At 44.8% G+C, this 115,033-nt stretch overlaps 3 protein-coding genes, 2 long non-coding RNA genes and 1 pseudogene across 16 annotated transcripts; 3 read left to right on the top strand and 3 right to left on the bottom strand.

The window, feature by feature from the left end:
• The first annotated feature begins 290 nt into the window (after positions 1-290).
• LOC310754654 lies at positions 291-3,263 on the top strand. 3 transcript variants are annotated; one of them, XR_014543941.1, is made up of 4 exons: positions 291-557; positions 634-691; positions 1,279-1,983; positions 3,076-3,263. It is a non-coding gene; the product is annotated as an uncharacterized lncRNA (long non-coding RNA). The 3 variants fall into 3 exon arrangements; XR_014543940.1 differs by lacking the exon at positions 1,279-1,983; XR_014543942.1 differs by lacking the exon at positions 3,076-3,263 and having other exon boundaries at positions 1,240-2,094.
• Positions 3,264-8,757: 5,494 nt separating this feature from the next.
• On the bottom strand, positions 8,758-27,263 carry PIP5KL1 (phosphatidylinositol-4-phosphate 5-kinase like 1). Its single transcript, XM_083597361.1, has 10 exons — positions 27,152-27,263; positions 23,841-24,041; positions 21,277-21,327; positions 20,114-20,268; positions 17,320-17,444; positions 17,163-17,197; positions 14,999-15,054; positions 13,061-13,173; positions 11,308-11,467; positions 8,758-9,754 (listed from the first exon to the last, which is right to left on the bottom strand). Exons 1-10 carry the CDS (start codon positions 27,167-27,169, stop codon positions 9,178-9,180), a joined length of 1,491 nt encoding a protein of 496 aa, XP_083453487.1. The 5' UTR covers positions 27,170-27,263; the 3' UTR covers positions 8,758-9,177.
• On the top strand, positions 9,763-11,301 carry LOC310754923 (10 kDa heat shock protein, mitochondrial-like; annotated as a pseudogene). Its single transcript has one exon. The product of its transcript is annotated as a 10 kDa heat shock protein, mitochondrial-like (transcript).
• Positions 27,264-30,340: 3,077 nt separating the features above from the next.
• On the bottom strand, positions 30,341-35,468 carry DPM2 (dolichyl-phosphate mannosyltransferase subunit 2, regulatory). 2 transcript variants are annotated; one of them, XM_083597473.1, is made up of 4 exons: positions 35,361-35,468; positions 34,306-34,395; positions 33,091-33,193; positions 30,341-32,093 (listed from the first exon to the last, which is right to left on the bottom strand). In XM_083597473.1, the coding sequence occupies exons 1-4, from the start codon at positions 35,361-35,363 to the stop codon at positions 32,035-32,037; spliced, it is 255 nt and encodes an 84-aa protein (XP_083453599.1). In that variant the 5' UTR covers positions 35,364-35,468; the 3' UTR covers positions 30,341-32,034. The 2 variants fall into 2 exon arrangements, with proteins under 2 accessions (XP_083453599.1, XP_083453600.1); XM_083597474.1 differs by lacking the exon at positions 35,361-35,468 and adding an exon at positions 35,018-35,143.
• A 4,696-nt stretch (positions 35,469-40,164) lies between these two features.
• On the top strand, positions 40,165-47,540 carry LOC310754940. Its single transcript, XR_014544088.1, has 2 exons — positions 40,165-40,504; positions 47,425-47,540. It is a non-coding gene; the product is annotated as an uncharacterized lncRNA (long non-coding RNA).
• EEIG1 (estrogen-induced osteoclastogenesis regulator 1) lies at positions 41,881-96,660 on the bottom strand. 8 transcript variants are annotated; one of them, XM_083597378.1, is made up of 13 exons: positions 96,488-96,640; positions 91,118-91,818; positions 66,019-66,139; positions 64,630-64,659; positions 57,424-57,540; positions 56,779-56,825; positions 55,030-55,205; positions 53,451-53,555; positions 52,622-52,811; positions 51,100-51,221; positions 49,142-49,211; positions 48,298-48,323; positions 41,881-48,171 (listed from the first exon to the last, which is right to left on the bottom strand). In XM_083597378.1, exons 2-13 carry the CDS (start codon positions 91,261-91,263, stop codon positions 48,140-48,142), a joined length of 1,182 nt encoding a protein of 393 aa, XP_083453504.1. In that variant the 5' UTR covers positions 91,264-91,818; positions 96,488-96,640; the 3' UTR covers positions 41,881-48,139. The 8 variants fall into 8 exon arrangements, with proteins under 8 accessions (XP_083453504.1, XP_083453507.1, XP_083453506.1 ...); XM_083597381.1 differs by having other exon boundaries at positions 55,036-55,205; positions 96,488-96,639; XM_083597380.1 differs by lacking the exon at positions 96,488-96,640 and adding an exon at positions 95,955-96,095.
• Between the last annotated feature and the right edge of the window lie 18,373 nt (positions 96,661-115,033).

The raw sequence follows: 115,033 nt of genomic DNA, 5'->3' as shown, positions 1-115,033 counted from the left end.
CAGGCCTTTTCCTGTGCCATCACCACACGATAAGATCCATTTGTTTGTATATTTAGGTTTCTTCCTAAACAAACAATGCAAAATTCAGAGACAGTCTTTTTTCAATAAAAAAAGAAGTATTTGTACAGGCATCCTTGCTTTGTTCCAGCTTTTTTTTTACAGACATCACAGAGCTACCTGTGCCTGAAGCAGATCTGCTCTGAGCGTCAGAGCTCTTGATATATCAAGTGAACATCTGCAGCATAGGATTGAGCGATATCTGCGTCTTGACTGCACTGCTTTAGGTAACCTGCTGTTTTTGCTCCTCTGTATCTCGAGGGGAGGACTGCTGAAGACCCTAGTCTCTTCCAGGTGCATCCCAGTGACGCAAGAAATGGAATTTTGCAAACCTTCAGGAAACTTAACGGCAAGTGAACTTCACACTCCACAATTCAGTGATCTTTTTCAGTACAATCCTTTTGTGCTGGCTTCTCCATTTCCGTTCGCTTGATCTCTTCACAGTTCTGTCCAAGAGCCCACCACACTCAGGGGAAGCCAGCTCCTCCTGCAGAAGTCAGGTTGGTAAGAACATTTCTCTGGAATTAGCGGGAATAGGCTGGGGACAAGCTAATGAGTCCAGATTGCTTTTCACAGACCAGCAGAAGGAACTTCCAGGCCCATGAATTCACACTTCAGAGGGACAAACAAAAAGGTGAGTTTTAAGACTGGAACCAGCCTCTCTCTCTGTTCTGCCCTGCAAATTAATGGCAGTCAAAATGACACTCTGTGACTTAAACACATCTAGGTGAATATCCCTAGCTTGGCAAGGGATAAAACTTTGATTGTGTTCTGTCTGCAACTTCATAACTCTTAAGGGTTTTCTTTTTCCTGAGAGAACATTCAATATTCAGAGTGTTCGCTCAGGTTTTGCTTTTCATCTTGTTGCATTGCCAAAAAAAAAAGAAAAAGAAAAAAAAGCAAAAGGCGCTGGTGGTTGGCACTCCTGGTTTCCAGGACTAGGTTCAAGTCCCTGCAGTGCCCTTTCTTACTTCCAATGCAACCTCTTTCTCTACCTCTCTATCTCTTCCTCCCTAAGAACTAAATCAAGTAAAGTGCTCCCCTGATGCATTACTGGCATGTGTCTTAAATAAGCTGTATTACATGGATGCTTCCCATTCTAGCACTCCCAGACATAGGGAACAAAATACTTCTTTTTTTATTGAAAAAAGACTGTCTCTGAATTTTGCATTGTTTGGTTAGGAAGAAACCTAAATATACAAACAAATGGATCCTATTTAGATTATGCAGAATGTGGAAAAGGCCGGGATGAAAGAGAAATGGCATCATATTCACTCATCAGCAGAAGAACGGCAAATATAAGATGCTCAGGAGTCCTATTTTACAGAAGACAGTTGTCAATTTTCAGGGCTATCAGAGGCTTAAGATGTGGACAGGTGGCAGTTCTCTGTATGAAGGTGTCCTCTATTTGAATGGCTGTGCATTTCAGGTCTGGTAGATACAGAAGGAAGAGCAGGGGCACTGAAGTTGCCCATCAACAGATATCACCTTGGCAGCAGACTAAGCACAAACACACAGGCCACAGTCTTCCCCACTACAGTGAGATGTATAATATTCCCATGTAGAATGATAGGGCAACCTAACACTTTAACCATACTCAAGGTAATATCATATATCCAGCTAAGTCATATACGGAATCACTGAAATTAATGTGTCTAGTGACTATGACTTTGTAGGGTATAAACTACTTTTTAAATGTGCATCTACACACAGCGTATACAAATCGGTGCCCATTCCTTTGGCCAAGTGTCAAAGGCCACTCTAAAAAAAGATGTGTCCAATTTCTGCAATTGAGAGTATCTAGGTATGCGATATTGCATGTTCAGTCAGGCCCTTTTGTTTTCTCCTGATCGTGAGGAATGCGGTTTGACCCTAAGTAAGTTTACTTCGAAGGAAGTCCGAGTGCTTCCAAAGACTTACTCCCTAGTAAGTGCACATTGGGGTAGGGTTATAGCTCCGTTTCAGAGTGCATGCTCTGTATGCAGGAGGTTGGGTCCCAGGCATTTCCACATAAGGCTGCTAGGAAACATCCTTACAGAGCCAGGCATTAGAAGAACTATTCAACCAGATCTTCAGGAGGTCCAGAATTGCATTTTGCAACATTTTCCACATTAGTTTGCGGAAATTTCTTTCTTACTTCGGGGTGGTATGTTGCTGAAAGGGAACGGCACACCTTCCCCTGCAGTGAGATTTTCAAATTCCAGTTATCTGGAACATGCACATTTTTGCTAGTTATCTGAGGAAACATTTTATAGTAAACTGGAAGAGGAAGTCAAAACAAAAAAAAAAATTTTCCTTCCAGTAGCACCTTAAAGACCAACTAAGTTAGTTCTTGGTATGAGCTTTCGTGTGCATGCACACTTCTTCAGATACAGTGTGCATGCACACGAAAGCTCATACCAAGAACTAACTTAGTTGGTCTTTAAGGTGCTACTGGAAGGAAAAAAAAATTTTTTGTTTTGACTATGGCAGACCAACACGGCTACCTATCTGTAACTGGAAGAGGAAGTGTGAGTTACTGGTGCCTCCACATCCCCCAATATGTACATATATTATATATATTGGGGAATGGAGCACCAATGACTCACACTTCCTCTTCCAATATTTATTTTAGTGCGTGTAATTCCCCTCTTTGAGAAAGTTCCAATATTACTGAATTAGAATGAAGTGCATGTGATACAAAATGTGACACTCATTTGATACCAATATTCTGGGCCTGGTTACATGACACAGAAGCAGTGGCGAAGCGTGGGGGGTGCAGGGGGGGCCGGCCGCACCGGGCGCAACATCTGGGGGGGGGCTCACACTCGCAGCTCTCTGCCCCTACCTGGCTCACTCACTCTAGGCGGCGCAAATTACTTGCCTTGCCCCGGGTGCTGACAACCCACGCTACGCCACTGCACAGAAGTGCTCTGGCCTGGCCAGAGACCAACTTGGAAATTTATACATGATTCTACAAACCATCGTGTTCACCATAAATCTACAGCAGTACTCTTAAACCTCTCTGTTGTTTTACAGCTTTCTCAGAAAATCAAGCATGTGTGAAAGGTCACAGCCACGCCATACACGCGAAGCACATTTAAAGCACACAGTCACACACCCAGAATCGTAGGAACTACAGTTTACCCCTCAGTTTCTGCGGACAGCTTGTAAAGACTTTTCCTTTCCCTGACCCATAAAATTGGACCTAGTCCTTTGTGCTTGAATCTCTTCCATTTTTATCTGCTCTTACATATTTTTATGCTGTTGTTTTATGGAATGCCAAATGATATTGTTTTGGTAAAATATGCAGGGGTATCTGATATGTAAAATGAACCATGGAAAGAGAAGTCCAAGATATCTTAAGGATGTAACAGTGAGTGCTTTAAATGGTAAAACAGAAAAGTCAATAAAAATTATATACCCCCCCCCAAATGGTTTTAAAAGAAACGACACGAGAAGACTCGGGTCTAGTGAGCTGCATCCCCTAGGATCCTCGTTTATTAAACCCAAGACAGTACAAAGTTATTCAAAGGAGCGGTTGTTTTCTTTTGCACCTTTCCCTTTCCAATTTCCCGCTCCCGGAGGTAACCGGGCAACGCCGCCTCCCGAAGCCGAGAGCGGGGCAGGGCCTGGCCAGAGGAGGCGGGCGTCTTTCTCCGGGAGGGCGGCCGCAAAGGCCACGAGGAGGGTTAGGCCCGCCCGCAGGCAAGGAGCCAAACCCGGGGACCACGCCGCGGTCTCTCCGCCGACGTCCCCCGGCCAAGGCTCCATCCTCGCCACCGTCCCGGGGAGTCTCTCGGAGGGCAGGGCAGCCGAGTCAGGCGTCCAGAGGGCGAGGGGGAAGCAGGGGCGTCCCTTGCTGTGGGAGTGAGGGACTTCCCCACCGCGCGCGGAGGGCGGCTCGGGCTGCACCTGTTGGAGTCCCGCCTGCCGCGCGGACCCGGAACGAGGCGGGTGGAGAGACACAACCCCGGGGCTGCCCTTTCGCATGGAAGGGGCGAGGTTTCTGCAGCAGCGCCTCTTCCTTTTGGAAGATGAAGCAGCGTGGCTGGATTAGAACCTCAGGACGCAAGGATAGCTAGTTGTTCCAGCCTCTCCCTGTGTGCAGCAAAAATGGCAGAGGTCTGTCATCCGGAGGTGGCTGAGCAACCCATCTTTACTTGGTTACCCCTGGGGAGAGGAGGTTCAGTCTGCAGCAAACTTCTGTCCTCCTGCCCAGTGAGCAGGAAATAAACGCCTCAATGGATTCTAGTGATGCACCTGCACACTTGCAAGTCCTCACTCACACCCACGAAGTCTCCGAGCCCCACCTCCTTGGCTTCCCTTTGAATCATGGCGTGATTGCTTTTCATATCGCTTGAAAAGTGCACAGAGCTTAAAGAGGAAATTGGGAGAGTGATCCTCGCTCCCGTTAGGTTTAGGATTAAGGCTGTGTGCGCACTCTCACTCCCGTTGACTTTGAATGCAGTGCACAGAGTAAATGTGCAGATAGGTTGCTTTTCTCAATCTGGATCTAAGCTGGGGGGGGGGTTGGGGGGAGGGGATGTAATCAAAGTACAGCATTTCATAAGACGGTATACAAGATAGATATGGATTGTGGCTAATGTGGTTGGAATGCACTGGGTGCAGAATAAGTAGGAGTGTGTACACCCAGTCTAACGGCTGTCATTTTTACCTAGATCCTTTGGGATAGCAAGATTTGTGATGGGGGGGGGCAGAGGAGTGACTATAAGAAGCTGCACGCACGACCCACACGGATAACCGCTATTGTGCCCACAGGCCTGGAAAGGTTTGAACCTCTAGAATAATAATAATAATAATAATAATAATAATAATAATAATAATAATAAATTTTATTTATATCCCGCCCTCCCCAGCCGAAGCCGGGCTCAGGGCAGCTAACAACAATCAAATAATCAAACAATCAAATAAACCAACATTCTAAAAATATTTCATTATAAAAATTAATTAAAATCAAGTTGATGGCAACCATTAAGCAAAACTCTGTTAAGGTTGCCAGAGGAGGGAGTCAGGCTGCGCCCTGACCAAAAGGCCTGGTGGAACAACTCTGTCTTGCAGGCCCTGCGGAAAGATGTCAGGTCCCGCAGGGCCCTAGTCTCTTGTGACAGAGCGTTCCAGCAGATTGGAGCCGCAGCCGAGAAGGCCCTGGCTCTAGTTGAGGCCAGCCTAACCTCTCTGAGGCCTGGGACCTTCAGGATGTTTTTATTTGCAGACCGTAGGTTTCTTTGTGGGGCATACCAGGAGAGGCGGTCCCGTAGGTACGAGGGTCCTAGGCTGTATAGGGCTTTAAAGGTTAAAACCAGCACCTTAAACCTGATCCTGTACTCCACCGGGAGCCAGTGCAGCTGATATAGTACCGGATGAATGTGGTCTCGCAGCGAAGACCCCATAAGGAGTCTCGCCGCGGCAAAGATTGTTCTGTTTGTGGAATAGGTAAAGGGACCCCTGGCCATTAGGTCTAGTCGTGGCCGACTCTGGGGTTGCGGCGCTCATCTCGCTTTATTGGCTGAGGGAGCCAGCGTACAGCTTCCGGGTCATGTGGCCAGCATGACTAAGCCGCTTCTGGCGAACCAGAACACGGAAACGCCGTTTACCTTCCCGCTGGAGGGGTACGTATTGATCTACTTGCACTTTGGTGCTTTCGACCTGCTAGGTTGGCAGGAGCAGGGACCGAGCAACGGGAGCTCACCCCGTTGTGGGGATTCGAACCGCTGACCTTCTGATTGGCAAGTCCTAGGCTCTGTGGTTTAACCCACAGCGCCACCCGCGTCCCTTTTGTTTGTGGAATACACCAGTTCTAATTCAGCAGTGTCAAAAATGTAGAAGATGGGGAGAAAAGCTCCAACTATCACCCAGATAAGGACACTTTTAATTGATCAGCTAATTAGTTACAGTGGTACCTCAGGTTACATACGCTTCAGGTTACATACGCTTCAGGTTACAGAGTCCGCTAACCCAGAAATAGTGCTTCGAGTTAAGAACTTTGCTTCAGGATGAGAACAGAAATCGTTCTCTGGCGGTGCGGCAGCAGCAGGAGGGCCCATTAGCTTAAGTGGTGCTTCAGGTTAAGAGCAGTTTCAGGTTAAGTACGGACCTCCGGAATGAATTAAGTACTTAACCCGAGGTACTGCTAGGTTGGCAGGAGCAGGGACCGAGCAACGGGAGCTCACCTTGTCGCGGGGATTCGAACCGCAGACCTGATCAGCAAGTCCTAGGCTCTGTGGTTTAACCCACAGCGCCACTCGCGTCTCCTTAAGACTTTTAGGCTGGGTTTATTTCCTGAACTTTTAGGCAGTTTGTTTGTTTGTTTGTTTGTTTGTTTGTTTGTTTGTTTAAAGAAGGTCCAAATTTGTTTACTAGACTTAGATCAGGGGTCAGCAAACTTTTTCAGTAGGGGGCCGATCCACTATCCCTCAGACCTTGGGGGGGCGTACTATATTTTGAAAGAAAAAAAATGAACGAATTCCTATGCCCCACAAATAACCCAGAGATGCATTTTAAATAAAAGGACACATTCTACTCATGTAAAAACACACTGATTCCTGGACTGTCTGTGGGCCGGATTTAGAAGGCAATTGGGCTGGATCCGGCCCCCAGGCCTTAGTTTGCCTACCTATGAGTTAGATCTACAGCAGGGATGGGAAACCTGTAGCCCTTGCAATGTGGTTATGATTCCTGTTCCCATCATCTCTAGCCTTTGGCCCCACTGGCTGGGGCTGGGAGCTAGAGTCAAACATTACCTGGAGGGCCACAGATGTTCCCAAGTCTTGTTTCAAACAAATGCACTGCTTTTTCTCCTGTCCCTGTTCTCCCTTTCCCCATCCCTGATTCTTTCCCAGCTGAAAAACTTGCTATCCCATCAGCCCCAGCCAGAATGGCCAGTGAGCCAAGGATGAAGAGAATTGAAGTCCATCATCATCTGGAGGGTCACAGATTCCTCACCTCTGAAAACGGAACCTTCTGAGAACTGTCGCTGACAACTCTTTTTCTCAATTACTCCTTAATACAGTAGTTTCTTAAACTTTTCCCTTTGGCCCACACTTTCAGAATAAAAATTTGCTTGCGCAAAGTTTTTATTGATAATACATTGGAAATACAACCAGGATTGTACTCAGAATTACTTGGAGCTCTTGCTCTCATTTTGAAAAGATACCCATCCATATTCTGTGAATATATATATATATATATATATATATATATATATATATACACGGTATATATATTCTTTGTTATCAAAATACATTGAAATGTTTAAATGTTTCTTTGATTGAACCTTCCTGCTATACTTGCCATCCTCACACTTTGAGGACCACTGCCTTAACAGTTCTCAAAATTATGGAATAGTTGGAGCTCCATAACTGCATGCATTAACTGTCTGCAAATATAGGAGAGCATATATTTATTGAATATATGGGAAATAATTGTGTACAGCTGAAAACGCTGGCAGAGTTAAGATAAATCCAACAGTGTAAATAAGGTTTGATGGCTGCAATAATGGAATACTGATTGGTATAGTTTTTTGTAGAATATGCAGGGATTTGTGATATGTAAAATGAACCATGGAAAGACAAGAAGGGAAGTCATTGCTATCTTAAGGATGTAAAAGGAGTTTTTTAAATTGTAAAACAAAATTTAATAAAAATTATGTGTGTATACACAGAGAGTGAGAAAACAAATATAGGAGAGCATTAGTGCCCACCCATTTCAGTGCCATGCCTTTTGTACTGCCGGAGGACAATATGCAAATGAACCATTGTCTCTGTGTGGAGCTGGAGCAATAGAGCCTGTTGATCATGACCTTTTGCATTCCAGTTTGTATTATGAGTTTGGGGTGTTAACATGGGTTTCCAGACCCCTCTAATCCCTGGATCCAGCAAGTGTTAAAATGTAAGCCATGCGGGTTTTCTGATGAAAGTTAAAGCCAGAATTTAGAGTTGAAAGTGATGAGATGTCACAAAGAAGAAAAGCGGCAAGCTGGAAAGCCAGAGAGGTAGAGCAATGGTTGGTATCTGTATGGGTCTGCAGTTATGAGAGAAGAAAGACCCTTTTGGGGTGTTAATGCCATGAACCCCTCCATCATAGCCTTAGCTACTGTGTTTTTGGTTTCTATGGAAGCCGCCCAGAGTGGCTGGGGAGGCCCAGCCAGATGGGCGGGGTATAAATAATAAATTATTATTATTATTATTATTATTATTATTATTATTATTATTATTAGCTTGTATATATAAATAAACCATATATCCTAAAGACAGCACTGTCTCCACTGTGCCTCGTTTCCAAAAAGAAACATGAGCCCTGGGTGAGCACCAAGAACCCCTGGAATTTCGCACTGCTCACAGATTGGGGTGTTGTGAGTGGGGGAGAGGTTGATTCTTCCCTTATTAAGAACTCTCCTGGGAATTCTGCTAAGATTTGGTATTGTTTTTTTATGAGATGCTTTATTCCGTATTACTGAAAGTGTTTCCCAAAAAATATTCCCAATTTTAATGAATATCAGTGCAACTTTCTTGTCAGCTTCTTGAAGGGAAAACAAAGTATGCGTACAGCTATTTGTTTTTTAATCGTTTGCCATCAGTGGGTTGCTGTCGCTGCATGTCTGATGTCTCTTCTCCCCTCACCTTTAACTCCACCTGGCCTCCTTAATACCTCTGTATAACTATGCTCAATAACAAGCTGGGATGCAGAAACACACACAAACACTTTTGTAGATTCCTGTATTGTCACCACCCTCATATCCAGGATGCAGCAATGATGTTTACAATGTCCAGGATTCAGATCTAAATCCCAGCAGTTGCAGTGTCTCAGCTTTTCAAGACACACATCTCCCCACCCTCACAAAAATACACACCACTCCTGCAGAAAAACCTGTTCCCTTCTGGCCCTGTGACATAACCCAGCTACCAGGATACAGGGGAATTTTAGTTTCCTGCAGATGTTGTTCCCATCCCTGGACACCAAAAAGTTTCCACAATGACCTCCAACTCCCTGGAGCAGTCACTTCAAAGCTTGTTCTTGTGTACTTGTTGTTTTCTCTGCAAGGCATATAGGGGACAAGACTCTGGGGACAGTCTGGGGATGTTTCCCTCAGCCCTCCTGCAACTGCCCCCCTCCCTGCGTTCATGCGGTATGGTCTTGCACCCATTTGCAAAGCCTTCTAGCATAATAGACGGGGCCAACTGTGGAGAAACTTTTATCCCGGAACCGAAGGGTCTTCCAGAAATGCTCCATCTTCTTGCGGAAGTTGTAGACTGTGAACAGGTCAACAATACCTATGTAATAGCGATAGTCAGGACCATCAATCACGTGCAAGGCATTCCGCGTGTTGGGAAGGAGCCGCCTGTTCTGGGCCAGGTGGAAGAGTGACTCCGCCAGATGGTTGAAGGTTTGGGGATGCCCACCCTCCTCTGTTCCAACAGGACACTGGGCGGTCGGGTCGAAGTTGATCCCATGGAGCACGTAAGGAGCCAAGACTTCCTGCATGAAGGTCTCGCTTCCCCTAGAAGAGTCTGCCTCCTTGTCTGTGTTTGCTTTCTTCTTCAGGTACAGCGCCAGCATGTTCTGGATGGTGTACCTGCTTTCGGGAGAGAGCTTGTAGAACTGGTCCACACTAGAAGAATAGCCATGAGACGTGTGAGACTCCTGCAAGGCGTTCCCAAAGTTCTGGTTCTGGTGATCACTGTTAGTGTCAATCGACCTGTCAGGGGAACATAAGCGCATTTGAAGAGCCTTGCTGGGTCAGGCCAAGGCCCATTCAGTCCAACATCCTGTTTGTATAGTGGTTCCTTTCAGATGCCCTTTTTTGTCGATTCATGACAGTTATATGCAATACTGTATTCAGTACTGTTTGTGCCTGCAAAGCTTTCAAGGCAGACATACTCCTACATTTCCAACCAGTCCCCCCTAACTTCAGCTGAAACCAGGTAACTTTTTAATACCACAAGTGTTATTTAGTGGTGGACCATGGTGTCTCAAATTTCAGGGGAGCCCTGTACGATGCCAAAATTCAGTGCCCCCACGCCTCTTGACGTCCATTAAACATCATAGTTGTGATGTCCCCTGTGGGGCCCGCAAGGCTTCGTGCCAGTGTGACCAAACCAGTTGCACTCCCCTAATTCCATCTAAATGTTATGGGGAGGGGGAGTTGTCCCACTTAAGTTGCACTTAGGAGCTCAAGAGAGCCCCTCTGGCCAACAATAATATAGTAGCACAGAGGAAGCATCACAGAACAACTTAGAAAGCAAAATGACATGTGGATGGTCCACCACAATTGCAATATTATTGCATCAGTAACCTGCAAAAATGTCTGCAACAAGTCACTGACTGCAGTAATAGTGCCCTGCTATGCCTTTCACACATGGAGCAACTGGGAAGAGCTTTTGGGGGCCATCCATAAATAAGATAGTATAGAATAAATACCGGTAATTCATATTTATTATAGTATACTGCATATGTTCTCCTCCACACATACAGGAGGACATGCAAACTTGTATGCAGGGATATACAAGTTTGTAAATTAAAAGAAAATGTTTTATTTTTTAAAAAATCTCAAGTTCTTGCAGAGGGAGCAGGTAGCCAGAACAGGGGGCCTTGTAAGTGTGTACCATGGCAAAGCAGGCATTGAAAAAAATTCTTCCCCTCTTTGACCGTGTATTGGTTGAAAGGTGTGCAGCTGAGACTGTAACAAAGGAGGCATTGTGATTCTACAAGCCACTGTTATGGCAATTGGAACAGGCTCTAAAGGCAAGGAGGGAGATACTCATCCAGTTAGTTTAAAAGTTGGTGAGAAGTTTCTGCTACTGGAGAATGATGGAGAAACAGTTCGACTGGATGACAAAGACTGTTTCATATTTAGAGATATTCTTGGAAAATATGTGGACTGAACAGTTCATCTTGAAGCACTATCATTAAATTTTCATTATTATTATTATTATTATTATTCTGAAAAAGTGCTCAAATGGTTTTGTTCCACCACATAAATAATTTCTTTATTTTTCCAATAAATACAAACTCTCCCAAATTACCAAGCAACATTCTGACTTCAAAATAAAAAAAAATGTGTATGTGTGTGTGTGAGAGAGAGAGAGAGAGAGAAGGTGGTGTGAGAAGCACCCGGGAGCTTTCAGGGCTTGTAGAAGGTTGAGTTGGCTAGTAGAGGGTAGGGAGAAAGTAAGGGCCCTGCCAGACTGGCTTCCCCTATGACAGATACCCCCCACCAACAATAACAGCAACCCCACCGTAGGGCCTCACATGCTTTGGGCAATGATGTTGGCAAGTGCGTGGCTCAGCAGCCTTTCGTCCTCATGAAGGGGCTGCAAGCCCACCAGAAGGCTGTAGTCTATCACGCCCAAATCCTTCAGGAATTGTGTGTCCAGCTCAAGCTGAGTCAGCATCCAGGCACGCTGTGGACCTGCATGGATGAGAGATGGGCATATTCGGCCAGTCAGGGGTGAAGAGGTTGCAAGATCCCCTGTACTGAGCAGAAAAGCAAACTCTTTGGCCTCCGAGATCTCTCCCAACCCTGAGCGGCCCTCATTAGAGGAATTTTGTCCTGCTTTTGCTGAGCTACAACACAGGAGCGCACCCCCAGGTGGCAATAATGTGGTAACCCTGTGGAAGCATTGCAAAGCAACTGATAAAGCAGAATGATGTTTGTGTGGACAGGCCATTAGAAAGCTGCACTATTATTGCATCTATAGCATATTGCAGAATACAGCCCCCCTCCACACAAAAACATCCGTCTGGAGGGACAGTAGCTTTCATTTCGGAGGTTGTGGTTTTACATGTAGCCATTTATTTAAGATTATTTACTTATTTCATAAAATTTATATGCTACCAGATTGTAAGGAACATCAAAGCCGTTTACAGAAAGATAAATCCAAAAAATCAGGGAAAACTTACAATACATTAAACGTTGAAGAAGTGAATACCAGAATAGATTAAAACTCCCTCCAGCACATCTAAGCATCTTGTCTAAATATGAATTATTTTAGCAAGCATCAGAAAGAGTTCAGTGAAGGCACATGATTGATCTCAATAGGCAGGGAGTTCCAAAGTGCAGGGGCTACCACACTGGGGCTCTTACACGTGTGGAATGGGTACCATGTGGCATCTGTAGCAGTACCAGTTTTGTCCATTGAAGCAGCCAAGTGGGCACATGTGGGGTAGGCGATCTTGTAGGTAAACTGGTCCCAAGTGGTTAAGGGTTTTGTATACTAATAGCAGCCCCTTGAACCTGGCCTGGTCACAGATCAGCAAGCAGTGCAGATCTCTGAGAAGAGATGTTATATATGCTGACAAGGCATCACTCCTATAAGCAATCATGCTGCAGCATTCTAAAATAACTACCAGTAATTGTTCTGTGGCAACAGGCTGCAATGACAACTCTTTGGGGATGCACGGGTGCGCTACAGAATCCCGGATATTTGCACTTTCCGCCTAAGACACCCGTTGTTGTTTTACACACACAGGTATTCTGTACAATGCCTGAACAATGTGGGAGAAAACAGATTTTCAGTACTTTGGCTGGGTTTTATTTTTTGCAGAAAGTGTAGATTCCCCAGAGATTCCTTGGATCACTTGCACTGAAATGTTGCCTGTACACACACACATATACCCCTGACCCCACCTTTAAGGCAGAAATGGATGCCAACAAAATGGTCATCGTTGGGAGCAGAATTCTGTACAAAGGACTTGAATTGGTTAATACACAAAGATGAGTGCACAATATTGTGGTTAGGTGCCTAAGAATGTAAGGAGCAGCAAATTTGCTGTTATCTGAGCAAAACATCTGGTTCAACATCCTGCTGATGCTGTTTTCTTGTGAAAAAAATAAACATTAAGCAGTTAATTTATTTATAAATAAATAAAGAGTGAAATAACACACACCCCTGGACTGCCACCCCCCCTTTAGCACAAAGTGTGACCTTTGTAGGGATGGACCAGGAAGGTGAGCATCTCCTTCAGGTCCTGCACAGGTGGGGTGGGGGGTGGCGAGACCTACCAAGGCAAATGGTCTTATCAGCAAAGTTTAGATCCTTAAAAACCACAATGATTTCGCTGCCCTTCGGGGCCGGATCTGTCCAGCGGCCCACGTCACATCCTTTAATATCATACCTGCAAGGACAAAGGAGGGCTGGTGAGTGCCAGAGAGGTGGTATTCATTCCCTCACCTGTCCAAGAAGGCCTGGGGCATCCCAGCAACAACATCCCCGTGAGGTAGGTCAGACACAAGAGATGGTGACACCCAAGACCACCCCAGTGAGCTTCCTGCCTGAGCAGGGATTCGAACCTGGGCCTGCTGGATCAACACTCCCAACTTGCTTTCAGGGCTCTGTTGTTCTTTCAGCAACCCACTTCCCTTCAGAGTAGCAGGCCAGAGAACAATTTTTCTAGTGAGAATAGTGGCTTCCAATCTGCAGTCCGAGCAATGATAGGGTCCCTCAGAGATTTATGAAGGAGACTCAAGATTTGGTGACAATGGACAAACTTCTCTTGCCCACTGCTACACCTCCTCTCATTCACTGCCAACACACAGCTTTGGGGTGGTGTGCACACCAGACATGTCCCGGGGTGTGTGCAGTTGGGCCCAGGTCTTGCTGAGGCCAGTACCTGCATCTAAGCTGTGGCAATTCACAAAAACAATAAATCCCAGCACACAGAAACCTAGCATGTTTCTAGAGGGATGGTAAGCCTTGCTTCAAAGAGCCCAGTCAGTAGACAGTATTTGATAGGGAATAAGGTCTTCCTCCACGGCACAACCCTGTGCACGTTCCTCCAGAAGTAACCCCCCCCCCCTTTATTCAACGGGGCTTACTCCCAGGGGCATAAGGAAGTCTAGCTTGACTACTGTTATTCACTCTACGTGGGGCTGCCCTTGAAACTGTCCCACAAACTGCAGTGGACGTTTTGTGTCGCTGGCAGATGGGACTAAAGAGACCTTTAACTGAGTCTGGGTTTATGTATTGTTCCTTCCTAGATCATGAGGTCCAGGCTTTTGTGGTTCCAGAAATTGCCAACTGACTTTTATCTGTGTCTGCTCTTGTCGCTGACGGTTTCAGTGTAAAGTTTGAAAATAACATGTGTTCTTTTTCCGTGGCAGGGCTCCTCCTGGGGTCCCTGCCATGGGAGCATATTCACCCAGTGCTTTACCAATTGCACTGGCTCCCGGCGGAGTATAGGGTCAGGTTCAAGGTGCTGGTCTTGACCTTTAAAGCCCTTTGTGGCTTAGGGCCCTCATATTTACAGGACCGCCTCTCCTGGTATGCCCCGCAGAGGACCTTAAGGTCCATGAATAACCATAGTTTAGAGGTCCCGGGCCCTAAGGAAGTCAGACTATCCACCACCAGGGCCAGGGCCTTCTCAGTGATGGCTCCGACTTGGTGGAATGCTCTGTCCCTTGAGACTGGGGCCCTTCCGGATTTAACCTGCTTTCATCGGGCTTGTAAGACAGAGCTATTCCGCCTGGCCTTTAATTTGAATTCAGCCTGATCTTTTATTTCCCTTCTGTTCCCTCCCCCTCCCCTTTATGAAGATTACCCGCTCTGAGACCCCACAGCTAATTCTCCTCTGGCCTCCCCGCCTCCCCGCTGGCCTAAGTAGGACCACTTCAGCCAGCTAGCCCTGGTGATTATCTAATGTTTATTTCCCCTAAATTGATTTCTGCATTTTGAATTTTATTGTTATTCATGATTTTATGCTGTATTTTATGCTGCTTTTACAATTAAGTGCTTTAAATTTGTTGTTAGCCGCCCTGAGCCCGGTTTTTGAACTGGGAAGGGTGGGGTATAAATAATTTATTATTATTATTATTATTATTATTATTATTATTATTATTATTAGCCCCAGGAGTGGAGAAAGGCCTCTATCGTCACCTCAGACCCACCCTCCACCCCCCAGCTAAAAATGGTGCCATTCCTCTCAAACCATGCAAGGAACTCACCGCTCGACAATCTTATCGTGAGGATAGAAGATACTCTGCATGATGATGAAATATCTCTAGAGGCACAAGCAGAAAACAACAGCAGGTCAGTCCAGGGCTAAGACCGTTCAAGCATGCAGCACTCATGGCAATGTGCAATCTCTCCCATAGGACATTTTCAGGATGCTTAAAGCTAAGATGGGACGTGGGTGGCACTGTGGGTTAAACCACAGAGCCTAGGACTTGCCAATCAGGTCGGTGGTTCAAATCCCCGCGACGGGGTGAGCTCCCGTTGCTCGGTCCCTGCTCCTGCCAACCTAGCAGTTCGAAAGCACGTCTAAGTGCAAGTAGATAAATAGGTACCGCTCTGGCGGGAAGGTAAATAGCGTTTCCGTGCGCTGCTCTGGTTCGCCAGAAGCGGCTTAGTCATGCTGGCCACATGACCCAGAAGCTGTACACCAGCTCCCTCGGCCAGTAAAGCGAGATGAGCGCCGCAACCCCAGAGTCGTCCACGACTAGACCTAATGGTCAGGGGTCCCTTTACCTTTAATGCTAAGACAGAAAGATGGGTGGAAGGCAAGGGCCTTCCTCAATGGGTGGGGAAGGGAAGGACCCCTAAGATCCACCTCTTGACCCTGGCTTTTGACACTTAAGATGTATATTTTTAGGATCCACTTTACTTCTGTAATTTCAACTTGTTGTAAACTATTTTTAATATTGTGTTTCAATCATTTTAACTTGCCCTGTGATCTGAGGGTGAATGGTGGGTAAACAACAACAGCTTCTGAATGTTACTAAGCATTCTTGTTTTTTTTAATAAAACACCTACAGTAGGGGGGTGGGGTTTAAGCCATGGGTGGTGGATCATATTCAGCCTGCCCCCCCCCCCCAAGTGGGTCCCCAAATACTCCCCAAATTTGTCATTTCTAAGAGGAAAAATGAGTTTTTAAAAAGTGTTTTTTCTTTTGGTAATAAAAGAATTATTGACAACCCCAACTGTGATGCCAAAGTCTTTTTCGTGCCCCACAAAGCTTTCAAAATTGGTCCATTAAAAAACTATTTCTCACCCCTCATTTTCAGGGTCTGCTGCTGTAATGCTGTGATGCAAACAAGGCCCCTAAAAATGTGTTCAGTTAAAAAAAAGTATTTTTAAATTTTGTTTTTTGTATAGCACCTGAAAATCTCTGGATGACATTAAAAACACATCGAAAAAGCAAGACAGGCCCTGCAAAAGTGAGGTGGGGACAAGAAAACAAGCAAATGTAGGTGCCTGTTCTTCCCAAGTTAGATAATAAACATAATGACTTGTAGCCAAATAAGTTCAGAGTAGAACCATTGGAATTAACGGGCCTATGTAAGCCATGCTTCGCAGTTTCGATGGGTCTACTCTGAGCAGGGCTAGCACTGGGTACAACACCTCAGGCTTTTCAAAATAAAAATGAGGGGGCTAGGAGAGGAGGGGTGATTACATAGCCGCCGCCCCCTCTCTAGGCCTTATTTATAGATGTTTCTGTTGTGGCAATTATCTAACATTCCCTCTAACAGCAAACTCAAGTGTTTGAGTGCCAACAGGATTGTCTCCAAAACAGGGATATTGAGGAACAAGAGGGAGGTATTTGTAGGTGTGCAGAAGCTGCAACACAGACCCTCCAAGTGTCCCAGGGATGTCCCTGATTTAGAGAAGCCATCCCAGTTTCTGATGTGATCCCGGAATGTCCTGCTTTTCCGTCCCTATTTTCACTGGAGAAATGTTGGAGGGTATGGAGTTATCAGACCCCCGAGCCTTCTGAAGGGAATTCTATATAGGGAAGTTTTTAAAAAAATGTTTAATGTTTTATTATGTTGGAAGCTGCCTAGAGTGGCTGGGGCAACCCAATAAGATACGTGGGGTATAATAGTAAAAATATCATCATGGAATGGGATGTCCCTATTTTCATCAGAGAAATGTTGGAGTGTATGGTAACAGGGTTAACTGAAATCAAGAGGTCAGCCATTTCTTCCCACCCCCCACAAAATGCCCTGGGGGGTGAAGAGTGAACTGCCCTGTTTGAGCCCCCAGCTAGCTTATTTCAAGGCTGGAGTCCCAGCAGAAATATTCCAGTAAGGGAGCTTTGAAGCCTTGCAAAATCTCCTCGCAGGTACTGTATATTAACTACTAATAGAAATAGCTCACATAGAACCTTACCTTCTTTTCCCGAGGGACGATAATACTGTGGACACCTATTGGAAGGAAGGGAGAAACATACATCACAGCCGAAGGATTTGGCCTGATCGTAAGAAACGTATTACTGCTGCTGACTTTTAAGGCTTGTTTTCACTCATGTGCTTCAAGCATGTCTTACCCAGGAATTTGACGAGGATGGAGTGAGGGTATCTCTCCATGTGCTCTAGATACTTGGCTAGGTTCGTGAGAAGGAATTGGATTTCTTGCTTACTCTGAGTCTTCAGGAAGAAGCGCTTATCATTGCTGTTTAAGACGGGGAGGGAAGCAGGAATTCACTTATTTGTTTAAATTTACATATCACTTTCTCATGCAAGTATGCCCAAATCAGCTTTCAGCAGAACAAAACTGCAAATCAATACATCATTACAACAAAGTTCAAATATGAAATAGCTGCATGGAAGGGGGTTGGACTAGTTGACCGTTGGGTTCAATGAGTCCAAAGAACCCCCCCCCCCAAAAAAAAAAACCCCAACCCCAACAATCCAACAAATAAGTCAGGTTGTTTATACGAACACCATAACATTTCAAAGTCATCATATAGCAAACTATCAACCATTAAAATAGAACAATTAATGCAAAATGTAATTAACATTCCAATGCGATTGCATGTCAGTGATAATATAACCAGCAGTAACTGCCTGGCAAGAACTGTATCAAATGGTAGAAAAATTAACAAAGTCCATAAATTTTTGTTCTTTTGCTTTTCTTTATTTGCAATATATATCATTCATAAACAGTGATTAATAGATAGCATATGTAGAGAGGCTAAAAATTTAAAATGCATTCAATTTTTAGTAGAGTTTGCGCACAGCTTGGAAGCTGGCTGCATACTGAATACATGTTGCTGAATGCGATCTAGTGGTAAAACAATCACACTGAGTGTGTAAAACTTAGTTTATTATAAGAAATACATATTGGATAGTAAATAGTTTCTACTCCAGCTAACAAGCTGCAAAGGAGCAAAGCTTGCTCTCTGATCTCAGCAGAAGAGAGAAAGGAAGATGGATCCTCTATGCTTCGGAAGGGACAGGGTAGGGTCAACAGCCCTAAGAGCAGCAATCTAGTAATACACTGGTACCTCGGGTTAAGAACTTAATTCGTTCTGGAGGTCCGTTCTTAACCTGAAACTGCACCACTTTAGCTAATGGGGCCTCCCGCTGCCACCGCACCACAGCAGCGCAATTTCTGTTCTCATCCTGAAGCAAAGTTCTTAACCCGAGGTACTATTTCTGGGTTAGTGGAGTCTGTACCTGAAGTGTCTGTAACCTGAAGCGTCTGTAACCCGAGGTACCACCGTACTGTACAGTCATACCTTGGTTCTCAAACTTAGTCCGTTCCGGGAGTCTGTTCGATTCCTGAAACCCTTCGAAAACCAAAGCGGCTTCTGATTGGCTACAGGAGCTTCCTGCACTCAAGCAGAAGCCATGTTGGACATTCAGCTCCCCCTGCCCGCCCCCCAAAAATGTTTGCAAACCGGAACACTTACTTCCGGGTTTGCGGCATTCAGGAGCTGATTTGTTTGACAACTAAGCCGTTTGAGAACCAAGGTACCACTGTATAGGAAAGGCCAGCACATGTTAGTTTAAACATGGGTAGGCAAACTACGGCCTGGGGGCCCAATCGCCTTCTAAATCCGGCCTGCGGGTGGTCCGGGAATCAGCGTGTTTTTACATGAGTAGAATGTGTCCTTTTATTTAAAATGCATCTCCGGGTTATTTGTGGGGCATAGTAATCCGTTCATTCCCCCTGCCCCAAATCTAGTCCGGCCCCCGGCTGAAAAAGTTTGCTGACCCCTGGTTTAGAAAGACAGTCTAGGAAGTTTGGAGGTACTGCTGTCTATCTGCTTTCTCCTTACGCAAATCCCATCCAGTATGAATGCAAATTGAGTTGCATAAGAGGCAGATCTGGGAAGCACAACTGGTTTGGTTGCACAGGGTGGGGAGTCTGGGGCACCACAAGGGATGCCGCAACTATGTCTTAGAATCTGCCAATGGCTGCATTCTAACAGCTCCAACATAAAATGCATAGGAATTCATAAATATATACAGTGGTACCTTGGGTTACAAATGCTTCGGGTTACAGACACTTTGGGTTACAGACTCTGCTAACCTGGAAGTAGTATCTCAGGTTGATAATTTTGCCCCAGGATGAAGGTTGGCAGTTCGAATCCCCACAACGGGGTGAGCTCCCGTTGCTCAGTCCCTGCTCCTGCCAACCTAACAGTTTGAAAACATGTCAAAGTGCAAGTAGATAAATAGGTACCGCTCTGGCGGGAAGGTAAACGGCGTTTCCGTGCGCTGCTCTGGTTCGCCAGAAGCGGCTTAGTCATGCTGACCACATGACCTGGAAGCTGTACGCCGGCTCCCTCAGCCAAAAAAGCGAGATGAGCGCCGCAACCCCAGAGTCGGCCACGACTGGACCTAATGGTCAGGGGTCCCTTTACCTTTACCATTGTTTTACACTATTCAATCCAGTCAGAATAATGCTAGGCTGGATGGACCGCAAGTCTGACACAGCACAAAGCAGGTTCATATGAATATATTCACATTATTCCCTGTATTTGCAATGTGCTGGGTGTGTGTGCTGATGCTTTCGTATCTAGAACAGAACCACCCACCCACAAGCAGGCTTGGGAGAATCCCAGAGTTTGCCGATGTACTAAGAAAACCTCCTTTTGGGGGGGGGGAGCCTAAATGAGGGTGAGGGTAGTGAAGAGACCGACTCAAAGTAGTCCAGTGAGAACTGAGCATGCTCAGAGTGCATGGAAGGCTCACTGATTGTTGTGGGGAGGGGCAACCAAAAGCCAGGGAAGCAGGGCAGGGGAGATATGAACAGCAGCAGGACACGCTGCAGCTCTTTATTGCAGGTCTCACTTGTGTCTTTTCTTGCTGTGGACAAGGTGGTTCTCTGACCTGAGGAAGAAGTCAGCCGTGCTTTTAGAGTTGCTGATGAACTGCAAGTATGAGCTGTCACAAGTCAGTGACCGTTGGTAATCGACATCCACCATGCCAAGAAATTTTCGGAACCGGGTAAAAGCAGGAGCAGCATACGTCCTCATCTCAAAGCCCTGCCGGGAAGCAGAACTGAGGTCAGTTCAGAGAAAGGGGCGACCCGAATGCTCAGGGGGCCAAAATGCTGCCCTTCTGGTGGAGAACCTTTACAGCTGAGCAAAGTCCCTGATAGGGAGGGAATGATTCAGTTCAGTTCCCATTTCAAGGCAAACATATCTGCTTTGCACTTTTCAAAGCAATATATGGGAACTGGAACACAGCAGGCCTTCAAAATGTGTACTCATCCAAATCACCCATTGCTAAGTTCTCCAGCCAAGTAACGTGTGAAAAAATGCACACAAAGTGTGCTTAAAATGCACATATTAGTGATAATAGACACAACGTACATTATATTAGGAGGAAATTGCTTAGCATAAAATGTTTTTATTAGGGGAATACATACATAGACACACATGTGCTCACTTCAGTCTACTTCAGTCTCTGGAATTGGCAGTATTACATGTGCCACATAATGCTCATTCAGCATTTGTAAGAAATCTATCTTTTAGTCTAGCAGCACCCACACTTTGGAACTCCCTGCCTATTGACTTCAGGCAGACACCTTCGCTGTACTCTTTTTGGTGCCTTCTAAATATATTCTTGCTTACCCAGATATGTATAATGCTGACATGTGTTTCAATTTGTGTTTACCAAATTGTGCTTACTGCTGATTTTTAATGTTATAAATAGCTTTCTAAAACTGTTTTTACTGCTAATTTCATTCCTGAATTTCATTCTTTTTGTATACTGCTCTGAGGCGTTTTGTTTTTTAAATTTGTATTCCTCCCTATACCCAGAGATCTCAGGGCGGTTTCACAACAAACGTTATGAAATAGTAAATAAATAAGGAGAAATATGTGCTCAGATATTGCTGAATTTTCGTGTGAAGAACTGAACCTAATGCTGGAAAAAGGAGAAGTGGAGAGAATCTGGAATGTTGTTCAGATCTGCCCAGCCCAAACCCAACTTGTGCTTGGGAGGTTTCGTTTGGGGACCCCCACCCCCACCCTTCAAAGTATGCCTACCTCGTGCATCTGCCTGAGGACTGCCTTAAACTGATCCTCCCTCAGGACGTCCTGCAGAGAGAAAGAGAGTCAGAACACCCACCTTTTCCCCCTTCTTTTCCTCAGAATTTCCTAGCAAATTCCTCACATGCTTATCACCAATAAAATACATCTCTTTACATGTAATAAAAACTTGAATCTCTCAGTTATTTCTCAAACAGCCTCTTGCGCTGGGTTGTTGTTTAGGGGGTAATTTCATGCGGTGCTGTTGCTGTTAATTTTATGTGTCTCTATTTTGGATCTTATGATTTATGTCAGTGGCTCTCAGAAGATGTGGTGCACCACAATGGTGTGGCAGTAGAGGGTGGCAAGGGTGCTGGGGAGATTCAAGGCCAAGTGTGTGCTCAGAGGAAACTCCCATCATCCCTGGCCATTGACCATGCTTCCTGGTCAGTGACAGGGAACCTTTCTTCAATTCATGGGCCTCATTGCTTTCTGAGCAACCCACATGCCAGTGGGTAGGTGAGTGGGGCTGGGGCAAAACTGGGCAAAGCAAAAATGTCAATACTACCTCTGGACCATGCAATGTTTGCTCACCATTCTTTGTGCCAAGGTGCAGTAGGCTAGTTTCTACATCCACACTCACACACCCTTCCCCATCCTCTATCTAGGCAAGAAAGAGCCATGATCGAGGATGCATCCCAGTGAGGCAGGAACACTCCATGAATGTGTAAATCAAAGGCAGCAAGGAGTGTGACTTGGGGAAGAGGGGTGTGGCCTCAGGATAGTCATGAAAGCCAGATAGTTAAACCTGGGGGAGACATTTAGGCCTCAGGCCTCAGAGCTTTCCCACACATGTTATCTCCCGCTTGGACTACTGCAATGTGCTCTACATGGGGCTACCTTTGAAGGTGACGCGGAAACTGCAATTAATCCAGAATGCGGCAGCTAGACTGGTGACTGGGAGCGGCCGCCGAGACCACATAACACCAGTCCTTAAAGACCTACATTGGCTCCCAGTACGTTTCCAAGCACAATTCAAAGTGTTGGTGCTGACCTTTAAAGCCCTAAACGGCCTTGGTCCAGTATATCTGAAGGGGCGTCTCCACCCCCATCGTTCAGCCCAGACACTGAGGTCCAGTGCCGAGGGCCTTATGGTGGTTCTCTCACTACGAGAAGTGAGGTTACAGGGAACCAGGGAGAGGGCCTTCTCAGTAGTGGTGCCTGCCCTGTGGAACGCCCTGTCATCACATGTCAAGGAAATAAACAACTACCTGACCTTTAGAAAACATCTGAAGGAAGCCCTGTTTAGGGAAGTTTTTAATGTTTGATGTTTTATTGTATTTTTAATAATTTGTTGGAAGCCACCTAGAGTGGCTGGGGAAACCCATCCAGATGGGTGGGATATAAATATTAGCAGTAGTAGTAGTAGTAACTCCCGCCATTCTTGTAACTGTAACTCAATTGGCCAGGGCCAATGGACCTTGGGAATCCAACAACACCTGAGGGGACACAGCTTCTTCATCCCTGATGTGGGCCTCTCTGCCCTCTTCTTCCTCATAGCGTGGGTCGCCAGCACCTGGGTCAGGACAAGTGTTGTCTCCTCCCCTCCCCCAATGGACTGGGCAGCTGGAGTGGAGGCGTGCACCTGAGAGGAGAGGCTTTCTCCCTCCTTGGTGAGTGGCGCCGCCACCCTCCTCCTCCATCCCTCTCAGCCAGGCCAAGCAGCACGTGGGTGGTGGTAGGAGAGCTGAGGGCCGCTGTCCTCATGCACTCTGCTGTTGCCCACCAACCATGGCCTCCCACCGCTCCGCACACAACGACCCCAACTCAGCCTCTGCCGTAGCCTCCTCCTCGCCCTTGATGGAAGCTGGGTCTCGACCACTGCTTCCACTCGTGCCTTGTGCTCCCCTGGCCCCGCCACCTCCATCCTCGACACCTCGCAGGCTGGGTGAGCGAGCCCTCACCTCTTGGCCAGCCCAGGAACCGTGTGCGTGGGGGCATCTGAGGAGGACCAGGAAGCACACTGCCCCAGCCCGGGCATGGCTGCCCTCCCTGAGTCTCCAGAAGGCAGCAGTAGCTCAGCAGAGAGCCTGTCATGGGAGCACCTAGTTCACGGGTAGGCAACCTAAGGCCTGTGGGCTAGATGCGGCCCAATCACCTTCTCAATCCAGCCTATGGACGGTCCAGGAATCAGAGTGTTTTTACATGAGTAGAATGTGTCCTTTTATTTAAAATGCATTTCTGGGTTATTTGTGGGACATAGGAATTCGATCATATTTTTTTCTTTAAAAAAAAACCACCACATGGTCTGAGGGACGGTGGACCAGCCCACGGCTGAAAAAGGTTGCTGACCCCTGACTAGTTGAATCCCTCTCAGAATTCTGCACCTGGTCCCCCCCCCCCACTCTGCTACTGCCTCCTCTTAATCTTCTATACCTGGCTCCAGATGGTCAACCTTGGGGTTCAAGGGGGAAGAGGGAGGAAAAGTTGATCGCCCAAACACAAAGTCGGCCCAACCCTGTGCCCAGAAGGCTCCTGTTTCACAGTTGCCAAGGAGGCAACAAAGGTGGGAGTAGACTCACTGTGGTTACTGGGTTATGGATAGCATGATTGACAGACGCCCTGAGCCCCTTCTTTATCATACTGGTGAACTGATAGAGCGGGTGATCCTCGTTGATTTCAAAGAAGCCCAAAAGGTTCCACTGCTGGCGGATTCTCCAGAGGATCCGGTACAGGAATGGGTTAAACCTCCGACTTCTACCTTTAGGTAGGATCTCACAGTGCTAAAAGGGAAGGAAGGAAGGAAGGGAGGGGTCAGCAGTGGATGGGGAGAGGCACAGCGGATGGAATCAGAATAAGTCGCACTCAGAGCAAACCCAGCAAAATCAATATACTGTGGTGCCTTAGTTCTCATACTTAATCCGTTCTGGAAGTCAGTTCCAAAACCAAAGCGTTCCAAAACCAAGGCGTGGTTTCCCAGAAAGTAATGCAAAATGGATTAATCCTGAAGGGTCACCAGCTTTTTAGTGTGAATTTCTACCAGTATATGTATTTTTGTAAGCAATTTTGTGTTTGCATAGTTTCAGAAAGTGCACGGTTTAAATGCAAACTGAATCAGATTTCTCCCCCACTGCTGATATTCACTGGGTGATGTCTGACAGAGTATGGTGAGGCTGAATGTTGCTCAGTGCTTGGAGAAAAGGGCTGGAGATTCGTTTCTATCAAATGGCCCAGGTCCAGAATCTGTTACAGCTGCTGTAGCAGGTGATCGTATTGATGTATACATTGCCAGGTAGCCTACATGTGAAGAGGTGCAAAAAAAGTGTGTGTGAAAGGATATTGTTAGGATAATCTGCTCACTGTATGTGTCAAGAATGTTTGTGCAGGAAAAGAATGCAGCCTTGGACCAGTTTTGTAGAAGGTAGAAACTGAATTATTCCTGCTGAATCAGGCAACCAGCTGTGATAATGCAGGCGTGCTTTTCCTCTGAGAATGTGAATTTATATGCATGTGTACAGAAGTATACCTAGATTCCCTTGCGCCATTGGCAAGGCAATTTAACAGTGCCCCCCCCAGTCCCTTACGGCATTGGCAATCGATGGCTCTTTCTGTACAATTTTTGCATCCCCTGGGTCTGCGCGTTGGTGGAGGGCAACCTAGCCAACCCCTAGTTATGCCCCTGCATGTGTAAAACTAAGGTGGGGTTTTGCCTTTATATAAGTGTGTATATAAGAGTATATAGAGGCCTGTGGACTCTGCTTTTGTGAGTTCCTCAGTGGCCGCTCTTGTTCTGAACAAACTAAAGCTGTCTTAAACATCATAAATTGAAGAAAATCCACTACAGCTTTCTCCAATCTATGGATCTCCAAACGTTATTTTTCTGGGGCTTGAAGGGTATATAAGGTAATAATAAATTCCTTGGCAATATCTGATTCACCACATCACGACTGAGTTCATGGCTTGCCACTTATCTGATTTTTTGGTAAGACTATTGGCCAGTAATTTCTGCTGCAAATGTTGTTGAATGGATTCCAAATTATAGTCCCAAGATGTAACATCCTTTGCTAATGTTATTGTACCAATGAATTTATTCAGTTAACTATATATATATATATACACACACACACACACACACACACACACACACACACACACCACTTGAATGCAGCAAAACCTCTACGCAGTTTTCAAAAAATATTAAATTATCAATTAAAAAAATTAAAACAATGGAACTCTCATATATATATATATATATATATATATATATATATATATATATGAGATTAAGCATGTCAAGGTGTCTGGATCAGCTTGCCTAAACAAAAATGTTTTAAGCAGGTGCTGAAAAGTATATAGCGAAAGAACCTGTCAGGCGTCAACAGGCAGAGAGTTCCGAAGTGCAGCTGCTGCCACATTACAAGGTCTTTTTACTCACAAGCGCAGAGTGAGTCTTCTGGGGCACCTGTAAGTGCCAGCTCTGTAGATCAATGCAGAATTCTATTGTTTGTCTGGATTTTATCCCAGACTCAGTCCCCAGAAGGACTAAATGCAAGACCAATCACTGGAAATGTAAGGAAGCAACAGTGGCCTAGAAAACTGTGGATAATCTTTATCAGTGGATAGCATACCATATGTCTTGAAATGCATTTGCACTTGCTCATGAAATATATGAATCCCAGATGCCATTTTCATTTAAAAAATCAAAAACCTCTCAGTTGCTAAGTTGTGAACAGGGTGAATGGTTAAACCCCATTAAAAAGGGAAATATTCTGCCAATTGTTGTAAATGGATTTATCTCACAGAAAAGTGGCTCTTATAGGAAATGCCTGGGTTGGCTCCAGTCTTAGTTCAACTCGGGCACATTAAAAATAGCGGCCATGACTAACTTAGCCCCACAGTATTTTATTTCAGTGGGTCCTGTGTACATCCCTTAGTTTTAGCTTCTGTGTATCTTGATATTAGTATAAAATACATTTGTTTGCTTGTTTGAAACCGGGACATACCTGGAGGGTACCCGATTGGGAAGAGCACCGCACCCCAAAGTCACCTTCAACTGGACTTAACTGTCCAGGGGTCCTTTCTCTTTACCTGTGCCATCAGATAAATACCATATGCACATGGCATTGCTGTGAGGTCTCATTCCAAGGAAGGGGACAGGAAGCTTTAGGGAACACACTGTCCCTTATCTGGGAGCAAAGCTCCATTGCGATCGGTGGGACTTTCCTCTGAGTAAACAGGCAGAATTGTCTGGGAGCCCTTTAAAAAGACCTGGCAGTGCGTTCCACTGAGATGTAAGAAACGTGAATTAAGAGAGTGTTAGGGGACCCTGAGGGCTGCATTTGCTTCTGGGCAACATTCCGAGGGCCACATGACAGTGGTGGGTGGGGGCAAAGGCAAAAAATGGGCGGGGCACTGAATGTAAATATTCCTTTTGTACAGTAGGCTTGTTTCTACACCCACACCCCTCTATTCAGGCAACTGAGAGGCATGTTCAGAGTTCAAGGACACATTCTAGCCAGGCAAAAACCCTTGGGCTGCACTGTAGGCCCAGTGAGGGGTGTGCGCGTGAGGGAGGGCCAGGCAGAGAGGTGTGGAGGGCGACACTTGACCACTGGGCCTGAGGTTCTGTATTAAAGGACTGATTTGTGGATTCTGCACAATCACCAGGAAGTGAGCCCACCAATGATGTGGACTGACTCCCACAAGCCTTTCATTTTGTCCAAAACAAGGGGATGTGAATACGAGTCCATTATTGGGATGGTTTATGGTGTGGGGCAGCCTAGCCTTCTAAATGCTCCCAGTAAGTGTCAACTTTGTGAGCTGGAGCAAGGGGTATGAGGAAGGATCACAGACATGGTTTTTGTGAGCAAGTGGGGAAAAGTTTCCTACATACCTGACTTTTGGAACTCATGATAAACGGACGGGTCGCACAGGCACTTCTGAGAGAAACAAGCTGGTGACGATCAGGTGAGTTCTCATCTCCCTAGAAACCACGGAACCACTTGGAGGTTCCTTTCCAAGATGGCAGTTCAGTCTTGTGGCCTTTCAGAGGGCCACATTGGGAGTTCCATTGCATGAGGAGATGAAATTGGATCGGGTTCTTGGGCCAAATGACAGAGGAGGCTGGTCCATACAGGTGAGTGTGGCACTGCCTCCACCAACCGCACTCTGCCCTCAGCCAGCCGTCTGTCCATCATGGGCACCAACATATCCTCCAACATTCCACAGATTAAAATAGGGACATTTCTCACTCCCCCCCCCCGATCGCTCCCTCCCCCATATTTCATCCCACCCACACTGAGCATTTCCTATCAGAAGAAGGGCAAGTGCCACCACCACTACTCCTATGGGACACAGAACACTTGCCCTCCAAAGTCTTGAAGAAGAAGAAGAGGAGGAGGAGGAGGAGGAGGAATTTGGATTTGATATCCCGCTTTATCACTACCCGAAGGAGTCTCAAAGCGGCTAACAATCTCCTTTCCCTTCCTCCCCCACAACAAACACTCTGTGAGGTGAGTGAGGCTGAGAGACTGCAGAGAAGTGTGACTGGCCCAAGGTCACCCAGCAGCTGCATGTGGAGGAGCGGAGACGCGAACCCAGTTCACCAGATTACGAGTCCACCGCTCTTAACCACTACACCACACTGGAGAAAACCCCTTAATAGAGATTTTATTTTTTGGTAGATTTACAAAAAAGAACACACACCCCAATAAATAGATTTTACAAAGGGGCAAGATCAGATCCACAAAGCATTTTTTAATATTTTTTTAAAAATCAAAACTCCTTGCACTCTGCTCCCCCTTTCTCCCCGCCCAGGGCGGTCCTGCCCTCTGCCTGCCCCTCAGAGCTGGTGTGTCACACAGGGCAGGGCCTTAGCGGCAGCAGCCCCTTCTCCTCCTCACCTGCTCTCTAGCAGTCGCTGTGAGCTGCCCACAGGAGAGGAGGAGGGAGGAGAATGGCTGCAGCAGCAGCAGCCATGGAGTGGTAACGTGATGCTGCTTTGCAGCCACCACTACCGCTGCTGCCACTTAATAATAATAATAATAATAATAATAACATTTATTTATACCCCACCCTCCCCAGCCAGAGCCTGGCTCAGGGCGGCTAACATCAATAAAATCACAGTAAAAACATAATAGGGGGAAATGGGGGGAGGGGGAAACAACCAATTTAAAATACAGGTTAAAATGCAATTTAAAATGCAGCCTCATTTTAAAGTAGCCAATAAATCAAGACCATAAGGGGAAGGAAACATAAGGGTCAGACCGAGTCCAAACCAAAGGCCAGGCAGAACAGCTCTGTCTTGCAGGCCCTGCGGAAAATGTCAAGTGCTACAGGGCCCTAGTCTCTTGTGACAGAGTGTACCACCAAGTCGGGGCCAGTGCTGGAAAGGCCCTGGCCCTAGTTGAAACCAATTTAACCTCCTCGAGGCTTGGGACCTCCAAAGTGTTGTTATTTGTGGACCTTAAGGACATGTGCCACCTCCTCCTCCCTGAGCTTGTTCGCAGCAGCACTGGCAGGGAAAATAGGGACATTCTGGCATCAAATCAGAAGCCAGAATGACTTTCGTAATTCTGGGACCGTCCCTGGAAATTGGGACACTTGGGAGGGTATGCACTGATGGTCTCCAGGCCTTCTAGTGGTACCAGGTTGGGAGCACCCCAGATTTCAAACCTGATACCTAGGGGTGGCCCCTGGTAATATCAAGGGAGAAGCCACTGATTATGTCAGCCCTGGAGGCAGAGGTTAACTGGGAGAGGGGAGGAGAGAAGGGCAGGTCCCCATAATGTTCATGCTATTGTCTGCCACCAGCTCTTGCCCACTTGGAGATTCAAACCCACCTGCCATGTGAAGGGAGCTGGGGAAACTTGGATACTTCAGGTCCTACCAGGAGGCCTGGCAAACTTGGGGCCTTCCACACTGCAGTACCAATAGGTACCAACCACTGCTGCCAATTTACTATGCTGCTTTAGCCTTTGCACCAGGGGTAGGCAACCTGTATGTGTCTACACCTGTCTGGCAACCATCCATGGAAGCCCTCTTCCATCTGGAATATTCTTAAGATTCCTGCATTTCAGTCAAGTGCATACCAGGACTTTAAGATGGCATGATCAGAGTGAATTAAACCACTCTGTTGGCATAGCACAATACATCCACTTTTAAAAAAGAATCTGACTTTTTGCAGCTAAAAAACTGATGGGAAAGGCATTGAAAAGTGTGGAACAAATAATGGAAAGACATGTAAACACCCTGCAATCAGTTAAGAGGGTGAATCCTCCATGTCATATAACTGCCCTGTAAACGAATAAAAATTAATGCTCGATAAAGACCAGGTTTTGGGTCACATTCACACCATACATTCAGACCATGTGACCCCCCCCCCCCCGGAATCCTAGGAATTGCAGTTTGTTAAGGATGCAGCTCTGTGGTGGATGGACTACGGTTCTTTGAGGGAAGCCATGTGCTTAATATATGGTTTTAAATGTAAGATGTGGACGTGACCCCATAGCCCAACCACCACATAAGCTTCATGCAAGCAAATCAGGACGAAGGCTGAATAAACAGGGCTTCTGGAAGAACATCCGGACTGGAACGTCATCTGTCTTATGCCAGGTCGGACTGTCTACAACCAGCCCAGTTTTCTCTCTTCTGCCTGGAAGTGCCTCTTCAGAGACCATCCCCTGCTTCTTTTCATTGGAGACACCAGATTTTGAACCTCTTCCCCACTCATCACTCACCACCAACCACAATGGTTTTTTGTTTGAGGAAGGCAGGGGTGGTGCGTCCCATTTAGCTGCCTGAGGTAAAATGGGAAGATGCTACCTGAGGTAAAACGTGAAGGGGCCAGCTGAGGCGAAACAGGAAGGTGCCGCCCCCCCCCCGTCAAAATATGGCTCTATAAAGCTGAAATAAATAAAGAAAAGAGATGCAGCCTGCAAAACTGTACCCATGGAAGAAACCAGCACATACTTTATTACCAGAGTTGCTGGGGATTACAGGGCAAGAGCCTGGGGAGACAATTCTGAGTCTCCAATACATACATAGGCAGAGAAAATAATAGCAATAACCAAAACTAGAAGAAGAGGGGCCATTAACTGTTTATTCTGATAAGCTCAATACACTTTGGTCAGGAAACCCGTTTTCAGCTCAAAGATACAGAGGGTTGTCCAATGCTAGTCCTATTTCACAGTAGACCCACTAAAATGAATGGGGCTAAATTAGTCATGCCCAATCATTTCAGTGGGTCTGCTCTGAGTAGGACTGGATTGAATATTCTTTTGCACTGCTTTTCGGGCACTGCTTCGAGCTTTTCCTCTCCTCTTTCTCTTTTTAACATTCAAAAGACAGGGTGGTTTCAAAAAAGGTTCTTCCTGCTTGCGAATCCCCATGCTGTGAGTGGAACCATCAACCCCCCTCAGTGTTTATACCTCCATTTAACAGATGTGCAGTCTGAGCCCCAGAGCAAATGCCAAGCCCAGCTAGTGGATTAACTTTCCCCGCCTCTGGGTTAATAAAATTACAAAACTGAATTAATACTCCAGGACAACAAAACACAAGCTCTAAGTCAGGGTAAGGAATCTGTGGCCCTCCAACCATTGGAGGACTCCAACTCCCATCACCCTCAGTCAGCACAGCCAATGCTTAGGGATGATGGAAGTTGGGAGTCAAACAGCAACACAGGCATGGCCATAATTGCACACATACAAACATGCCACAGCTGTAAGCAAAGCTCTGCTCTCATGTGGGACCTGCTTACTCATCAGACAACTCTGGGTCAGCACAGCAGTAAGAGTGCCGGTTTCAGCTATATGACCCTGCTTCAAAAGTCAGGCTGTCCAAATGCTGCCAGTGAACATGTGAAAGTGTTCCTAGGACCTCTTTTGCAATTTTGACAAGCAAAGGGGCTCGCAGGATGCAGCAGAGCTGCCTGGGGCTTCTGGGAGTTGTAATCCACAGCGATGGCAGGGCACTGTACTAGGGGAGGCTGAACTGAAGGAAAACATGGTCCAAAGAGCTGAAAGGGGAGTGAGATTGGTGGTGGCAGAGAGATGGAATTGAAGGAGGTGGAGGAGGCAGGAGAAGAGGAAAAAGTGTGTCAACAAAAAGAGGTTGCAGTGCAACCAGAGGTAGCCAATATGACACCTTGCAGATGCTGTTGGGACTCTAGCTCCCATTAGCCCCCAGTGGTTCAGGGATGGCAGGAGATGTAGCCTAACAACATCTGGAAGGGCCACAGGTTCTCCATCTGTACTCCAAGACATCCCCTACAGCATTTGAGAGATGGAGGAAGACCTCTGTTTGGACAAGGCCTCCCTCCCTGAGAAGGGATGGGGAACCTGGTGCCCTTCACTTTGGGGTGGAGTCGCAACCACTGGATGGCCAACGGTTATGGGATGATGGGGGTGAGTGTGACAACATCTGGAGAGTGTCTTGCTGTCTACCCCAGATTTAGGCTCTTTACTGGGGTAGCCAAGAGGACATTGGGGCACTGATCTAAGTATTCCAAAAAGCTGGAACAGAGCAGCATTGTTTGTGGTGCCTCTGGCTTTGAGTCCCTTTGGTCCATACCCAGACTGGGACATAGTTGATGAGGGTAGCAGCCAAGTCCCTCTGCCCTTCCTAGCATCTGGTATCTGCTAGTTATTGTGGGCTGGGCCGCCCCAGAGAATGTGTTGCTGTTCAATAAAAATGATTTGGTGGGGAAAAAACCACACACGTTGCTGCTGTCAAGAGTGCCTGCAGGATTTCCTGTGTCCTCCTTCCTTCTTGCCACCTTCATGCAGATTTCTTCGCAGCCTTCCGGTTCTTCCATGTGATGGTGGCTATGAACGTTCCTGGCGAAACACAAAGGGAGGGAAATCTGTTTTAAGGCACTGCTGTGCTGCCCTGAGCAACGTCAGACTCTCGGCCATCAAGTTATTCAAGAAACAAAGCTGTTCTATGGCAATAGAACCATTGGTGCATTGGAAGAACTCTTCTCTGTATATCGAAGTGAGGAAGGAACCTCATTTCCTCACCCCCTAGGCTTTACATTGCGCATTTCAGGTTATGTGAAAGGAAGAACAGGCAACACAAATAAGACAGGTTCTGCTGAGAAGCCAGTTCCATCAGGCACCTCCCTCGAGCGATTGTCATCTTCCAGCAACTATTCCATCAGGCTGCAGCAGAGGGAAAGAAGGTAAGTGGGGCTACTCCATTGGCCTGCAAAGGGACCAGCAATTTCTGACTCCTTTCCTTGAACAGTTTCCCATTCCAGTCGGTTGTGGGGAGGTACTGCCCAAGCAGGATTACCGCCCCCTGCTTTCTTCAGGGTTTGGGTACACCAAACAGTTTCTAGTAAGAACTTGCTGGCATGCCTGAACCAGACAGGATTTAACTCTCCGGTCACCAGCTGATGTGCTATTCAATCCTGCTTTCTGCAGCCGTGTCTCTACCTGCCCCACTACTGATCTCACATGCGACGTCAGGTGTGGGGCAAGTGGGCATTGGTTGGGGCTCGTGGGCAAAATGGGGAGGCTGGATGTTTCCCACCCCTGAACTACTACCTGTGTTTGTTATAATCTCCTCATTCTTTCTGTGACATGCCTTTTAGATTGTTGGCTGGGGCTGATGGAAGCTATAGTGCAACGAGATCGGGAGGCTTGCCCCCCCCCCCATTATTATTTTTTACAGCTTTTACATTTTGTATCATTTGCTGGCCAGAGAATGTTAATTATTGGGCAGTACACCCATATTATGAATCAATACAGAGATTTCTTGCTAAGTCCTTATCACAAGTTTCCATCTGTAAAAAAACAAAACACAACATGAAGACCTGGAGATATGACTTACCTATAAAGAGCAGCAACACAAGCCCCGCAACCACAGGGATGATCACCGAATACTCTCGTGGCAAAAAATACTTGTGAATCAGATGGTCAATTTCAATGAAGGGCTGAAGGAACAGGTGCATATGTCAGTGAGTGCAAATGGGGAAATGTTTCTGCCTGTAGCCTCAGCAGCAGACCAGATTCCAACACCCCTCCACCTTTTTGCACAGAGATTTTGTGAAAGTCAAAGGGACCACAAACTCAATGGTTAGGGAGCTCACGCTTTGCATCTGGAATTTCCTGGATTCAACCCCTGAAACCTCCAGTAAATAGGACCACAGAGTGGGCGACTGGAAAGACTTTCCTACAGAAGTTCTGTAGCTAAGTGGCAGAACATCTGCTTGAAATGCAAAAGGCCACAAGTTCAATCGTCAGCATCTCCTTGTAGCGCTGGAAAAGTCCCCAATCTAAAATCTGGGGACTGGTCAGTGTTAACAATACTGAGCTAGATGGGCTACTTGTGAGACTTTGAATAAGGCAGCTTCTTAAGTTCCTCTTTGGGAAGGTTTGTGGCTCAGTGTTGGAGCATCTGCTTGGCATGCAGAAGGTCCCAGGTTGAATCTCCAGCATCTCTTGGTAAGACAGGGGGAAATCCCCGTCCAAAACCTTGGGAGAGCTGCTATCACAATTGTGCCGCAATTGAATTTGCAAGAACCGGTGTTGTGCCATGGTTCAAGTGAGACTAGGAAGCAGGATTTAAACCCACACTCAGTCACAGTGCTTACTAAGTGGTGCTGGTTCAATAACTATTGTTCTGCCTAACCTCCCTCACAGGCTTGTTGCGAGGATAAGCTGGGGACAGGGAGAATATTACAGAGCACCTTGAGCTCCTTAGAGCAAAAGTAGAGAACCGTTTTCAGCACAGGGGCAACATTCTCATCTGAGCATCCTAAGAGGCACATGCTAATGGTGGGTGGGACCAGAGGCAAAAGTGGGCCAATCAAAGAATGTAACATTTCACCCTTATACAGCAGGCTAATTTCTGCACACACACCTCTCTACCTTCCATTCAGGCAGGTGTCGGGTGAACTCTAGGGAGCAGTTCTGAGGGCTAAATAGAAAGGCCTTAAGGGCCACATTCCACCCCCCAGGCCTCAGTTTTCCTACCTGTGCCCTGGAGGAAAGGCTGGGTATAAATGTACTAAAATAAGATTTTTTAAAAACAATAATAACATACCAGAATGATAATCCAGACAGTATAGTAAGCAAAGAGAATGAGACTGAAGGCTACCAAGCCATACCCAACCAACTGGTCAGTAGCAGTGGCCTAAAACAAAGCCAGAGGTAGAAGAAAAATTAGGGTCGTCTCAATGAAAGGCAGTCAAGATATAACATAAACCAACATATACGCCATTTATTCAACATCCAAGTGGTTTACAAAACACAATGTAAAACATTTGTTAACAAAATACAGATAAAAAGCAAACATTACAGACAAGCTCACATAAAATGTTACAAAAATATGAACAAAATCAGAAATTTAAATGTTATGCTATTTGTGCTAGGTTTTTTTGGGCAGGGCGTTGAAATGATTGATTTTTTTACTAATTTAAACTGTTCAAAATTATTGTTATATTGTTAGAATTGTATATTATTTTAACTCCGTGCAAACAACCCAGAGGACTTTTTTAAAACAACAACAACCTTTGCTTCTTTAAGTAAACTATTTTCAAAAAAGAGTAGATTGCATTAAAGAATTAATATATTGAAACCCAATACTTGACGTTATGCTGTACAGTGAAAACAGATCAAACCAATGTATCGTTCCACAGTTGTCCATGAGAATCGACCCATATCGTATAACAAGGTCCAAACCCCACCGCCCAGCCCCTAAGGGCAGTGCGGTGTTCTTTTCATAAAACTTATGTGCCCTATCATCGTGTGGCAACCATGCTTCGGAGAGGTCCTGAGAAAGGTCCGCTCGAGAGCGCTGCTCCCTGGCTGAGCTACAGATGATTCTACCAGCCTTTCTCAACCTGTGGGTCCCCAGATGTTGTCGGACTACAACTCCCATCACCCCTAGCTAGCAAGGCCAGAGCTCAGGGATGATGGGAGTTGTAGTCCAACAACATCTGGATACTCACAACTTGAGAACCACAAGAAAACAAATAAGGGAGGCGGCCGCCCCTGCAACGCCCAGCTCCCCAATATGAGTCCCAACGAAAGAGACGCAGCAAAACGCCCTTTCCCCGCAGCGAGACCCTCAACCAGCGGGGAGGGAAAGGGACTCACCATAGTAAGCGCGGCTAGTCCGGTCTCTCCCTTTCCAAGGCGGGTTGACGGGTTCACTTCCGGCCAGGCTGTCCAACCAGAACTCAGGACGTAATACAAGCGCCGGAAGAGAGCACCCAACCATAGAGATAGGAAAAGGAGGAAAGGCTATACTAGCAAGTGACTTTCGGGAACGTCGAAACCTCACCATAGACTTACTGAATAAACAGACGGAACCACGGACACCATATTTTTATTTTTCGAAAGAATATTTATTTCATTCTAACTGACAGGCTGCTTACATTACCAGTGGAGGGAGCTGTAACAGGGGAGGAGGGGGAAAGTGTCCCTGCCCCTCCCCAAAAAAGCATCAAGAACAGGGACCATCGAAGAAAAAGCCCTTTCCCAACCACATACTGTTTTTGTGTGAAATGTTCAGTTTTGTTGGCCACTTGCAGTGTAGTCCTGCAAATGTCTTCCCAGAAGTAAAACCCTGATTAGTTGAATGGGGCTTTCTGTCCTGTAAGTGAGCCTGGACCTTAGGGAGCTTCCTTACACCCAGTCAGCTCTACCTCTTTTTCAAATCATAACCAGTGAAAGCAGTGAAGGTCCTGTGTGAGTGTCTGAAGGAGGTTGGAGGATGGATGGCGGCTAACAGATTGAGGTTGAATCCTGACAAGACAGAAGTACTGTTTTGGGGAGACAGGCTGGTGGGTATGGAGGACTCCCTGGTCCTGTTTATCAGCTCCATCTGGTACGCAGGCTGAGACCCACCTGCCCGCAGACTATCTCTCCAGAGTGGTGCATGCTCTGGTTATCTCCCGCTTGGACTACTGCCATGCGCTCTATGTGGGGCTACCTTTGAAGGTGACCCAGAAACTACAACTAATCCAGAATGCGGCAGCTAGACTGGTGATTGGGAGACCACATAACACCAGTCCTGAAAGACCTACATTGGCTCCCAGTACATTTCCAGGCACAATTCAAAGTGTTGGTGCTGACTTTTAAAGCCCTCAATGGCCTTGGGCCAGAATACCTGAAGGAGTGTCTCCACCCCCATCGTTCAGCCCAGACACAGAGGTCCAGCGCCGAGGGCCTTCAGGCAGTTGCAGCACTGTGAGAAGCCAAGTTACAGGGAACCAGGCAGAGGGCCTTCTTGGTAGTGGCGCCTGCCCTGTGGAACACCCTTCCATCAGATGTCAAGGAAATAAACAACTGTGTGACTTTTAAAAGATATGAAGGCAGCCCTGTTTAGGGAAGTTTTTAATGTTTTGTTGGAAGCTGCCCAGGGCTTCAGGCAGGGGAATTTTCCCAGCCCTCCCTGGAGATGCTGGGAGTGAACCTTCTGCATTTAAAGCAGATGTTCTGTCACCACCAATTTCTCACTCACACCCAATACATTTAAAGCACTCTTAATGCTGCTTTCACAGATGGTCATGGAGACTACCAGGAACTCTAAATTCTTCAAGTTGCTGGGAATTGAAACTCCACATGATCAGCACCCTCAACAAACTAAAGTTCCCAGGATTCCAATGACTCCAACCAGCCATCTCATTCTTCCTCAAGAAATCATCCTCCCCATTGCCTTGCAGTCCAAGCCCTCCAGTTGCTCACCCATGCTCTAGGCCTCCAGATGTGCTCCTGGGTCACTCCTAGTGGTTGTAGCATCTTGCCAGGCAGGGCTCCTGCCTCGCATAGAGTTGCTTTTCTCCCCAAGGAAGCTTCTCATGCACTCTGCTCGCAGGTGCTTCCCTTCAACGAACTGCAAGCTCTGTTGCTGCTCCATTTGGTCAAGCCACTGGCTTTGCTGCTCCATCAGCAAGTTGAACTGCTCCAGGAATATTTTTTGTTTTCTCCCTCCATTTTGACTTCAGCCACACTTTGTTCTCAGGCCATTTTCCACTAGGGAACACAGATCCTGCTGCTGACACGACCATTAAAGTGGCATAACAGTGCTTTTAAGTGTATAGCGTGAATGTGACCTGAGTTATGACCCATCTCCTCTGGGAATGTAGCCAACCTGCCATCAACAACCCTGGATGCTATTGCAGATATATTGTGCGCACCACTTCTCTTCCTGATTTGAGCACTGGAACACATTGCTGAGTTCGTCTCCACCTTTCCCTGCCACTCCCTGCATCCCTCTCTCTGCCTCAGCCAACTTGTAAATAGTGTGCAATACAACTAGACTACACTGTAGGGTTGTTTCAGCCCAATGCCCAACGTAATATATCCAGGAAGACCTGCACGGCACAGCTGTCATCACCCACTGTCCCCTGGACCCAGGCTTCTCCAATATGCAATATGTAATTTTCATTATGGATGTTTATGTTATTTTTGTCCTCTATAAACCTCTAAAAGGAGCCGTATTTTGCACCTGAATGGTTTTGTATATAAATTAAACAGAAATAACGAAATTTGCATGGGATGTATATTGATGAAGAGTGGTGTGCAACTTTTTCTGTTGAGGGCCGCATTTTCTCAGGGTTAACCTATCTTATTTGGTGGCGTGGGGCCACCCCATTTTCTTTCTCATTCAGTCACTTTTTCCTCCATGTTTCAATCACCATTTCCTCCATTAAATTAAGCCAAGGCCTTAATTGCACCTGAGGGCTGCAGGTTGCCAACCCCCATTTTACTTGAGCAACAACTGAATCAGAGCAGAAAGCTCCTCCCTTTGCTACCGTTTGTTTGGTGATGGAGAGGGCACATGGGTGCTCAATTGCCAGCTTTGTTAAATGGGATTTCCACACCGATTCCTAGCAGCAGCTTTCAATTCCTCTCGTGTCGGGGTGCATTTAAAAATGGCTTCTCTATTATTATTTTTTAAAATAATTTTTATTACATTTTCAATTTTTTATAATCACAATATCCATACATAAATCAATAAGCTCAAACATCACTCTGTCCGAGCATCTACTAAAAATGGCTTCTCAGTGTGAACCAGGAAATGTCATACATGGAAAATGAGATGGTTCTTTTTATTTTTTGGCTATGTCACTATCAGTGAGTGCCTGTCACTCTAACCCAGAGTTTTCCAAACTTTTCATGTTGGTGACACACTTTTTAGACATGCATCACTTCACAACATAGTAATTCAGTTTTACTAGTAAACCAGAGGTTAAACTAACCCCTTTCCAGCCCCGGGAGGAGCATGGGGAGCGTTCACACACTAACGTGTCACAACATGCAGTTTGGAAAGCTCTACTCTAACCTTTAGGATCCGTTTTTATTGTTCAAATCCAGTTATTTTATCAAACAGATATTTCTGGCTATGAGAGCGACATCGGAGAGTGCCAGCCGTGTCGTGCTGTGACCCAGTGTCCTGCTGCTTGCACCTTGATGCAAGCTGACGATCTCGGACAATCTGCGGGTCTACGAGACAGTCCTCCCCCACCCTGGGGGGTCTGCCAGGGATAATTACCCCCCACATCAACCCTGAATTACCGGCACGGCTGCGATCCGATCGTATAGGAGACAGCCATTTCCCACCGCCGGAAACAGGAAGCCCACAGCATCCTTTTCTTAGTGCTTACAGACTGTTTAATTATGTGTTTTAGGACCTTTACTGATATCAGTATCAAGCTCACCAGTTGGTAGTTACGTGGGTCTTTCCCCCCCCTTTTGAAAATGGGAGCATTTGCCCACCTCGTCTGCAGGGACCTCACCTGTTCTCCCAAGAGTTCTCAAAGATTATAGACAGAGGCTCTGAGATTACATCCACAACCTCCTTTGTGATTTCCCTTTTCTTCCATTTCTTATGCATGCCCTTCTTAAATTTCACCTCAACTGCAAGCTCCTTATGCAGCCACACCTATTTCCTTAGATGCCTCCCACTTTTCTTTCTTGTTGGAATTGTCTGCATTTGGGGCCTTCAATATTTCACCTTTTAAGAAAGTATTGTCTACTGTGCACCTTTCCCCCTATCTCTCTGAGTTGGGGAACATCAGGACCAGGGTGGAATGCAACCCTCCAGGCCTCCCCTCTTTGGTCCAAGGCCATATGCTCAGGTTGAGGTGTGTATAATGAGTAGCTTTTGCATATACATATTTAAGTTGCTCTGCCTACTTTGGCATCTGGGCCAGTGGCGTAGCGTGGGGGGTGCAGGGGGGGCCGGCCGCACCGGCCGCAACATCTGGGGGTTAGGGGGCGCAAATCCACGGGTTAGGGGGCGCAAATCCATGGGTTAGGGGGCGCAAATTACTTGCCTTGCCCCGGGTGCTGACAACCCACGCTACGCCACTGATCTGGGCTATGGAAGGCTTCCTCATGATAGATATGCAGCCATTTTTCTGAAAGTAGTTCCCCACCCTGGGGGGTCCCTGCTTGCAGAATGTTTCCCCCCAGGCGGCTTGCCTGGCACCACCACTACATAGCATTAGGCACAAGGCCAAAAACATTTTTCTTGCCAGGTATTTGGTTATTAATTATTTGTGGCCTCCTTGAGTAGGTGGAATGTTTCACTCCTGTCCTTTAAAAATAGGATTGTCTTTTATATTTTTTGTTGTTCTTTTGAGCCAGTTTAAAATGTATTTGTTTCTATATTGTAAAGCTCTTTATATTGTTACCTTGGTAACAATGTGCAACAAATTCAGTTTAATAAAAATTAATTGCATTGTCAGAATTCCCTCTTTTCAAACCAAGTAACGCAATATTCAATCCACCCAGGCATATTTAAAAACTTTATAGGTGCTATAGGTTTGGAGTATTAGTTTTGATGATATCTGTGGTCCTTTCTTGGCCTATAGTTCTTCATCCAGTAAGGTTTAGAATCTAGTAGCAGCAGTTGAACAGTCAGACCAGTTTCTTCTTCATAAGGTAATAGCCTTAGTTAAGTGCCACCATTTACACATCCAAAGACAAATGGGGGTGATTGTCCCCCACCCATTGGAAGCAACATCACCTTCCAAGGTTGAAGTGCTATTGTCAGTTTGGTGTGTTTTGGCTGATGCTGGAAGACAAAGACTCATTTTGCTCTGTGCTGGCGCCAAAGCTGTGGCTTGGGGCTTCCCTAGAAACCCAAGGGGGAAACCAGTATCTGTTGAACTGTTAATGCAGGAGGCCTTTCCATCGTATGCTCAGGTTGAATATATGTGTAAACAAAACCGTGTATCATAAAGAAGCCAGACTCCATTGACCTTCATCTAAAGGAAACCAAACCCTGGGTAAGTGGGGGAACTCCTGGAGTCTCTCACCACTCCAGGACAGGGGTACACACCTTTCCTCTCCCTCTTAGTGCACTTTTCCTGCTTCTGCCTTATTTTCTAATAGAATTTGGGATCTCCAGTTTGACTGATGTCTTTTTCTAGTATCAGGATATATATTTACTGTGTTGGGCTCTTCTGAGTATTACATAATAAGCCCCAAAAGGCAAATGCAGAAACTTTGTAGAGGGACTTAGGCTTGTCTCCAGCTATGCAAGAGTTGATGTGCAGACACTCAGTAAGATGGGCATCTGCCATGAATGCTTTAGTTGAGATTCCTGCATTGCAGGGGTTGGATAATATGACCCTCAGGGTCCCTTTCAACTCTACAATTCTGCAACTCATTGTACATTAAGAATCCCACTTACAGTGGAATAGTATATTTGCCTACTTTAGAAGCAAGTATGTTTGTATTTAAATAGCTGTAGTCCTGGGTAAGCAGCCCATTCTTTGGTTTAGGATTGCCATGGCGGGGGGGGGGGAGGTTCTTGTACTTTCTTAACAGCTGTATCTCCACAATCAGGACCAGTAGGACATAGTGGACTTCCCATGGTTAACAGGTAGGTTTGGGGAGCAGAATTAACTGTGCTTCATAATTTTGTTATGGTGCCCATGGTGGTGTTTTGCTGTTATGCCAAACCCCTACGGCAGCCATTTTATGACTGGACCAAAAACATTCTCAAAATTCAGAATGTGCCCACTGTTCCAAAAGCTATCATTAGCTAATATTTATATCTCATTGCTCTTCAACTCCCACCTTGCTATTTTCTTTTTGATATACCTGCCCACTAATATGTCACTTCTTGCATTTCGATGAAATGGGCTTATGCCATAACAAATTTGTTCCATATTTTAAAGGTGCCACAAGAATTTCCTTGTTTTTGCTGCAGGAAGCTGAAACACGGCTACCTTCTAAAAATGTACATGTGGCTTATGGAATTCAATACACTGCCTTCTCAAACTTGGTACCCTCCAGATTCTTTGTAGTGCCAGTGCTATCAGCCCCAAAACAGGTTGGTGAAGGTTGCAACTACCACAGTAAGGGAGGAGACACTGGTGTTTGTTTATAGACATCTATGAGCCAAGGCAGAATGCCAGAAAGTGCAAATCACATGGTTTTCATGAGCTTCCTGGATGGGCGTCCTGGAGACATCTGTCTGGTTACTGTAGGAAACAGGAAGCTGGACTAGATGGGCCTGTGGTCTGATCCAGTAGGGCTCTTGTATTCTCAGCAAGTCCAGAGTGCTGTATTTAGAGGTGTTCGCAGCCCATGAATGCCAAAAGGCTGAAGACAAAAAGGAAACCCACACAAAAAAACAGTCAAGACAGATCAGATGTGAAGTACCAAAAAGAAAAAGAATGAAGATCACCTTTATTACCCCCAAAACCGTAATGACATTTGACATTATAGTGATTTTCTCATTTATACTTGTGGCTTCTCTACATTAGGAAGCAAAAATCAGAGAACACAAACACAATTGGTTGAATCAGAGACGACACAGCATTCCATTAGAAAACAAAAAACCAGAATACACTAGTGGAGCAAGTTAGAAGTGGTGTGGGCGGGGGGGAAAAGACACATTCATAAACCATTCTCCTCTAGCCCCACAAAATCTGAACAAGAATAATTGAAAGAACAGAGCAGTGGAACTAACATATCTTCTATACTTGCTTTTAATGATAATGGAATCTTTAGATTTTACTTAAATCTGTGTTTAGTTTAGAATAGGCATAGGCAAACTCAGCCCTCCAGATGTTTTGGGACTACAACTCCCATCATCCCTAGCTAACAGGACCAGCGGTCAGGGATGATGGGAATAGTAGTCCCAAAACATCTGGAGGGCTGAGTTTGCCTATGCCTGGTTTAGAAAATGTTAAATCTATCTCTTCAAGCATTCTTAAAAAAAGTTTGCATAGTCCCATTTTCCCTTTCCAAAAATATCTACGCGCTCTCTTTCTCTCTATAGAATTATCTGAATATAAACTTGAGCGCAGCTCTCTTCTGAGCCTCAATAACTTTTCCAAGAAAATAAACATGATCTCTCTCATTTTTTTCTAACCCTCTCAAAAATATGGGCTTAAAAAACAAAACTAGCAAACATTTTCTCTTGAAGCAAAGTAAAAGAATCAGAGGCTCTACTCTTAAGTTCCAAGTTCCTTTTACTTCTCCAGGGGAAGGGGAATATATCTCCCCCCACTAGCCAAAGAGGGAAGGGGAAAGGTTAGGACAGACTGGGGTGGCTTCCTTCGCCACGCTGGTTGGGACTGATGGGAACTGCAGTCCACCAATACTGAGAGGGCCACGTTTCCCAGTCCTGACGTAGGATGGCCAGGTGCAGTCAGCCCACAATGGGGACTCTGCAGAACAAGGCCCTTGGGATGTGGAGGGCTAAAGATCCTACAAACACTTGCTACTAGGCAGAGAGTTTGTGGATCAGGCCCTATGAAGAGCAGCCCTGTCCACAGGGCAAAGAAACAATGGCACATATTTCCTTAGCTAGCTTGAGAAGGGGAGCAGGAAAAGTGGGTTCGTTTAGCAGCTCCTGAGATCAAGCTACAAGGGAGAGATCTGCTCTTCTCCTTGAGGTTCCCCCTCTCCAGGAGAGGTGCATTTAACATGGGCGCTTTAACGCGATGCGTACCAGGTATGGGGCCTTCCAGAGGTTCACATTATGGGCACAGTCCAGCTGCACAGAGTTTGTTTTTTGTTGTTAAGCCGGGGGGGGGAGGGCAAGAATACACAAAATGAAATATAAACACAGCTCATGTTCAAGACCTTAAATCGCCACTCATTGGTGTCTTGGGCTTTCTTTACAAAGGAACAAACCATGCCTTTTAAAATAAGGAAATAAATCATCTCAACCAGTCAGAGACAGCCAAGTGAATTTTAGTACATAACTACTTTTTGCCCCTCCCCAAGTGCTGAGCAAACTGTGAAATTCAGTTACCTGATCCCTTTTCACCACCATTCTAGCCTTCAGGGTCTCTACTGAGCCCATCTCCAACATCAGTGCAGCAGGAGATTAGCACGATTCACTAAGGCTCAATGTATTACCCACAGGGAAAAGGTGCCTCATTCACTACCCACCACAAATACCATTACACTGAATACCCTTTGCATTCTGCAGATCAGATTCACAGAGAGACAGGGAGATACCAAAACACAAAAAAAGTCTAAGTTGCAGGAGAGTTGAAGCCCAACCTGTTCTCATTTGGCACTGGACAAAGGGGGGGGGGGGGGGGACAAAGATACTGCTCCCTATCAGCTAACAGCTTTCTCTAACCAGGTACCTCCAGATAAGCTGGTCTACAACTGCCATCATCCCTGATGACTGGCCCTACTAGCTAGTCCTGAAGGGTGTTGGGAATTCAACACCATCCAGATGGTCTTAGGGTGGTATCCAACTATGTTCTACCCAGTGAAATTAATGGGCCCAAGTTGGTAATATTCATTAATTTGAGTGGGTCTGTTCTGAGTAGAACTAACATTGGATACAAACATTTGCCCCTATAAAATCTTTTGCGTGACCCGAGGGGATGGGAATTTGATGGAGGTGTTGTTGCCGAAACTTCTGGGTTTTAAAGCAGTATGACTATCAAAATGGTGAGGCTTCACTGGGTTCCTGCTTTGTCTCACACAAGCTAGAAATAATAATAATAACCCCCAACACAAGATAGCAATGAAACAGTGATTCCCCTCAAAAAAAAAAAGGAAAAAAAGAAAAAAAAGAAAAAAAGGGGAAAAAAAGCTGCAAAACACCAGCCTGCTGGGTTCATAAACAAAATTCAACAAAAAATCAAGAATAAAGAAATGAAAAAAAGTCTCCAAGTGGGATCAGTGGTCTGAGAAGTTCAATTAAGAAACAAAAAACAAATGCAACCATTATCTTCCAGTCAACTAGGAACAAACACACCAATCATGCCAACAAAGACAGTGCTTGTGATGCAACTAACATTTTAAGCAGCAGCAGAATGGCTGACCAAAAAAAGTCCCCAGCTCCCCCAACACAGATCCTATTCAACTAGTGAAGTGCACTTAGAGAAGAGCCATGGATGGAATTTTAGGATGGGGTGATAAAATCATAGACCCCACAGACACCCTTGGTTCTTACTAATATTGAAACAAAACTGGTTTAGCCTTGAAAGCAGTACCAAGTGGCTTGGCACAACAGAGCACACAATTTCATCATAGCAACACATTTTAAGTCAAAGCTTCAAGAACCTAACAAGCCATCAAGAGCACTGAAAGATGGCCCCTAAGAACAGCTGTTACTGGCTGGGGCCTGCAGGGAGCTGTCGCCCCAAACTTCTAGGGGACACCAGTTTGGGGAAGGTAGCAACAGAAGGATGCCCTTTCCCCTCCCTCCTGATCAGGGGTCCCAAACTAAGGTCCGCAGGCCAGATAAGGCCCGAGGGACTCATTTATCCAGCCCGCGGCGACCCCCACAGGGTCTATCCATTTGGTCTGTGAGGCTATTTGGGCCAAGCCATGCCCACCTGCCCCACATGGGAACTGAAAAGAGGGGCTTGCAAGCACCACTGCTTGGAAATGCCTACAGAACCCCTAAGAAAAGCACTGCTCAATGCAGGACTGTGAAAGGGGCTTCTGAAGAGCAGATAATCAGCTGATTGTTGTGTCTTCAGAAGCTCCTTCAAAGCCCCATCCGGCACAGCATTTGGAAAGGGGTTCAGCAAAACTGATTACAAGGCCCCTTCAGGTTTTGGCCACCTGTCAAACTTGGCCCAAAAGCGGTAGGTGGAGTAAAATCTGGCCCACTAGTCAGAATGAATTCTCCCCTCCCTGCAGTAGATGATGTGCGCAGCCTGGAGCCCTAAATATAGCTAAACCCTAAAGAAAGGATGCTCCAAAGCATGTACAGTGGTACCTCTGGTTGAAACGAGCGCAACCCGCAGCGGCATGTCTGTGCACACGTGGGTTGCGATTCGCCGCTTGTGCGCATGGCGTCATTTTGCGTGTCTGCGCATGCGCGAGCAGCGAAACCCAGAAGTAACCCTTCCGGGTCGCCGCAGGACGTAACCTGAAAGAACATAAATGAAGCGGACATAACATGAGGTATGACTGTAAAGTGAAGGCTGTGTGCCCGCACTTCCACCTCAGAACACAGTGGTCTAGTCAGTTCAGAGACAGCAACCCGACAGAGCCATGTTTCCTTTCCCAATTCCCACCCACCCACCTGAATTCTGTGGCACTCCATTCACAAATACCTCTGTTACAAAGATGGCTCTCAGCCCACTTGAGTATAAGTATCAGGGGTGGGGAGAAAGAAAAGGAGGAGCCCCTCCCATCCATTCTACTTTGCTGCAGGTGATAAGTGTGAATGTGTGTGCTTTCATGTACACAAACACCCAGTGCTGAGCACACGTGTTAACAGAACATTAATGGCCTTGGCCACACTCAACAGTGGCTGGCAGTGCTCCCAAAATGTATACGCTGTCTGCAGAGCAGCAGACATGAAAGTGAGGTGGGGAAGGTGCTAAATGGAAAATAGCGTATAGGCTGAAATTATGCACAAGTAGTGCCAGTGTCCTGCCTGCAGCAGGTCAAGGCAGGAAACACCTTAAGACCTAGCAATATAATTGCCAGGATTATAAGGGTGGAAAGAAAATTGAGCTCAGACTCTCTTTCTCTTCTTCTGCATACCTGAACTGTTATTCTCACCCCCCTACAAGGTCTCAGTGTTGGAAGGGGAAAGAAGAAACAGAGAAAAAGCTCAGGCATCAATTATTACAAAACCCAATCCCGTCACCATGCTCCAAATCCTGGTAAACGAGTATGAGGACACAGCAAGCACAGGCAGGAAAATGAAGTAGTAGAAGAACCCCAAGATGGCAGTTTTCTCCCATGAAAACCAACACCCCCTGCAAGCAGAAATCTACCACAGCAGCAAGTAGACTGAGCCAGACCCTCTCTTCCTTCTGTGCTAGTGTTCTACTTCAGAAGAATGTTTTTCTTTACACAGGGGGAGCATTAAAAAACCGGAATCTCTCCTGTTTTAAGGTTATTCTACCTCTTCATTCTGCTGCTTGCATTCAGCAGATTTAGCTTGATTCAGCAAGGGATGGAGTCCATGGGCCAAAGCAGGAGCCTCCTGGACAGATTTTAGGCACATTTTAGGCAAAGGGAGAGGAGACTAGACTCATTATAGCAGCAGCAATTCCAGCAGCTATTCCAAATCAAAGCTGAAAGACTGGTAGGGGTCAGGGGGAAGAACTATCAACCATGTTTCAGTTTTGGAAGAGTGTCAAAACTCTCCCTACCCAGAACGGGATAAAAGACTACCCTAATTCAACACATTTTGTGACCCAGAAGGTAGCCGTAATGTTAAATGATTTCTCCTACTGGCCTCACAATGAGCAGACAGAATCATAATTACAGTGGACGCTCGTGTTGTGAACGTGATCTGTGCGGGATGCACATTCGCAACCCGCAGCGGCACGTCTGCACGCACGGGTTGCAATTCGGCGCTTCTATGCATGCGTGACCGCCAAAACCCGGAAGTAACCTGTTACGGTACTTCCGGGTTTCGGTGGGTGCGTAACCCGAAAAAACGCAACCTGAAGCAGCTGTAACCTGAGGTGCTCTGATGCTCAACTGTTACAGACACCCCTACCAACCTATAACATCAGTTCTTTGTTGCAAAAAATGAATGAAGAGTGCAGGTTGCACTTCTGAAAACAGCCTTTCAAGGGTACTTTTGGAATCCGGAAAGCGCTCCATCTAATTAAAACTGAGGCCAGGCACCCCTTCCATGTCCTGCAGTGGGGGGGGGGGCTGCTACTGTAAGACTGCAGCTGGCAATACCATGATGTGCTCAGCATTCGTAATTCATTTGTTTTCTCTCTTTCTTTGAACAATCAAGTTCTATTTTTCAGCAACTCTTGAAATGCACTTTCGGAAGAAAAACAGAAATGAAAAGCCATTTCCTATGAATGGATGATCTTTGGGGCTGTTGACTTTAAACTTAAAAAAAAATAATGTTTGGGTGCTCTGCTCAGCAGCTGTCCTCACGGCAAAGTTCTCCCGTGATCTACAAGGCAGAAGCCTGCTGAAGAAAAAGCTGCAAGAGTTATTGCACCAAAGTGGCTGCTTCCACCTCGCCTTTTGCATTCAGTTAACAATGCTTCTCCTCAACCCCAATTTGATTTGGGGAGGGGGGTTGAGAGGAAGTATTCAAAGTGGTATAACCCAATGGCTGAGAGACACAGGATCAGCAAAATCCTACACATGAGAAGAAAAAGTGGTTCAATGGAATGAGGGTTTGACATGGAGTGCAGAGTTGTCTTCCCCTGACAAGGAAGATTGGCAGGAAAATTCTGGGACATTGCCAGATAAATCTGAGGAGACATGAGGCAGATTTGGGCAAAAGTGCATGTTCTGGAGTGTCAAGTCCTCGGAGAAGGTTCTGCAGTGCACACATGTCAGGGAACAGGTTTTGGGAAATCCTGCCTGGAATGTTGCTTGAAGAGAGGTTAGAAAAGGAATAAAGAATGGCATCCACCAACACCACCGCAGATGGGTAAGGAGACTGTTTCCAGCAGGTCTACTTGCTTCTGTTCACATTTAATGGGTTTCGATTACCACTGGCTCGTAAACTCCAGATGAGACTCTGTGTAAGAAAGAGGAGAGGGAGCCATTATAATCTCTGTGGGTGCAGGTCCCATTTGTAAAGAGCTGAAACTTAAAAACGAAGACATTAAGAACTGTTCTAATGGAGGTATTGAAGATAACTAACCTGGCCTGAAATCATACGTCAGAAAGCTTTTTTGGTGGGGGTTTTCGGGGGTGGGTGGAGAAAGAGAGAAAAAGACACACAGACATTGCTTTAATTCAAGACAGTTTACCATGTTATTAGCAGGGCATTCTGATACTAGTAAAAATGGATTTCAACGGAGCTAAATATCAGGATTCCTTCTTATTTTTTCATGCATGCCATGCTTTTAGCAAAGTTTGCAGATAGAGTCACATCCTCTAACTTAGTAGTAGATAATGGGTACTATGATTTCATCAGTGAAACGGCCTAAGGCCTGTGGATTTGTGCTTACAAAACAATGCCTGTGATTTATTATTTTACAACACAACAGTAGGCTTCAAAGAGGTCACTCAGGACTACAGCATATGCTTTGCATACAAAAGATTTGAGGTTCAAGCCCTGGCATCTCTAGGTTAGGTAAGAATACTGTCTGAGGTCAATAAAGACTGACATAGTGTTCACCAACTCCCATCAGCTCCAACCAATAGTTAGGGATGATGGGAGCTGTAGTCTGGGAAAGCTAGTGTAGACAGTACTGAGCTAGGATGAAGTCATGGCCTGTCTGATATGGAAAGCATATGGTTGTAGGGGTGACTGAGCATACGTTAGCCAAAATAGCAGTACCAAAAGAGCACCTCCCTAGGCCTTTTACTTCAGTATTTCTTAGGCACTGCCTAGATCCATCCCCCAAATGAGCTCTTGCCATCAATTTCCAAAGTTGTGGATTAACTGAAAACACCCACCCACAAAATACCAGCAAAAGCATCTCCCCACAGGCATGGTCTAAACCTAGTCTTTCAAAAGGAATCTGCTAGGGAACTCATACCTGTTGGCAAGCTGAATTCCGCTTAGTGTAGTTGTGCCATCTCTGCTCACAAACAGCCTCAGGTTACTATCTGTAAAGAACAAAGGAAGGGGAAGGGTGAAATATAAAACTGCCACAATCCCCAGAGGGTCTCCTGCTGGCTATGCAAAACTGCTGAGCAAGGGAGGGCATTTTCACAGTTGCCATTTTGCACAGCCATGAGAATACACCGTCTTCAGCATCAGAGAACATGCTTAGCGGAGTATTTGGGAAAGTGCTCTTCATACTGGGTTAGGCACTCTCAAGCTACAATGGCGAAAGTGCAGCACAGCAAACAGGAAGGAGGAAGCTGGGATGGCACCAAAAGGGAAGCACATCTCACATGCAAGAAATGCTTTCATATATGGAAGATCCCCTAGATAAAAATAAAGATTGTATTTAGAATGATAAAGCAGTTATCATTCTGGCAGTCTGGCAGGATTTTCTGTTAATAAGGATAAAACTAAAATGTTGGTAAAAAATATAGATCAATGAAAGAGACTTTGCAAGAGGAATTGGGTGTTAAAGTGGAAAGAAGGTGAAGTATCTGTGTGAATATGGATAACAAATAAGAATGTATTGTTGTATCAAAACAACTATGAAAAAGTGTAGAATACTGGGAAACAGGACCTATTAAGATGGGATAGGAAAAAACTCTCATTAATGGGAAGAACCTCAGCTGTAAAAATGAATGTATTGCCTAAAATGTTATTTCTTTTGCAGGCAATACCGATAATAATAAAGCATGATTGTTTCAAATAACGGCAAAAATAATTAACTATATTTATCTGGCAGGGGAAGAAATCTAGAATAAAATATAAAATACTAAGAGATGTTAAAGAAAGAGGAGGATTTGCACTGCTGGATTTAAAATTATATTATGACTTATCATGTTTTATGTTGTTATGGGAATGGTTGCTATTGGAAAATACCAGATTGCTAGATCTGGAAGGATATAATACAAGGTTTGGACGGCATGCATATCTGTGGTATGCAAAGGTAAAAGTCCACAGAGAATTTTTAAATGTATTATAAGAAGCTGTCTATACAAACCTATTGGAAAGAAAACCTATTGGAAAGAAAAGCACCATTGCGGCTATCCCCCATAGAGGCATGTGCACAAAAGAAAACAAATATGGGGGCAAAATGGGGAGCTTATAGAGATATATTAAGTTTTTCCTGAAGCTGGTTGTAAACTTAAAAAACAGTAAGAGATCCAACAATGGATATGATTGGTGTCAGTATTGTCAAGTAAATGAAATATTGAAAAAAGATATGTAGAATGGTTTTACATAACAAAGGTCAGAATTTGAAATCAAACTGTTAGCGGTTAAGGTAAAACTGATCCCAAAAAAGTATAAACTGTTATTGGAATGGGAAGCAAAAGATGAATGGTTAAATCAGTCATGATACAATGGGTCAAAGATTTAGGGCAATGGGAAAAACTGTGGAGAGAAAATCTGAAATTTACTCCTGTTATGCATTAAAGGAAAACTATATGAAAATGATATACAGATGGTATCTAACACCAGACAAATTGGCAAAGATGTACAAAATGGTATCAAAACAAATGCTGGAAATGTAAACATAATGAGGGAACATTTTTTCATATGTGATCAACATGTGAAAAAGCCAAACGTTTCTGGGAAATGATACACAATGAAATGAAAAAAATGTTTAAACTGGTAATTTCCCCAAAACCTGATGCTTTCCTTTTAGGGATAATAGGGTCAGAAACCCCCCAAAAGATAATAAACTTATTTATGTATGCAACAACAGCAATCAGAATCTTGTATGCACTACAATAATCCTACCATTAAAATTGGTCATTTCTTCGTCAAAGGGCAAACAGGCAAATTTAGCAAGGGATCAAATACTTTCCCCCCCTCACTGGGGGGAAGACCACGGGAACAGAGTCTAGTAAATACTAGCAAACTCACCTTCAGTGTTGCTGACATCCGTGAAGTCCTGACTCTGCATGATTTTCTCCACTATGTCATCTGCATCGATCCGGGTGTCATCCACCCAGGTGGGATGGCTTTCCACAGAATCCTTTTTTCTCCTTAGGAATAGAATATGGAAAAAACAGAGAAAAGTGAAGGAGGCTATCCTGATAATGAAAACCTCAATTTCTACTTGGAAGGGAAAACACAAAGTTCTGCTTTTATATCCAAGAATTTATGTCCCACATATTTAAGGATCACTTTAAAAATTGTAACCTACTGCAGAAAATTGGCACTGTGGGTTAAACCACAGAGCCTAGGACGATCAGAAGGTCAGCGGTTCGAATCCCTGTGACAGGGTGAGCTCCCGTCGTTTGGTCCCTGCTCCTGCCAACCTAGCAGTTCGAAAGCATGTCAAAGTGCAAGTAGATAAATAGGTACTGCTCCGGCGGGAAGGTAAATGGCGTTTCTGTGTGCTGCTCTGGTTCACCAGAAGCAGCTTAGTCATGCTGGCCACATGACCCAGAAGCTGTACGCCAGCTCCCTCGGCCAATAAAGCAAGATGAGCGCCACAACCCCAGAGTTGGCCACGAATGGACCTAATGGTCAGGGGTCCCTTTACCTTTACCTTAAACTGCTCATTTGGCCTGTAAGACAATTTTGGACAAGCCATGCCCACCTGCACTACACCTGATGTCATATATGACTTCAGATGTAGGGTAGGCAAAGCCAAACCAGGTCTTTGCAGGCACTGCAGATTGTAGGCACAGTCAAAGGTGCATTGCATAGCCACTCTCAAGCATGAGACAACCACCTGGTTGTTGGGTGCTTAGGAAGCATAATGCAAGGGACTTTGGCATGTGTCAATCACCTGGCACTAAATGACTGACAAGCCAGTTGTCCTGCCCACCTGCCAAAGCTGGCCAGTGGGGAGAGGGGCAGAAATAAATAATATATCTGGCCACCAGGATTTCACTGTGCAGGTCTGGAAACGCTGTTCATTGCAGCAGGCAGCCCAGAGCTAGAAGAACCTGAATTCTGATTCAGAAAAAGGAGAAATGTGCCCAGATTATTGAGAAATGCCATTAACTCAGTGACATAACACATACTTTGAATGAGTAAGATCCCAAGCATAGACTCCATCATGTGCAGTTTAACTAGTGGTGGAGAACATGTAGCCCACCTGATGTTGCTGGACCAGAGCTCCCAGCGTGTTTGGCCACTTGTTGGTTGGGGCTGATGGGAGCTGAAGTTCAACACCACCTGAAGGGCCATAGATTTCCATACCATTGAATTAAAGCATCTTGGGGATCCATGGTCTTAATTTGGCATAAAGAAGCTTCATATGTGCTCCAAGAGACACAAATGAATTTTTTCCCATTGCACCAGTGATGGGAAACCTCCAGCACTTTAGATGACTTTGGCCAATGATCAGGGAAGATAGGAGTTGTAGCCCAGCAGTATCAGGAGAATCAAAAGTTTCCCCACTCCTCCATTACACCAACCAACACTTTCTCACCTGGATGATCTGTCCAACAGAAGGTTTGGTCTTGGTGGGCGAGGTGGTTTCTCCGGCTTGTGCTCCCGCTCACCCTCCGGGCACTCCACTGTCATGCTAAGTCCTCCTGAGGCGCTACTGCTGGTGGATGTGTTGCGGCGGTGGGTCAGGTCAGACAAGCTGGAGGATCGTGAATGCTCGGTGCTGTAGCCTGTGAACAAATGTATCAGGTGCTACATGCAACCCACTTTTCCACACCACAGCCACCAGGCACAAGGGTTTGCATGCAGTTTGCTCCACAAACAAGGAAAGCTTTAATCTGCTTATAAAAAGGACAATTCTTGCTCCAAGTATATCCTTCATGTATTGTCAACACCAGTCTTCACCAACCGGGTGCCCTCTAGATTTTTGGACTGCAAGTCTCCAATGAGAATCAGAGTCCAAAATATTTGGAGGCTTCCTGGTTTGCGAAGAATGTATTGTCTGAATCAGTGGTTCTCAAAGGGTGTGGTGCGTTACACTGGTGCGGCAAGTGTGGCAGGAAGATTCAAGGACAGTCACCCAGTGAGCGTCACAACTAATTTGGGACTAGAACCAGGCCTTCCAGGTCATACCCCAACCCTCTTACTACTACATGCTGGCTCTTGGACAGTAACACAGAGCTCTGCCCCACCAAAGAGAGATGTATGTGCTTGGTTGTTGTTTTTTAAAGCATTGTACCAAATAATTTTATGCTTTCTAGAGTTCTGCAATTGCAGCAAAGATAGAATTAAGCAAAATTAAGTGCAGCAAGGAACAACTGCAATGTACTTTGCATTTCCCTGGCAAGCTATGCAACAAGCAAAGTTACCAGAGATTTTGGATTGCTGGCTGGCGTAGCTTGAATTCCGTGAGTGTCCGGAATGGAATACTTCATCAGGACTTGACAGGTTCTGGTCTGGTTCTTCTGTTACACCTGATAAGGAAAGGAGACAAGGACATGGAAATATGCTGGGAGATGTCAGCTATGTGGTTTCTCTTTCTCTAGAAAAGTTCCACAGGATTTGTTTCAACTGGCATGTAGTGAGGAAGCCATGCCATCAAATGTCAATATTATCTGTGCAAGAGGAGCAACAGCTCTGGAACTGCCAAGCAACTTCCCACAACGATAGCATGAGGCATTTCCTTGGACTGCCCCACCCCCCTGAGAGATCAGCCAATTTTTGAACGGGTCTGACCCTTCAAGTTTACTGGGTGAGGCGTATCCTTTGATTCTGTACAGCAGTGGTGGGGAAATTGTAGCCCCTTGGCTCCAACTGGGCCTGGTAGTGGTCACAAACCACAGCCGCCAGCCCAACACTTGACATATGTATGTGACATCAGATGTGAGGCAGGTGAAGACTTGCCTGGTATTGACTGCACTAGGGAGTTCCTCATCACTACTGAGAGCAAGTGTCTTTGGAATTGTTCCCCAATGTAGTAGTAGTAGTAGTAGTAGTAGTAGTAATAGTAATAATAAACCCAAAGGATTTTAATGTCAAAGTTGGTCCATGGAGCAGGTTAAGAACAAGTCCACCCACTGTATCCCGTTTCCTTCCCCTGCTGCAAAGGATCCCATTTTTTAAAAGCTCAGCACAACCATCAAGAAGTCAGCACACTGCATTCCAAAGGTGGATTTTTTTTTGCCTTTGCTCCCCTTTTGTGCTTCCTATTTTAAGACCTCTCTCATGCAACAGAGCAGGCACATCGTTGCACTATTCAGTGTTACCACATGGTGCAGACTGGCACTTGCCCAAGTGGAAAGGGAAAAGATACAGTGGTACCTCAGGTTACAGATGCTTCAGGTTAGACTCCACTTACCCAGAAATAGTACCTTGGGTTAAGAACTTTGCTACAGGATGAGAACAGAAATCGCGTGGCGGTGGCAGTGGGAGGCCCCATTAGCTAAAGTGGTACCTCAGGTTAAGAACAGCTTCAGGTTAAGAACAGACCTCCAGAACAAGTCTAAAAACGGAAGGGTAGCGGTAGAGCACATGTTCTGCCTATAGGAGGTCTCAGATACAGTCACAGGCATCCCCAGATGGGACTGGGAAAGACTCCCTGCCTTTCCGAAACCCTGGTGAGAGACTAGCAGTCAGTATAGACAACACTGACCATGTTGGACCAATGGACCAATTTGGTATAAAGTGGCTTCCTGTGTTCACTGAAAGGTAGGGGAGCTGTTCTAGGCCCAGACAAAATAGTCTGGCACAAGGAGAGAACCAAGTGGAGAACAGTGGTCAATAAATAGTAAATAAACTTGTGCAGAAAAAGAGGAATGCTGCAAATAGAAGAAAAGATGCTATTTGCAGAAATGAGCTGAAGCACTTAAACCCAAAGAACAGCAAACTTGATGCTAATTCAGAATGTGATGGAGATATAGCAAATGTACTTCAGAAAACATATATTACCTGTACCCGAACCAAGAATGGTGGGTCTGGGCTTGTTCTGACGGACTGAACCAATGGTGGCAGATGTGCTACTGGTGGGAGTTGTGCTGCTGCTGGTCGTTCCCTCCCCTTTACAGGTCAACTGCAGGGTAGAGTCCTGGCCTGGTATAGTAATTGATTTGGCTGTGGACGGAGGCCTACAAAAAGCAAACACACAGAGAGAGTTTAACAAGATGCACACAGCGATCTAGGAACATTAGCAGTAATCAGTCAGCCAGGGAACGTTAGCACTGATCATTTTGCTTTGCTGCATTACAAGGAACGAAAGAGGCAAGCAGGTTGTAAATAACAACATAACAGAAAGAAGGGAGGGAGAAAGAGTTGCTCATGAGAAGCTGAGGTCCTTGCTGGTATGTCCTTGAAAAAAATTCCGTAACAGCTGTGTAAGTGAAGTATGCAATATGATATGAAGTAAAACACTAGCAAGCCGAGACTGAAATATTTTAGCATGTAAACAGAGGGCTCTGATGTGGCAATGAGGGCTCCATTTTGAGTATACTGTACAGCATTAAGACATCTTCCACAGCCACCAGAAACAACCTGATAGTCTTGAGACATAATTGCATTTTACTTCCCTTCTCCCCTCAATCTAATGAAGCAGGACAACAGGGAACCATGTGACAGGTACTTTAAAATGGTTGTTACATAGTGTCTGTAAGAAGCAATGATTTGGCCAAGTGGTTCTCAGGAAGAAAAACTACCTGTTGTGAGGCAACAACAGAAAATATATCCTTTAACAGTAGCTGTTGAAGCAGAAGTACCTTGTGAATAAGTGGTTGTTGACTGGCTAGCAGCCCTCTCCAAAGTCAGCAGCCCCCGCACACGCCGTGCAGGGACTCTTAAACCAGCCAGCAACAACACACAGGCACAGCACTGACAGAAATGCCAGAGCACAGAACACACAGAAATGTGTGTTCTCTCTGAGGCAGCCACACAAGGGTGAGATCTTTTCAGTGGTGGCTCCCTGTCTGTAGAATGCACTCCTCAAAGAGTTGCACTGGGGGCCATCATGATCAACCTTTAGACACCGGGTGAAGATATTCCCATTCACTCAGGCATTGACTCTTAATTAATTAATAATTTGCCTGTATTGGTGTTCATCTTTTAGTAGAGTAGGGTGGAATTTGTCCTTTTTAAGTTATTGCAGGATAAGCACTTTTAGTCAAGAATATTCTTTTATCTTTTTGATTTGTTTTCTATTTTAGAATTATGGAGGCTTTTATACATGTAAGTCACTCTGAGACATTTTAGGCAGTAAGCGACTAATGTAAGTGATAGTGATGATTTTGTTACTGGTGAAAGAAGCACTGGAATCCTGGACTCCTCTGGGAGGAAGGGTGGGGGTATAAATCAAATGAATTAATAAACTGAATGAACCAATACTCTCGTGACTGCCCCATGGCAGCAGCCAGCAGTTCCCACCAGCAAACAGCTTTACTATAGCAACTGTTGAATGTCACCCTGTAGAGAGGTGACCTCCAACAGGCAAACACTCAGAATTACATCCCAAGCCACACACCCTGCTCAGAAGTCAGAGGGAAGCAGGCAAAGGCATGGCAATCCTGGGCTTTGCACATGATTCCTTATCATCTACTTTTAGCGTAGAAGTGTTTGGAAGCACAACAGCAGACATAATTTTCTCTCTGCCTGTTTTACTCAAGTCCCTTTGCTGACAAAATAATGGTAAAACAAAACAAAACAACCACTCACGTTTTGAAGCAAGGATCTCCAGAGAGCAGGGACATGCCAATCGTTACCTGAGGAAGATTGAAATGAAAGTCTTGAAAATATATATGTAGACCACCCTGGTAATTCATAAAACAAAAACAAATAAACCATAGTTTTAAACCCAACCAGAGTTCTGGGTTTAGAAGTTATTGGGAACTGTCATTGGGTTTTTTTCCCTTTTCCCTTTTTAAATGGAAGCAGAGGCTTTCCATCTCTTTCTGGCCATAATAAGGGAAAGGGAAGGGTGCGCTTGCAAGTCCTTGGCTTGTTGCGGTTTGTTACTATAGCAGGAAGCCATGGTTTCCCTTTACATCTGAACCAAGTCTAAAGGAACTAAAATTGCCCCTAAAAGCGATGACAGCATAGCACTAGGCAATGTGCGTGGATATATATTTTTGCTGATCATGTAGTTCTCCACATCCTATATGGGAAACTGTTTTTTCCCGTTGGGTAGGGAACCAGCAGCTTCAAGTTCCTCCTTTCAGCACCCTACTGCCAAGACACACCAGAACCGGAAGAAATAAGAGGTTGGGGAGGGGGTGGAGTAGAGAGAAGGATTTTAAATATATACACATTCAGGCTGAAATTCAGAAACAGCACCTGTCCATGGAATTTCTTAGCATTTACCTTCAATATGGAATTATCCTGCCGAGTATTCTTGGTGTCATATCCCTCCAGCAAGCAGCATCTGACAGTGAACCCGGAGCCTGCAAATTCTGCTAGATTCAGATCAGCAAAACCCAGCTGTAAAGGCAACAGAGTCAAGATCAGCAAAACCCCACGTGAACGCACACGCATGCATACACAAACTGTACTGCACAGTAAACAAGAAAAAAGAAGAGCACCAAGTGGGACAGGACCAGAATTTGCGGTATCCAAATCCCATTTTGGAACATGCCCTGTTCCTCACCTGGAGGAAACTTTCAGAAAAGGTTTGTTCAGGAAACATTTACAGAAAGGGTGGAAGAAACAGAACTGCTGTTCTGGCAAGGACAGCGTTAACCCGCCTGGAGTCATTGCATAACCAAGGACATAGAAGACACTAGGGTCAGTGATGTGGAAAAACACACACTCCTATGCGCGCGCGCGCACACACTCACACACACACACACACACACACACACACAGCCCAACATAATAAAACACTCTTTGTATTATGCCACCCCAGAATGCACTGCAGCGAGCATGCCAAGAGATGAAAGGATATTGCTGTAGATGAAAATCAGTGCACAGTTCCTAAGGAACAAGACTGGGAGATTGCACAGAAACAAGGCTTCAGACTTATTTTACAATTCTGGGGAATGAGTTAGAAATGCTCTTGTACAGCAAGCCATATGGTGAAGGGGAGGAACTTGCCACTAGCGTATGAGATGTCCAACTGACATCAAGTTATAACATTCTCACATACTGATCCATCTAAAGATAGCAAAGGAAACTTTTAGGGGATATGTTTCGAGGAGTTAAAAATCCATTATTGTCTCCAGTTATGAGAAGGACTGAATGCAGTTGTGAAGGGGGCGGGGCGGAGGATGACACCAACATTGTTATAAGCCACCTTTCTAGGTAAATGGCCTTCCAAAGCAGATTACAAATGAAACAAAAAGTACAACAGCACAAAATTTAAAAGTACAAGCCAACAACACACACACTCTCTCTCTTTATATATATATATGTATCTCAATCACAGAAATATAACTGATGGACATTTCGTCTGGAAAGCCAGTGCAGGGGAGAAATAGGTCTTTGGGGCCTTATGCAAAGCCTAAATTGCAGGTATTGAGTGCAGGTCCAATAGGAGGGAGTTTCACAACCTCTGGGTCACCCACCCTACTGACAAGAGAGGATGGACACCCCAGGAGAGCCTCCGAATCAGGCCTTAGGGCGCTGTCAAGATGGTATAGGTGCACGTGGTCTAATGAACAGCTTAGAACCAAAACCGTTTAGGTATTTTACTTAAGCAGCATTTTAGCTCATTATAGGATATATTTAGCGTCAAACACAATTTGTTTAGGGTTTCCATCGCCTGATAAAGAAGAATTCTGAAGGCAGGCTTTCTCCTCCCTTTCCTTTTCCCTTATCATATGGGACAAATCACAGTAATTGCTTGCAAATTTTAGTATTGGCACCATAGTACAATCATACTGGAGGTGTTGCCACTTTTAACAGGATGTAAGGGGTAGGACAACTTTGTTTTGGACCCAAACATACAACACGTGGCTAAAGTGTAATGGTGGAAGCTCCCAGCTTTCTTGTATCTGACACTGCTTCAGTAACTAGTTCTATGGCAGCCATGTCCAATGCGTCGATCGTGGGAGTGATTCTGGTCAATCTGTCAATCTCCCCCCCCCCCTCTCTCTGGACCCAAACCAGCTTTTTCTGTCTCTGAGGGCTTCTCTCTCTCTCTCTCTCTCTCTCTCTCTCTCTCTCTCTCTGAAGGAGAAGCGAGCGAGTGCAAGGCGGGAGGAGGTCTACGCAGATGGAGAGGCTGACCAAGAGATGGAGCGAAAGAGAAGCCCTGCGTGCTGGCTCCTCAAGAGAAAGGGCTGGTTTGGGTCCAGAGAGAGAGAGAGCGCGTGCGAGAGACCACAGTGAAGCTTACTCCCAAGTAAACACGTGAGAGGGAGGGGGGGGACCCTTCCTGGCTGCTGCCATCCTGCCCACATTGAGAGATTTACTCCCGAGAAGACGTACAAGAGGATTGGGCAGAACAAAACTGAAGGGCAGGGGGAGAGAAATTCTGGAATGCATTGATGGGGAAACAAAAATCCTACAGGGTGTGCAGTGTGTCCCCCCTCCTCCCCGCTCTAAAACAGCCGGCCTTTATCTACAACACCCCTTCTGCGCTAGTAGTTTGCAGCAGCAGAGGATGTGTGTGTGTGTGTATAGAGGGAGGGAGGGAGAGAAGCCCTGCGCACTGGCTCCTCAGAGAGAGAAAGGGCTGGTTTAGGTTTACTCAAAAGGAATGGATGGGTTGGATCCAAGGGAAAGGGCTTCTACAGGTTTCACCCAGTTCTTAAGGTGGTCCATGAAGGCTGTCAACTCTGCAGTTGAGTTTACCCAATTTCTGTTGCAAACTATTGGGGAAACCGCTGTGGCTGACATGTGCCTGACTCATTTGAAAAACAGCAAGAGTCCTGGGGTACTTAAAAGACTTAACACATTTATTATGACATGAGCTTTTGTGAACAACAATCCGTGCATCATGTTCTGATCATGTAGGACCCTGTCCTCAATGTTATTTTCTTATGTTATTACAAGTATACAAAGCATGTATTTTAAAAAATATATTGATTTATGGAACTGTTAGAACCCAGTACAAAGAATTTGTCAAAAATGTACAATTTGCTGCTGAAATGGAATACACAAGATGAAACGGTTAAATCGGTCATGATTAAATGGGCTCAGGACATTGGTCATAATATTTTGTTTGCTGACTGGGAAAAGTTGTGGACCACCGGGATGAAATTTACGGCATGTAATGCCTTAAGAGAAAACATTATGAAAATGATATATAGGTGGTACATAACCCCAGTCAAGCTTGCAAAGATTTACCATTTGCCTGACAATAAATGTTGGAAATGTAAAGAAATTGAAGGTACATTTTTTCATCTTTGGTGGACTTGCCCGAAGATTAAGGTTTTCTGGGAAATGATCTATAATGAACTTAAAAAGGTATTTAAATATACTTTCCCCAAGAAACCAGAGGCCTTTCTCTTGGGTATTGTCGACCAAGGGGTGTTAAAGACGGATATAACTTTCTTTATGTATGCTACAACAGCAGCTAGAATACTCATTGCGAAGTACTGGAAGACGCAAGAGCTACCCACACTGGAAGAATGGCAGATGAAGGTGATAGACTACATGGGCTTGGCAGAAATGGCGAGCAGAATCCGAAACCAGGGAAGAGAAGCAGCGCAAGAAGAATGGAAAAAATTTAAAGACTATTTAAAGAAATATTACAAAATTAATGAAAGTTAGAATGATGTTGGACTGGAAAGTAAATGGTTACTATTAGCTATGGTTAAGACAAGGAGAATAAGGAAGATTAGTCCAAATTTAAATTAAAATAAGGGAAGATTTGCTGAACAACTGATAAGAATTTGGAATACAGAAAAGGGAGGCATGAGGAAGTCGGGGAAGAAAGGTATAAGAAATTAGGATATGAAATGATACATGTTTTTTGTTCTGTTTTTGTCTTTGTATGTTTATGTATGTTGTGTTTATATGGAAAAAATAAAAATATTATATATATATAAAAAAATATATTGATTTATGATGAACTTTTCAGATTTTATGGAAACGATTATCATTTGTTATTATTTTTATCATAAGCTCAGCCAAATATGATATGTTTAAGTTGAAGAATGACAAGGGGAGAGTGTGGTAGATCACTGCCAGTTTTTGATACTGGATAGTAGATCAAAGCCTCCTTGAAGTTGGACATGCCTGTTCTATGGTCACTCAGATACTCCACCATACCAGCTAGTAAACAAGCAAGTATCGACATCAAACATTTCAAGGATGTTCAAAGCTCTTAGCATATGTTATGTTAGGATGCATGTTGCCTTGGTTGCTTTTCCTTAAAATAGATGTAAGTATCAGTTAAGGAGGTCAGTATTTGCTGAGGTGTGGCACAGAAGTAGAAAGAAGGAGGTGGCTTGTTTACACTCATCTAGTGAGTTTGCAACGGAGGTGCGATCTGAACTGAGGACTTCCTCATCTCACTGTTCACACTCTTAGGCAACAGAGACTTAAACTGCTAAACCAATCATCCTGTCACCCCTCTCATATTCTGATCTTTCATGTTTCCAAGCTTTCATCTTGGGAAATGTGGGATAGGACAAAAAACTCTATGGTATCTTTTGAGAGGGAAACATTTCCATGACCAAATGATGGTAAAAGAAATGGGAGCAGACATCCACTGAATTAGCCTTTAACAATTCTGTAAGTTTGTTTTCACAGAAGATGTACATCTTCTGAGTTTCTTTCATTTAAAATTGTTTAAAAACATTTCCACCCAGTGTGTCCTCAACATGCCTGGGTGGGGAACCTTTTTAGCTCTTGGCCCAGAGTGGCTGGGGAGACTCAGTCAGATGGGCGGGGTATAAATAATAAAATTATTATTATTATTATTATTATTATTATTATTATTATTATTATTATTATTATCATCCTTATCAGGCTCAGCCTTGTGGGCCAAATTTGGCATGTGAGTGTGGCCACTGACCTGGCACTCACATGGCGTCATTATGATGTCATTTGATTGTCAAGTGAGCAGGGCTGCTCACCTGTCAAAATCCCTCACACATTTTTGCAATTCTTTCTACACTTCCCTTTTAAATCCAATGTTGGAGGTTTAAAAGAGGAATACAGGGAGACTTGCAAAGGCAAGAGCTTGGAGTCTGTCTTAAAGCTGCAAAGCAGCCTTTGAAGTAGTCTTGAGAACGGGAGGGAGCTTGCTTCAAAGTGTGCTTTTGCCTGGCACTCTAAGATTGAATCTGCTGCCTATGCTCCTTTCTTTCTCCTTTCTGGGGAGAAAGAAAGGTGATTTTGCTAGCAAAAGCAATGGAGATGACTTCCCCAATGCTCCGCCTTTGCTTGCAAAATGCTGCCTCCTAAGATTGGAGCAAGATGGGGACTTAGAAGGAAAGAAGGAGGAAACTTGCAAAGGCTTTTGTGAGTCTCCCCACTTCCCTTTTCAATCTTCAATCTCACGGTGATGTTTAATTTCCATTCATCATCAGGAAAAAAAAACCATGTTAGGAATAGGATCATGCACCCAATGCAACGTTGGGAGTCATAAGAGTTGGAGTTCAACATCATCAGGAGGCCCACAAGTTATCCATCCCTAGACTAAAAGTAAAATGGGTAGATAATAGCAGTTCAAATTGTGATCTGATCTTAAGCTTCTATTAAAGGCTCATGAAAACACAACAGACTCAGCCAGGCACCTATGAGACCTTCATTGCCCTAGTTATGAGTTATGGCACTAGCAGTAGGGCACTTCAGAAAGCAGCTACAGAAATCTGAATTCTCAGTGGTCAACAAGGTATCCTGCTTTTACATGATCTACACATCATAGACCTGTGCCCCCCCTCAAAGGCAAAGACATCTCCAAAACGTGACAAGCTAGTTTTCCAGAACATGCCCCAATACATTCTTCCACTTGTGCATTTCATTTTCTATTTTAACATGACCACACACCCACTACTTACTCCTGCTATAAAAAGTCACCTGGCTTTGTCATTATGGGTGGCATTTCCCAGATGGCAAATCTCACCACACCCTTCTCACATTAGTCAACAGCTTGGAACCCTGAAGGAACAAGAGGATTCCTTCAGATGTTTGATTCAGGGAAATGGTGACCTATTTTTTCAGCATACCCCGCTTCTCCCGTTTAAAGTCACTTATCCACTCTTAATTCATGCTAGTGAGTGCTTCCCAGACTGAAATACAAAGAGGGAGGACCCCTCCATCATGGAAAAGCCTTCAATTCTCCACTATGCATGAATGCAGCCTTTGGCAACCTGGTGCCCCTCTACTAGGGCTAGTGGCAATTGTAGTCCAAAATATCTGGAGGGCAGCAGGTTGGTGAAGGCTGTATTAACACATAGCAGAGAAATGTGGGGCTCTTGTTGGCTGCAAAGAAAAGAAAAGATGCTGTGGGTTCCTAACCCAGCAGCCACCAATGCTATGTGTAATACATGCTGAGGTCTAAACTTTTCCCAGGAAATGGATTCCTGAGAGCAAATAGATAACTGAAGACAGCCAAAAGCTGCTAGAGGAAGGGCAATGCTTTTAACAAAAGGATGTTCAGATATGACCTTTCAGTACAGCTTCCTTAATTTTCATTCCATAGCCAACTCTACCATCCGGTTCAGAACCTAGTGTTTTCTCTACATCAGCACATCCATCAGATCTCTCCCAAAGAAATAATTTAACTGAGTACAGAGATCTTGGGAGCCTGGCTTTTGAACAGTACATGAACCCAGCTTAAAAGCCAGACACTAAAAAGGGGCATACCTAATGAATCAAAGATGAGGAACCTCAGGCCCAGGTGCCAAATGTGACCCTCCAGGCCTCTCTATCTGGCTCTTGAGATCTTCCCCAGCCACACATCCTCACCCCAGGCCTCACCCCTCACTGGTGTTGCTTCACACACTCCTTGGATGTTTTTGTTTGCATAGAAAGTGGTCGCTAAATAACACTTTCTGGTAGAGATGGTTCATGGCCCCAACCCTCAAAACACTAGTCAGCCTCTGAAATGACACCCAAGATGCATGGGTGGGTCATTCACACCAGCTTCCTAAGCCCAATAGAGCCAGTCTTCCATTATTTTAAGTGTTTTAAACAGCAGAAATTACAGAGTCCTAGAACTGCAGGGCAACCCATTGACAGAAAGTGTCCTTTTTTTCTCTATAGGCAGTAATAATGTGATGTCATTATCTTAAAAGAAAGACAACAACTGGTAAAGGAATGCTGATATCCAGGAACCAACAGGTGCAACAGCTAAAAACAGAGGGAGACACAAGCCAACTCCGTCAGAAAGTGTAGTTTAGGGGGCTACCCATTCCCAGGTACAAAGTACACCCACATCTCTGAGTTTCCCAGAACTATTTTGCCAGACTCTGTAAGACAGCATCATTGGCCATCCTCTCCCTGGTTCAGTTCCCCATCTGCATTAAGGGGATAATACTAAACTACCTTACAGGGCTGTTGTAAAGATTGCCAAGAATGCATTCAAAGTGTTTTGTATGCTCAAAAGCTCATTATTCTACAATTACAAAGAGATGATGTGAAGTTTGGTTTTTAACTTCTCATAATCCATCTTACCTTGGAATAAGTTTTCCCTCCCTTCAGTTCCTGTAATGAGAAAACAAAAAGAGGACAGAAGAGTTTCATTACAGTAATTATAGCAAAGGCATCCCTCTCCTTGCCTGAGTGTAGTGACTGTACATGGTGAAAATACCTTTCAGTGCAATGAAAGGAATATGCAGTACTAACCATTCATCCACTGCTTGAAACAATTGCTGCTTTCCTAGCTATTTAAATTGGGTGCATTAGCTTCTCTGTTAAAAATGAGGTACATTTAGGGCTAGTCAAGCAGCAACCACTTAGGACTGACATGCATTACGTGTGTTTGTGGGGTGGGGGTGTTAATCAGACACCTCTACGTTACCTGGTTTTATTATACTGTATTTACTTTTAAAATGTATAAACCTTTTATCTAAAAGACATTCTAAAACCAACCAACGACACACAAAAAAAATGTAAAAGGAATAAAACCTTTAGACTAACTAAATCTGCTAAATATATTGGAAAGTTGTTTGCCTGCTTGCTATGCATTTGGACACCCCTTAAGATATCATAGCCAAATTCTGTATTATGGTTTCTGAGATAAAGGAGCAAGTTTTCATCTATGGTTGAAAGCAACTGGACGCCATTTTGAATGAAGATGGCAGACGACCTTTCAAAACTGCACTGTTTTTGTTTCTTAGAATTCCTGAGCAATGCCAGGTACAAGCCTGCTACTATACCATTATCTAAAATTCATGGGAAAATAAAAAGGTTTTAAACTGGGATCAAAAAACAAAATACAGTCTCAGCACCAGACCCACCTACACTAGGAGGGCATTCCAGAGTCAGAGAACCACCACAGGAACAGCTCTTTCTTTTCCACATACTTGATGTACTTCTAAAAACTGCACATAGAGAAAGACCCTCTCCGATGATCCTACTGCATAGGAGGTGCTCCTGTAGATATTTGAGCCCCAAGTCATTTAAGACTTTTAAAAGCAAGCACCAACACCTTGAATTGGGCATGGTAATGAATAGGGAGCCAATGTAGTTCCAATTTATTCTCTACATCTTCCCTTCAGCAATAGGAACCCAAGAAATAATGCATTTTATCCAAAAATTCTGCCACAAATAGCAGTTTGTGGCCTTCTGTACAAGGAGTGGGGTTAGTAAGCAAGTTACAATTGTGGGGGAAACCCAGGGGAATTTTTATTGGATTTTTAATTGGATTTTTATACATATAGGTATCTCTACAGTTCAGGGGAAAGCTGGGGGTGGTGACACAGGGAAATCGTATTCTTAGCTAAACAGAGAGAACAACAACTATTTAAAAAAGGAATTCTTGCTGGAGACTGTATTCCCCACTTTAAGCCATAGTTCTAGGTAATAAACCAAACAGGGGTAGAGTCAATGCGGGATACTCACCTTGCGGACAGACACACGGCAGATGCAGGGGTCCAGGAGGCCAGTGGCAGGATTGGCACTCATTTTACAGACAAAGGTAAATTTCTTCTTCCAGTGAACACAGTTCTCCTGAACTTCCTCTCTATAAAGAAAACAAAAAGAGGCAATGTTGAATTCAAACCACTTTGAACAGATTCCAGAACTAGGCCGTAGTTCCAGATTCCAGGCCGTAGACTTCAAACCCATAAAAAGAGAGAAAACATTACCTCTTACCCATTGTGTCCATTGAGCTCTATCTACATTTACTTTGGGAGCACATTGATCTGCACGACAGACAGAGAGACAGAGACAGAGACAGAGACAGAGAGAGAGAGAGAGAGAGAGAGAGAGAGAGAGAGAGAGAACAAGCCTAAAAGCTTAAGCACATGTGGGGGTCAGGTGGGATGAACATCTCATGAATGAAGGGTGGGCTACTTAAGGAAGCACACTCCACACACACACACACACACACACACAGAGGGCAGCCTTCCCGCGGCCCTGTAGCTTAACAGGTTCGTTGCAGGGAGAAAACTGGACACAGGAAGGCTAATCTTCTCCTGCAGGATCCTTTCAACTGTAGTCAATGAGCCTAAATTTACCCTCTACCTTCAGCTCTTGATCCCTGCTTGTATGGGGGGGGGGGGTTAAGTACACACACACATTTACTCACTCCACTTTTCTATCACAGGCATAGGAGCCAATTCCTAGGGGATGAGGGCTCTTCACCGCCCCAATAAAACATTTGAGGGGGCCGGGGGCCCCCAAAGTTGATGTGCGTTGCCATTCAAGTGGTGTCCGTGCACTGCATCATGTAATCAGTTATGTAGGGCAAGACTTACTCACCCTCCCACCAATATTTTATTAAAGTTGGCAGCCCTGATCACAGGTAGTGATATCAGTAAGTTACATGAACAATTTTGTTTAGCTATAAGATACACTGCCTAACACATACCTTCACTGTCCACATATCACCCTGCTTTAGAGAGTGAAAAGCAGGTGTAGTGGTTATCCTACACACCCTGATTTTGTATTCCTTAACAGTCAGCATAACATTGAACCCCATACCACACCCTGGGAAAGCCATTTTTACCCAACTAGTTACTCTGGTACCAATCACCCTCTTTTAGCTATCATCACAGCGTCATTGTGAAGATAAAGGAGGGTGGGGGGAATCTGTCATGTACATTGCTCTGAGGTCCTCGAAGGAAGGACGGATTAAAATGTAACTAGTAATAAAACAATCAACATTAAATAACTCCATCATTTGCCCCAAGATACTACACAAGTGCAGAATATAAAAGGGTAGGATACTTTGTGAAGCAGCTTAGAGTAAATGAGCAGCAAATTAAATTAAATTAAAACAAAGTAAATTTAATTTAATTGGGGGGGCGGGGAAAAGAAATGGAGTAGGAGAAATCAGGAAGTGGTTTGCATTGTAACTGCTGTAACCTGCCCTGGGACATTACAGTGAAGGGCAGGTCAATAATAATAATAATAATAATACAAAGAGGAATCAAACTCAACATCTAAACCTCAAAGACAAGTTGGGAATGGGGGGGGGGGAGAAAGAAACAAATTTGATTTAAGAAAAATTAGAAGTATTCAGGCCACACAGCAGGGAAGAGATGAAGGAAAAAGGGTAGGCTCACACACCCTCAGTTTTGGCCCTGCTTACAATCCCTGCCCCCTAAAAAGGTGAATGTAGTGTTTTGACAGAAAACAAGTTTGCCCACCCCAGACATACTGTTTTCCTCAGTGGTATAATAAATGTTTAAGACAGTGGTACCTTGGGTTACATACGCTAACCCAGAAATAGTACCTCGGGTTAAGAACTTTGCTTCAGGATGAGAACAGAAATCGTGCTCCGGCGGCGCAGGGGCAGCAAGAGGCCCCATTAGCTAAAGTGGTGCTTCAGGTTAATAACAGTTTCAGGTTGAGAACAGACCTCCAGAACGAATTAAGTACTTAACCCGAGGTACCACTGTAATCCCAAGTCTCAAATGAACACATGGAGAACAGTACCCTACTTTCAGCTGAATTTACTCTGCCTTTTGGCCCAGTTTGGAGATTCTCTTTTTTACTGGCCATCAACCTAAACCAGAAATGCATGTTTTACAGGGGGGAAATGTGGGAAATGGCCCTGGTGACAGGACACTTGACAAAATAAATGGCTCAGGCAGAAACAGATAAGGAGAACAGCCTGACTGGTGCAGGCCTTGGCTTTATGGCAAACCAACAGAAACATTAAGGCTGACAATAGACTGGGAGGAGGGGGCCGTGTTGCAGTGAAGAGGTTCAGGTTTTCATTTCTTCTCTGGGGTAAACCATCAAGAGTAGTGGGGAAATAGGTAGAATTGGCCAGCTCCCTTTTCAGTGAGAATAAACACAACTGTGCATGTGTACAAGTCAGACAGTGTGAGTTTCCCTCTGAATGAGAGGGTGTACTTTTATGAATCAGGGAGGCTTGTCTGATCAATTTGTGGGCCTGCCCACAGCTCTGAAGACAATTAAAAGTTCAAAGTGTAATTTGGAGGGGATAAGAAGAAGAAAAAAATAACAGCACTGAGATTAGTGGAATACTTCTCTAGCTACCGGATAGCAATTTTCAAGCACAGAAGAAAAAGGAGTGGAGTGGGGGAGATAGTACCAAGAAGACATTAGATAAGATTGTGCTTCAATAATTAAATGCAGCTCTCTCTCCCCACCAATAATTAAATGTGGCTGTCTCTCCCTCATCCCCTTTTACCCTTAGGCAGAATGCAAGTGAACAGAAACAGAATCAGTTGTGGGCTGGTAGGAAGAGGGAGCTTTATCCACTGCTTGTTCTTTGCTTTCCAACATTTGATTATGGCCAAAGGGACTCTTTTCAATGTTTAGGTTTGCGAATACACCTGTAAAAGTAACAAGCTCACAAAATGACATACTAGCCCACACACATTTATTATTGTCGTTGTCATCATTATCCATTTATTACAGTCAGCAGATCATCCCAAAGCCAACACAGTACAATTAGGACTTTAAAAAAAAAAGTTACAAAATGGCGGTAAACAGTATCAGCCATTCAGTGAGGCCTTCCTTGTGATTTTTTGGCCTTTCTGATTCGGACCATAGACTCAGGTTTGAACTCCCACTTAGCCACAAAGCTCCCTGGGTGACTATGGACCGGCCACAGTCTGTCAGCCTAATCTACCTCATATAGTTGTTGAGAGGTTAAATAAGGGAGGGGGAGGGAGAAGAGAGTAATTTATGCCACCTTGAGCTCCTTGGGATAGAAATATAATAAAGTCAATTAAATTATGGGATAACCTGAACATTGCTGTAATGTGTGTCAAAAGTCTGCGTCACTCTAATACATTCTCTATATATTATTGTTGGTGGGAGGTGTGCTGCAGTACAATTCTAGAAATAAACTTGAATAAAGCTTGGGTTATGGGGGGTATATTTTCTGCCTGCTCAGCTTAAGTCTTTAAAGTGAAGGAAATTACAGGGAGCATAATTTAACAGCTGACCTGGCTGAGACCAAGAAAAAGGTGTGTATAATCACAAAGGGTACAATTAGAGAGGGAGCATGCTCACAGAATGAAGCCAACAAGATGCCAGAAGCAAAGCACAAAGACAAGAGGAAAGTAACAACATTTCCCAACCAAGATTACAGGGCAACCCCAGCTTCACCCTAAATCAGATTCCAGAAATAGATGCATCCAATTTGAAAACAATGCCCTGTGAGTGAGAGGGTGGGGTGGGAATAGATTAGACCAATGACTGGCCATTAGTGCCAGATCATCACTGGGCTTGCAAGTGTCTATCTAATATCATTAATACCTCCAGAAGCAATTATTATTATTATTATTATTATTATTATTATTATTATTATTATTAAATATTTACATTTCATTCATATTCTTATCCTTCAGAAAAGAAGTAAAATATCCAAAAACCTACCACTGCACCCTGGAAATTTCTATGAGGGGCACAGAGGAAGGCGAAAGTATTCTGTCTCTCTTCTAGCACCATTCATTTGCCTGAAGGCAACTTTCTGCCTTAGGCTACCAGGCTGGTGCTTAAATACAAGGCTATTATCATGGTTCCATTTTACTTATTGACACTAAATGTTCATATATTCTTGGAAAGAAAATGCCATTTTTGCTTTTTTTAAGTTCCTGCAGTTACATACAGATCCAGTTTCCAGGACAGCTAATTTTGTGCAAGTACTTCCTTAAGAATTACACTGAAAAACAGAAGTAGAAAAGCCCAAGTATTTTAATGACACACAAAGGTCAGATTTAGGCATCCCCATTTACAGATCCTTAAGTAATGGGGCAGAACAAACTTTTTCCAAGTTCCTCAAATTTATCCAGGATGTATGGTATAACAAAGGGAAAAAACTGACAGGAGATTGTACAAAATGCAGTTCACATATGCATCTTCCCCAAGGCCTATTAGAGATTATGCATGGCCAGAGAATATACACAATTCAGATGAAATATGCACATTCCCCAAAGTCTGTTAGACATTATGCATACTGACTGAGAAAAGTGCACAATTCCCTCTTAGTGGATAGATTACGTGCACACTCTACATGAGACCAGGTGAATGTGCACATGACCAATCATTATGCACATTAACAACTCAACTTACATTCTGCTGAATATACATATGTGACACACACGTATTTCACATTTCATCCTCAGCACTAGGTACAAAAAGGGATCTCAGGTTGCAGTGAAAGACTATGGGGGAAAGAGAAAAAGGTATAGCAGCAGCAATGGCAGCTTTCCCACAGCATAAAAGCTAGCATTTATTCAGATCAATAGCTTTGTTTACTTCTCATTTTCAGGGGTCATTGTGCTTTTGCGATATCTGCTTGATTAAAAGTTTTATCACTAAGATATAAATCTGGGTCAAACCCTCAAAAGCAGCACTAATCCTCTTGTGCTATTGCAACAGATGGCTCTGCGTGGCATGTTGGCTCACCACTTTGTTTGAGGATGCCCCAGTTAAGCACCAAGGCCATGTCACGCTACCTGTTCTTAATCAGTAGGACAAGCCAACCTATCTGATAAAAAGTCATTCCCCCAGCCAATCCTAAAAATCCAGTATTGGAGGCTATATGCCTCTGAGTAGCAGAGTGCTGAGAGTGCTGCTGTGCTTAAGTCCTGCTTGTGGGCTTCCCAGGGACTTCTGGTTGGCTACTGTGAGAACAGGATGCTGGACTAGATAGGCCTTTGTTCTGATCCAGCAAATCTCTTCTTATGTCCCATTGTAAAAAAAGTTAAGAAAAAATAGTAGCAGCAGCTGTTTTTCAAGTTTGTACCAACTTCCTTACTATGCAACTTGGTTAACAAAAGACAGAGTTTAGCCAGTTTCTTAATAGGGTTGCCAAATGTCCTCTTTTTCCAGGACACATCCACCTTTTCAAGGGAATGTAAAATGAGAGTAGTCATAGTGATCCCTAGTTAAAAGCAGAAGGCAGCATTTTTTGCTCTTCAAAATATGGCAACCCTACTTAATGTAATCCAACAATGGGCACCTTTGCTGGACACTTTCATCCCAGTGAAAGGCTTTCCTAATATTAGCACCATCAGCTAAAACATGTTTGTCTATGAAGTAAAAAGCATATCGCTGGACCTCATGACGGCATGACTCTCCTACTTAAGCCACCAGGCTGCGGTTAGGATATCTATAGAACCATCTACTCTTTTGTCCTCTTACCATTCTAGGTGCAGCAAGTGGGCATGTCAGAGACAGGACCTTTTTGATGGTAACACCAACAATGTGGAATGCCGTCCCAGGCTCTGCCACTGTTTGCAGTTCTGTTTCTCGAAAGCGACTTTCTCCAGAAAAATCAGCCAAATCTCCCCTCCTGCTCCTTGTTCCTCGCGAGAAGCAATCCATTTGTTTGAAACCACACCATGTTTCTACCTGCTAATCAGTCAGATCTCCCTTCCTACTCCCTGCCCACATGAGAGAAGCAATACATTTAACTGTGTGAAAGAGATTCTTCACAGTTTGTTTGCAATATGTGTAATATTTGATGTGCTCCTCAGCACATCAAAAAGAGCAGATGGAAAGGAAACACTTCAGTCAGTCAATCAGCGCAGTCTCGCCCATGCCACTGCCCATGTATGAGCCAGTGGCAGCATTCAAAATTTGTCAGGCGCCAGGCACGTTTTGCACCTGGCTATTGGCCACTTGTGACCAAGTGAAGATGCCTGGGCGCCAGGATGGCATCTGATGTCTCCACCATCTGGAGCTGCATGCCTGGGGATCCTAGGACCTTGCCTGTTTTCTAACAACACACCCTGCAGAATTTTGTGATATTTTATCTGCACAATCAGAATGAATTTCATGTATCAAAAAGTCATATTGAAATATATGACTTTCAAGCTGCCTGGCCCCCAAATGGCAACTAGACATTCCGTTCTGATGACTATAACCCTAGTTTAAGGAGCCATTTGGTGCCTAGCTTATATACTGTATCTGGGTTTCAAAGACTGGCCAGTGAACCGTCCTGTGATCTTTGGATGAAGGGCAGTAGACAAATTTAATAAATAAATAAATGAAGAAGATCCAACTTATTAAAAATCCCAGAACACAATAGGAAGGGCTCTGAATCAACAGCATTTTGTCTTGGACTGCAAGACGTACCTTTGACACAGCAAGTCAATGCTAGAAAGTCATTTGTTCGTGACTTCACTCACGTCATCCAAGACAAACAGCCAAACTTAACAGATGAACATTCAGCTGTTTTCATTCTCTACATGCTGTTTCTTTCCCAGAACACTGAAGTAATTATCCAAGCAAAAAAGAAAGGGGAGCCTTTTCTAAAATGGAAAGAGTATGGCTCAGACACTGATGATGTAAAACTTTGTTATCAATACAAATCTTAAATTCAGTTGTTAATGCAAACAACTCAGATGTTCCACAGTGAGCATTTATTGAAGGTCACGCAAATGAGTTACCACACCCTCCTACCCATGAAGTTACACTCATGCTTTTATAACCCACACAACTGCAAGCTATCTCCATCTCATTCTTCTATAGTTCTATACTTACCTATCTTATTCAGATATAATGACAAGGCTATATGGAATGCTAAACATCTGCTATTTATTTTGGAAAGTTGTTGCTTGTTCACTATGCAAATTTTGCAATAAGGTTTCTGCCTACATGTGAATACTATTGGGACACCATTTAGAATCAAAGTGGTGGACTGAACCTTTCAAAATGGCACTAATTTTAACCACCGATTGGCTGAGGCCAATGCAGCTTGTTTTTCCAATATAGCAGTATATCACCAAACTGTGATGTTTGGGCTGGTGATATACCTCAATGCTGAAAAACTGATATTGCCCAGCCCTAATCATGAGGGGTTGCTGACCAACTAGAATGTGAAGCCTGGAGAGTGGGATGTTCGTTGTGGGGAAAGGTTGACATGTTTCCCAAGGAATGTCAACTTAAGTCTTAATCTAATTACCAGTGCAATAGGTCTGATGGAGGAGGTCCTACTGCCATTTTCCTAGATTTAATTACGGTAACAAGTGATTAAAGGGCATAGAAGTGGACATTTACATTAGGTCTGGCAACAGTTCTGGGAGTTTACTAGGCTTAAGCAGCCATCTTTCCACATGAATAACTTCAATCTCTAGAAGGGTTAGTAACAAAAGCTAGGAGCCAAATGGCACCTTGAACCTAGGTTATGTTCACACAATGATATGTCTGGACACAATTTTTTACACGATTACAAAGCAAATGAAGACAAGATTGTCGATCTAGCTGAATATGGAATAAATGCTGTGCATAAAAGGCAAGTTCTTTTAAAATACAGAAACGATTAAGTGGAAAAGCAGTCTAAAAGAGATGAGACTGCTGTTTCACACTAGGAAAAGTAAAAACCAAACTCCAAAGCAAAGCTAGAATACACAGCTAAAATACATTGAAGTTCCCATTGAACTATGTTTCTCAGTAAAAAAAAATGGCCTGCTGGAAACAGAAAGATGGCCACATTCAAATGCAGCACAAATCCATGAACAGTAATTAAATAAATTAGCCTGTGTACAAGCTGGAGTGAACATTCCCTGCTTCCTTCCTTCCTTCCTTCCTTAAGCAGGAAAACAAACCATGGAGCAGCTGGATATGTGTAAACCATTGCTCACAGTTCCTTCCTCCCAAACTAACCTGACTGTGAAACCAAGCACAAGCCTTAGCTTCAGATCACTTTTTGGAGAGTAACAAATGGTTTGGTTCACACACAAATGGGTTGTTTCTCCACCAGAATAAAGGAGTGAAGCAGGAAGGCTTGGACTGCATTCATCAGCCAATTTCCTTAACTCTGGTTAATGGCTTCATGCTATATCCAAACATACCCAACGCCTGCTAACATATCACTGGATGGATAAGACACTAGTTAAGTATGTTATGTTCACAGAGGGTAGGGAATGAATAAGAACAGATTATATTTGAAATACAAATGGTTTGCTACTGTTATAGCTTTATTCTAAAACAGTTTTACGATTTTTAAAAGAGTATCTTCTTTGTGTGCATACCTTGCTTCTATAAATTCAAAGCAGTCTTTTCCAGCTGTTACAAGACTATCTGACAGGGTCTGCAACCACATACTAGTTACCTACTGCTTGCCCCAGAAAGTATATTTTTATCTTCACAACTAAGGAAATATAAATTGCAATTCAAAATAGCAGTGAGCTACTACAGAAATGCTTAAAAGGCTTGAAATGACACAGCAAAAAGAAGGGGGGAAAGAAAGTTGGTGAAATGAGAGATAAAGACTGCAGGAGCTAAAGGAAGGCATTAGAGGGGTTAACAGATTATGAGTTATGATCAACTGCTGCAAAGGAGTGCTGATGCACCAGTACAATCAGAGCGGGTGGGCAGTTCCAACTCCAGAGTCTTGCTGCCACATCTACAGAAAGAACATGGATTGCTTTTGGTCAGAGGCCAGGGATGCTTGCCAGAGAAAAATATCACAAGGGTCACAAAGTGAGCTCATGCTGCAGCTCGAAGAGACAGATGGCCCTTGACAGAAGCAAAGCAATAACTGGGCAGGCAATGCTCTGTTACTGAAAAATGCACCCAGAACTTTCAACAATACAAATGCAAACAACACAGATTTGCAAATAACCCTACAGAAAAGCTATCAATTACTACTCAACATGGTGGCTATATACTGCCTCCAATAACAGAAGCAGCAATCCTCTGAGTAGCAGTTGCCATGGAACAGCAGGTGGGGAGAGGGCTTTGGTCCTCCTCTCCAGCTTGTGGGCTCCCCAGGAGTATCTGGTTGGCTACTGTGAGAAACAGGATCTTGGATTAGATAAGCCTTTGGTCTGATCCTTAAATTCTTTAAAAAAAACCCAAACACCTGTCTTACCTACTTTCATCAGTATGGAGGCAATTGAGATGCCAAAGCAGTGACACCTGGCTTTGCTGCACCAGCCTGACTGGCTATCAGTGGAACCAGGAAGGGTGAGGAGCATGGCCTGGGGAGAGTCTGGTGGGCCAGAAGATTCTCACCCCTGTGCTACAGTATAGAACTCAGCTGGGACATCAGTTAAAATCCTGGTAAGTTGGGGAGTTAGGAACATGGCATTTACTCTGGCTACCCGCAGCTTTTTAGGCACAATTCAAGTTTGTCAATAAAATTCCAGAAGTCTGGGCACAATATTATCCACTATGGATTCCCAGGCCGACCAGGAATACTACCCAGTGGTATTATTATGTAATCTAATCGTCAAATGGCACATTAAACCTAGGTTACAGTTGCCACAGTGGAACATCTAGGCACCATTCCCCCCCCCCCACGGGATTTATTATTGTTATTGTTCATTCCATTTCTATAACGCTTTATGTTTTAAAGAACAAATCTCAAAGTGGTTTACAATACATTAAAACATCAAATAAAACAATCCAGAATAAAACTAATTCAAGCTTCAGGGAAAGTATTTCAGATCCTTCTCCAAGTGACAATTTTGCTTTTCCCAGTCGCCAACCTGGCGTCTAAAGATCTCCACGGAGTCACAATTGGATCCGCACCAGTGGCAAAGTGTGCCTGATGCCTGCCTAATTTTGAACACTGATACCACCCTTTTGAGTCTATCCCAGTATCAATTATTGGAAGGCAAGGACCCTGGAATAGTCACAGTCTCTCAGCCTAGGTTACCTCATAGTGCTATAGGGAGGATAAAATGGAGATGGGAGAACCATGTATGCCACCTTGAGCCCTTGCAGGAAATGTGAGGCACCTTCAAAGAATACTTCTTTCCCTTTTAAAATTGCATTTATAGCCCACAACAGTGAGCAGCCTTTCCAATGAGCTATCAAAGGCCAGACATCATTCAGAACTATTAGGTATTTAAGATACAATCTGCACTTAACTTTGGGTGGCTGAGGTTAAGCAAGTGAAAAGGGTGGGGCTTTATTGCCTTTTGGTTGGTTGGTTTCATGTAAATAGCTGACCTATGTTCTCATTTCAAAGAGTTACTTTTAGACATTTAAATAGGAGCACATGTACTTAAAAAGCAGATAAAACTGAGGTACGTCAGTCAAGAAGAACAACTGGTTGAGCAAATCAACAGAATAAGTACAATTCTTCTTCCGTCAGTGGTGACACACTATTAACAATGCAGAAAAACTGAGTGCACACACCAGATCGCAGGTTGTTATTTTGGATTTTGAGAACAGCTACAATCCCCTTGAAGATTACTCACACCATAAATATAGGTTGGAAACTACTTTATAAAACAAACGTATGGATACAAAACAAGTGTCTCTTTTCTGTCTAATCTCTTCATGAAAAAGAATGAGTGACTAGTGATAAACAGTAATCATGAGATCATCTTGTTATGCATTCTAGGACTAGTGCTAGCACTGAAATGGAGACATGTGAACTCAACTTTATTTGGCAAATTGGATAACAGAACGAAGTGGTGGGGAAAAGAAGTGATAGGTTTTAAGATCAGTCGATGGAAAACTTACAGGCACATGTTTTGTGGTAGGAAAGGTCATTCTGGATATTGGAATCTGACTTCTAGTATTAATATTTTCCTGAGAAGCAAAGGGCTACTGTTGGAAGCTCAACTCAGAAACTGACTTACTGTTTAAGTGACTGAGGAGAGCAAAAGTTGGGGTAGAGGGGAAGTTAAAACCATTCAAGTTTCAATGCTCTCCACTGTCCAGTACCGGGGACAGCTATGCTTACAAGCTACCTAGGAGCATCTGGATGACTATGTCTGGATGGAGACAGGCCTGGTTCACATATCACTTTAAACCAGCCTAATTTCACTATGGTTTAAGATGGAAGTGCAGAGTGCTGGTGCACAGCGATTTGATTGGCTTTTCCCCAGCTCCCAAAAGCACAGAAGGAAGGAAGCCATGATGTGGCTTAGTGCTACATCCCCTAACAAACCACAAGCAAGACACCAAGAATAAACTTTGGTTATAGCTTGTGGAGATTTATAAACCAATGAGCCCAAGTTTAGACATAATGCCTGGAAGAGAAGGGGAGGACCAATGCACCCACCTTTTCAGCCCTGTGCATCACCATGCTGCACATTCACCTCTGAATCATAGTAAAGGTAAAGGGACCCCTGACCATTAGGTCCAGTCGTGGCTGACTCTGGGGTTGCGACGCTCATCTCACTTTATTGGTTGAGGGAGCCGGCGTACGGCTTCCGGGTCATGTGGCCAGCATGACTAAGCCGCTTCTGGCGAACCAGAGCACGCACAGAAACGCTGTTTACCTTCCCGCCGGAGCGGTACCTATTTATCTACTTGCACTTTGACATGCTTTCGCACTGCTAGGTTGGCAGGAGCAGGGACCGAGCAATGGGAGCTCACCCCGTCACGGGGATTCGAACCGCCAACCTTCTGATCGGCAAGTCCTAGGTTCTGTGGTTTAACCATAGTTAAGGTTAATAGCCAAAATGACATGCAAATGAGGCCATAGAGGTGTTAAACCTGGTTACAAGATCAACTTTTGGGGGCCCTGGCTTGGAGAAACATCATTTAGAAATCCTTTTGGGCATATTACTATCAGATATATATTGTTCTACTCTCTCCTCCCATACTCCTTTAAAAATTTGTTTCCAGACCTCAGATTCTGAACTAACATATTGGTTCCATTTTTATTTTGCTTTTTATAGGCATGGTGAGGCGCAATTCATTTTCACTTGGCAGATTTACTAAAACAGAGAGTAAAAACCTCTCCAGTGAAAAAAGGAGGCAGTCTGGAGCTGGTAGCTTTACTAGTATCTTCATTTTAGATACAGTTTCCAATTCACCCTTTGGATCTGCAAATAAATTGAAGCCTAAGAGAGCTATGCACGAATAATATAAGCCTAAATTCAGTCCTGCAGTGAACTTTAGCCTTGCTTTTTATCTCCAAAGTTACACCACCTTTAAGCTCAATACAAGAAATGACAACATAAGCTGCATTATATAAGAGCTATAAAAATAGCCCTGATTAAACGTTCACACCCCAACATGTATGGACTTGTCCCATCAAGCAACAGTACCAGGTGCTATCAAGTCCACAAAGAAACAAGACCACCATCACGATCAAGTCATGTTCTGTCTCTGAATACCAGCTGCTGGGAATCACAGGTAGGGATAGCTCTGTAGCTTAAAAAAGCCCCCACCTCACCTCCAGCTTGCATTAGGCAACCTAGAGGTGCAGGCTCCATTAGACCCTTTCAAGGCAGCCACAGCCTTGGCATGTGGCTTTGGTGGGCTCAGCCAGGCAGTTCAAGGGCTCTCTGATGCTGCTGCCGGGTCCAGAGCTTGCCAGCAACCTCAGGTTGTCCCGCCTTGCGGGTTGTCCCGCCTTGAGGTTCCTGTTCATGCACAAGCAACAGGGACTTCAGGGCTTGGTCAGCTAGGGGCAGTGGTCAGCTCAGTCAGCTGAGCAGCAGTGGGGTCAGCACATTGGCTCCAGCCTATGAGGCGATGGGGTGAAAGCGCCTCAGCTCCCATAATGAGAGCTGACTCAGTTTCACCCCACGCCTCGCTGGCTGGGGCCAATACAACTTCTTTCAACATCATAGTTTATCACCAAACCACACTGTTTGACAGGTGATAGATACATCACGATGGTGAAAACCTAACATCGCCCAGACCTAGGAGTAGTAATGATGCATACTTGTTAAGACCTGAATCCACTTCCATCACTACTGCCACTTGGTGGTGCAGAATAAGCAAAGTAAGTAATTTGAGGAGTGGGGTGGGTAGAAATTCCAGTGGAAGGCAGGAGTCAGAAAGCAACTTCTTTTACCCTCTTCTCCTCTCCCCATAAGTTGGCTCAGTGTGATGGCACACAAAACACAAGAAGGAAACCCACTAATAATTAGGCAGTGGAATGAGAATAAAAACAGCACTGTGTCATCATATAGCTCCATGAGATGCATACACCCAGTCAGAATGTTGTGTACAGTACCAGTCACCCCACCTCAAAAGGATATGGCAAAGAGACTGGAAGGAGTATGATTTAGAAAGACAAGCTACATTCACTGACTCAATTAATATATAGTGGTATTGCTCATATTAAGAACTTAGGGATCTTCAACCTTAAATCACTTCAGAAATTACAGGTGCAAACATGTCACACACCACTACAACTTGGTTACATACATATCTGTGAAGTTCTTAAGATTTGTTAAAAACTATTTCTTTAAATAAATAAGACTATCTATCTATCTATCTATCTATCTATTGTGCCTGGTGCGCTATATATATATATATATATATATATATATATATATATTGCGCCTATGATGTTGGAGGTAGGGTTGTTGTTTTTTTAAATTCTAGGGAACAACCTAGAGGAAGCATTACAAACAAGATAGATTTTATAAATAGATGTTGTGATTATGCATCTGTGCACTGAGCAATACAATATTATAGTACTGAATTACGGTAAGCCAGTTATTTAACATATGCATTGTTTTAATAATGCATATTTAATATCTGTGACTGTCCAGATGGTGCTTGACTACATCTTTCATCATCCCTGAAGACAGGTCATTCAAGCTGGGGCTTAAGGAAGCTGGAGTTCATCAACACCTGAAATTCACCCAGTTTAAAAAGAAAATATGATAAAGATTTATAAAAGTTATCAGTAGCGTGAAGAGTTCAAAGTAATTTACTCTCATGCAACACTGAAACTTTGTCACCCAGTTAAAGGACAGGCATCAAGTTAAGCACTTCCTTCACCCAATGCTTAATTTACTTAGGAAGTGATCCAACCAGATTTACTTTTCATCAGTTTCATGGGGGAGAGTTAAAGCATGTGAGCTCAATGGGGCTAAAAAATACTTTATTTGACTGGGTCATGCCATTTAATTTGTTACGGCAAGAATGGTGATGGCTACTAGCAATAGATGGCTACTTAGATGATTTAAATTATATTCAATGAATCAGTCTACCATAGCTTTATTAGCCTGTGGTGATGGTGGCTAAAACTAAAATCTTAATTGCCAGGAATACTTTCTCTCTCCAATTACCACACACACACACACACACACACACACACAGAAGTTACAAAGCAGGAGATGACTATGTAACTGCCCAAAGCATCTGACTGTCCTTTGTTGGGAAACAAATCTCTGGACTGGATCTTTTGGTGTGATCCAGCAGAACAATTTTTGAAAGATTCTGGAAAAACTATGATATTATTATTATTATTATTATTATTATTCACTCTCACAAGAGTTAGTGATGGCCGCCTAATTGGATGACTTTAAAGTGTTGACCCAGTGTGCAGCAACAGTGAAAAGGGCATGCTATGGATCATTAGGAAATGAACTGAAAATAAAAATGCCAATATCATAATGTCATTATACAAATCTATGATGCAATTGCATTTGGAGTTCTGTGTACAATTCTCAAAAAATAAATTGTAGAGTTGGAGATGGTTCAGAAAATGGCAACTAAAATGATAAAGGTGATGGAGTGACTCTCCTATGAAGAAAGGTTGCAGCATTTGGAGCTTTTTAGTTTAGAGAGACGGCAAGTAAGAGGTGACATGACAGAAGTTCATAAAATCATGCAAGGCATAGAGAAAGTGGATAGAAAATATTTTTCCTTCCTCACTCACAAGACCAGAACTCATGGGCCTCCAATGAAGCTGAATGCTGGAAGATTCTGAACAGATAAAAGAAAGTACCTCCCCACACAGAACATAGCTAAACTGTGGAACTCACTGCCACAGGAGACAATGATGGCTTTTAAAATGGATTACAAAAATCTACATAGAATAAAGCGATCAGGAGGTACCAGCCATGATGGCTGGGGAAACCCAGCCAGATGGGCGAGGTATGTGTGTATATATGTATATATATATGTATATATATATATATATATATATATATATATATATATATATATATGTGTGTGTGTGTGTGTGTATATATATATATATATATATATATATATATATATATATATTATGGTTGGAGGCAGCAATGTTTCTAAACACCAGTTGCTGGAAATTGAGGGGAGAGTGCTCTTATGCCCAAATCCTGCTCGTGGGTTTCCCACAGGGATCTGGTTGGCCACTGTGAGAACAGGATGTTGGACTAGATGGGTCATTGCGCTGATCCAGCAGGGTCTTCCTATGTTCTTAAAAGAGGATTAGACAAATGAATAAAGGGTAAGCAGAGACATCACCTTGCCAACAAAGGTCCTTATAGTAAAAGCTATGGTTTTCCCAGTAGTGATGTATGGAAGTGAGAGCTGGACCATAAAGAAGGCTGATCGTCGAAGAATTGATGCTTTTGAATTATGGTGCTGGAGGAGACTCTTGAGAGTCCCGTGGACTGCAAGAAGATCAAACCTATCCACTCTTAAGGAAATGAGCCCTGAGTGCTCACTGGAAGGACAGATCCTGAAGCTGAGGCTCCAATACTTTGGCCACCTCATGAGAAGAGAAGACTCCCTGGAAAAGACCCTGATGTTGGGAAAGATGGAGGGCACAAGGAGAAGGGGAGGACAGAGGACGAGATGGTTGGATAGTGTTCTCGAAGCTACCAGCATGAGTTTGACCAAACTGCGGGAGGCAGTGGAAGACAGGAGTGCCTGGCATGCTCTGGTCCATGGGGTCATGAAGAGTTGGACACGACTAAACAACAACAAGGGTCTCTATGGCAAATGGTCACAATGGCTATGTTCTGCCTCCACTGTTGGGAGATAGGATGCTTCTGAATACCAGTTGCTGAGGAACACAAAAATTATTAATTTATTTCCATTGTCATTTATGGCATTTCATTGTCACTTACCATTTTATTAAGTACCCTACTTTGCCAGGGTGCTGAAATCCACTGAGAAGTACTACTCACTTAAATTTTATTCTTTATCCTCCAGTTCTCCTATTTCAAGAGTTTAATGAACTGAAGTAACCTTCTGAAAATATGAGTCATAACTGTACATATTTTTCTGAGCACAATTTGATGGAGGAGCTTGGGTCATGAGAAGGCATGGGGAAAGAGAAAGAGTCACTACAAAAAGATTTCATTTCCTCCACCTCCATGACAGAACCATTCCCTCACTCACAAAAACTGGATTCATTTTGTGAACATAAGCACAAGTGTTTTATCTAACGAGAACAGTCTTTCAAACCCAGCCAGTACATGAGATTCAGGGCCCAGCTGAATGGTACCACATCGAGATTAGCTCAGAATGCCGGCACAGTGATATGGCTGCGACACGCTGATGGGGAAATACCAAGCTTGCAGGAACAGGAACAGAGTCCAAGGAGAATATGTCATTCTACATAAGACTGGCACTCCCAACCCTAAGATGAAGTATTTAGAACTCAGGGACTAATAGTACCAATTAGTCTGACCTTTTTTTTTTTTTAGAGCAACACTGAAATGGATAGGTAAAATAATTGCTTTAAAAAGAGGAAGGCCTCTCTTAGTGCCACAAGTGGTTATGAGCAAAGACAAACTTCTTTCTATTCCCACTCTCCCTCATAATGTAACAATATTAATTTTAAATAGCAGGAGATACAGAGAAGGATTATTTTTTTCAGCATTATTACATTTATATACGTACTGCCTTGCTACCATGGAACTCAAAGTGATGCACAGATGCAAAGCATAAATTTTCAGTAGGGTTCAGTATTATAAATGTTATAAATAATAAATAAATAAATTTATATACTCCCCTTCCTCTGAGGTTCACAGAGAGGTTTACAGTAGACACACAAAAATATGTGACATAATAACAAACAAAACAACCCCCCCTCCCGGTTCAAAAGCCCATAGAATGTTTTCACCTGGCACCTAAAATATGTATTGAAAGTGCCAGGTGAGCCTCCCAGTAGCAGTTACTACCATGTAAATGTGTATAGGATAGACCAACTGAATGGTCTAGGCTAGGCGTACCTGTTGCTGCAGGCCTGCAGCACTGCTGAAGCTAATGAAGTACAATGGAATGAGAAGCCACTGGGAGACCAATGCAACAGACAAGATACAACAGTTTTGAGTTTGCATAGGATTTCAGCATTATTTCAATATGTTATCAGAAAAAGGATCACATCAGAAGTTTAGCTCTCACTGCTGGTTTCACCACAGCAGTTTAGCTCTCATTGCTGGTTTCACCACAGCAGTTAATATCCAGTGAAGCAAAATGTCTTTCATCATACTCTGACTTTTACAAATGAAAACAGAAAAAGTAGGAAGTCAGAACCTGTAGGGCCTATCCTTACATAAAAGATGCAGACCTTCATAGGACAGAAGTTTTTTTAATCACCCCTTTCACAAAAGGAGCAGCACCTCTTCTTAAAGTCCACAGGGTAGAAAGCTTTGCTTAAGAGAACAAACAACCATTTGCAGTGGTTTCCGTTTGATCAGATGACGCAGGTGCAAAAACCACAGCCTGGAGAGATAAACATCATGATGAAAATGAGATACACTGAGAAGAATATGTAACTCATATCTACAGAAGGAACACTGTCTCTAGGACACATTTATGCTGCCTGCTCTGCTGCTCCCTTTCACATAGTTTTCCCCACTTCCCACTCTTAACTGAAAAGTGTTCTCTCAGAAGCTAGCGCCATCTGGACCTCCTCCCTGCCAAACTGGTTTTCAACATTCCACTGGAAACAGCCCATATCTATTGTCTTGTTTATACTGCTAGCTTTCTCTCCTTCCATTACATTTGTGGGGAGGTAGACAGGGGAGGAATGAGTGTGCACAGTCACATGTGTGATTGATACAACCTTCTGCCCAAGTTACCTCTCAGTGTTAAACTGTTACTACTTCTGATAATGGATGTGATGGGGAAAACTATTGTGTAAAACTGACTTCCTAATTTAGTAACACTGGGATGGGATATGCAATAAATACCTCAGTTTCCATGATGAAACTTCCGTATGTTTATCTGTATCTTTCTGTGGTCTTTCTTGAAACATTCTATAACAGATGGCATAGTAAATCTCATAGTTGCACTTTGAAAGCAGAGGTGCTGGCCCAGTATTTGTAAGCTACCTAACATCTTCTGTAGTGCTTTTGGCGGATACAAACTACAGCATTTTAATAGTGACGTTTTGGAGAAAGAGAAATTCACATTTTGATCAGAAGAACCTCATGTTCTAATATGTTGCATATCAAGTCTGATTCCAAACTGTTGTAAGACTATTTCTGTGGCAATAGGTTACAGGGAGTTGAGGAAACAGCTTTTCACTTTTGTGGCGCTTGGTCAAGGGTAATTAAAATTCCAAGCTGGAAACTTTCAGTCCAGCCTATGACACTATTTCCTATAAAATCCAAGCTTGGAAATATTAATGTGTTCCAAACAAGCTAGGATTGGTATTCCTTGAACAGTTGGAAGATTTTTATTATTTTGTTGTCATTTCTGAAACATTGCTATGATCTAGTAAATTTATTCATGATGTATTATATGTTTTAATGAATTGTTTAAAAAGATTTACTGATCTAATATTTTGTTATTTGTGTGTTGCCTTATCATGAATTTATGCTTTAGCTGCTGGAAAAAAAGTATAGGCTAATTTGGGGAGGGGATTGTATTATTATGTTTTTGTCAATTTGATGTAAATCACCTTGGGCATATATTGAATGGTGGCATATAAATAAAAACAGTAACAGCAAACAAGCAGCAAGAAGATATTAAAAATATCCCAAATTTGGATTTGCTTTCAGGGTCTGCTAGTGAGAGAATGAGGGAAATCCACATGCACTAGTCTTAAAGTGACTCAAACTGCTTACACTGCTGCAGCTATCAACACTGGCTTTAGGACCCAGCATTCACGGGCAGATGTGGAAGCCCCAGCAGCTCAACAGAGCCAAGCACTGATGCCAGCTTTGGGTTCCCCATAAAGGCAGCTGGGTCTCTAAGCCGGCCATCATTTGAATTACCCACAATGCCTAAGAACCACACTGCCAGGGCACTATAGGTTAATAAGATAGTGTATGGTTCACAAATAGCCACAGATTACAATGCTACTGTAGAGGTAAAGGATCTCTGGATGGTTAAGTCCAGTCAAACATGACTATGCTGCTGTATGCTATTGCCACCAGAAGCAACAGATAACACTTTGCCAAGCACCTTCAAACCTACATCTGGTCCTGATGACTAGAGTGTGTTACCATTGACTATCTAAAAAGGAGTCAGCGCTAGGAATTGGGCACCTAAGCAGAAAGGCACACCACAGCATCTCTGTTGGCAGATTATGTGAACAGTATATAAAACGAGAACAATTACGTCCTCCAGAGAGTTGCTTTGAATATAAAGTTGGAAAGTTGTAACACATAGGATGAGTGTTAAAAGTTTACATGTTATTGCAACAGTTGTCAAACCTGATCGTGATTTTCTATAATCTGAGCATCTTATTAAGATGTAGGGGAGGCTGCAAAAATTAAGGCCAGTTTCAATGCACAGCTAGAACCAGAGCTTAGGGAGTGGAATGTGGATCTCACACTCTTCAATCCCTCCCCCATAACCCCTTTCCACTAGCCACCTGCTTTTGTGTGACCAACCATCTCTATCCTACGAAAAAGTCATTTTAAGAACCTTAAATTTTAGAAGCATACCTGGCTCTTACTAATCTAGGATAGTAAGCACACGCATGCACGCTCACACACAGGAGAGAGAGAAGGGTGGGGGGAAGGGGATACACCCTTAACCCTTGTTCTTTGTACTGTATATCCAAACCCACCATGAGAGGACATAAAGGACACTGTGAAAGGTTTCCATGCCAGCTCCCTGAATATGATGTGCAAAGCCCACTTGAGCTCTTATAGAGGTTGCAGAGTCCAGCGGACAAGACAGCAAACTGTGAAGCTTAGTGGAAAGGAAACAAGTTTCCACACACTTTCTCATTTGGGGCAGGCTGCCCATGGGTGGATGGGTGATCAGACTGCATACTCTATTGCCAGTTTTCCACTTTACTGGTTTATGAGTAACCATGCTGGTAGAGAGAAAAATGCATGCATCTGGATTAAATTAGAGGCAGTTTCTCTGCTGGAACACATCTGTGATCTGCAACAATCACATGCTGAGAGGACTGCTGAAATTCAGCCAGGGGGAAAAAAAAGACACATGAGTTCAGCAGCAGCAGCAGCAGCACTAGCACTGGAACAGACAAACACCAGAACTACACCGCTGCATCCAAGGTCAACAAGGAGGCATACTAAGCATTACTTGCAAGCAAATTACCTAGATTCTTATTTTGTTGGGGAGAGGGGGAATTAATTCCTCCCTCTTTCACGCACTTCAAATTCCAGAGATAAGCCTCTTTCACCCAAAACAATAGGTAAAACTAAAGTGGGAGAAAGTGGGATCTCAAAGGGGGTGGGGTGATGGTCAGGCAGCACTTATGAAGAACTCAACCGTTAAACTAAAGGGCTTCCAGATTTGGAGGGAAACAATTCTGGCCTCTGCACAGTACAAGGGGGTGGAGCATCTTCCAAAAAGGATCAGCAAAGGGAAAACACTTTAGCAGTTAAGTTTGCTCATCTCCTTGAACGCCTATATGGACTCCCCTGCTGAGCACCTGAGGGCCCTGTTCCTGCCTCTTTCCACCTGGCCCAGGGCGGAGCCTGACAGGCCTCTGAACAGCAGAGATGGTTCTTTTTTAAAAAATGTTTTAAAATTATTCTTTTACCCTTTTAAATTCTTTTTTAGCATTGGGGTGGGATAAATGTTTAGTTGGGGTTAGGGATTTAATTTTAGTAAGATTGTAACTTTTTATTATTTTTTGTTTCTATTGTTTTATTTGTTTTTTGTATAGGTTGTATTTTGTTTTTAAGGGGCGGGGTCAGGGCTGGCTGGGAGTGGGCCCCAGCCAACACAATGGCTGGGGCAGTTTCCATGGGGGGGGATGCACTGGGACACCCGATCTCAGTGATCACGGGTAGTAGGAGGAAGAGTTATGCTAAGACCAGACCATGTCATTACCGAGGAAGCAGATTTAATCGCTGTTTGAGGACTATCCCTGCCTCCAGGTCTGGTCTTGACTGGATGGACACTGGAATCAGCAAGGGAGACCCACATGACCTGAAGGTGCTGCTGTGCAATGCCAGGTCAATGATTGCTAAGACCACTGCCATCAAAGACTTGATCGTGGATGGAGGACTTGATCTGGCATGTGTAACAGAGATCTGGTTGGATGAAGCATTTGGGCCTGTCCTTGCCACTGCTTGTCTACCAGGTTTCTCTTACGCACAGCAACCCAGGTCATGTGGGCGGCAGCGGGGTTTGCAGCGATTTTTAGGAAGTTATTAGCATGCACCAGGTGTCCTATTGGAAAGACCCAGTTTTCTGAGTGCATGTTCTGGAGGTTGGGCAATAGGGGCAGTACAGGATTCCTTTTGGTGTACCAACCTCCCTGCTACACCAAGGATTCCCTGCCTGAGCTGCTTCAGGTTGTTGTGGATGTTCTCCTGGAGACACAGAGTTTGGTTGTCCTGGGGGATTTTAACATCCACGCCGACACGACGTTACAAGTGGCCTCCTGGGACTTTGTGGAAAGCATGGCCTCCACGGGGCTGTCCCTGAATAAGTTTGGCCCAACTCATAGTCGTGGACATGCCTTAGACCTGGTGTTCACCTCTATGGATGTGGGTGATCTGACACTAAGTAAAAGTGAAACAAAAGAAGTGCCACGGTCGGATCACTTCCTGGTGCAACTGGACTTCTCCATGACCCTTCCCCTCTGCAGGAAGGTGGGACTGATTTGGCTGGTCTGCCCCCCCCCCCACTTAATGGATCCAAATGATTTGCAGTGATTTCCAAATGACAGCCAGTGTGGTGTAGTGGTTAAGAGTGGTAGTCTTGTAATCTGGGGAACCGGGTTCGCGTCTCCGCTCCTCCACATGCAGCTGCTGGGTGACCTTGGGCCAGTCACACTTCTCTGAAGTCTCTCAGCCCCACTCACCTCACAGAGTGTTTGTTGTGGGGGAGGAAGGGAAAGGAGAATGTTAGCTGCTTTGAGACTCCTGAAGGGGAGTAAAAAGGCGGGATATCAAATCCAAACTCTTCTTCTTCTTCCAGAAAGTTGTAGGGGATGTTTTATCCTATGTTGATGACCTTTCAGCTGATTTCCCTGGTGGCCCTCTGGAATGTGGAGTTAACCAGGGCTATTGACTGTCTAGCTCTGAAGCACCCTCTCCGATTGCATGGTTTCCCCCGGAGCTGAGGGCAATGAAACAACCACTGAGATGGCTAGAGTGCCAGTGGCGGAAAACTCATTCTGAATCTGACTGGACACGGGTTAGAGCTCAACGTCAAGCCTGCCATGTGGCAATAGCAACGGCGAAGAGGACCTTCTTCACCTCCTCTATTGCATTTGCAGAAAACAGAAGCAGGAGACTCTTTCAGGTGGTTTGCAATTTAGCAGTACCAATTGAGCCATGGGAAGGGCCCCAAGATCAATGATTTTGCAAAGTTTTTTGCAGATAAAATCACGCAGATTTGGAAAGAGGTAGACTCCACCGTGGGAACAGGGCTGGGACGGGAGAGTGCTGGAGTCCTGTCTAGTCCAAGTTGTGTGGGATCAATTCCAATCTGTTACTTCCGAGGATGTGGACAGGCTGCTTGGACGAGTGAAACCGACCACCTGTCTCCTTGATCCTTGCCCATGCTGGGCTGTGTTCAGAAAGTGGTGTTGGGGGATGAGTGTTCAGACCTCTGGGCTCTCATTTGTGGGGTGCCTCAGAGTTCTGTCCTCTCCTCCATGCATCTACATGAAGCTGCTGGGAGAGACCATCAGGGGTTTGGGCTGGGTGTTCATCAGTATGCGGATAATACCCAGCTCTACCTCTCTTTTAAATCTGAATCACTGACGGCAGTGAAGGTCCTGTGTGAGTGTCTGGAGGCAGTTGGAGGATGGATGGCGGCTAAAAGATTGAGGCTGAATCCTGAAAAGACAGGAGTACTGTTTTGGGGAGACAGGGGGCAGATGGGTATGGAAGACTCCCTGATCCTGAATCAGGTAACTGTGTGGACCAGGTGTGGAGCATAGGAGTCATTTTGGACTCACAGCTGTCCATGGAGGCGCAGGTCAATTCTGTGTCCAGGGCAGCGGTGTACTATCTGGTATGAAGGCTGAGACCCTATCTGCCTGTGGAATGTCTTGCCAGAGTGGTGCATACTCTAGTTATCTCCCACTTGGACTACTGCAATGCGCTCTACGTGGGGCTACCTTTGAAGGTGATCCGTAAACTACAACTAATGCAGAATGCGGCAGGTAGACTGGTGACTGGGAGTGGCCGCTGAGACCACATAACACCAGTCTTGAAAGACCTACATTGGCTCCCAGTACATTTCCGGGCACAATTCAAAGTGTTGGTGCTGACCTTTAAAGCCCTAAACAGCCACGGCCCATTATACCTGAAGGAGCTTCTCCACCCCCATCGTTCTGCCCAGACACTGAGGTCCAGCGCCAAGGGCCTTCTGGCAGTTCCCTCACTGCGAGAAGAAAGTTACCGGGAACCAGGCAAAGGGCCTTCTTGGTAGTGGTGCCTGCCCTGTGGAATGCCTTCCCAAAAGATGTGAAAGAAATAAACAACTATCTGACTTTTAGAAGACATCTGAAGGCAGCCCTGTTTAGGGAAGCTTTTAATAATTGATGAATTATTGTATTTTAATATTTTGCTGGAAACTGCCCAGAGTGGCTGGGGAAAACCAGCCAGATTGGCAGGGTAGAAATAATAATAATATATGAAGAGACAAAAAAACTTTGGCTTCGTGCTGCTTTTTAAAAAGAAAGCCACACAAAAATCAATTTTTGTCCCTTCCTAGAGACCTACGTGCTTTTGTACAAGTACAAGAAAAGCTTCTAAAATCTCCTGCCATGAGTTACGGAACAAGGCAGTTCACGTGCAAGTCCAGGATTGTTTTTGGAATTTGTTTTGGCACAATGCTAGGCAATAATCAATCTGCACACGGCCAGCAACAAAAGCAACATTTGATTAACAGTTACTGAAAGACAGGGCAGTCGCCTTTTAGAGAAGAGAGAAAATAATCCTACAAATTAAATGTTTTTTAAAAAGGGACTCCCTCCATGGACCAGAACTGTATTAGTTTAGATTCATGATACAGCATTTTGGTCTATTAATGGATGTAAAACAACAAGAAAAGAGAACAACACAGCGTCTAAAGCTGTGATTTTTCAATCAGATTCTCAAGTATCACATACTTTGCAACCTGGAATAAACTCAACAAGGGAGCAAAGAGGAAGGATATGCAGAACTATCTTTCCCAAATCTCAAGTTCCTTAGTGAGTATCAATACACACACTCATCACTATATGCACTACTAGGGTGGGGAAATGAAAAGTTTTTCAGATCACAAATGCTTTAGTTTGAAAAGTCTTGAAAAATGTGTCTCCAACTTCCTGAAGAACCTCACACAGCAGGCCATCAGTGTCCACAGAACTTCATTTCCACTCTCCCCACCCACCATGCACACACAAAGCACAAGGGGGGCACAAGGGGAAATAGCCCTAGTGACACATAATTGCTCAGAACAACAAATATCAAACAGGGAGGGCCAGATAGGCGGGGTATAAATAATAAATTATTATTATTATAAATGAAGAACTTCCTACCTGGAAGATAAAGTGGCAAAATCTCCTCCATCAAGAAGCCTAATTTTGCAGAACAGAACCCCATTCACAAAAGGAACAGCAGTCAGCTCCTCTAATGTGAAACTGGTTTGAAATTTGAACTTCTTCTTCTTCATCAAGAAAGCCATGGGCAAATTCAAACAAGGCCAAAAAACACAAAGTCTAGAAACTCCCAAAAGAAAAAGAGCAAAAATATCTAAAGGGTGCAGCAGCTCCAAATATAAACAATAAAGATGTTTCAAAGAAGGTGAAACCACAATGTAAGAAATAAATCCACAGTCAATCCAGTTTATAAAAATAGAGCACAGAAATCTCAGTTCAAATGCAATGGCACCCTAGCTTTAAATGAAAAATCCTCTTCTCTCTTTGGTGGTCTGATCTGGCTATAGTATCATCGCTGGTGCAGACTTCAGGTAAGGAGGAGGGCAAGTGAAGTCTCTGGTTCATCTCCAAGGGTAGAGGAGGAAATCTAAGCTCCAGACCAGCAGGAGCTTCCTTGATTAGAGATTGAGGTGCTTGGCTTCTCTCAGGGCTCCTCTTGAAAGCACTGCTAGTTTCTTTCTGAGCTGCTGCACAGCAGTGTCAACACTTCACAGTTCCAGTCTCCTCCCCTTGTGCAAAAGCTTCACGTGGACAACTGCATCAGCAGCATATGTTGTGGCTCCCACAGGTTTCATGCAAGCCTACAGAAGGGAGAGAAGGGGTTAGTCTCAGCTTAGTATCCGCTAGTGTCAGTTCCTCCCTCTGCCCCCCCCCCCCAATCTAATCATAGATAAATGAATATTCAAGTCTTATCCCGTATCTATCTACAAATAAATTCAAGAAACACTATCCTTTACTTTACATGGCAAATGCTTCTGCAACCTGCTTGAATAGTTTTTATTTTTCTGTACTGTATACATAGAGGATTAGATCTTCAGGTTATCTACAGCAAGCAGTCTCAGAAAAGGATGGATGCTCATAGGCACATTTGCATGTATGCATGTGTTCTCTCTCTCTCTCTCTCTCTCTCTCTCTCTCTCTCACACACACACACACACACACACACACACACACAGTCTTCCAGTGAAAAGGATGTTCAAAAGAGAATAAGTAGCCCACAGATGGCTGCTAGGTGTCAGACTGTGGCGTATCAAGGATAGGCACTTTCCATCCACCACACCTCGCCTTTCAGTCAGCTTCGCCACAACAAGAAGGAAGCAAAAAACATGTCAAGCAATGTGACCAAGGTTTTACAAAACATGGTTATGAGGCTTGCTTTTCCTGGGCCTTAGACATGCCTTTACACCAGGGGTATAAGGCTCAGGGTTTGCTCAGCCCATTAACTCTTTGGAGAAGACAAAAGAGATAACTGGCTGTGGGCACAGTCAGTTTCAAAAGCATTAGAGTTAAAATGTAATGAGACAGTAATGAGACAGTGAGCTTGCCAAAAGCCAAATTAAAATTTATGAAATTATTTTTCAAGAACCTAGCCTACATGGCAATTCTTGAGATACTTCCAGCATCTTTTCCCTACCCCACTCTGCCTTGATGAATGCTTCTGAAGTTTAATGTCAAGAGTTCATTCTGATCTGTAGTTATGTATCTCGCCTGCTGTGTTCAGCTATATTTTAAATAAACAGCTGACCCAAGTAACTCCTGGGACTTCCTCACCAACTGCCCTAACCACAGCCCAATTATCCACCCCCCTCCAATATTAGCCCACATTGAATACCCCTTCCACAGACAGCAGCAACATTTTCCCAGTCCAAGTGATTCTCCTAGATTCTCAGGAGTCACCTCCCTCTCACTCCCACCCCTCCTATATCAGGTCCTCCTCAGCTTCTACTCCAACTATAGGGTTGCCAAATCTCCAATATCAGACCTGACACAGGAGATCTGGGGTAACTCTGATGGGGCAGGAGACAGAATTTAGTGGACACACAGTCTATATAGCAACCCATTTTCAAGTCAACTTTTACTATCTACACATATTTTTATGGCCCTTTCAGGGCACATTGTGCTTAATTGACATGACCCATTATTTATTCTGAACAAGGGAAAAAGCTATACAGTCCTCAGGACAGATGAGGTAAAAAATAGTTTTGGGTGTCCTGTTTCCAACCCCTCATAATCTTACTCCCAAACAAGTGAAAGATACATCAGCGTCTACTGGTGAACTACATGCCAATTTCCAGCAGACCATGTAGCTTCTGCTGGTTTGGTGTGATTTCTGCAAATAATGTTTCCCTGTGTGGACTTTGGCCGGATCCAGTTATATTCTCCTTACATTTCTATGCAATGAGCACCTAGTGAGGATCACTGGAAATAGTGTATTTAGGCCTTAAAGATATCCTGATTATTCAACCCTTACTCTGTAAATTTAGAACACATTGGTGGACCGTGCTGATTCTTATAAAGAAAAAAGGAGGCCATACCAGATTAAAATCGGCTTATCCTTGTTATAACTATTTGCTTCTGAGACCCTGGAGAGGAAACTAAACCTATGAAACTACAGAATCAACCTCTCACAGGCAATCAAATCCTCAAATATATGTACAATCGCACCTTGGTTGTAGAACGCCCTGTAATTCGGACGTTTTGGCTTCCGAATCCCGCAAACCTGGAAGTGATTTTTCCAGTTTGCGAATGTTCTTTTGGAACCTGAACGTCCGACGGGGCTTCCATGGCTTCTTACTGGCTGTAGGAGCTTCCTGCAGCCAATCAGAACCTGTGATTTGATTTTCAAACATTTTGGAAGTCGAATGGACTTCCATAATGGATTTTGTTTGACTTCCAAGGTACTATATTCTTAGACATGTTCTGGAGTAGCAGCTCTGTTGTAGTGCAATCCAAGTAGGGTTGGGTGATATATCGATATATCATCCAAAACTGGTTTGAAGTACATATTGTGGTATCAGTTGCATTGTTTTTGACCTGGAAATATATCACAAATTATGACTGTGTGTGTGTGTGTTATGGAAAACTCATAATGTAGGGAAAAACGTGAAGCCAGCCAATGCTTCTTTTGATTCCTGCAGCCCCTGTTAACTCTGCCAGCTCAGCTTTCCCCTGCCTCATGCAGGGGGCAGTGAATCACAAGAGCAGGCGCTGGCAAAAATCACGATGGAAGAAAAACCATGAAACCAGCTAATGCCTCTACATAGCTCCATCCTTATTTCAGGCATTGTGATATATCACAATGTTAAAAACCAGATTGGTTAAAAACCAAAGTAAGCTCCAGAGTGTTCAACAGCCTTACTCCTAGGTAGGTTTGCATAGGATTGCAGCGTTCTTACATTCCAGCAATTCTAAACAGGCTAAGGAGGAAGGTCACCTGGACACAGGGAGATTTATTTCCAAACATGCCCATGAGTGTACAGCTTAGGAGTGAGCACAGGAGTCCTATAGCACCTTAAAGACCAACACAACTTACAAGAGTAAATCTTAAAGTACAATTCATTCAAAAGCAAGTGCTTTAGAGCTCCACTAGTTTCATCATTAACTTTAAAAAGTGTGCCACTTTGGCTAGATCATGGCTATAATGTTTGTGTGTCTGTAGGTACACAGAACTATATACATGCTCAATATGTAATTAATTAATATATTTTTACACACTATTGCTGAAGCAATAAAGAGCGGACTACATTAAAACAAAACAGGCAAGAATACACATGTACACATCCCTAACTAAGTGATGCAACCATTCTCACAAAAAGGCTTGGGCAAATAGATACCAAGCTTGTATCAAGAGCTTAAAGAAGTCAGCACCAGACATATCTGAGAAGGGAGAGAATTCCATAAACAGGGTGCCTGTACTACGAAGGCCCTCGCTCACGGTGCTACATATTGGATTTCAGTTAACTGTGGCAGAGTTTAGAGAGTCTTCCCTGTAGACCTTAAAGCAAGGGCACATTTATACAGGAAAATTTGTTCTGCCAAGAACACAATACACATATGTGGACACCACCACACATGTATCTTACCTGCACACACAAGATATGTATGAATGGGTGTGTTGTATAAATTCACATACGCACATGTAGGTGCATATGTACACACATCCACACATAAAAAGTGTGTGTAATTTAGATAAAACTACACAGATGCATGTGTTCGTATCTGCACTCTACAAAAACAACGCTGGATCCAGACTTCACCACACTGAGACTAAACCTCCTGAAATCAACAGAGCTAACCTAAGCCCCACCGATTTCAGTGCAGTCTGTATGTATGATCAAGCCTGATCCAACCCACAAATTAGACTGCATACACAGCATACATTTAAAGCACATCCTCAACCACCACGACCAAAATAAAATAAAATAAAATCTTGAGAATTGTAATTTAGCCCTCACAGAGCTACAATTCCCAGCACCCTTAAATTACACTTCCCAGGATTTATTTATGCAGGGCAAAGTGCTTTGAATGTATACAGCTTTACACACTTTCAGACTTAGGCTGCGCACACAGCATATTTTAAAACACATTCTCTTCCAAAAAAAAGAATGATGAGAACTGAAGTTTGCCCCTTGCAGTGCTTCAATTCTCAGCATAGCTGTCAACTTTTCCCTTTTCTTGCGAGGAATCCTATTCGGAATAAGGGAATTTCCCTTTAAAAAAAGGAAACGTTGACAGCTATGATTCTCAGCTTACATAAAATACATTTCCCAGGATTATTTGGGTGTTCGCATGTGTGCACTTTAGATATATACAGCTTTACACTCTTTCAAACTTAGGCTGCATACAGAGCATACATTTATAGCACATTCTCACCATACCTAATAATAATATGCGTTGTTCATCCCTCACAGAGCTACAGCCAGCAACCATAAACTACATTTCCAATGATTACTGGGAGATGTATACAGCTTTGCACAAAGTATGAATGTGTTTCAAGCGCTTCAGGCGCACGAGCCACCCGACGGGGAAAAGAAAACCCCTCTTCCCCGCCCCATACAAGAGGGGGCGGAAGAAGGGGAGAAATAAAAGCTGGTCTTAAACTCTCCCACTCCCTCCGCTCGCCCCATACAAACTCTCCCCACACAACAAGAGCCGTGAGGAGCCCTTCGCCCTTCACTTTCCTCCTAACCCCCCACCCCGACTGACCCTCAACATCACCCCATGGCTCTCGCCCTCCTCCCACTCAGGCCCCTCTTAAAATAACGCGCCCCCCCCCGGAGAAAGCTTTCCACTCGCAGGTTATTTTTTTTTTAAAAAACCCTCCCCCACTCCAAAAGACAGATTGACCCCCCACACTCCCCCACGATCTCTTCCGTGGGGAGAAAGAGGCCCCCGCGCAAGGACCTCCCCCCCCCCCGCTTTTACCTCACACTGCCACCCACCCCCCACCCGAGACCGACTCGCTCTCACCTCCCTCCTCCTCGGCGCTGGCACCGCTACGCCGAATGCGCCCGCTGCGCCGACAGCGTAACGCGAGGCGGAAGGGGATGGAGGCGCGGGAGGAGGCGCCGCCTGCGCTTGTGCAGTCAAGGCATTCGCTCGCTCGCTCGCGCTCTGTCTCTGTCCATAAATTGGGCGCGAGTGCGGGGGGGTGGAGAAGAAGACGTGCAGCCGCTGTCAGAGGATTGGGCAGTGCTTTTCTCCTCCCCCCCCCTCGCCACGCCCCCAACGGAAAGAAGAAGAAGTAGAAAAAAACGAAGGGGCAGGAAGAAGTCCGGTTTCCAATTGGGCGCGTGGATGACTTCAGCGGCGAAGCGATTGGAGAAGGGGTGCCTTCGCTCAAATGAAAGGGCCCGCCTCCTCTTCCCTAATACCTCAGGGTTTTATGGAAATGGCGGGAAAACGAGGCGTAAGGGGATTCGGGAATGGATTGAGAGGGGGAAAGGAAGGATGAGGAAGAGAAAAAAAGTGTTTCTCAAGCAAAGGCCTTACTTTGATTTTTATTTTTATTATTATTATTTAAATTTATACATCACCCTTTATCCGACAAACACAATATAAAAACACAAATATAAATACTTATTTTTGTAATGAACATCTCTCCTCCAGAGAGATGAATGTATCATTTAAGCATTTTATTTATTGAATATTTCCCACTTTTTCCTCCAGAGGGTTCGAATCCCCACGACGGGGTGAGCTCCCGTTGCTCGGTCCCTGCTCCTGCCAACCTAGCAGTTCGAAAGCATACCAGTGTAAGTAGATAAATAGGTACCGCTCTGGCGGGAAGGTAAACGGCGTTTCCATGCGCTACTCTGGTTCGCCAGAAGCGGCTTAGTCATGCTGGCCACATAACCTGGAAGCTCCCTTGGCCAGTAAAGCAAGTTGAGCGTCGCAACCCCAGAGTCGGCCACGACTGGACCTAATGGTCAGGGGTCCCTTTACCTTTAAGGAGTCTCAAAGCCGTTAAAAATCTCCTTTCCCTTCCTCCCCCACAACAAACACTCTGTGAGGTGATTGAAGCTGAGAGACTTCAAAGAAGTGTGACTGGCCCAAGGTCACCCAGCAGCTGCAGGTGGAGGAGTGGGGACGGGAACCTGATTACAAGTCTACACTCTTAAACACTGCACCACACTGGTTCAATATAGCATATGTATGTGGTTCTCTTCCTCCCCGTTTTATCCTCACAACAGCCCTATGAGGTAGAGTTCCTTCCAGTAGCACCTTAGAGACCAACTAAGTTAGTTATTGGTATGTATTTGAAGAAGTGTGCATGCACACGAAAGCTCATACCAATAACAAACTTAGTTGGTCTCTAAGGTGCTACTGGAAGGAATTTTTTTTATTTTGTTTCTGTGGCAACATGCTCAGGGAAGCCAGTTTGTGAGTTAAAATGTTAAGCAAGGAAGTCATTTCGTTGATCTAGGCCAGGCCCCCATATCCAGTAAAAACACTCAGACACCCACTACTCAGAGGCACGGAGAGATAGGCTGATAAGGATTACCAAATGAGGACATGGAAGGGTAATGTCCAACTACTCATGCCTTATCTCTAGGCGGAACCTAATGTATCTACTGTATCTGGATATCTCTAGGCGGAACCTAATGTATCTATCTGGAACACAATCTCTAGGCAAAGCAGTTCTTGTCTCTAGGCAGAATCTATTGTCTCTATCTGAGTATGTGTAATGCTGTAACTTTTGATTGGATAAAGACCTGATTCAAGAATGTATAAAGGGAAGCCTCCCCTGTTGGGAGGGGCCGGACTTCGGAACTTAGTCCTCCGCACCATTGCTTGCTGCAGGAAAACAATTAAAACTTTATTGTTTTATTTCTCTGATTGCTGCATGGTCATTTGACTGGCCTAATTGCTACATTTCGACTATGGAAGGCCAATGCTGCTACCTACCTGTACATAGAAGTATGAGGTACAGGTTAGGCTGAGAGACACTGACTGGTCCAAGGCTAGCCAGTGAGTTCTTGGGCCTACCAGGTCCTAATCCAGCACTCTAACCACTATACCACAGAGCCTCTCAAGGCTATCTCTCCTCCATCCCCCTCCTCTGCCCACACCAGTCCTATGGGGTGGGGTCAGACCCAGGGGGAAATGACCAGCCGAAGCTTGTTGGCTGTTGGCTGTAAAAAAAATATGAAAACCTGGTAAGAACTGGAATGGAGTATCATGCAGAAGGGTATATGGCTGGCTGCAACAAGGAGCTCTTCACTAATTTTTGTGGCAGGTCCCACCTGAACTAGGGCTTCCATCAAAACTTATTTATACTCTTGAATTTATCTTAATGCTGCCAATGTTTTCAGATGTTTCCCCCATATATTCAATAAACATTTTCCAATCTTCTTTAAACAAATGTTCTTCTTGTTCTATAAGTTAGAGCCGCAAGCTGCACATATTCCATCAGTTTAAGTTGCCATTCTTCTTTGGTTGGGACCTCACTTGTTTTCCATTTTGGGGCTAACAAAACAGGGGCCGCCGTAGTGGCATAGATAAATAACCTTTTTTTGACACCCGGGAATTTCCATCTCTGTTGCCTGACACACTCTAACACACATGCAACCTAGCAACAGGAAAAAACACACACACTAAGATACATCTAAGGTGTGTGTATCTCTTTTTCTGGAAATTAAGCACTTTATTGCTACAGGACTAGAGAACAGAAGGGAAGCATATTCCTGCCTCTGTTACCAGCAAAGCAAGGTTGCACCCAGGGCCAGCCTTAGCATTAGGTAGAGCAAGAATGTAAGAAGAGTCCGTTGATGAAAAGCAAATAAATGTATGCCCCACTATCCAAATTCTCTTTATACAAAAAAATCACTTAGCCAATCACAATACTTAGTACCCAAACCTCACTATACACACTGCAGTTTCAGATATCCAAACAGCCAGACCGGCATGTAGTAGTGTAACCATACAAGGCACTGTTTGTGTAGCAACACCTAGAAGGCAATAGGTTCCCGATTCCTGATCTAAGCCTTGGGAGTGGACATTTAACAGATTATTGTGCCCAGCCCCAGCCTTCAACAGTTCACCACTGCCTTTAAAACATTGTTGTGTTTTTATGTAACTTAATGAAGAATTTGTGCTAGAATTTGCTTGTTCTCTTGACTTGTTCCATCCCCATCTCCTGTTCTTTTTTCAGCTGCAAAACATCCCATGCTTGCGGGGGCTCATGGGAGTCGTACTTCAGCAACAACTGGTGGGACAAGGGTTTCCCACACATGCAAAAGGAAGATGGAGAGTGATAAAACAAAATCAGCTTGCCCCCTGGCCTAAGAGTTAGGGCATCTAAAGATGAGCTGTTTACTGAGCATTCATCCTGATTAGCTTGCACAAAGCTCAAAAGGAGGTTATATGTTCTCCACTCTTCATTATTGCATATTTGCAGGGAGATTATACAATAATGAGCATTCTGCCTGATTTGCTTGCATCGGGTTATTCTATATAACTGTCAATTATTAATTCATCCTACATTTTTCAGAGCATCCCCCCATCACTTTTTTAACCATAAAAGATTGTGGATTTGTTGTGCCAAAGTGAGAGACCGCCTTGATCCACTTTACTTCTGCAGTACGTACTAAAGTTCTGGTATGTGACTGGATCTCTCCCGCAAAATACTGACAGTCTGGAGCTTACCTTAAAGTATCTTTTGTAGTATTCATTTCCCTCACTGGAAAAAAAGGAATAATGTTTTCCAAGTTCTTAGTACAGTATGATACAAAGGTTAAACATCTCTCTTGTGATTATTACTCTTTACTTCCTCTTTGGACTCCTGCTACACGTTTACAGCAACAGGCAGGGAATGCTAAAAGTTTCCTAGCATTATAAATCCTGCTGTTCTCACATATATTTATACTACAGCTTTCATCAGAAACATTTCCCCCCCCAAGTGTTGGCTTTGTAATTAATTGGAAAACATGACTGATGTTAAAAATAAACAGGCTTGGGAAAATGCCTGGAGAATTGCTCAACATACTGCAATTTAACAAAGTTTAATTCCCATGGATGTGTATTTTCCTTGATAAAAGGCAGGCAAATAGAATGGGGATTAAAGAGCCTCACTGGGAATGTTTATTAGTGTGAAACCTCTTTCTGCTGGCTGACACTCTGAATGAATCTGTGATAAATTAGCATTTTTAAAAGGGGTTTGGGGTAAGCATTACTTAATGTTTTTGTAGTGTTGCTTAGCCACCCTCCATTATTTTTGAGAAGGAGCATATTCATTAACTATGGAAAAGAGTTTCAAGTTTTGTGGATTGGGCTCAGATTTCCTTGCAAAGGTACATATGTCAGTCATAGCAATTAACATCCTCCAGTGATGGATGTTGGTGACTATACATTAAAACAGGTGGGTGCCCAAAGGTCACATTTCCTTCAGGGCAACCCTATGATGGCCAAGTACCCATGGTGGTGAGGGCCACAGACAAAAGTGGGAGGAGCAATGGATGTAAAAAATGTCCTTTGTAGTGTGGGCTAGTTTCTGCACATATGCTCTAGCCACCGTCCAGATAAGCAAGAGGCATTATCAGTGTTCAAAGGCACACTTCAGCCAGGAAAAACACTTTTGGGGTATGAAGTAGGACAAGTGAGGGTTTGACCTGGAAAGAGTTCTGGAAAGGCATCTGGAGAGGTCTGGAGGCCACATTTTATGCCCACTCCTGCATTTAGAAAAAAGACCCTTCAAGGTAGGAAGGCTTTAGGTGCCTGTTGGGTAAACAATGGAAAGCAATAACAAGACATGGACCAGCCTTATATTTAACAACTTTCCCAGTAGCCATAGGTGACCAGAAATTCCATGTAGGTGAGTGAGAAGGCGGGTGCAGGAGGGACATTGGAGCTGTGGGCAGAGTATGTGGGTGCTGTTGTAGCCATGACTGGGGAAGTGTCTTCCAATGGGCATATAGCTTCCTATACTCTAAGAGAGCAAGTGTTGAAACAGAGGAGACAGATGCAAAGAGTGATCTATGAGTGATTGCAGTGGTATTTGATAAGTTAAGGGTGAACATATCAGACGACACAGCGATTCTTCAAACAGCTCTTATTTATTCACAGGCCAGAACAGAACTGAACTGAAGGGTTGAGCCAACCTGCTTATATAGAGCTTAACTACAAAGCAACAGTAACAACATTCTGTAACTATCCAATCACTGAACATCACTTTCAATTCCTTATTTGCATATGCGGACTGAGTGAAAACTATCTACAGTATCCCCCTGCTGGCCCAGGGTGAGAACTTCAGTACATAACAGTATTTACCCTCATTAATTTGTGGTGGAAGGAGGCATCCACACACAATTTTGTGGCCCTGTCTCTTTGCTCTGCTCTTTTAGTTGTGGCAGCTATTTTGTATTATGCCATGTCTCCCTACTGCCATTTTGGGACTGGTGCCCATGGAACTTTCACAACATTGAACCCACTAGCTCAAATGGGTCGATGAACGTGGCCAGTGCTTTTTTCCTAAAAAAAAAAAAAGTTTATGGGTACTCTCATTTTCCTACTCATATTGAAATACTGCCCCTCAATTAGGCCAAACTTAGATTCACAAAATGTTTAGGGGCATGCATACCCCTGTGTGCCACCCAGAGAAAAAAAAGCACTGAACATGGCCCACAGAATATACCAAGAGTAACATCTGGGTCAACATTCATAGGACTGCCAAGTCATTTCAATAATCATTTCGGTTAAGATCAAATTTAGAGAACTGGGAAGATGAGCTGTTGTCCTAACAAAAAGGAAACCTAAGAAACATTGTGAAATTCTCTTAGTTATTTCCAGGACATATTAATATGGGAAATGAATGCTAATCTCCCACCAAAGCAGTGGTTACTCACTGAAAATGAACACATCTATGTATGCATTGTGTCAATGTTGCAAGGAACTATTTTTTTTGTGTTATTGTGACCAGCAGGTGGTGGAAGGAGCAAGCACATTCTAGGGAGTGAGCCTACCCCGGTCTGCAGTACTGTACTGGTCATAGTGCTAACTTTTGTGTCGGATCTGCAGGATCTGTAATTACTAGCCAGTGATGTTAGGAGAGGGATGCTAGAGAAGATGAAATGGGCTTTAAAATGAAACTAAAAGCAGCATAATTGAAAAATTTAAGTGATTTTTTTCTAAAGGAAACCTGGGGGATTTTACCCTACTGAAATATTAATTACAGCTTAAACCTTAAAAGAGGAGATACAGTTCATCATATTTACTTAATTCAGCCATTTATATACTGCTTAACACTGCAGTTTCTAAGTGGTGTACAATAAGGATACAAAAGATAAAATCTGTTTTAAATGAACCATAAAAAACAGAGAGCACCCATTTTTATTTTAAATGGATATTAATGCTGTGGATTTTATCTACTGCATTTTAAATGTATTTTACTGCTTGATCATTTTAATATATCTTAGTGTGGTATTCGGATTTTTAAATTCTTGTTTTAAGCCGCCATGTTCCCAAAAAGGGTAGGTTTGGGTTTTTTAAAATGTGTAAATAAATAAACCTACCTTAGGTATCTCTTTCTAAAAAGTGTTGTGAGAGGCAAAATGTTTTAAATACAAAAATAAATTGAAAGAAAATTAAAGGCTGAGGAAGAAATCTGAATAAAAAGAGAGACAGTAAGTTGTGAAGTGATGGTGGACTTTTAAAAAAGTCCCTGAATGATAATTTAAAAATTTAAACTGAAAATCTAAGAAAATACCAAGATAAGGGTTTTAAAAAGAGAATCCAAAAAATAAATAAAAATACCATACTTGGTGACCAGAAAAGCCAGTATTAAATTAAAGGTCTATGCAACAATGTGAGTTGGGAATAAATATTTGTTTACACTTCAAGCTAAGTTGTTTTGAATGTAAAGATAGCTTGCAAAATATTAGGTAGGTATGAAGTCTGTTTCAAGTAGGGTGAAAAAATAAAGAGAAAACAGGGAGGCTTTCTCCATAAAAAGGCAACTAGAAAAGTGAATGTAGTTGACATCCATCTGTCTCAAGCAACGGCATGTGCCTCCAGCTTCTAGGAACTACAGGTGAGAGCTGAGCGCTGAAGGAGCACATGTCCCCCACCATATTTAATTAACAATGAAAAATGAAAATAATGAAATATTTTATATAATAAAAAGTTTGTATGCAGTTTTGCCTAATATATTGCAAGAATGAATTTTCTGATGTTGCCTTTTATATGCATTTTAATCCATAAAAAAGGTAAAGGGACCCCTGACCATTAGGTCCAGTCGTGGCCGACTCTGGGGTTGCGGCGCTCATCTTGCTTTATTGGCCGAGGGAGCTGGCGTACAGCTTCCGGGTCATGTGGCCAGCATGACTAAGCTGCTTCTGGTTAACCAGAGCAGCGCACGGAAACACTGTTTACCTTCCTGCTGGAGTGGTACCTATTTATCTACTTGCACGTTGACGTGCTTTTGAACTGCTAGGTTGGCAGGAGCAGGGACCGAGCAACGGGAGCTCACCCCGTCGCGGGGATTCGAACCGCTGACCTTCTGATCGGCAAGTCCTAGGCTCTGTGGTTTAACCCACAGCGCCACCCGTGTCAGGAAAGCCATCCTTCATGCAGTTTCGGCTGAGGACACGATTGGTTGAGACTAGATATTGGGGAGAAATGCCAGTCTTCACATATGCAAAAAAGGCACTGGTGGTTGGCACTTCTGGTCTCCAGGATGGGGTTGAAGTTCCTACCGTGGTCTTGCCTACTTGCTTCCAGTGCAACTGCTACATGTTGAGTCTCTTCCTATCCCTGATGGTCTGAAAAACCGTTTGGTCCCTTTTTCCTAAGCAAAAGGACTAGAAGGGGAGTTTTTCTCTTGGGTGCTGATTTTTGTGAAGAAGTTTGTTTAGTGATCATGCATCAGTGAGCTCTCTGCATCCCTAGGTACATGCACTACCCTTTGCGGCTGGCTGCTGTTGGGAAAATGCTCCCCTCTTGTAGCTGCAGATGTCCTGTTTATTCTTCATGCATGAGGATTTGTGCTCAAGATGGTGCCTGCAAATGTTTTGGAATGGACATACTGCTTCCCACTGCCTCCCATCACTGCATGTCCCACAACTTCTTGCTGAATTAATCATAAGGTGGAATGATGTGTGGAGGGTCCACAGTATAAATTCACCACTAATGCACTGTTATTACATAAATGACACAATGCAGAATACACCAACAAAAAAGCCAAGTAATTTGGAGGGGCCCAAAATGTCATGAATTGTATTTCAAAAATAAACTTTGCCCCACTGTCCCTAAACCCTTTATATTCAGTTGCTCCAAGCGATTTTCTCCCTTCCAGGGAAGTTGGCCTGCCTATGTCATGTGCCATATTGGTGACCCTTTTCTCCCTGATTTGGAATGTAAGAAAGGGCCACCTACTGTATTTTTTGCTCTATAGGATGCACTTTTCCCCCTCCAAAAATTAAGGGGAAATGTGTGTGCGTCTTATGGAGCGAATGCAGGCTCCTTGGCTTCAGTGATAGCAACGTGAAGCCTCCGAAGCACAGAGGGAGTGCTCCTTCCGTGCTCCGGAGGCTTCGCGTTGCTTTCGCTGAAGCCTGGAAAGCGAGAGGGGTCAGTGCGCACCGACCCCTCTCGCTCTCCAGGCTTCAGGGATAGCCGCCTGAAGCCTCCGGAGTGCAGCGGGAGGTCCCGCTGCGCTCCGGAGGCTTCGGGTTCCTTTTGCTGAAGCCAGGAGAGCAAGACTCTTCTGGCTTCAGCAGAGAGGGAGAGCTGTGCAGTGCCCATTCAGCGAAGTGGGAGGAGAAATGGAAGGGGCTCCGTTTCTCCTGCCGCTTCGCTGAAGGGGCACTGAGCGGAGAGGGGGAAATTTTTTCTTTCTTGTTCTCCCCCTCTAAAACATGGTCCCATGGTTGGGTGCGTCCTATAGAGCGAAAAATACGGTAGTTTAAAGTATGTGATGGGTGGCTGGGTGAGTGGTTGCCCTCATCGGTTGAGGTGTAAGTGCTGTAGAAAGCTCTGCAAAACTGTGAAGTAATATATGCATATATGTATCCCCACTGGGGACACGGGTGGCACTGTGGTCTAAACCACAGAGCCTAGGGCTTGCCAATCGGAAGGTTGGCTGTTCGAATCCCCGCAATGGGGTGAGCTCCCGTTGCTTGGTCCCTGCTCCTGCCCACCTAGCAGTTCGAAAGCACGTCAAAGTGCAAATAGATAAATAGGTATCGCTCCGGCAGGAGGGTAAACGGCATTTCCGTGCGCTGCTCTGGTTCTCCAGAAGCGCGTTAGTCATGCTGGCCACATGACCCGGAAGCTGTCTGCAGACAAACGCTAGTTCCCTCGGCTTATAGAGTTAGATGAACGCACAACCCCAGAGTCGTCCGCGACCGGACCTAATGGTCAGGGGTACCTTTACCTTTACCTATCCCCACTAGGAGGATTATTCTATGATAGTGACTGACTCTAAGCTTGTATTTTCTCAGCTTAAGTTGATAACAGACTATGTGCAACTCTTCAATTCTCTTGTATTTTTCTTTAGTGAAATATACTCGGAGTTGAGTGTGAATTTCATGCTCTTTATTCAGATCATGGTAGCAATGAACGAAACTTTCACCAAAACGTCTATGGGCCCCACGTGATTGGCTAATTCTGGGCGGCTCCTGTAAACCAATCAGGTTGTGGATTCACCTCCTCCAAACGCCTGATCGGCTGCTCCTGCAGGCCAATCAGTTTGCTGATTCACTTCATCCAGGAGCCTGATTGGCTGCTCCTGCAGGCCAATGAGGTCGCTGATTCACTTCCAGCTGGAGCTGGATTGGGTGGTTCCTGCAGACCAATCAGACTGCTGCATTCTGGATCCTATTGATCTAGGATTAAGCTCAGTACAGTACATAACAATTAGCTTGTGGGACTTGCCATGAAATGTTGCAGTGCAGTGAGCCTGCCAACCATGCCCTTTCCCAAGCTACTCCATTCCATTCCCCTACCCCCTGATTTTTCATTATTCAGCATTCTGTGACCATTGAGCCTCTGTGGGCTGTTTCAAGCTGCCCTCCATCTTGGGTATGAATAGTGCTGCTTTATTTGCATAATAATCCACAGCTAGATCATTGAGTTTGCTGTCAGTATACACAGGATGCAACTGAAAGGCCACATTAATTTATTGTATTAATTTATTATTCCCCTACCTGGAAATTAGTTCTATTTGATGTAGTAGGTTCTGAGTTCTGTGCTCTTACAAAAGCGTCCAGTTTACTCTGCTTGCTCTTCTGCTGTGGGCTCACTTGTGGAGAAGAGGCCGGTCGCTTCTTTTTCCTAGACATTTTCCCAGAGATAGAGCCGCTACTAATTTCTGCTGTAAATCAGGAAGCTTGGCGTCCTCCCACGATAGGGTGTTTAATCTCCGCTCCTGCTGATAAGTAGTTGGTAGGTCTATTTGAGCTGGAGCTAATTAAGGCTTTCTCCGACACTTTCCAAGACTTTCTCTAAGACTTTTAACTCAAGCCCTTAACTCAAGCTTTGTGAATATAATAGATGCCAAATGACATAGATAAAATACTGCGGCTGATAAAAGCTAATAAAAGACTGATAAAAATAATAAAAACCGCATCAACTGATGCGGAGCTCAAGTTGACGCTACCACTAACGACGCCGTATTTAGCAACAGTGTTTTCTGGAGAGTAACCATTAGGAACATATTACTCTGGTTTCACTCAACCTGTATTGGCTCCCCATTAATTTCCAGATTCAATTCAAGGTGACGATCATAAAACCATAAATGGTTTGGGGCCAAGGTATTTGCTAGATGGCCTGCTCCCAAACAGTGCTGGATTGCCCAACAGGCAAACTAAGTATGTGCTTAGGAGGGGTACCAATAGCTGGGGAAAGAAGAGTCCAGAAATGCCTGGCCCCCAGCGCAACTCATAGGGTGCAGGTTAGGGTGGAGGCCAACAGTAGGTGGAGCCAGAGCCAGTGATGGGCAGAGCCAACTAATTCTAGCTTAGTCCTTCTCCTCCCTGCTGAGCTGCACAAGGGCAATACTGAGACTAAGGAGGAGGCAGAAACTGATAACCAGCGCCACATTGGCAGGCAGGTGAGGACAGGCCTGGGGGCAGACTGAAGTTGGCTGGGCTGTGCCCCTTTGTCTGAATGGATCAGCCTCCTCTGTAATAGCATGGGGGGGGACAGCATATTTTAGGCAATACAAACTTTGCATCTGTTATGTACTGAAGTTCTCACCCTGGGCCAGCAGGGGGATACTGTAGATAGTTATGCAAATGAAGGATCGATAAGTGATGTTCAGTGATTGGATAGTTTGTATGCAAATGAAGGATCGAAAAGTGACGTTCAGTGATTGGATAGTTTTAGAAAATGGCAACAGTTACATTGTTCTGGAGCTCTATATAAGCAGGCTGACTGAGCTCCTCAGTTCAGTTCTGTTCCAGCTTACAATAAAGAGCTGCTTTGGAAGAATCGCTGTGTCGTCTGATATGTTCGCCCACAACTTAACACTGGTGACGAGGATGGGATCGATGGACGTCAGAGCACAGCCAGATGCGGCCATCCTATGAACTGAGCTGAATCACTGAGCTGAATCACTGAGCGAAATCACTGGATAGAACCAATTCAGAGCTGACTGTTCTGGCTAGAGCAGTGTTCCATCCATTGCCCTCTACGCCGGCATCGGAATCATGGCTTCACTTGTGCCTCTACCGCTGTTTGCGCCAGCCTCTGAATCATAGGACTCCTACCTCGCTCGGTTCGACTGCTACCTCCAAGCCAACGAGCTGACAGCAGCATCAAAAGAACGGAAGCGGGGCCTATTCCTCAGCCTCTGTGGGCCTGAGGTGTTTGAGACGGCCCGAGCATTGGTTGCGCCTGAAGCAGTCCAGGCAACACCATGGGACACGATCCAAGAGAAGCTCCACAACCACTACGCGCCAAAGCCGTCCAAGATTGCTGCCCGCCATGCGTTCTACCACTGGAGCCGGGCAGAGGGGGAGTCAATCAACAACGACACCACTGCCCTGCGACAGGCTGCAATGCACTGTGAGTTCCGAGACTTAGATGATGCCCTGATGGATCAAATCATCTGTGGGGTCCGGGACATCCGTCTGCAACGGCGTCTCCTCGCCAAGCCAGACTTCACGCTACAGAAAGCGATTGAGGAGGCTGTGGCCTCAGAAGCTGCTGAAGCCCAGGAGATCCGCAAGTCCAGCAGCCCGTGTCTTGCTAGGAAGCCAGTTCCAGTGCATCACAAAGAGGCCAGCAGTAATGAGGCATCCTCCAGTGAAGACGATGACGTGCACCAGACAAAGCGGGAGTGCAGGAAGTTCCAACAGAAGTCCAAGGGCCAACCGGAATGTGCCGGCTGCGGAGGCAACCATTCCCGTGCCAAGTGTCGATTCAGAGACGCCATCTGTCGGACGTGTTCCAGAAGGGGCCACATCGCTAAGGTCTGCCGATCGGCTCCGTCTGACACCCCCCCTTCACCGACTCGCAAGTCCAAGTCTTCACTCCAGTCTGCCAAGGAAAGCTGTTTCGCTCTCACCAACTGCCGCTGCCCATCTGGAACCACGATTGGCCAAACCGACTCGCCTACGCGACGGAAGCTGAATGTCAAGGTGCTCACTGAAGGAGCTCCATGTGACATGGAGATCGACACCGGGTCTGCCCTGTCCATCGTGTCTTGGAGCACCATCATCATCATCAACCTTTTATTCGACCGTCAGTCAGAAAAAAGTACATTTGTCAATACACAGTTAAAACATCCAGGAAGATTTTAGAACTTAGCCAACACTAAAATGGGCTAAACAGATAGCCCCATATCAATACAGTCAATTATAGTCTTGCGATGCTTAAAGGCTAAAAAAAGAAATTTGGCCACCAAGGAAGGTATAGCTCTAGTGACATTATTCAGCAAGTGTAAAAGCTGGTTTTCTCTGGGTAGGAAGCTAAATTGACATAGGTGTGGGTCTATAAAATTTTGTCTAAGCTCTGCATAAGAAGGGCAAGTCAAGAGAATGTGTTCGGTGGACTCAACCACACCCATGGCACAATGACAGGTTCTCTGGGCGTATGGTACTCCCCTGTACCTTCCCCACAATATCGCAGAGTCAAGGACATTTAATCTAGCCGCTGTAAGAAGTCTGCGGTATTCAACATAGTGGATTTCTGCAAGGTAGGGGGCTGGTATGGTCCGATAAATCTGGTCCCGTAGGAACATCCCTGGTTTTACCAGGGCTATGTCCTCTTGTCTGGCAATGTCACTCAGTCTCTGGGAGATCACAGCTCTAGCTTGATTGTACGTCATAGACTCAAAGTAAAGGTGAGACAATCCGCAGGATTGAACCTCGTTAATGACCTCCCTTTCCCACGATGATTGGAAATCGTCCCTCAATATCAAGGGGGCAATACTCACTGGTTTAAAACAAAGCTTGAGCCATAGCCAGAGCTTCGTCTTCAAGGCCACATACCGTAGAGCTTGCCAGCCGACCTCTAATCTCATAACCGCACCCGCTACCGAGGGGGGAATCCTAAGGATGGCTCTAAGGAATCGCGTTTGGATAGAATCCAGTTTCAAAAAATCCCTACGGGAGCCTAAAGAGATGCCCACCAAAAGAAGGGGGAGGACTTTCATTTGAAAGAGTCTCAAAACTATCTTCACTGATTGAGCCTGATTCTTAGCATATAGAGATCTAATCTGGATGGCTGCTTTAGATGCATTAGTTGTTATATAGTCTCTATGGGCCAGAAAAGACCTATTTGACCGTATTACTTGTCCCAGATATTTAAAGCAGTTAACCTGCTCTAGGGGGATCCCGTTCATCAACCATTGATGGAGTCTCGGTCGGGCAGAGAAGACCATGATCTTGGTCTTAGCATAGTTGGGTTGGAGCTCATGCTGATCACAGTATTCATGTAGAGCTTGCAACATTCTCCTCAGTCCAATAGGGGATCTGGCAAGAAGTGCGGCGTCATCCGCATACAGAAGAACATTCAGAGATCAGCCTGCTAATTTGGGGGGGTGGAAAGCATCATTGGCCATGTGAGTCACCAGTGAGTTAATGTAAAAGCTAAACAATGCTGGGGCCAATAGACAACCTTGTCTTACCCCTCTAGTGGTGGTAAAAGGGTTGGAGACTAGGCCTTTATTGTCTAGCCTGATTCTCAGAAAGGTGTTTGTATGGAGGCTGATAATCAGATGAAGGAGACGTCGATCGATCTTTGTAGCAGCCAGTTTTGTCCATAGCTGCTTTCTAGAGATTCGATCAAATGCCTGCTTAAGGTCAATAAAAGCCACATGAAGAACCTTTGGGGCTTTGCCGGCATACTTTTCCGCCAGGTGATTCAAGATTAATATTTGGTCTGTGGTAGATCTTCCAGGGCGAAAACCCGCCTGTTCATCGGCAATGATATTGTCGTCCTCCATCCATTTCAATAGTTTGTTTAGCAGGTACCCCGAGTAAATCTTCCCAATGACATTTAGCAAGCTGATTGGCCTAAAGTTGCTCGGCTCTGTACGTGGGCCTTTCTTATGTATTAATACAATCAACGCAGAGCTCCAGCTTGAGGGAAATTTTGCTGTTTTGTTTATATGCATGTAAAGTGCTGCTAAAAGTGGGATCCACCAATCTTTATTTGCTTTGATGGCATCAATGGATATAAGGTCATCACCGGGGGCCTTGCCTGCTTTAAATCGATCTATGAGAGTTTCAACTTCAGGGCATGTAACTGGGTCCCAATCGGGCAGTACTTCCGGCTCCACCGTATCTCCGCAGGCATCATGGGCTGCATACAGATCGGCGAAGTATCTTTCCCAAGTGTCCGCTGAGATGTGGGGTTCTATTCTTGCAAGCGGCCTACCCAGGTATCTGGAAATTAACTGCCAAAAAGAGGCTGGATTTCTATTCTCTGCAGCTATCAAAAGGTTGTTCCAATTGTTTCTTTCTGCCTCGAGCTTCTTTTCTTTTAGTTGGACTTTGTAACTTCTCCTTTGGGTGATAAGGCGGTTATTTGGCATGGGGTCATTTGATGGAGCACCATCAAAAGACTGGTACCCAGAGTGTCCAAAAGGCAACTCGACTCTCACCGCGTACACCTGAGAGACTACCAGGGAAACAACATTCCCGTGGTAGGCGTTGGCCGGTTCCGGATTGCCTTCAAGGATTTTTCGGGCCTGCTCCGACTGGTGGTGGTTGAAGGTCAGCGGCCAAGCCTCCTAGGGCTAGACTGGTTTGATGCCCTCGGCCTGGAAGTCACCGACATCAACTGCATCTCTAACGCAGAGACTGAGGGTCTGGTCAAAGACTTTGCCGAGGTTTTTGACAGCACTTTGGGGCAATATACAGGTACGCCCATCTCCTTTAGCCTTGATCCACAAGTCGCCCCCATCAAGCTAAAGCCACGCTGGGTTCCCTTTGCTCTCAAGGCTAAGGTGGACGAACAACTGGATAAGCTGATTGCCCAAGGAGTTTTGGAGCCGGTTGACCATGCCAAGTGGGAAACCCCCATCGTCACACCTGTCAAGCCAGACGGGTCAGTGAGAATCTGCGCTGACTACAAGGGCACGATCAACAAGGCACTTCAGCAGCACGCTTATCCGGTTCCTGTTGTCCAACACCTGCTGCATTCCCTGGGTGAGGGTAAGGTCTTCGCTAAGCTGGACCCTGCCCAAGCCTATCAACAACTGCCCGTCGATGATGCCACTGCTGAAGCCCAGACGATCGTCACCCACCGAGGGGCATTCCGTTGCCGCCGGTTGCAGTTCGGGGTGAGTGTGGCTCCTGGCATCTTCCAAAGCCTTATGGAGCGTCTCCTGCAAGGGCTTCCGGGCGTGGTACCATATTTTGATGACGTCTTGGTGTCCGCAGACTCACACCAGCAGCTGTTTGAGTGCCTCTGTGCCGTGCTGACCAGGTTCCAAGAGGCCGGGCTCAAGGTAAAGAGGGAGAAGTGCCAGATCGCCGTTCCACAGGTGGAGTTCCTGGGCTATCTTATCGACGCCTCCGGCCTTCACCCGACCACATCCAAGATCCGCGCTATCTAGCAGACCCCCATCCCAAAGAACAAGACAGAGTTGCAGGCGTTCTTGGGGCTGCTAAACTTTTATAACATGTTCCTGCCCCACAAAGCCACGGTGGCTGAGCCTCTTCACCGACTCCTCAGCACAAAGACGCCTTGGTCCTGGGGTCATCGGGAGACGGCGGCCTTCAACGCAGTCAAGGCTCTCCTTTCATCGGACAGTGTGCTGGTACAGTACAGTGAACCCAGGCCGCTGGTCCTTGCCTGCGACGCCTCACCTTTTGGCATCGGCGCTGTCCTTAGTCACCGTTTTCCAGACAGAAGAGAAGCACCGCTTGTCTACTTTCCCAGGACGCTATCTCTGACTGAATGGAATTACAGCCAGCTCGACAAGGAGGCACTGGCACTTGTGGCTGGAATAAAGAGGTTCCATGAATACCTCTATGGCAGGACTTTTGACCTCATCACTGACCACAAGCCGCTCCTGGGCCTCCTCGCCGGTGATCGTCCAACTCCACCGGTCCTCTAGCTGCGCATGCTGCAATGGACTGTTTTCCTGGCTGCCTACCACTACCGGCTCGTCCATCACCCGGGGAAATCGATGGGCCATGCCGACGCCCTCAGCCGTTGCCCTCTTCCAGCGTTTGTGGAAGACCCGGCTCCAGCTTCATCACTCCTCCTGATTGAGGATCTTCCGGCAGCGCCTGTATCGGCTGCCACTGTGGCCTCCGCATCTGCCCAGGATCGCACCAGCAGCCGTGTGCTCAACTGGGTGTGGAGGGGGTGGCCACAAGAGCCTTTTGCATTGGAGTTCCAACCGTTTGCAACCAGACAACATGAACTCTCGGCTCATCGCGGCTGTCTGCTGTGGGGAGACCGCGTCGTGATTCCCCAAAGACTCCTTCAATGCGTCCTGGAGGCTCTGCACGTTGGCCACCCGGGAATCGTCAAAATGAAGGCGTTGGCTCGGTGTTACGTCTGGTGGCCTAACATGGACGATGCCATCACTGCCTGGGTGTCCGCCTGTCAAGCGTGCCAAGAATCGAGGCCTGCACCACCGGCAGCTAAGGGACACACCTGGGAGACGCCAAAGACACCCTGGTCGAGGGTGCACATCGATCTGGCCGACCCCTTTCACGGCCGGACCTTTATGGTAGTGGTGGATGCCTATTCCAAATGGCTGGAGGTGGCCCTGATGCCCTCCACCACTACCGAGGCCGTCATCCGGGTGCTGCGAGGCCTGTTTGTGACGCATGGGTGTCCTGATGTCCTTGTCTCCGACAACGGACCGCAGTTCACGTCAGGCACTTTTGAGTGGTATCTTTTGGGACTGGGCATCCGCCATGCCCTAACGGCACCATTTCATCCATCCAGCAACGGGCAAGCGGAGAGAATGGTGCACTCGGCAAAAGAGGCACTGGCGCGCCTGGACCGGGGAGACTGGCACGAGCGGGTCGCCGAATACTTGTTCGTGCAACACATCACCCCTCGTGCGGCCACAGGGCAGAATCCTGCTGAACTGCTTATGGGCCGCCGCCTCAGGTCACTGCTCGACCGCCTGCACCCGGACTTTGCCGTGGCCGAACCCCCAGGCTGTGCCAACGCGCCACGGTCATTTGTTCCAGGAAACCAGGTCTTTGCCCGGAACTATGTGGAGGACATTCCTTGGGTGCCAGCCACAGTAGTGGGAGTCACTGGACCTCGCTCGTACCAGGTGGCACTCGAAGACAGACGCTTGTGGCGCCGGCACATAGACCAGCTTAGGCGCAGGGTTGGGGACTTGGACACTACCGTGGTGCCCCCAACTGCGCTTGTGGCTCCGGAAGAGACACTTACAGATGGCGAGGCTCCACCTACACCTCCCTCGCAAACTGCCAGCGTGGAGCCGAACCAAACTGCTTCAGAGGGTCTGCCAGACTTACCACAGGCTCAGACCACTGCACTTGCGGAGGCTCCACCCACAGCAGCGGATCCAGGGGATTTGGTTTCAACGCCACCTAGGGTCGCACCACAGCCTCAGCAAGAGTTGTGTGGCCCCACGGACTTGGCTACCAGTCCCCGGCGGTCTGTCAGTTTCCAAGCGCCCAACATATTTAAAGGACTATGTTGTTGGACATGTATCACTGTTGGTCTAAGTATGTGAAATGTAACCGATATGCTTTTGTGCCTAATTGAACCCTTACGTGTAGTGCTGTATATAAGGAAACCATTACGATTGTAACTAACGCCTTATCTCGGTGGGGAGGGGTGTTATGTACTGAAGTTCTCACCCTGGGCCAGCAGGGGGATACTGTAGATAGTTATGCAAATGAAGGATCGATAAGTGACGTTCAGTGATTGGATAGTTTGTATGCAAATGAAGGATCAAAAAGTGACGTTCAGTGATTGGATAGTTGTAGAAAATGGCAACAGTTACATTGTTCTGGAGCTCTATATAAGCAGGCTGACTGAGCTCCTCAGTTAGTTCTGTTCCAGCTTACAACAAAGAGCTGCTATGGAAGAATCACTGTCTCGTCTGATATGTTCGCCCACAACTTAACA

Source organism: Podarcis filfolensis (assembly GCF_964270895.1).
Source record: "Podarcis filfolensis genome assembly, chromosome: Z".
Taxonomy (NCBI): Eukaryota; Metazoa; Chordata; class Lepidosauria; order Squamata; family Lacertidae; genus Podarcis; species Podarcis filfolensis.
This window is presented reverse-complemented; position numbering and strand designations above follow the sequence as displayed.

What these genes read in the sequence shown, in the direction of transcription:
- PIP5KL1 (XM_083597361.1), bottom strand. An exon ending in ACGGCTGACTTCTTCCTCAG is followed by an intron (nt 17,445 to 20,113) that starts GTCAGAGAACCA and finishes CGTCTTAAACAG; the next exon opens with CAATGATAAGCGCTTCTTCC. An exon ending in TGATAAGACCATTTGCCTTG is followed by an intron (nt 11,468 to 13,060) that starts GTAGGTCTCGCC and finishes TCATCCATGCAG; the next exon opens with GTCCACAGCGTGCCTGGATG.
- DPM2 (XM_083597473.1), bottom strand. An exon ending in CTGTCTGGATTATCATTCTG is followed by an intron (nt 33,194 to 34,305) that starts GTATGTTATTAT and finishes CTGTTCCTTCAG; the next exon opens with CCCTTCATTGAAATTGACCA. An exon ending in TGTGTTGCTGCTCTTTATAG is followed by an intron (nt 32,094 to 33,090) that starts GTAAGTCATATC and finishes GTGTTTCGCCAG; the next exon opens with GAACGTTCATAGCCACCATC.
- EEIG1 (XM_083597378.1), bottom strand. Translation starts at nt 91,263, where the DNA reads ATGGCTTTCTTGATGAAGAAGAAGAAGTTCAAATTTCAAACCAGTTTC. An exon ending in CATTCTTGGTTCGGGTACAG is followed by an intron (nt 53,556 to 55,029) that starts GTAATATATGTT and finishes TTTCCTTATCAG; the next exon opens with GTGTAACAGAAGAACCAGAC. An exon ending in GACGTATGATTTCAGGCCAG is followed by an intron (nt 48,172 to 48,297) that starts GTTAGTTATCTT and finishes TTTCTTACACAG; the next exon opens with AGTCTCATCTGGAGTTTACG.